The following is a 132,463-nucleotide window of genomic DNA, read 5'->3' as shown; positions in this document are numbered from 1 at the left end:
GTTTGTTTCCAGGAGATGTCACTGTTATGCCTCTACTTGTGCAATTTCTGTTTTATAAAAACATGATCTAGAGAGATTTGTTAGTGTTAGATTCCCCATATTAGTAGCAAAACTCTGGCCATTCTTTAAAGCCTTACTGGAAAAATTTGGGCTAGATGAGCTTTAGCAGGGAATTGCTTTTAAAAAAAATCATGAGGAAGTTTTTGCTTATGTTAATTTACAGTTAGCTGAGAGTGGTGTTGTCCAGAGGTACAGAGCAGAATGACTATCATGGCTCTGCTACTAACCTGCTTTTTGGCCTAGGGTAAGTTCCCTTAATTTCTCTGTGCCTCAGTTTCCCTATCATTAGCAATAGTATTAAAATACATTCCTCCCTCCCTCCCAGGAGTCTTGTGAGGCTTCATTAATGTTTATAAAAACTTTGAGATCCTCTGAAAAGTGCTATAAACGTATAAATTATTTTGACTGTATTACTTAAAGCCATCACAGATTGGATGAAATCCCAAACTGTGCATAGGTTTCAGCAATCTAAAAATAAACTCAACACTGAAAATAGATTTCCTCTTTCTCTGTAGCTCTCTCCAAAGTGACACAAATGTGGCTTGATCCCCCTGTCAGGTGCCTGTCTTGGAAAACTCCAACTTCAGAACAAACAATCTTCTCCATGGCTCCTGCCAAAAAGTTAACATCATTAGGGGCAATATGGGAGGCTTGGTCTAATGGAGGCAAGAAACCAACCCCTCCTATGTGAACTGTGGGCCTGTTATGCAGATACTTGACCAGTTTCTGTCTGATAAAAGCTAGTGACAAGATAAAGAGATTTGTTCATGTGTTCGATTCCCCATATTATTAGCAAAACTTTGGGTTGATTTTGGCTGACTGGAAGAGTGTGGGTTAGGCAAACTTTAACAGGGAATAACGTTAAAAAAAAATCATGAGCACAAACTCCTGGATGCTTTACACAGACATTAAATCCATTTGCACTTGGGGATAACCTGTGCCTGGTTTATCTCTGTCCTTCAAACTTGATTTGGTAGAATGCTTTCTTGCTAGAGCTGTCAGCCAGCATTAAACTGTAGCTATTTTCCTCTGTCCCATCTTCCTCCATCTGGGTCTGCACTAGGAAATGAGGGTGGTATAACTGTTGCTCGGGGTGTGAAAAATCCACACTCCTGAGTGATGCAGTTAAAGCAACCTAATCCCTGGTGTACACAGTGCTTCCCCGATGAGAGATCTTCTGTTGACCAAGCTGCCAGCTCTGGGGGAGGTGGAGTACCTACGCCGGCAGGAGAAACCCTCCTGTCAGGGTAGATAGCATGGTCACTGAAGCTCCACAGTGGTGAAGCTGCAGCGTTTTAAGTGGAGACAAGCCCTTAGCAACTGTCTTCTCATGCTGCTTTTGGTAAATTGCTGCAAAATGTCTTCCAACATTGTGAAATAATACATCATTATTTGTATGCTATGAGTGTTTCCATTTCATGCTAGTTAGAGAACTACTATGGGGAAGGTGCTAATACTACTGGCTCTGATATTTTTATCATATACACTTTTTAGCTGGGGCTATAAGTCCACCCCCAATTGAAGCCAAGTCTGTGTCAAAAACATACATGTACACTAATCAGCAGATCTTAATCAAGGGGGACTGGATTATCTTCCATCAGTTTAAACCGCAGGTCTGCATATCCAGCCATTCATCATTTTAAAGGACTCTTCCATTCACAACAGACATGCTCCAGAGGCAGAAGGGCAACCTTTGGATTTCATGTAAAGGGTGTGTGTGTGTGTGTGAGAGTGAGTGAGAGAGAGAGAGAGATTTCTGTGGAAGGAGAGGGTTTCACTTTCTAATCTAGAGATTTTCAACTGTTGGGATCCCCATTGTGACATCAGGTCTGAATGTGCAGTGATGTCATCAGCATTCAGCTGTGCATAATCTTGAGGCACTTCTGAACACAACAGAGAGGGAGAATTTTTCTTTCTCGTCACCCCCAAATGAAGAGGTTGGGAAGTTGCTGCTTCAGTGTGACCGAGGAGACCTCACTGCCTGAGATCCAAGTACCGCTTATCCTTTCCCTAACAACACCTGAAGATGGGACCTCTTTTCTTTCTACTCAATGGTAAGAAATAAAGTGAGGCACCTGCCTTTTACTTCATAGTTGGCAATACAAATAAACCGTGGGTAAAAATAGATTTTACTGGTGATGACAAATGTACGCTTGCTGTGGTTTGTTGCTGTGCACAGGATTCAGGTTGGCACAAGTCTTAAAGAGGACGCCTTGTTGTTCAGTCCCGTGTGGATTTCAACTGAGAAGCTGACTGGTCCTTTTAGGCCAATGAAGAAGGAACTCGTGACTGCATGGGGCACCAGCAAAGCACCCAGAATCCAAATTTTGATTATGACACACATGGTTATTTCTCAGTAGTGTCTTAGAGGGTTAGAAAGATACTTTGACTTTTGCTGGATTTATTCTCTACTGAGATTAGGAACAACCTGAAATCATCAACTAAATGTTAATGAGAGCCACAAATCAGCTGCTGACTAGGAAAGGAATCCCCTTTAGGAAACAGCCATGAGTGAGCACATTTGCAAATACTCATATTTAATTTTTATGTCATGCTTTGCGCCTTCTTGCAGCTCCATGTTAATATTTGTCTGCAGGAGTATATTAATTGCTTCCACAGCATTTTCCTTTCCTTTCCTCATGCTTCCAATGGGTTGGGAATCTGGGAAGGGGAGGGAATGAGGCTTGAAGAGGCCTATAACTCCCAGGCCTCCCACCACCAACTCTCTGGAGAATCTATACTCAGACGCTGATGCGGCCGAAGTCTATATTACTTCATGAACCAAAGCCCCTCTGTGCTGACCCAAGGTACAAGAGTCCCTGACCCCACATTTCTACAGAGTTTGGCTTGCCACAGGACACCTTCCTCTGGGACTTTCTATGGAAGAGTGGCTGGGCCCCAGGAGTTCTTGACTCTTAGGTTAATGTCCGCTGGACCTTGCTGCCGTTCCTAATTTAAGTGCCTGTTGCCCCATACGGTCAAAATATGGACCAAATTATCATTGGATTGTTGTGTGTTCTCACAAAGAACATTAAAAATGCTGAAGATTGATATGGGCTCTCCCTCCTGAGTTATATAGTTTAATAGCAGAACCTATTGATATTGGCATGTCGGACAGCTTCCCTGATTTAGCACAGCATGGGGACTGCTGTGTTCTTCCACTGTTGAAGATGGGGAGGGGGGAAATAGTTCCCATAGGATACTATAGTGTAGATTTAACTGTTGTAATTTACTGAGGTAGCATTGCTGCAAGAAGGAGAAGAAAAAAGCAGTCCAGCAAAAAGCAGTGTTACTTCACAAGAAGTCCAGAGAAACTAGTCAACCTCTCAATCCATTTTTATTAAGGTTCTTGCAGTTTCAATTTCAAGGCAAGTGGAACAACAATATTGAACCTAGGGAAAGTTAATCATTGTGTGGAGCATTTTAATAAATAATTCTTTTTTTAAAATCTCCATGCAGGGCTGTTGCTGCCAGCTCTTGGTTTTTAAGTGAGGATTGAACAAATCTGCCCTAATTCTCCTTTTGTATGAAATAAACCTGGGAGCTGGGAGCCAGATTCTGGTCCCCACTCTGGCCTTGGTTTGTGCTGCTACCATGACACACAGGCTGGGGCTGTAACGGTGCCACATAAGGCCTGGAGAGAATTCCCTCAGTGGAGGAGCTGCTTAGTGCTGGTTTATGTGGTCCCATTTTCATAGAATTTAAGTCCAAAAGGGACCATTAGATCATCTATTCCAGTCTGACCTACTGTTTAACACAGGCCTTTAATTTACACCCAGATACCCTTATATAAAAGCTAATATCTTTCTGGGGTGGATTAACAGGAGTGTTGTATGTAAGACACGGGAGGTAATTGTGCGGCTGTAGCAGGTACTGGTGAGGCCTCAGCAGGAGTACTGTGTCCAATTCTGGGCACTACACTTTAGGAAAAAGGAGAACAACGAAAATGATAAAGGTTTAGGAAAGCTGATCTATGAGGAAAGACCAGGGCCTGTTTAATCTTGAGAAATGAAGACCGAGGGGGGACCTGCTAATAGTCTTCAAATGTGTTATGAAGAGGACAGTGATCAGTTCTCCATGTCCACTGAAAGTAGGACAAGAAGTAATAGGTTTAATCTTTAGCAAGGCAGAGTTAGGTTAGATATTAGGAAAGCCGTTCTAACTATAAGCTCTGGAACAGGTTTCCAAGGGAGGTTGCGCGATCCCCATCATTGGAAGTTTTTAAGAACAGGTTGGACAAACACCTGTCAGGGATGGTCTAGGTTTACTTGGTCATGCCTCAGTGCTGGAGCTGGACTTTGATGACCTCTTAAGGTCCCTGCTAACCCTACATTTCTATGGTTTTATGATCTAGGTTGAGCCCAATGATTTCAGTTAGACAAAAGCATTTCTGTCCTCAAAATGAAACTATTGTGTGCCATAGGCAGAGAACAGGAGATACCAAGGTACCCTCAATGCCTGAGGCCCCTGCAATGGCAGGGACTAGATTAGGTGAGACATGCCCAGATGATCTATGACCCTTCCTAAAGAGAGAGGCAAAACTTCCCTGAGTCTGACAATGGGGGGGAAACTCCTTCCTGATTCCAAATCTGGGGATCTGTATGATCCTGAGCATATCAGCAGGACACACCAGCTAGGCATCTAAAAAAATAGGATTCTCTGTACCACCTCAGAGCATTAGTCCACCCTATCTGCCATCCTGGCTGCAGCTGTGATCAATCTCTGGTGCTTCAGAAGAAGGCAAAAAAACCAAACAAACCTACAACCCTAGAATACATCTGGCCAATTATGTATCACAGAAAAAAATCCTTCCTGACCCTGTAGGTGTTTAGCTGAAGCCTTGAAGCATGGGATCTGATTTATTGTTCCTCTCCCCATATTCCAGCCTCCCTAATGTAAGACACAGGGCTGGGAACATGCCCTGGGGGAGGCAAGGGTGTTGGCAATGGGAAAGGGAGTGGCTGTAGCACTGAGCACTTCTGCCATTCTGGGCTGCAAAGATTCCTGCAGACAACTGTGGAGATGCTGCCATAATTTAACCTGGAGTCTGCATCCGCTTCTGCTGCAGGCAGAGTCTGGGTGGTACATAGATGGATTAAAGGTACCATGGCGCATCTTACAGCCCTCCACTCTCAGGTCGCATCTTCTGGGCTGCACCTCTTGGAAGATTCAGCATAGAATGAAGCCTTAGATATTCCACCAGAAGAGTTGCTCACAAAGTTGCTCCTTTGGAATGAAGTTGGGGCTGGCTCAGAATTTCACGCTATGTCTGAAAAGGAAAGAGCGATACATTTCAGCATGCAAATGAAATAGTTCCACTCAGAGAAAATCAGTAGCAGGAGCTCAGCCCTTGAAAACCCCATCTGGTGAAATCATGAATGATTTGATACATTCATCATAAGGATGAAAGGTCTGAGCTAGGAACAGATTTAAGAGGTAAATTGCAGTGATATGGCTGGTGGATGCTGAAACCTGCATGGATATTGTATATTTGCACTTGAAGTACTTAGTTTCTGATCATTTCTTTCTTTGCTAGAGACTGAAGGGCACTGGTGATCAGCTATATTTTCTGCTGCACTCTGTGAGGATAGAGAGCAGCAGCAACAGAAGCAGAGAGAAATGGAATGCCAAAGAGGATAGCCATAAATAAAGCAAATTGGTAGCACTAAAATCATGAATTCCACTTTTTTCCCCTGTCAAACTCAGGATTGCTTCATTTATGAGCAACCTCAGTGATAAAAGCCAGACTCCCTTTTTTATTTTATTGTTTGTTTTTCAATCAGGAGCAAAAAGCCATCAGAGCCCGTGACAACTCAGCCGACTCGTGGCGTTGGCATGTCCACCGTCACAACAGTCATACGGACCGGAGGAGACTGGACCACTGGCCTTTTTGGTATCTGCAGTGACAAAAGTATTTGTAAGAGTTTGCATTGTTTTATCATTGCTTTAATTCCTCCTTTGGGGATGAATCCAAGTAACATGGAGGGAGGGGGGGGACAAAATGAGACTTTTATAGATCACTTACCAGACACTGGAGATTGAAGATCAGACAATTCATCCTGACTGGTTTCAGGGTAATGAAATTAATATAACAGAGGCTCCCAATAAATCTATAGTCAAATTATAAAAACCAATAATGCTTGTGAAAGCATCTTTCATGGATTCTAAAGATTGGGTGTATTTTATTATCCCATTTTGCAAGTGGGGAAACTGAGGCACATAAGGATTGTGTCTTACTGAAGCTACCACAATCAATCAGTGGTAGAGTCAGGAATAGACCAATTCTCCTGACTCCAATTCAGGTGCTCAAAGCTGTAGAATAGGATGACTCCCCTTCTGCCAGCCACAGAGGCCTTAGTAGTTCCATTTGTTTTTGTTTCTTTCTTGTGCTCCGTGTAAATGAGTGGCTAACAGAACAAAGCATTAGCCTGCATAATGCAGGAACTCATTAAGGATTTTGCAAATAGTTACAAAGAATCTTTCACACGCACTTTCCCCTTTGGTTTATCGGGTGTATTCTGCAAGCTTCCTCCATACAGCCTTGCTAACGAACTCCATTGCTGACTTGCAATACTTCCTGCATTTGCGAGTTCCGGGCCTGTCCTGAACAGGGGTTACCCATCCTATCATATTGCCTGGTGATTTATAATGTGGGCGAATGATGGGATCAAAGTGAGATCTCCTACCCTAGTTTCACTTGTGACAGTGGTTACCACAACAGCCCTGCATTATGGAATGGTCCATAATGGCAATGGCTAGTGTTTCTGTTGCCAGAAGGAAGAGAGGGAGGGATGTCCTGGAGCAGGTTTGAACTCAATAAGCTCTTATCTATTTTCCTGCCCTGAGGGTTAAATTAAACCGCATCAATACTTGAGAGAACCAGGGAAGATGGGTCGGAAAGCCTAGCTATCTCCTGCCAAATCAGTTTGATCGTGTGCATTAGTGAGTTGCATGTGGCCGTGTTGTTTGTTGAAGTAGTTTGTAGTTTCTGGTGCCAGCTCACTCCACACTGGTCATGGTCTTCAATCTAAGGGAGTCCCATTCATCTTTCACAGCTGTAAAGAGAACCGAGATGCCCTCTTGCCCCATCTACTTTTCTTCCGTCGTTGAAAAATAGCTTTAAATATTTGATCAGTTCTTGAAGATAGTTTCTGGAATATTGAGACCAATCCTTGTCAAAAGAGAACAGATTCTGAGAGCTCTCATCGTAGAGGAGTTACACTCACCAATAGGAAGGTGTGATATTCCATCAGATGACTAGATAGGCTATGTGCTATCTTACCAAATGGGGCAATGAGAGATGCACATTTCTGAATTACCTCTGTGGGAAACACATTTTGAACAGAAGTTGAGAGAGGAAGGATGGTCTAGTGGTTAGGGCACTAGCCTGCGACGTGAGTTCAAGTCCCAGCTCCCCCACAGTCTTCCTGTGTGTGATCTTGAGCCAGTCACTTAGTGTATGTATGCACTGTAAAAAACCAAACACAGCTCAGAGCCCGGGTCAGCAGAGTCTGGTTCAGGCTGTGGGGCTAAAAATAAAAATGTAGCTGTTTGGGCCCGAGCTGGAGTCAGGATTCTGAGACCTTCCTCCACCCCCACCAGGTTTCAGAACCTGAGCCTGAACACCTCCATTGCTATTTTGAGCACCTTAGCCTGAGCCCTGCAAGCCCAAGTCAATTGGCCCGGGCTCTGAGACTTCATGCTGTGGATCTTTTATTGCAGTGTAGACGTACCCTTAGCCTCTCTAGGTTTGTCTGCATTGCCGCTGGGAGCAGATCTCCCAGCCTGGGTAGACACTTGGGCTAGTTGTGTTTGAGCTGGCGTGCTAAAAAGAGTGGAGCGGATGTTACGGCTTGGAGAGTGGTTTGGGCTAGCTGCCAGAGACCACGCTCACCCAAATGCCTCGGTCTGAGCTGAGGTGGCTAGCCACAGCTGCTGCCTGTGCCGCAATGTCCACACTGCTCTTTTTAGCACGCTAACTTGAGTGGGACTCGGCTATCTACCTGGCTGCGAGGCACGCTGCCAGCTGCTGTGTAGACATACACTCTGTGCCTCAGATCCCCATCTGTAAAATGGGGATAATAGCACTGCCGTTCCTTGTGAGGATAAACATGTTACAAACTGTGAAGTGCTCAGATACTCTGGTGATAGGGGCCAGGCAAGTATCTTAATTTGGTTTTTTTAAATCAAAATCTTTCTAACGGACTGGCAAAGGTCAATTCTCCAGAGCTGAAAAGCTAATTTCTTGGAGTGTTTAATTTTGTGATTTTCCCCAAAGGAAGGAAGCGGGGATTGTTAAGTGTTAAGGTGCAGGACTTGGGAATGATGAGTTCTCCTGGCTCTGCTAAAGACATGCTGTAGCATGATTATAAAGTCAGGCAAGTCGCTTCCTTTCTCTGTCCCTCAGCTTCCCCATATGCAAAGTGGTGAATGATAATCTTTGCCTCCTAGCGTTAGACTAAATTCATGTATGTCTGCAAAGTGCTTTGATGTCCTCGGGTGGGAGGAGTGCAAAGTATTCATTTCTATTTGAAAACCGATCCTTGAACTTGCCCAATATTAAATTAGCCTGAATGCTGCCATTGTTTTCCATTAGAGAGAATAAATTTCCTTATATGGTGACATAGCCATGATATACAGTGCTTGGAGTTCCCCGTGCTACTGAGGGGTTGAAATGATAGACGTCAAAGCCAGAAATATAGCCCTCTCCTCTCTTCCCCCTTACTTTAGCTTAATTAAGTAAGAGAAAAGTGGAAACTTCCTATTCCCAACTTTCTGTTTGCTTTGGACTTGAGTCTCCCTCTGACCAACCGGAAAATGGCAGGATAACCAAGAGATGCAATTCACGTGTGCTCTGGGCATGCATGCTGTGGGTGGAAGATATTTAAGCAAATATTCTCTCATTACTCCCTTATTTAATTTGGTCATAAATTATGTTAAGCGAGCAATAAAATCCAGAAGCCCCTCTCTACTGCAGCTGTGTTAAACCTTGTCTGCCAAATGAACTACTTTTGTTACAGCTGCTCATAATGTCACAACTATTGGCTGTCATGCTAGAAAATTTAAATATAGTTGGGCTAGATCCTGAATAATATTTAGCATTGATATCATCCATGAAAGACAGGGTGGGGTCACAGATGCTCAGCACTACAAAGGATTTGGCCAACTAGTAGCTTCCCTTTCATCCTCATCTCCTGTTACAGTGGGAGTTTGCATTATCCCCAGGGTGTTTAGCATTACATAGGTGCCTCTAATCAATAGCTTCCTGACATCCCTGACTAAGAGAGAGACAGTATGTTGGTAAACACAGCTTTTTTTTTTAAACCAAAATCTTTTGTGTATAAGCAGTTACTAAAAATTAAAAAAGGAAGTGAACCTGCCTTCTGTATCCCACTCTGACACACCATGGAATCCTGAACATGCATTATTTTCCTTCTGATGTTTAAAAAGAAATTTTCTTCACCTGAATTAGAAAAAGAAAAGAAATTGTTGCTGTAATTTCTAATCTTTTAAACAGAAAGTAAACAACTAATAGCAATGTTTTTTCTTTGTTGCTTTTAATGTTTTATTTCCTTAATAGCACTTCAGGTTTTCTTGTTTATATTTTCTCTTGCATATTATTATTTTCCTCCAGGTCTTTTTTGTCCCTTTTATCTGTCTTTCATAATATATCAACAGTACCAAATCATTACTATTAAGTTGTATTAAGGATATAATCTAGAGCAAAGCCAGATTCAAAGGCACAAGGTGCTTAATATTACTTGCTGTGAGCTATTTCTTTGCCTTTTATTCTGAACACAGCTCGAAAGGCCAGGGCTGCTTATTTTATGGAAAAAGTTCTATAATGCCCATTGGAGGAATAAACAGGCATATGTTTGCAATTACTCAATAGTCCAATGAACTTAAATTGACACTGGAGCAGCTGAAACGATACAGATTGATATGCATGTTCCCAGAAAGCTGCTACTGCTTTGACTTATTTGTCTGAAGGTAGCAAACTATGCCCTCATTTCCACCTCTCAGTGTTACTAAAATCAGTGGAGATCTACATGGGAGGTCTACACTGAGGGGGCTGGGCTTTTTTAGGTCCACTTTCTGGCTGGGTTGATTGGGCCACAAAAATGAATTGGAAGACCTGATTGTCATCAGCTGATTATAGAATGGGGCATTCATTTTTGGCTTTCAAGTTTTGCTCTCAGCCACTTGGAGAAAATATCCTTCTGGATGAAGAACTCTGTTTAGTTTCTTCTGCTGTGTCACCAGGGATCATTTGTGTTAACTTTGTTTTCTTAGCCTGTATCCAGCTCCCAGTAGGTGAGTTCAGGACCGTGACCATACTATTTCTGTCAGCTATTGTCATCTTTAGAGTGTAATATTGAAAGTAATTACAGATTTAAGCTTCCACTGAGATAAATCTGAAGATTTTGCGAAGAGGGGGCTATAGACCGCCATTAACAGAACAGGACCTATTTTATTGAAAAATACTGTATCTAGAGCCACCAGAGAAATTAAATGCATGATTTCATGCAACAGGCTCTGGTGCTATAATTCTGCTATTGACAAAAACTCTCTTAGGTGCTTTTACTCCTGATTTGAGACCAAAAGACATTTAAATGAATTGCATGAAGCTGTGATAACAGAATGCTGTTGAATTTACCTTTTTCAAGAATTGTAAAAAGAAAAACAAATGAATCCAAATTGGATTCAGTGCTGTTTAGACAGAATTTTTAATACAGTGCATTTTAAGCTTTGCCATACGTTCATTCCCCTTGTTGTTCATTGATTGACACTTTTGGAGATTTAGGGCCCATTTACAGTAACGGGATATCTGTGTTGTAGCTGCATCTTCTGACTTGGCTGGAACTGTAGTACAAAAAGGCTGTTAGTGTTAGAAAACTATTATATTGGGCTACTTTTGTGGGGGTGGGTAATCTATCGTATACCTATCTTGGCTCCAAATTTAAAATCCTTGTCCACACTGACCAGCGAAAATGTAGCAGCACCCTGCCAGCAATGGTTGGTTGAAGAGAGCGTAGTTCATAGATCCATAGAAATGAGAACAAAAAATGACCTGCTGGGCCAAGTGGTGTAGTGATTATCAAACTGTGACTTATGAAATCCTACCTGCGGTGCTGCAGAAAGATATATGTTGAACTAAGTGCTAGGGCATTGGGAAAAGGAGGTGGGACCCATGTGAGTTGCCCACGGAAAGAAGCCATTGGAAAGCCACCAGCTCCCTGCCAGTGTAGGGTTCACTGAAATTCTGTGAATTCTGAATTTACCCCAGAGGGGACAGGGCTATTGGAATGAAATGAACGTTCCAGGTTATTTTCAAAGTGCAGTTTGCCTCATGTGACATGTGAAACTACAGTGTGCCTGTGATTGTGGTTACTGGCAGGTGTCTGTGGAGCCTTGTGTAGCCCGTGTCTAGAATGCAACCTGGCAAGGCGCTATGGGGAGTGCCTGTGTTTCCCATTGCTGCCGGGTTCTACCTTAGCATTGAGAGTCGGCGCCAGAGAGAAACACAGAATACGAGTAAGTCTGTGTGTGTGTGTGGCGGGGGGGGGGGAGGGGAGCGGAGAGAAAGGGGGGAAGGTTGTTTTGTACAGTTTACATAATGCTAAGAGGCATGTTCCTCCAGTTCCCAAAAGAGAGACTGCAGCACAAGCTTAATATCTGTAGACATGGGCAGATGGGATTAGTGTACAAGCGTGTGCCACTGAATATTGATGATGTAGAAATGATGCAAATGTAAAAAGTTCATGTGGGGCCTGATCCTGAGAAGAGGGAGCTCAGCACCTCACTGGCCTTCCTCCCCCCTTATTTTCAGCTAGGGCTTGAAAAGGCTCCTATAGCCAAACTCCTTTGTGATCCGAGAATCCGTTGTGCTGAGGCCTTAATGCATTTTTAAAGCAGAACTAATGCATTGAACCTCAAGAATGCCCTCTCTCTTTGCACGGTGCAGGCAGCATTTGATTTATAATAGAATGCCAGCTCCAAGCAACTACTCATGTTTTTTAAAGTACTTTGGAAGAACAGAGCTGTGGGGGGGGGGGGGGCGGGGCGAGGTTGGAGGGAATTGTTGTTTTTGTTGCTGTAAATTTACATAGCCCAGAGCTGATGCTGTAAAATATACATTGATGTGTAATCAGGATGGCAGGGAACAAAGAACATCATTCAAACCACATGGAGAGAGACTTTAAAGCCCTTATGAGGTACTGAGTGTCCTCAAATCTCATTGGCTTTAATGGGAGTCACAGACACTCAACACCTTGCAAGATCACAGTCTAACATTGTGTCTGCACTGCCAAGGTGTAACTGCAGCTCGGGTGGACATACCCAGGTTAGCATTAAGCTTGCCAGCTCGGGCGCTAATGGCACTGAAGCTGCAGCAGCATGGGCTTCAATACAGGCTTGTACAAGCCTGCCTGGGATGCTAGAAATTACTCGGACAGCCAGCCTGGTGTCGAAGTCTATGCTGCCGTGACTTCACTGCTACCCAGTGCCTACGCTAGCTAGATGAATAGTAGTTTGGGTATGTCTGCACTTATGGCACTCACACCCCACTTGCAGTGTAGACAGATCCCAAGTCTTCTTGAGGCCACTGGATTAGAAAAGATCCCGTTAGATCTTGGGCCCACATCAGATCTCATTTACCCTAATGTAAATCCAGTGTAACTCATTGATTTAGGTCTGAATCAGGCCCAGGAACTCATGGTAGGGTGATCAGAATACATACACAGGAAATACACAGGGAGCTGGAAAAGCTACTTAATGATCATTCCATTTGTGTGAAATTATCTTCCTGCTTTCCCTAGGGAAGCCTGTGTGAAGACTGGCTGGCAGTTCATTGCTGCTGGCCTTTTGCTGTTTGTCAAGTAGCCCGAGAGCTGAAGAGGAGGGCTACGACCCAGATCTATGAAATAAACACTGCTCCTTCAACTAAAGATACCCTACTTTAAAAATTCCCAGCCATAAAGCTTGAGTTGTGATACTTCCCCTTCTGCCAATGTAAAATACCTTATTTTGAGAAATAAAATGCATTTGTGTTTTACAGCAAAGGCTCTCTAATACGCCTGTGAGGTTGGGTGTTCTATCAGGGTTTAACACATGCAACAGCTTCAGCTGCCAATTTCCAGAGTGCAGCCATGTTAATGTGGTTCAGTGATCTAGGCTGGGCCTGCTCTGAACTATGGTGCTGTTGATGACTTCTGTCTGGGCACTGGGCTCTGAAATCTTAATGCAGAGCATTTTGCATGCAATTCCTTAACAAAGCAGAAACGGCAAAATCACTGCAACTGAAAATGCTCTAGGGAAACAGGAACAGATTTAAGGGAAGTAGCTCGGTGCTGTAAATAGGGCATGAAACTGGAAGTGGAAGGAAATGGAGTCTCCCTTCAGCAACTCACAGTGTGACCTAAGCAGCTCACTTAATCTCTCTGTGACTTCATTTCCCCATCTCCTAAACATGAGACTAATGATCCTCCATCTCTTTTGAAAAGCACTTTGAGATCCTTGGAGGAAAACTCTCTATTAGTACTAAGTATTATTATTACAATCCTTTGTAGATTACTGCAGTTTTGCTGGAGGCAAAGAATGGAGATAACTCTACCTCTGATCAGGTGTCAAAATGGCGGTGGGCAGAGGGAGGGAGACAGTCATGGTAGCCTTACCCAGAATCCCAAACTCAAACCACAGTCCCGGGGGAGCTGGGAAATGGATGGCAGAGCTGGGAGTAGAACTGCTCAGTCCCCCGATATCAGCACTAAAGTAATCAGCCAGTGCTAGTACATTGGGGGCCCTAGGCAGGAATATTCCTCCTCCCAATACTAAAACAGGCAAGTTGTTATAATAAAAATAGGGGGACTCTTGAGCTGCTTGGGGCTCTAAGCAATTGCTTAGTCTGCTTATGCCTAGCGCTGGCTCTGACAGTAATTCTCCTGTACAAAGTAATTCCTTTCGCGCCGACAACTGGAAAGACAAGAAGCAGAATTCAGTTCAAATAAACGAAAATAAACATCATTTTATTGTTTCATGCAAAACCAGTTTTCATGGCAACACAAAATCTTTTACAGAATGGAATCATATACATATTTGGCATTGAAAACTTGACCAACATCTACACTTTCCATCTGCTGACTGCTACCATGCTAATGAGCTAATTTTTACAGTGTATCATTGTGAAACCCAGCCTGTCAATTACGTTTCCAGATTATAAGGTGCAGTAGTCCACTCAAGTCAAGGTAACTTTTAATTTGTCTACAGACAACAAATCTAGTTGATTTACAAGAGGTACAAACTTAAACAAGAAAACTTGTGGTAACTTAGAGCATTCTAAAACCATAGCCTTTCAACTGATGAAATACAAAATAAATATCTCAGTGGTTACTACAAAACAGAAGATGAAGATACATTTTGGTCATCAACTTTTCACTTCCACCTCTTGAAGAGAGTGAATTACATTGAAAAACCTTTTAAAAATGAACTTCATATCACTGAATTTATAGAACAGTTATTTTTAAACAATAGACTAAAATTATACATTCTGTCCACCTCCCCAAGGCCTCCTGCCCCATCCCAAAATTACAGAAGAAAATATATTCTACTATTTCTATTAAAAACAAAACAAAACATTGTTTCTATTCTATTCCTTTATAACAACATGGCTGTAGCATTGCATTGTAATGACTCTTGGGTTCCATACAGGAATAGTTGTATGAAGAAGTCAGACTAGATGTTCTAATGATTCCTTTTGACTTTAAAATATATGAATTTTGAGCTGAAACTTGGTCTAGAGTTAGATAGACCTTGTATTTTTTCCATGTTTATATTTTTCCTACGTTTGACCATTTTTATGGTTCTGAGGAGCCACTCCAAACAGTGGTTTTTGACATCAGTAAAACTTAAACAAAAAAATCCAACCCCAATCTCATTTACAAAGTGGAATTCAGAGTAAATGACTGGTGTGGGTTCTCACTGAAGCTTATGGCTAAACTCTGCCTGGCTTTCGCTGGACCATTTTGGGTGTTCTGAAATGTTACTTTTTGAACAGCTGAGAGATTGATACAAAACCAAACCAAACATTTTAAAAAGCCACTGTACATGAGAGGAAAAAAACACTTCCCATGGATTTTATTACATTTAAATATTTGCACAATAAATGGTAATGTCTTTATTTGATAAATGATACATATTGTAAATATACATATGAACTCACTTACTTGTGTGTGTAATCTGTGGGCCAAATCCTGCATAAGTGCTTTCCTGCACTAGGCACAGGGAAGGGAGAGAGAGGGGAGCATTAAGTCACCATCATGTTCCCCAAATTCTGGGCATTGTTTGCCTTGCACAATTTAGAGCAGCCCCTTAGCTTCTGCAATTTACAATGGCTTTCCATGTGGTAACTCCTGTGGGTGGTTCTATCACTGAGAATAGCTGAAGGCAGCATACTGTGGACACATCCTCTCCCTGCCACCTCCACAGTGGGATCTATGAGGGGAGGTGCTGTGTAGCTGTTCTGCAAGTCCTCTGCTACCAGAAAATCCTCCTTATATTGGGGGTATTTCCTGGGCAGGAGTGGTAGTTTGCAGTCTCTTTGTGCTACCCTAGAAGAGTAAAGGAGCCACTGTAGATCCAAGAAGTTGGCCCTGTATCTATAACTCAACAGTGACACATTTACTTATGGTAACATTCAGAGATTTTATACAATAGGCATGTAGTTAGTGTTGATTTGGCCTGACTCATCATAGTCACTCTTATTTCGTGTATTCTTCAACTGTATATCTGATGCCCCTGTTGGGTTTTTCATTTAAAAAAAAACTTGCTATAAAGATAAACAAACAAACAAAAAAAGAGCTTAAACTACATGTTGAAGTAACCCCTCAAAACCAGGAAAATTCAAAGGTGAGAATGAAAAACATAGCCTGACACCAGTCTTATTTTGCCTTATCCATCTTTATTTATTGTATTTGTTTTATTTATTATTTACTTGATTTATTTATTTTAACAGTTATTTAGTATATATGGCTATGTAAACTAAGGGCTGTCTAGCCTCCCAAATTTTTCGCCTTTAACCTGGATTTTGTGGATTTAGGTCAGACCCTTTAGTGTTTTTCTTTTTTTGTAGTTTATGAAAAATTGAACTGGATCAGGGCAGAATATGAAACACTGGGAAACAAGTGACCTATTTAAAATACCTTGTGACTAAAAACTACAGAATAGGTTTGATGTCTAAATGCACTAAAGCCTAATTGGTCTTCCTAAAGCTAGTGTTAGAAAATGACCTTGTCAATTCAGGGCAAAATATTTGGAGCAGGAGAAGAAGGGTTCATTGCTTGTCATTTTTGATCATGACATGTCCATGTTAGCTAATATCACTGCTGTGGATAAATCAAGCCAAGTGATCAGGAGTGAGTGTAAACTTACAGTTGCTTGTTCTAATGCAAACAGAAGATTCTTCCTGGCTTTTCTCTGAGCACTCTTGGAAATGGATATACAATAACCATTTCTTAATATCCTCCTATATTTACAATACAGCTCAATCTACTATGGAAATTAGTCACTAGTTACAACCTAAGTCTCCTTAGCATCTGACACTGTTTCTTCTGGACACTGTCTTCCTAGATGTTAGCCTGTATCTCCAGTTTCAAGACACCTATGTTGTCTCTGAAAGGAGGAACCAAGCGTGAGAAGGAGAGAGACTAGGATTTGATATTGTACACATTATTCTCAACTTTGACTAGTTTATCACAAGACTAGTGATATCTGGTGTTGTCTCAGAGCCCCAGCCTGGAATCAAGTGATTAAACGAGACTCTCAGCTTTCATTTACAAAAAGTTTCCGGCTGTACTGGTTGTGGAGAAAATCTTGAAAATGTGAACCCTGAACACTCAGAAACAAGAAGGCAAATAAAAGGAACCCCAAATGTATTTTAAAAACAAACAAACAAAAAACCCCTCATGATTATTTCAGGGCCTGCCTCACAATTTTTTAATGCTTGGGCTTGGCAGTACTTGCGCAACATCACAACAGTGATGTAGCTAATCCTAATGGGGAAAAATGGGCCTCATTGAATCTGACTATGCTCCTATTGAAGTCAGGAGAAGAAGCATCTGGATCCTTATAAGATATGTTCTGTTCACTCCTTTCATTTGTCAGGACAGTTGAAATAGGCTGAGACATAGTTCATGCTTTGCAAACTGATATTGGTTTGTTTGGGTTTTTTCATTCTAGTATTCTGGTTTTTTAACACAAGTGAAATGCGGACATAGGCATTGTCCATATTCAGACTTGTCTCCGTTTACTTAAGGTGTGATTTTTTATTTTATTTTTTTTTAAGCTAAGTTAGTCAAAACCTGTGTGGATGCTCTTAACTGGCTTTAAACCTGATTTATATCAATCAAATTATGAGCATCAACACAGGGATTTGCACGGCTTTAACTAAATCAGGTTTTCAACTAATTTAAAATTGAACCAGTATAACTGAGTATAGACATGGCCTGTGAGTTACACGTATACCTCATTAGCATATCTCAGCTCTTCTCAACTCCCAATAAATGTATGATTCTGAATCTACTTTCCATTTTGACTGGTCATCCATTTATAATCCCAGTCCATCCATCTCCTCAAGTGATAAAACTCTCCATGAGGCACTCCCCATCATGGAGCTGCATATACTGGTGCTCTGAAACGTCTACCCCTTATCCCAACTACAAGTTGTCAAGCTCATACTAGAAGAAACAGATTCTTTGCTTCATAGCGTTGCAAAATTCTATCTGAGGCAGGTGATGTTTTTGAGGGCTGGGTAAAATACTCCTTTTTTCATTTATTCTCCTCCTTGTGGCAACAAGTGGGGAGAGCAGCTTTTGGGCTTGGACTTGTAAATTCCCCCATCAATATTACAAGGCTGACTGGCTGCCTCTCTGGTGAGTTTGAGTGCAGTCACTTATGGTTAGGGGCAGGTTATATTTTTCAAGAGAAACGTGGAAACAATTGGTTAAAATGTTCTGTTTCCCACCTTTGCTCTCTCCTTTTCTCATCAGGAAGCATGACTGCAGTTCAGGCTCAAAGGGTTAGGTTACTTACTGACGGACTCCCAGGTCCTTGAGCAACTAGGCAGGCAATTAAAACAGGGCTAATGAATGATCTGATCCGAACTCCAATTCATTAACTAATCATATAAAAAGAGCTGATTCTGTGAGTTGAGAAAACCCCATTCAAGAACTTGAGAGAGGTTCATTAGCGGTCCCTCTGTCCCCAACGTACTACTTGAGTCACTATCCCAGGGCTCCTTTCTATGCACTTCAGACAACCAAGGCACTCTATCAAGGGTAGGAAGCTCTGTGTGACCAGCCTGCTCTTTTACATTCAACTTGTTAGGTAGAGAGCAATATATTTTCATTATCCAAACCCGTTATGCTTCAGGTCATCTGCAGTTCTATTCTGACTTTGTTAAGGTTTTTTTTTTTTTTTTTTGGTACCTCGTACTTTGTCAGATAATCTGTGACCAAAATGGAAGGCAATGGAGTTAGCAATACAGCAAGGAGGGTCAGAGTTCTGGTCTTGCTGCTTGGATCTGCAATAATGGAGTGCTACAGAGACATCATGTTCATCCCCTGGGGAGGAGAGTGACATGACCAGGCAGAGAGGGTAGGCTACAACGCCACATCCAGCAACACTGGATCAAGAGAACTGGTCTGATGTGGATCTTTGGTGTAGGGGTAAGGAGGACTTGCCCAGCTCCACGTAACCCCTTCCTCCAAACCCTTCCGCAGCAGCACATAAACAATAGCTGACATTTCATCACTACCTGTAAAAAACCCACCCAAATCTGTACCCAGTGAATCCAAAGTATAGCTATGCTAGAACAACTCCCAGGGTGGACACTCTGTTCTGGAATACGTCACTTGTTTCATTGCAGAATAGAGAGTTGACATGGAGAGTTATACCAGCACTGCTATAGCAGAATAGCCTATTCTGCTATGGTGGTGCTGGTATAACATAGCCTATTCTGCTATGGCTATGCCTGTCAATTTCCCTGTGCACATGAGCTGAGGCAGTTTGGTTCCTGGTCTGCTCCTGAGGCAGTACAACAATGTGCTGCCCCTTACTCAGGGTTCAAGGCAAAACCATGGTTTAGCTCTTTAATGGGGATTTTATTTTAGCATGTGCTTCAGGAGTAATAAGACCTTAGTTCCATTCCCTTTGCCCTTTGATGTCCCAGGAGGCCAAGGTATGCATCAAAGACCCAGCTGTGAAGGAGTAGGTGGTTAAGGATACATATAACATATTTTGCCATACTTTCATGATAACATTATATACAGAGTTAGGAATTAAACAGGAAGGTGGGTGTATTTTGTTGTTAGAAGGGGTTGGGCAAAGACAACAGAACCGGTCTTTAGATCTGTCACTTTAAAATACATCCACCCCCACTTTGATCTCCTCGCATCAATATCTCTCTATATATCTTGGGTATATTTAGGCTACCTATCACCATGGCATCAAAGCACTGAAACACCGTGCGCAAAAACTCTGATTTAGATATCTCCTGGCCCAAAATAACTGCATGCTATTTTACCAACGTGCCAATTTCACTGTCAGTATTTCCTTTCCCTATCACTGCTAAGGACTCAAAGCATGTGTGTTTATGTAAGCAAAAGCTCTCTCCTTTTTGATCAGCCTGATTCTGCTAATGCTGTCATGATACAATGGAAACAATTTCCAAGATCACAAGTGTTTTGCTCACATTAAACATGTAGCATTTGTTTGGCTATATACATCATTCCATGTTCAGTATCACATAATGGATAGTTGTGTGCCTTTTAAAACTCATGTGTTCACAGGTGATATGAAATCTCACTGCATCTTACCGTCCTTCCATATGTGGAGAGAGTTTTTTTTCCATGAAAGGGAAGCTCCTGAATTGATGCTAATACAAGCTGATCTCGCTGGTGTAAGTATGGTTTTTGAGGAAGGACTTTCGTGGTTTATTACAATGTAATGGTTTGATTTTCAGAAGTGCTGAGCACCTGCAGCTCTCACTGATATCCTTGGGAGCTGCAGATGCTCCACACCTCTGAAGATCAGGCCACAAAAATTTTTCATTTTACCGGTTTTCATGCCTTTGCATGGATGGCAGAATTTAGGAAAGGGAGAAGGGAATATAGCTTATCTCAATTGCACAGATTTCTATCTGGGTACCTCACTTTGTAGCCCCAGAATGAACAGTGTTGTGTTATTTATTCTTCGTCATTTTCATACCCTCTTTCCTCCTGAATGGAGTCTCTTGTGGGAAAATTTGCCCCAGCTACAGATTAATTTACAAGGTGACTTTACCTCAATATATGTTTCTGTCTGAAGACACTGGTGAATTAGTGTGTTGCTTCCTTTCTGTTCTTCTTCCTTAACTCTCTCTTTGCACGCATACTGCTCTAAACTGCTTGTTGAGTTTCCAAAACTACTGATGGGCTCTCCTTTACTCTTTCACCCCATTCTTTTGAGGTTCTGAAGTTACAACACCATCGCCTTCTAAGCCAGGGGTTAATTGCCAGTAATCAGAGAGGATCTTTATCAGAGCTGCCTTAAGCTTCCCAATCCATCACATCAGGCTTGGCTGTTGATGAATGTGGGGCGTCAGGAATCATGCTCAAGGCAAACTTGGAGTTGACAGCCTTACACCTGACTGGGTTTTTTTAGCTGAAATGCCAGGAAAGATATCAGCCATCAGTAACATTCCATATAGAATCATTCTGTCCATCTAGCGCAGAGACATACGGTGTGTGCGTGTGTGAGCAAAACACATTGAGCCCAATAGTTCATGATGCAACAAGCTATTAAGTCTAAATATAGCGTCTCCTTTACAATATTCCACCTTGTTCCAGCACTTGCATTCATCACTTTAGGAGCCTAATCTCTCCATCTTTGAAGGACAAAGCTCTTTCTCTCTCTCAACTTCCTCCTAGGGGCTTGAGGAAGCACTGAGTGAAATTTCTGCATTGGAAGAGAACTGCAATGACTGCTCCAAGTCCTGCAGTGTTGACAAGGAAGTGGAAGTTTAACTCTCCACCGAACAAAGAATAGCTGCTATTGCATATTGTAAAAGTCTTAACTCCCCAGGATGGCACATGCTGCAGCGTTCACATTCTCAGTCCTTGCAGCCTGAAAAGAGGATGCTTTTGCTGCTTAATGGCCAACAAGAGGTCACAGGGTTGTGTGACTCTAAGAAATTCTTTAGATCACTGCTGTCAGGCCCATAGGCCCACATACAGTTCAGAGCAAGTGCACCTCTGGCTCTATAAATGGCCTAATCAAGACAGTCTCACTAGGCTTGGTTCTAGCCTGTCATGTGAATGGATAAACTAGCTTTTTCCAGAGGTGGAAAAGTCAAAAGCCCTCTATAGCCTCCTCTCTATTTTTAACCCCAGGTTCCACTTTCTACTGTTTTCCACACCTGCAGCATTTGCCAGTGACTCCATCTGCATAATTAATTCTTCAGCACCTCAGACCTCCATGCTCTGACATTGCTGCCTTAGATGAGCCTCAGAAGGGATCAGCTGTTGAAATCTGTTGGTTATTCCATCAGCAGATTACACAGTGGGTCAGAGAAAGCAACCTATCCTTTCATCCGCACATTGTAAATTGTCATTTGGCTGTAGGGCATGACCTGGCAACCCTCCCCAACCATAGGTATAAGCTACTAAAAGATCTGATGCATGCCACATCTATTAAGCTTTTCTGTCTCTTTGAGTGCATTTGGGGAAATCTAGTGCTTTTTGGTGTAGTTTTTTAAAAGGGGTGATGAATATTAAGCGAAGGACATATTTTCTCTAAAATGTTCATTAGTCTTTGGAGTGACAGTTTTTAGCAAAATCAAACAGCTTGATTTTCCACTCCTTTGCACCTTGCGTTGTCATTTATGTCTGTGCACAATGAGGGTACATCACTACTAATTTGGTAGCGTTTTACGTTCACTTTGCACAAGTGTTGGGGTATGTCTGCACGTGAATGGGGAGTTCCCAGCTTGAAGAATGTACCCGGGCTAGCTCTGATGGCGCTAGCATGTTAAAAACAGAGTGCAGCCACAGCGCCATGAGTGGTGGGAAGGGCTAGTTGTCCCTGAGGACGTGCCCACTGTTGCAGACAAGTACATACTTGAGGTGGCTAGCCCATCTCGCCAATGTGGCTATGCTCTATTTTTTTCAGAGCTAGCGCACGTATGTCTCCATGAGCTGAGAATCACAGCCCCAGCTCCAAGCGCAGATATACCCGAAATGACAGCCCACAATATAAGGCAGTGGAGAATCAGGCCTTTTGTCTATGCTGTTGGTAGCCTCTGATCACTGAAGGGTGTTTTTAAATTTGTGAGAGCAGATGCCAGCTGCTAGCCCGGGCACAGTGTGCTGAGTGATCAAGCATGCCTTGTTCAAACAGATGTGCAGAATTCCCACGTAGCCCTGCTACGTACAATGACAGAGACATGACAGTTATTGCTAAAGGATAGGAAGAGAGTGAAACCCTCACGTTTCAGTGCTTAGACACATCTTAACTAATAGGGTTTAGGATGAGACCTTCTGAGGGTGGGCTAGGGGAGGCAGATTATCCCACTGTGGGGTTTCTTGCTCCATTCTCTGAAGCATCTGGCCACTGTTGTAGGCAGTATATTGGACTGGCTGGACCACAGATCCCACCTGGCAATCCTCCTGTCCCAAAAGTGGTCTGTTGCCCTAAAATTCTGCAGATCGATAATTGTATTTAGCATGGGTGATTTTATGTGTTTAATTTTAGGCAAATTCTGGCTGCTTCTTTGTTTATTTTATTGTTTAATCCCAAATTTTTGTCTCAGAGGGGTTCTATCAGTTTTAATCTAAAGCTAGGAATCCTAATTAGTGTGCTATGAAAGGACCAGACCTCTCAGACACATCTGGGTACCAGGAGCCCCTGCTTCCAGACTCTGCAGATGCACTGGGCTGGGGTAACGGATACAGATTAAGCAGGCTGGGAAGGGGAAGACGGGGTAGGATTACACACATATCATTCCTGTTCTGGCTTTGTGGCAGTTAGGCAAAAAAGATACAGCCCCAATGGGGCAGTTGGAATCAATTGTGTAACTATGTGTCATATAACTTATACTGCTAACAGCTGAAGGAGATTTTCAAATAGTTTAAGGTGTTAAGGGGCTGTGCTTTTGAAGTGGGAGGATCTGAGTTCTGCCACTGTTAAGTTTTGAGAGGCCTTGGTGTGCAGCATAGTGATAATTGTGATGTGTTAGATGTTCTAGTATTTTTATTTCTGTATTTGAAAATGAAAAAAAAAAGATGCTGTGGATGAACAGATGGCTCCATCCATTCCCCTTCCATAATTCCAAGAGAAAACCGCCTTCTTGGAGCTGTCCCAATGATCCAGAAAGTTTACAGTGACCTCTTGAGTTAATTTGACTAGTTTTGTGCAATCAGCCAAGAATGCTACTTTACAATGGTCTTTGAACCAGCACCGCAGTCATTGTCATGAGATCTAATGCTCCCATGCTCTGGCTGGAAAGGGAATGGATGGTCTTTGCATTGGCACTAGAAACAAAAGTCAAACAAACAAGAAAACCCATTGTGCCAGTTTGCTAAACATCAGCCACAGACGAAGACCTTGGTACACTTTCCAGTTCTGCTCATCATTTCTGTGGCTGCCTAGCTAAGAGAGTGAGTGAAAGATCAGCTGAAGGTAGGGGATAGGAAGGGTATATGTCATGGAGACGTGTGACTTTCCTTCCTATTCTTTAGAGAAATGTTTCATGAACCTCAACATGGACCCAGACTTTTAAAAAATCCATTTAGGATGCTTACAAGAACAGTATTTAAATCAGGGGAAATAGCATTGCAGCTGCATCACAGGGATCTAGGAGGTGCTGCGTATACTGTCCACAAATCACAAAAAACCAACTGCCAGCAGAAGCAAGATCCAAATCACATGAGTGCAAGAACTAAATGATTGTCATAAACAGCTACAGCTTAGTGCAGATTCTAGGGCAGGTTATCTCCCCACAAAATTACCTCTACTCCCAGACTCAAAAAACCAAAGCAAAAACTCATCAAAGGGGAACTTGAAAATTCATCCAGGAACTGCCTGAATTTGATTTATGGTTTCTTTATCCTGTAGAGCTGGGAAAAGTAATGAACCAGAGTTTTGATCTCTATGGACTTTTATGTAGCAGAGAGGAGACCAAAAACGTTTAACTATTTCTGATATATGCATACTTCTTCCCTCTTCCACTCTTCTATAAGGCTGGCTCTAAGATAGCAGAGGACATCAGAGAACACTGGCTTTAGGGGGGCCACAATCCCATTCCATGTTGGTCTATGGTGCTTGCATCTACTCATTGGGCAGTGTGGGCTGATGAAATTTGATGCATTGCCACGACATGCAAATGTGGCTTGCAGGATGTGGGTCATATGCATTGAAAATGAGACTCTACCATAAAATTGGAGAGAGGTGCCGACCCCATCCCAGTTCCTCTGAGGCCCCCCAGTTACTGACAGCTATTGTGAGAGCCTGAAGGAGGTCTGGCTTCCCACTGAGCTGGAATATGGTAAGTTCCTGACTGGGCCTCTAGGTCTTGTAAGGAGAAGCGGGGTGGTGGCAGGTTGGTGTGAAGTCTGTGGGATGCTTGTTTTTATCACAGAACAGAGGAGAAAACCCCATTTGAAAAGGAAAGCAATTAAATGGAAAAACCTTTCAGTTCTCGGAAACGCTGCTATAGTTCTTTTTGGTAGGGAAGGTCAAGTGCCCTGCCTGGGCAGAAAAATCCAGCGATGATGTCTTTGGGTGCAGCGTCCTCCTGTGGTGCACTGGGCTGCAGCTGACGCGGTGTGAATAGAGAGCTGCTACATCAGGGCCCATGGTGTTCGCTTCTGGCTGGGCTGCCTCTGCGGCTGCTCCCTGCTCCGATTTGCCACCCGGATGGTTTGGCGATGACTGCGAGCTGTGCCTCTTGGACGGAGGGGGGCTGTAGTTCTGAAATCTCACTGTTTTCACTTGCTGAAATGTGAACAGAACCAGGAGTTACTATGGCAGAAACCAAATGAGTCTCTTCCTTGCTCTGATCTGCTGGGGTGGACCTTGGCATTGTGCTGCTGGGATGGAGCGCTGATACTTGCCCAGCAGCAGACCAGGTACACAGCAGAGATCGTGTTGGAGTGCCCCACACCTGGTATGGTGTGCAGCAATGGAGCAGTTAGAGGCTTTGCAATGTGTACTGTACAAAGCGGGAAACATCAGAAGAGTCTAGAGGGCACCAGAATAACTGGATACCACACAATGGCGGCAATATGAGACTCTAGAGAGGTCAGACTGTATGCAGTACGAGTTAAAGTGGAGGAGAATATAGTAGAAAGAGGCTGTGGAGTGGTAGAGAGACCTGTAAGATAGGCTGACCTCTGTTCTGCTGTGCAATACATCTGTGTGTTTAGAACCTGATCCTCTGGCTCTCTTTTACCTGGGACTCTGGAAAGATGAATCTCTAGCTAAAGTGCTAACCAGAAACCTCTGGGCTGGCCTCAACTTGTGGGACTTGTGTGGCTTTTACAAAATTATTCTGCAGGTGCCACACCTGGGGAACTCCTAGCATGGAACCATTTTGGGGTTTTTACTACAGACTTCAATGGGGAAACAAACACCCAGCTTGTTCAGCAGAGAAGCAATTAATAACACAAGCCAAGGGAGCCAGATAGGAGTCTGAGGGGCCCAGGCAGGACAAGCCTGAGTTCTAATAGCCAGATCTGGAGCATCTGACCCATTTCTCATTCAAATACTCATTGACTCTTGCCTGAGTTAAGGTCTGGATAAAGAGGTGAGGATTTGGCCATAAGTGAGCAGCAGCTTTTGCAGACAGAAGACTCCATAGTGTCTGCGCCCCAGTTCCATTCCAACAGCAATAAACTTGTTGGGGGGTGAAATCCTGAGAACTTTACTCAGGCACAAATCCCACTGAATCACCTTGGGAGTCCTGCCTGAGTACGGACTCAGTGATAGGGAAGGAAGGACCTCCTGGGAGATGATCCACGGCGAATAGTCAGCTGAAACCTAATGTCAGTCCCAGCAAGATTTTCCAGACTTTCCAGAGTTGGAGATTCACAGTGTGCCGCTCCTTGCAATGACTAAGCTTTACTCTACCTTTTCGGTGCTGTTCCGGGAGGTGTCTGGTTTCACCAGGATGGAGGGTGGAGCTGATGGAGGTGGCTTTGGAACTGGCTCACTTTTTGCTGGGGATTCTTTGGCATCCAGGATCATCGAGCTACATACAGAAGGAGATCTGCTTTCACGGCCCTTGGGCACAAGCAGCAGTGAAGCATCGTGGGAGGAGTTTGGCCTGGCTCCTGGGTCAGCTGTGCCGTGTGGCTGAGCGGAGACATGCTGGTAAAGCTGAAGTTGCTGGGGCCGCCCCATGGCAGCTGGAGTGCGACTGAGGGAGCCAACCACCTGAGCGAGAGCTCCGGACTGCACAGGTCTCTGCAGGGATCCATCTGGGGAGCAAGATCATTATGACGTCAATAGGAGATGAAGATTGAAATAAAGAAGTAAATAGGAGCCAATAGGCAAATTTAAAAAGAAGAATCAGAAAAGAGAGAAACTCTCATGCCCCCGTCCCCTTCCACCACCTCCTGTTGTCTGCTGAGAACCGTCCTCTGTCCGAGGCAGGGTCTGACTGAATTCCTACAGGTCTGCAGGGGCCTTTGCATGGTTGGGGGGCACAATATAACAACAACAGGTGAGCAAAAATGACTTCTTCCGCTCCCTGCAATTCCCCAGTGGATCTCTAAACAGACTTTACAGGTAGCGTATAGTGCCTTTTTTCTGAGAATCTCAAAGCTTAATGAATTTATTTTCCCAGCACTTCTTTGTATTTGTACAGCACCTAGCACAACGGGGCCTCAGTCTCATTGGGGCCTCAGCATGACAGGGCAATAATAATGTGTGGTACTAGGTAAGTACTACTGTAATCATTTTCCATATGGAAGAAAATGAGGTACAGAGACAATGTGACTTGCACTAGGAAACGCAATGAGTCTGTGATGGACTCAGGAATAGAACTGAGGAGTCTGAGTCCTCAGGCCCCTGCTCTAACCACTGGGATACACTCCCCTCCTCTTTGTCAGTTTATGTAGGGTGAACTCAATCCATGGCATTTAAAAATAAAAAAGTCCTTAATTCTTTTGCTTTCTGTATGGCAATGGGGTAGGACAGGCTTGACTTTCCTTGGTCTGCCTGTATGCTGCAGGACCACTAAAGACTCTAAAACTATCTCCAGCATAGAGCCATGTTATCACAGCATAACAATATTGAATTTCCACGTTGGACTCTTGCACCAACAGTAGAGGCAATGACAGGTCACGCACTAATTCGCCACAAAATTCTAGTGCCCCCCTAGATAAACTGAAATAGTGGGTAGACCCCTAACCTAGATCTGATCCTGCTAGGTGCTAAAGACCTCTGGTGAGGTGTCGTGTGCTCTAAACTACTACTGACTTCACAGAATGACCCCTGTAACTGAGCCCTCACTAGCAGGGTTGTCAGCTGTGCGATGTTCGTGGTTTGCACAGTGCAGCCTATGCCATTTGAATGTTTACTTCACAGGTGACACGCGCTTTATTCTTTTTGCAATTTCCTGCTGCTTGAAAGATTGATTTTAAACAGAACCACAGTGGGGGAATGAGCCCTTTAAGGGCAAACAATGGTTAAGATAAATCCAATTTTGAGCCTAAAAACATTGACTGTGTCCTTTGCAAATGGACTTCACCCCCTGCCTGTGACACTACATATCTCAAGAAGTAGCAGCTCAGGCTGAAACCACTGAAAAATACATTGCTTAGTTACTCAAATGTGGCTGGAGATTTATTCCATGGCAATCTGTGCCATCTGATATAAACCTTGCCAACCTCAAGGAAGGAATGCCACAAGCTGAGCGCTGCCAAAGGTCCTTTTGTGTGTCAACCTGGGAATTTGGAAAAGCAGGAGCTGGAAGAAAGGACGATCTTATGGTTAAGGCAAGACTAAGGACAGGAGCGCTGGCTTTGATTGCTAGCCCTGCTATAGACTTTCACTATGACCTTATTTGCTCTGTGCTTGTTTACCCATTTTTAAAATTCCCTATCTCATGCGGGCTTCTGCGAGGCCTGATTTGTTGATATCTGAGGTGCTCAGCTATTACCATTATGAAAGTTACAGTTATGCCAATAAATAAGTCTTACAGTTATACAGCACCTTCATCTCGAAAAAGTCTCAGTACGCCCAGAGCGCTGTTGAAATTCAGCCACTTCTGGACTAGAGGGGAGCAGTCAACCAACATAGTGAGCAGCAAGGGAAGGTTAGGGTCAAGGAGGCGAGTCAAACATATACTCTGACTCAAAGTGACATCTAACCCCCTGTTTACACCCAAAAATCCAGTAGCGAGATGTCAAAGTGCTGTCAAATGCACCCACAGTTACATTTGCTCACAAAATTTCACCTGTAATTCTGTGGAGGTACAAAATCAGAGGCCACGTTGAAACTCTTTGAAATATCAAAGTTTTAAATTCTGGAGGAACCAAATGCATCCCTCTGTAACGCCCATGACTCCAGCCCCAGGACCTCAGTTTTTAAAGGCTCTTGCAAACCCCACCTCCTCTCACTTTAAGCAGAGGTCAGTTAATTTAATAAGGAAGGACGAAGAGTGGGAAATGACGGTGCGGTTCTAGTCAATCTATACGCTTTAACTAGGCCGTGTTTGACTGTTAAAGCATCTCTCCTGTCAGAACTCCCTTGCAATCCATCCACCTGTAGGTTTGACACAAGACTGAGGCCTGGCCTACACTTAAAGGTTAGGTTGATATAACTATGGCACTCAGGCATGTGAAATATCCACACCCCTGACTGCTGGAGCTCTGCTGATCCAGCCCCTAGTCGACAGAAGAATGCTTCCGCTGACCTAAGCTACCATCACTCAAGGAGGTGGAATTCCTACAGCAAAGGGAAGAACTCCTTCCATCACTGTAGGTTGTGTCTACACTGTAGGGTTACAGCAGCATAGCAATAGCACCATACTTATGCCACTGTCGCGCTTGTTGTGTAGACATTGCCCCCAGAGGCTTCCATTCCAGCTGGATGCATTCTATAAAGCTGCTCGTTCTAGCATGTTATTTATTCCCATTATTACCACATTCCTGAGTCTTAGCGTGTTAATTAAAGGCTCCCAGAACAATTTGCCCATCTGGAAACACATTCACAGGCCTGGCTTCTCCCTCCCAGGCACCCTCCCACCACAACTTACTCTTCCTAATGCTGCCACGTCCTCGCCTCAGTGATGTTTGGCCAGAGGTGGCCGGCACAGCTATGTTTCTCAGTGGGGAGGACAGCGCTGTGGGCATGAAGACCGATTTCAAAGGCCTGCTTTGCCTTGGGGCATTCTCTGAGATGCTCCCCTGGGAAGAGAGTGAGGCAGTGGATAACGTCCACGTGGCATACAGGGAAGGCATCCTGGAGTCAGGGAAATTGGACGACTTCCTGCTTGTATAGATAGAAAAAAGGGAAGGGGGGGGAGTAGAAAGAGAGTTAATTAAATATAGCTACAGGGAAGCACAATTCAAATCCAAATCTTCAGTCCCATAGACTTCCAGGGTTTTTATGGGTCAGCCCATTATAAAGAAAAGGGCTATTTGCAAAACTGGATCCAGATCAGAATTTTTAACCCCATGATCAGAGTTCATGGTGCTGAAAAAAACCCTTCAGGAATCCATGCAGTTAAATTTTCTGCTTCCATGACAGCAAGTGTTCTCAGCCCTTTTGCTCCCTCCATTCCCGCATACCCACTTTGTAACTGGACCGTCTCAGACATGACCCAGAATTCTTTGCAACAGTTCCCATGGTGTTCCAAAACGAATGGGGCATTTAGGTGCCAGTGTTCTACCATAATGCCAGCAGGGGAAAGGCCAGGTATCATGTGGAGCTGTACCATTTGTCCCACTTACTAATGTGTTAGGCAGCACAGAAGCAATCAAAGTCTTGCAGATGCCATGCTGTCAGATGTCATGTAAATACTCATAATTAGGTTTGCACTCAGCTTGTGGAGGTAGGAAAGGGAAGCTATTGTGCTGTAGTTAGCTAGCTTCAGTTTGGTGATTTAACCTTGCCCCATGTTCTAGTCCAATCTGCTCCTCTCCAAAGGGAAATGGGATCATTTCCATTTCAGTGTTACGGTAAAAATTCTAGGCAGCAAAAACATGCTGGGTTTGTTCATTAGCCTCGTGTCCTACCCTTTATCCTGAATTGAATGAGTTGGGCGAGCGAGCCCTTTGGCTTGCAGACATCACATCTTTGGCTCTCGCTACATCTCTCACCAGAAAGCACCAAGGGAAAGCAATAATCCTTAAGGAAAAGCCCATGGCAGCTTTTGCACTCCTTGCCCTTCTGATTCCAGTTGCCTAGCTGCTATTCAGGACCCACTGCGAGCAGCTTTCCTTGGAGAGGGCGTGTTGGCTTTTTCACCTACATTTGTTAAATTGCCCTGAAGGCCATCAATCTCCCACATCAGCACGATGCTTAAATAATCCTCCTAATTCAGTGGGAAAGTGGGCCAGGGTAAAGGCTCTTCCTGCTAACTCCTCTGAAAAAAGGGGAAAAACAGCTTCTTCTGACTCTTCTTTTTACCTTCCCAGGGCTTTCGTGGGGGGTGGAGGAATGATTTATGGTTTAATAATGGAGTTGGTGATTCATCAAAATAACTGCTGCATCAATTTATTATGAAGCAATGTCCAAAGGAGGATACAGAATAGCAGCTCCAAAATTGGTGCTTATGGCTGAGGCTACTTTAGGGGAGCTGGGCTTTGTATTAGATTGTTTGTTTGCTCTGTTTATCGGTGAGGTGGGGCCCGGGTGTTATCAGAGGCTATATCACAGAGAAATGAGCCAGAGAGACAAAGAATAATCACTGGCTCCCTTTAAATCAGGGAGGATGTTTGGCGGGATAATGTTGGGACCAAAGCAGCAGCAGCATCTTGAGTCTGAATTGAGAAATTTAACACAGTGAAATACAAGCAGGAAAAGAGAAAGGAGCCAAAGTGTATCTGTCAGTGTCGGAGATGATGTGGAGGTATTTAGGCCACCATTAGCCTATTTCAGTGGGTCAAAGCCTGAGCTCCTTGTTAAGTTTTCACATAGTCTAAACTGAGGCACATTCTCATTGCTGGGTGACTGATCGCTCCTTCATCCAAAAGGCAGCACCCCTGCGCACCAACCTGGCAGACTGGTTCAAGAGTGACTCACAGGGCAGAGAGCCACCAGCAAATCCCCAGTACACCACCCTGGAGTGTGTAATGTGGCTGTGGCTTTCCAGGACTTTGCAGCCTCTGTGGCAGACTAGCTGAACAGGACTTCATGGCCGTAAATTAGCACAGAACACAGGCATCTGGAGCAGGAGGAGAAGCTCCTGTCAGTGTCTCAGAATTCTGGCATATCTCTGCTCTGCCACTAGAGGGCAACAAGAGAGCACACACCTGGAGCTGGTCTGACCATCCTTCATCCAGCAGTCAGTGGGGAGGTACTTAGGGCAGGGCAAGGTTTCTGAGCTACGACATACTATCCTTTAGGAGCTGCGAAATCCAGGGCAGTTGGGTGAATGGCTGCCTTGCTAGGATTAAGGCCCCAGACCTCATTTCCCTGTCAGGTGTGCAGCATTTTTGAACCAGGCATGAAGGGTTTAAACAGCTGGGAAGCAGATGCTACTAGGGTTTGTGAAGCATCCAGGCCCAGTTGACATATCTGAAGAGTAGGGGCAATGGGGCGGGGGCGGGAAGTCTAGAGGACAGAGGATCTCATGCCCCATTGCCCTGCACCAGGCATGGATGTTTACACCAGCATAAAATGCTCCTAGATCAGGATGGGAGTTTTTTACATCCAGTTTGCTGAAGGGTGAGTGACTGCACAGTGCAGGGCAACGGAAAATCAGGCCCTGTGTTATCTGCTCATGCTCCAGAAAGAATGAGCTGTCTCACTGGGCCCATTTCTGCCCTGGAGATGGGGAGAACTTTGATTTTTGTTTGGGGAGCTACTCCTAGCGCGGTTGTGGGGCACCCCGTACCTGTGACAGTCTCCTTGCTAAGTGCTCACCACGCCCAATGCTGTGAACCACACCTCGAGGTGATATCTATCACTATCTATCCATCGATTGGATTTGTATGGCACCTATCACCATAGTACCGAGCACCTTGCAATCTTTCATGTATTTATCCTCACTACACCTCCCTGGGAAGTGCTTATTTACCTGCATTTTATGTCTGCAGGTACATGCTCCAGAGCTTTCTCCAGTCCAGTTTTGAATAACCAAAGGGTGGTACTATTCCCTTTGGCAAACTATTCTGCAAATGCATAGACTCCCCGCTAGCAATCCTTCCCATCTCTGATACTCAAGCTGCATTTTCAGGTGCATTATTTCATCTCTCTATTCTTTGAATCAGCCCAAACAATTCCGCTCCCACCTTGGCATTCACACCCTTAAAGGACGTTGAGCGACACGGCTGTTGCATCTGTAAGAAAGGGCTGTTCTGCTTTGAAGTGATCACATATGAAAGGAAAGTGGGTAGGTTTGGAAATTATCCCTACAGGTCCTCAGTCATTCATCTCTGCATGTCGCTCTCCCGTTTTACTCTAATGTCATCGCTACTTTGCTTGTAAGAGAGAAAAGAAGCTGTAGCAATCCACAATGAGTTTTTCAGCAGTGGAATCTCTGTTTAAATAAAAAGCCAGGATGTTCCTGACAGACGTTGCCTAGGTACTGACTTGTCCCTGTTTAGGGAGGGTGCTATCTATTTGGGGAAATGACGTAATCGTCTTTCTAATTTGTCCCTTTCCATTTCCCCATGCATCTCCGAGGGACTAAGAGTGCATCCATGTTGTGTCCTCCAAATTGTAAGCCTCTAATTATTACCTTCTGTGGATTGCTAATGCATATTTATATTGCGAGGTCAACACCTTCCAATGTTTGGAGTAAACAGCTGCTCTGAAGTCAGTACTTTGATTCCAACAGGATCTTGAAACAAATAGGCCACAGGGCACGGACAGACCCTGTGTTTCTTGATGGCTCTTTAGCTCCCAAAATAATTAAGTAGGTTGTTGTCTCATGTTACTAAACAGGGTTTCCTTAAACCCTGGCGTCGACGAAGCTGTATTGAAAAGGGCTGCTGATTACACTACATGGTTGAAATTTCAGATTCCAAAGAGAGGATGTCGCTCATCTGTCCCTCTGATCTGGACCATACAGCTACTGCTATGAGAACTGGATATCCAACTGGATGTCTTACGGCTGGTGGTGGCCAGTACCTGATCTTCAGAGGGAAGTGAAAGCCCAGATAGTGCATGTGACCAATGGCCCAGTACAGAAGGGGATAATGTGAAATGAGCTCCTGTTATTCCGGAGGGGTGGCGGCAGGTCATCATTCCATACACCCACGGTATTGACGGCCATGATCAGTATTCATAAGAACATTTCAGTGCCCTGGAGCCAGGCAATGGGCTTCTTGCATTATATCCCTACCATGATGAGCAGATGTCAGATCACCCTTTGTACCACCCCCTTTATAAACAGGTTATTTTTACGTAAGGAAGTCAGACCTGAAAAGGGGGATGACATAGTTGCTGGGAAAGATCCCTACTCTTCCTGTGACCAACGACATCCCCCTGAGCCAGCCTTCGTGGTACTTCCCGAAAACACGAACACCTTCTCCCTTCTGCAAATCCAGCTCCTCTGGTCCATGAGCAGTGTAGGAGTGCAGAGCGACGCACCTGGTGATACACAGGAAATTAGAGAAGAGCAAACCTGCGCTATGGAGAAGTAGCCTCTCTTCCATGCCAGACAGATAAGACATGACATGACAACCCTGTTTCTAATTGTTCTGGGAGCTGATGCTGTTGGTTCTGTGTGAGCAGAGGTTATTGCCTGAAGCCTCTTCAGATGGCACTCACATCATATATCTGGGTGCTGTCATGAATGTGGAAGGTTTTGCAGGGAGGAAACTGCTTACATCTTAAGGCCAGGGGGGGTATGAATAAAAGAAAAGCCACCAGGAATGAAGAATGAACTAGGCTTTGTAAACTTTTTTTGACCCAGACCTGTCAGTCCAACCAAAGGGGCCGAGCAAGTTCTGGGAGGGAGGGAGCTGTTTTTGTTCTCACACAGTGAATATGTCACTGATTAGGGACTGAGTTATGCCTCCTCCATAGCAGAGCAGCACTAGAGAGCAGGTGAGGTGCATCACCCAAAAGACTGTGTCAAGGACGCATTATATCTTTGAAAGACACACTGGGATCAGTACATGGTCAGCAGTAGGACTTGCTCACCTGATGTTCCTGCCAGCATCTGTTGGTGCTGAACAGGGTGGGGTTCTAATCGCATTCAGACACATCCAAAGGGACTGTGAGCTCCATAAAAAGCATTAGCCAGACACCCCCATCTACTTTGCTTTCCCCAGCGTCTTCTGCAAAGTTATGTCTGTCTCCTGTACAAGTGTTTGGGGACTCCCTGCATCCTCTCTCTCCTGCTTAGCAAACCTGCTTAGAGATCTGTGTTTTTTTTAAAAAAACCCACTGATTCCAATTGTGTAATGAGATTGCTTGTTCTAAGTAGGAGGGTCTCATGAGACATAATGGCAAAAAATAAGGAAAACAAAACATCAAAAATCTCCTCCACCTGTTTTTCAATTTTACCCTTTTCCCAGGGACCTGCATTTTTTTTTAAAAGAACTTTTATCTGTCTCCAAGGAGACACATTTTATTTAATTGCATTGGTTTTTTTTCCCCCAAGTGGTATGTGGTCCGTTCTCTAATATTAATCTGAATAGCAGATACTACAGCATCTATCATTCCCTCAAAATCAAGTGTTATTAAAAAAAAAAAGGAGACTGGCAAGGTCTTTTTGCTGGTTTTTAAATGTGATTGTTCTCTCGCTGTTGTTCACAACAACCATTTGGAAGTTTGAAATTGAAATGCCTTTCCTTGTAAGATGATTTTGCCCTCTATTACTTGTGCAGATGGGGCTAAATTCAGACCTGCTCTAACTCCACAGAGGTTTGTTTTTTTAATTGTAGCACTACTCTTAGATGGTATCTTGCATTCATGCGAGTTTTTTACTGTAGTACCTGAGCAATGAGCTGTACAAATTAGGGACCCAATCCAACAACACTTAAGTGTGGCCCTAATTCTGCAAAGTCTTCCACATATGCTTAATTTCAACCCCTTGAATACTCCTGTTTCAGGTCAATAGGATTACTCATGGATCTAAAATAAGTCATGTGTTTAAATCATTGAAGGATCAGGGCCTATCTATGTATCTTTATGCATGAATACAGTTGGTGAATATGCATAGGTATAATACAAGGTTAGACACTTTACTAATATGTGTTTATTTTTGCAGGATCAGGATCTAGATTTTCATTTTAGAAGTGCTCATGAGCAGTACACTGCACTCATAATGGTTTGTTAGTGTATGGTTGCTTATTATGTGAGCTAGGTTGCTGATTCTTGTCCAGGAGACAAACAAACAAAACCCTGCAAAGTATTATTTGCACATTTTAACTCTATATGTATTTTTGTTTGAATGGTTTGTTTTAAAAATCAATGAACTTTTAAACACTTTCTTAATAATTAAAATAATTAACAAGTTAAGTTTAAAGAGCATTTCAGTCTACTTTTAAAGAATTTCACTTGAAAATGTAGAAGCACATCAGGAATTAAAGAGGCAGTGGAAAAAGATAAACAGTCAGGAAGGTACAAAAAAGCACAGTGTTAGGATTGTAGTAACTGAAATACGATGATCATACTAATTTAAAGTGAGAAAAAGCAGTCAGAATCTATGAAAAGCCCTCATGTGCTGCCCATATTCTACCTGATTTTTACTGCTTTCTGCCCCTTCACTTCCCCACGAGTAGGGCTGTGAGTTGAAGAGTTCTAACAGGGCTTGCTGATCTCATGGTTAGACCGCATGAGAAAGAACTAGGAATCCAAAGAATCACAATTTCTGATCCGAGCTTAGCTCCTCATTGCTTTGTGACCTCAGGAAAACTCTTAGTGTTCATCCTGCCTTGGCTGGATAAACCCCCAGAAGTCCCATGGTAAATTAGACGCCACATATCTGAGATGGGTTTTCATAGGTCAAGCTCCCGCTTCCCCCGCTGAAAAAAAGTGACCAAGTTTCAATCCTCATACGTACATATTAGCTGATATGTGTTGCTGAAGATGGGGAAGGGTGACGATGGCTGTCGAGTGCCCCAGGGATCCTGGTGCAGTATAATAAGAAGCACTGACCTACAATGAAAAAATGTAAATGAAGTAAGTAGAATAAAATGACCTTGAGTTTAGGCTCCCTCAGTTGTTGGAACCCCACTCTGAAGCGTGTGAAACGACCCCCTGAGGACGTGCCATCAAAGCAAGGAAACATACTCTGATCAACAAAATTGTTCTGCTGCTTTATTACCCTGATGGCCTTAAATATGACAGAATGGTTTGTGTAGGGGTGGGGACAGATGGAATGCCAGCCCAGTTCACTAGTGATTGCTACCATCTTTTCAGGTGACTGTTGTCTCAATTCATTTCCTAGTGGACAGGTTATCTCCATTCCAAACCCCTTGTCTACAACACAACAGACGCCACTGGCAGACTTGGCAATCACGGAAGGGATGTCCAAAGGCTGTATGGGTCATGGAAACTTATTCATCTCTCAAGGTCGTCCTTCTACATCAATGCTGATGGGAGGAAGCTTGCACTGTCTCTGCCCATGCTATCCCCGTTCTGTGAGTAAAGAGGGGTATCTAATTTGTGAGCTTCTCAGCCTGACATCTTTCACTAGCACTTACAGCACTCGCACTCATACAAGGCCTGATTTTCCCCTGACTTACAGTGGTTTTACAGCTATGTTACTCCACTGATGTCGGGGGAACTATTCCTCATTTACATTGGTGTAAGTCAGAGGATAGTCAGTCCCACATACTTTAAAACAGAGGAATAATAGGATTTTGCCTAGATTTGGCATTCATTTTTGATTCAGTTCTCCAATTTATGAGTGGAGCTAGTCCTGCCCTTAGTGCCATCGCTGCAGGGTACAGAAAAATGGCCAGTTAGATACTTTCCTGTTGCTGGCAAGGTGCCAAGCTACAGGCTTATTAGGAGGGCTAATCTTGTGTTTGTGGACATTTTCAGAACACTGATTAAACAGGATAAACGTCATCTAACAGCCATGACTTTCAAATGTTATGTCTGAGCCTCAAATCCCCTAAATCTGTAATCACTGCTGATCATATAAATATGAGCTCCGCTCCAGTGTGGCAGAGTTCATTCCTCTTGTTTTTTAAAATATTTTTTCTCTTTCTTTTTTGATTATTCCTAAAACAGGGCGAGTCTTTGATTTATTTGTTGGGACTGATATCCATTCTAGGCAGAGAAGAGGAGCTGGTAGGGTTTGGCAAAATATAATTTAAAATCACAGTGTATGTGTGATAACCAGGGGAGAATGTCAGCTCTGTCAGGTGAGTGGGACTGTATAATTCTAATTTCATTCATTAAACTCCAAACAAGTGTTTGACACAGTATAATACACGTGTAAGAAGACAGTCCTTGCATCACAGAGCTTGCTGCAATAATAATAATAATAATAATAAATTAATAAATACTATTTGATATTTATAGGGTGCATATCATCCCAAGGGATCCAAAAGCATTTCATGCCACTGCCCATGCCACTGCTTCTTCACTGCTGTTGCTACTTAGCTACATTAAAGATAGCATGGGTACATCTACAGGGACTGCAATTACACCCCCAATTGCAATGCTGACATGTCCTTAGTAACTTGCCTCCAGACATGCAGGAGGCCTGTGTCAGAGACGGATTTCTCATATCTAGGGCTAGTGCCCTAACCCTTGGACCAGCCTTCATCTCCAAGGTTAGCCCTGTGTTTTGTTATAAATGGGTTACTGTCTCATCCCCGCAATTCCCCTTGCAGAAAAAAGTTATGCGTTAAAGAGATACAAGCCCTTTAGCCAGAAAGGTTATCATTTAAAAGTAACATGATTTGTTTGCCTCTTTTCCCAGCTCCTCTGACTCGCCTCCTTTTGAGAGCAGAGAGAGATTTTTCTTAGCACAAGTCCTGAACAGCGTTAGGCTCATTCCAGTTTATGGTGTTGAAAAGTATGTCTGATTCTTCCCTTTGTTTCCATCCCCCTATCCTGCCAAGATGAGAAATCCTGAGATTGTCATATGCTAAGGAGTGAAGTGGGATTCAACAAGCACAGGAGAGGTAAGGTCTTTATCACAGTACTTAGCAGCCCACATTTTCTTTTGGTGTGAAGCATTTTGTAATCAACATGGGTTAAGGCAGGCATGTTCCCACACATCCATTATCTGTAATTCTTGAACTACCCACCCTCACACTACCACACAGCAACTAAAAAAATGACACACTCTTCCCAGCCATGAATCCCTCGATATTCTGCCTTTAAAGATTATTCAGTAAACAACATAGTAATCTTGTCGTGTCGTACGTTGCATGGGAGGGTTTTGGATAATGGAGGAAGATAGGCAGATATTGGCTTCTTTTGAGATAAATGTCAAGATTTATTGACTGAAGAGTTAATATAGAGCCAATTTTGCTCCAGGCACAATACATTTTTGCTGTTCCTCAGATGTTTTGTTACATATGTTCTGACTGTTTTTATCAGAGAGCTCTGGAAATCTCTCCCATTATGGTCATGAATTTCTTCAAGTTTTTCTTTGAGGTGACTTTCTGAGGGAGGATGAAATTATAGAGCCAGGAAAAAACAACCAACCAACCAACCCCATCCTTGGCTTCTGATGAGCCTGTCAAGAGCAATGTCGGGGGCCAGCCTGCAGCAGAGCCAGTTTCTTGGCAACCCAAGGAGCGCAGCTGGCCCTGATGGAAGCTGTTTGATTGACTGTGCCACCTGATTGGCTGCAGACTCCTGCAACCTGATATTTAAACTCGGTAGCAGCAGCAGTCCAGTGGCTTCTCAGCACATTCCTAGCCTGCAGCTGCACTTGGTCCACTGTCTCTGGCCTTGCTCCTGCTTCAGCACCCACCATCTTCCTGACCTCCGATACCAAGCTCAGACCCTCAGCTCCACCTTCTGACTGTGACTCAGGTTAACTCTTTGGCTTAGGCTTTGGTTTCTGACTCCCAGCTATGATCCTTGGTTTCACTCCTGGATCTGCCCCATCTGGATTCAGCTCTAACTGGTAGGCTGGACTCTTGCTTCAACCACTAGGCCAGACCGCCCATGAGTTGATTGCTGACAGTCTGAGCAACCCAAAAGATTGACCAAGGGTGGGTAAGTGGCTGGACAGCCCTTCTGATGGATTCTGAAGAGGTAGCTGTGCCCTTGTGGAAATCCTGGTGATGGTCTTGCAGGTACGAACTGCAGCCCTACTGGCTCAAGCCGTCCCGCTGGTAGCTGCTATCCTGGCTTCTGGGGAGCCAGAGATTCCCCTCCTGGATACGTTTGATGGGGACCATAAAATGTTCTGTGGAATGCTTGTTCCTGTTCATGCTTCGTCCCCAGGCATTCACCATTGACCAGCCTCGAGTCGGACTGATTCTTAGTCTGCTAACTCAAGCTTGCTGCAGAGCTCCGGCACCTGCACTAAATGGAATAAGCTGGCACGGCACTACCATTTCCGACATGGTCTCAGTGAAGAAATCAAGGACGAGCCAGCATGGGTGGAGCCACCGCCCAATCTGGTCAAGTGAATTGATCAAGGTACTTCTGGCCACTTGACCTCTCTCCATGGAGAGAGAGTAGAGTTCCCACTACCCTTTCACAGTCTCATCACAGGGGCCAAGGCAGATCAGCTGGGTTTGGCCTTGCCTCTCTGATGCAGAGAAGGGCTGGCATCATGCTTCAGGCCTACACCTGTATTGTGGGGAATTTGGACACTCCACCTTGGGATTCCCTGCTAGGAATTCAGCTGTGTCTTGACCAGAAAGACTCCAGGCCTCAGCCCTGATTCGGGGGTCTAGCTGAGCCTTTGTTGGCCCTCTCACTCCAGGAACTTGCACCCCAGCTATGGAGGGACACTGTGCCAGAACACCCTCCAATTCCCTCTCTGGCTACAACATTCCACCATATCAGAGGTTGAGCTGAGTGGGTTGTCGACTTGGAGGAGGGGGGCCTCCAACAATTTCATGGATTTAGACTTTGCCCAGGTTCACAACATTCCAACTCAGCGCAAGAGCATCCCTGATTTGGTGGAATCTATTGATGGATACCTCCTCTTCTCTGCCCAGTTACTCATCAAACCATGGACCAGGGTCACCAGGAGGTTTGGTCTGATCCGTGCACCTCAGTCATCTGTCATCCATGGCAATTCCTGGCTCATTGCCCATGATCCATGCACCCCATGGGGCGGCAGGCACAGTATGTTTCACATCAAGACTCTACTGTCAATTTTGCCTCCCACCAAAATCATGTTCTGGACCAGAAGCTCCTGTTATCTTTGCCACCTACCTGAGAATTCAGAGACCAACGGAGTTGCACTGAAAGTGACTGCTTCTATCTCTGTGACCCCCTTGATAGTTTTAGGAATCCTGGTGAAATATCAGGATTTCTCTGATGTTTTCAATAGAAAGAGGGCAGATATTTTGCTGTCCCATCACAGTTATGATTGTCCAATTGATCTGCAATCCAGAGCCAAGATCCCCTTTGGCCACATATACTCTCTCACAGAACTTGAACTCCGGATGCTCTAGGAATATTGCTGCTATAACCTGGAGAAGGGGATCATTCATGCCTCCAACTCTCTGGTGGGGGACACCAACCTTTCCTGTGGTGAAGACTGATGGTTCCTTATGCCCTTGTGTTGGCTCTCAAGCTCTGAACAAAGTGACAGTCTGAAACCGCTATCCCCTGCCACTCATTAACAAACTCTTTGAGAGGCTTTGCTTGGCCAAGATTTTTACTAAGTTGGACCTTCATGGGGCCTACAGCCTGATCCAAACCAGGGAAGGCAATGATATCAGCACCTGATACGGCCATTTTGATTATTAGCTATGCCTTTCTGACGTAACATAACATTCCAGTGACATTTGAGCACTTCATCAATGATACCTTCTGGGACATATTGGATTGGTTTGTGGTTATTTATTTGAATGATATTCTTGTTTTTCTGAAAACCAGGCACTGTATGAGTAACGTGTGCCATGTTCTCAATAGACTCCATCAACACCATTTTTATGCAAAACTGGAAAACTGTGATCTTGACAAAGACACAATTGAGTTCCTTGGATATATCATTTCCCCCAGAAGGCTAACAATGGACCCACAGAAGGTATCTGCCATTTCTGGGTGGAATGCCTCAAAGGACATGAGGCATTCAGTGATTTCTCAGGTTTGCCATTTTTATAGGCATATTGCCAAAGGATTCTCTCACCTTGTAGCCCCGATAACTGTGCCTCTTCAAAAGGGTATCCACTTCATCTTGTCACCAGAGGCAAAGTTCACATTTGATCAGCCAAAAAGATCTTTTGCCTCAGCTCCCATTCTTCGGCACCCAGATCCTGCCAAGCCCTTCACCATTGAGGCAGATGCTTTGAACTTTCCCATCAGAGCCATCATGCCACAATATACTGGCTCTCATAACGAACTCCATCCCTGTACCTTTTATTCGTGAAAACTAACCCCCCTGAGAAGAATTATGATATCTGGGACAAAGAGTTACTTATGATAAAGGCAGCTGTTGAAGTATAGAGACACCTAGAAAGAGCTTGGTTCCTGGTCCAGGTCCTTACTGACCACAAGAATCTGAAATATCTTCAAGCTGCTCATAGCCTTAACCAGTGACAGATCTGCTGGCCACTTTTCTTTGCCAGATTTGATTTTTGTCATCACTTACCATCCTGGATCACAGAACGGGAAGGCAGATGCTCTGTCCTGCAAGTAGGGCACAGCTCCCTTGGCTACCATTTTATACCTGTCAAATTTTATTCAAGGGAGAGCAGCAGATCTAGTTGCCCAGCTCCACCAAGAGCTTACTGAACACCCTGAAGCCTCCAAGGAGGCACACAAATATCATGCCGATTGAAAATGCCAAGCCACACCAACCCTATCTGTAGGAGATAAAGTCTGGCTATCCTCCAAACACCTAAAATCCACCTCTCCCTCAGCTAAATTGGACCATTAGTACACAGGCCTATTTAAGATCATGGAACAGATTAACCCTATAGCATTCAGGCTCCAGTTGCTGGAATCCTTGAAGGTCCACCCGATTTTCCATGTGTCCCTTCTGAAACCTTATATGGAGAAACCCTTTCCCAGCGGTTCTGCTCCACCACCACCTCCCATAGACATCCAGGACCAAGAGGAGTACAAGGGCTGGTCAATTCTAGATTGCAAGTGAGTTTGAAGCAAACTCCATTATTTGGTGGATTGGGAGGGCTATCGGCCAGAAAGGGAGTCATGGAAGCCGTAGAAAAAGTCCAGGCTCCAGAATTTATACATGCCTTCCATCAGAAGTACTCCCCGAAACCAGGTAAATGGCCCCTTGGAGGCACCTTGGAAGGGGCAGGTACTATCAGGGATCAGCCTGCAGCAGAGCCAGTTTCCTGGGACCCCAATGAGCACAGCTGGTCCTGATAGAAACTGTCCGACTGCACCACCTGATTTGCCGCAGACACCTGCTGCCTGATACTAAGCCTCAGCAGCAGTCCAGTGGCTGCTCAATGCTTTCCTAGCCTGCAGCTATTCTTGGTCCTGTCTCTGCTTCCACTGTCTCTAGCCTTGCTCCTGCCCCAGCTTCTCCCTGACCTCTGACTCCTGCCTCAAACCTTTGGCTCCACCTTCTGACTGCGATTCTGGCTAAGCCTTCAGCTTAGGCTTTGGTTTCTGAATCCTGGCTATGTCTCTTGACTTTGTTCCTGGAGCTGCCCCATCTAGATTCAGCTCTAACTGGTAGGCTGGACTCTTGCTCCAACCACTAGGCAAGACTGCCCATGACTTGGTAGCTGATGAGTAAGATATTTGCATATGTTAGATATTTGCATATGCTTAATAATTGTCATTGCCTAAGCCATAGCTAGTCAAGATGCAGTAATTTACATATGCCATCTGACTAATACTAAGGCCAGCTCAGAACTGTTCATCTTTGAAGTAGTAATAGAAACTTACTGATTCACCATTTGGCTATTTTTCAGCCATCTATAAGCCAAACTTCTTTCTTGTATGTAATCATTTTTATTTCCTTCTTACCTGTTTTGCATATCCCCACTTTTTCCAAGTACGGTGTGCATTTTGTATTTAATTTTAGTTCTGCCTCATTTAAATGGTAACTGTGTGGACAAAACTCCCTTTCTCATGTAGGGGTAAGAGGCAAACGCTTACCTGTCTGAGGCAAAGGGCTTTTGGGGCAAATTCAGTTCTCCGTTCTACCCCATTGACTTAAGAAATGCCAGTACACTGTGGAGTTGCCTGCTGTTTGTAACACCTGGGATTTAAATATATTAACCCTTTAACAGCGCTCTGCTTAACAGGAGGAAGCAGGAAGTGGTGTTGAAATAATGGAGTCTGGAGAAGACTGCCCTGTTCACCTTCAATCTTAGGGTCTGCTTGAACCCCAAAGTGTTTTGACATGGTTACCTTCTGCTTGCATGAGCTGCAGGAGACTGTAAGTATGCGATATGCAGGTAACCCACATCCTGTGTTGGGATATCACCCATGGACTCCTGTTTGTCACGTGTTGCTTGATAAACAGGGCTGAAGAGATGAAACTTCAGAACAGAGCCAATTAATTTTAATTTGCACACAAGGGGCAGGCTGTGGATGGGGTCATCAACCCACGAAGCTAATTTTTCTTATCAGTGTTTGTCTCAGTGCCAGTGCAGTCTGCTAAACCAGCCTGTACTTTATTAGCTACGAGCAGATAACTGATGTCACTTGCTTGCCTTGAGAGAAAAAATCCTTCACTGAGCAACACAACTGATTTATCTGGGCCAGCAAAGAGGGGTGGGAGCAGCCAGGTTAGGGTCTCTCAGATACCTTTAATAAATATTCCTTTTATAGGAAATGGAATTCGGGAGATGGGCTGTGCAGATCTCTCAAGGATACTTCCACTATTGCCATAGATACCTAAAGGGCTCTGTGATAACACAGCAAATTAACTGCAGCCATTTCTCTCGTGAGTTTGTACTCCGGCAAATAGGATCAGCTCTACCAATGAAGTAAAACCTGCACCTATAAACTCAAGCCTGTTGTACGCTGAAGGACAGGGTGGGCATTCAGGGTACAGCTAATGGGATCAGAGGCTTTTGCCTCTAGATAGCCAGTTCAATGTCAGTTAAGGTTGATAGTGATTTAAAGATGTTGCCATCGAATCGCTGTTTGATTAAATGAGATGGCGGTCTGAGTCCAGCCCTTAGCAGCATTGACATCAGAGTTGGCACTAGAGCTGGCTGGAAAATGTTTGTTTTTTGTTTCTTTCCCTGAGGAAAGTTTTGTTTTTTGGCATAAAAACCCAGCACAATAATTCAATTTAGAAATGTTGCCGCAGTGCCTCATGGGAGTTTGTCGTTCAGGTGCCTCATGCTCCTATTCTCTTCTATCGGATGGGCTCCTTTACCAAACAGCAAGGCTCACGATACACCATTGTCTCCTCTCTTGGTGAGGGGAGCAGGTGCATGATGGGAGTCCCTGTCTATCGTGCCTCATCAAAGATGCAGTGTGGCTAGAGAGCCCAGCTTATACGGGAGAAGGGAGACATAGAGCAACCAAATGACAACTCTCACTAGGCACCACAGTGGCATATCTTAATTGAAATATTTTGGGGATTTTTTTTGTCCAAAACTGAACACTGTAGGTTTTTCGACATTTGATTTTTCTGATGAAAAAATCAGAATTTTTCTCAGAAAGCAGGCACTTTTTGTGAAAAATTTTGTTTAGTTGCAAATCCAATGTTTTGTGTGTGTGAAAAACTATTTCAATAGAAATTTTCTGACCAGCTGTAGCTGCTACACTTATTTGCAGGGTTAGCAGAGAGGCAAAGGATTAAATGGGACAAGGAGAATGAAATCTCTCTCTTTCAAAGGCGGTCCCTTTGCACCTCTATAACACCTTGCTTTGGAGGCTCTCCAAGTGCTTTACAAACATAAAGAGATTAATGAAGTCTCACATCACCCTGAGAGACAGGGAGGTTTTGTTATCTCTCTTGTACATATGGGAAGGCTGAGGTCCATTGCAAAGGGTGTTGGGGAGAAGTTAGCCCGCCTACACCTGGCATTGAACCTGTTCTGTGTAGTAGAGGGCTGCAGTCTCCTGGGCTGTCAGTCCTCTGACTTTCACAGAGACAAAATTAACTTCAGAAAGAATAATAAACAGGTTGTGCTGTTGAGCCCTGGTGCACAAAGATTTCATTTATTTAAAACATTCATCTGTGCATCTTAGGATTCTTGTAAGGTGTTGCCCAGACAGCTTCCTGTGATCCAGTCCATGTGTGTAACAGCAGGACAGCAGCAAACCAAAGGCTTTTATAAAGGTGATTTCATGTCTTTTTCCACCCTGCTAATTTCCACCTATGCAGTTCAGCTTTGTTCTTCCTGTTGCCCTCTTTATATTTGTAACACAGCATGCCTCCGAGACAAAGCTCTTGTACTTCTGGTGGCTGGCACTCAAGCTGGCACAGAGCAGGCAGTGTACTGGTACTTCTTCAAAGTCAGGACACAAGTATTTGAGGGAGGTGATAGGCAACCTTCATTAAAGAGTTTTAATTATAGCCTCCTTTTGCAGCTTTATAACTTGATCATAAACATTTATGCTGGGATGAAACTAATACAAGAATCAGTGCATCCACCATTGAAATGCAGCCTCTTGCAAGCTGAGATACAGAGGCCATATTGCACCATGGATGTGGCATAGCTTTGTTTCAGGAGGTGCAGTGAAGAATAGCTTCTGCAATTGGAAGTACCTGGGGATATTTAGGTCAGCAGAAAGCATTTAAGTTGGAATTTGCCTTCCTGCGCCTGAGGAAAGGATCACAGGATCTTTAATGATGAAAATGGTCAGAGCTTTAATTTCCCATCTCATCTCAAAGCTAATATTTCCAGCAGTAGTGCCTCTTAGCACCATGCCAGTGCATTTGTTGAGTACTGACTTAAAAGAAAACACTCCTTACAGAGTCATCAACTCCATTCCCTGCAGCACATAAGCCCTGATTTTCAGTTCCTGTGTCTGAGCTTCGGGTAGGAGTTGGGAGGGTGTGTGTGGAGGGATGGGAGGTGTAGGTGGAGAGGACAAAGCTGGCTTTAAGCAATCTTTTCTCTCCCTGTTTTCTGAGGGCTCTCGGGAAATGCCCTGCCTCTGGTATAAGTGACCGACCAGCTCTAATGACAATTCCGTTTTGTGACAATTTTTGAGGTTTGGAAACTTGTTTTAGTTCCACAGTGGAATGAAAGGAAAACCTTTCGAAGGCTTTTGCAAAATGGAATTGTGCCAAACCGTCCATTTTTTGATGGAAAAGGTCAGGTTTTTGATCTCTCTCTCTCGAGAAACCTCTGTCTAAATGAATGCAGTTTCATAAAATATTTCGGTTTTGACAAAATGGCCTCTTTTGGGTGAAAAAGGTTTAATCAAAAAGTTTCCAACCAGCTCTAAGTGGAGAGCAGCTTCAGGACTGTTGTAATCATTTGTGCTCTGCTTCCCATTCCATGGGTCCCCTCTGCACCCTCAGAGGCAGGAAATAATTGTGTCCTCTGCTGGCTCTTCAGCCCCTGCCATCTGTCCGCAACATGCTGCCTACACTGGGTGCCGATGTAAAACCCTTACACCAGCTCCACGCTGGTTCAGGAAGTCTTCTTACCAGGGGGTATTTTCAGGCGGCCATTTCTGCCCCCTTTACAGCATAAAGTGGCCTTAGTGTAATTGGCACTCAAGACCTACGTGTTTATATAAAGTCTGATATAAAACGGGTGCTGGCCATGACATTGCTTGAACTCCTCCACTTTCATTGACAAGTGGTGAAGGGACACGGTGGCCTCTAGCCAAGTGCCCCCTGACCTCGCTATCACCAGATGTCCAATGATGGGCTTGGTGGGGATCTGGAAATGAGCGCAGTAGTTTAACAAGAGATCCCTGTAGCTTCTTTTGTTTTCTTGTGGAAGTGGAGGGGAAGATCTGAGATCAGTGGCTTTTTTCAGTTTGGTCGATTTCACAACATGCAGGGATGCTCACCACATGCACGGGAAAAGTGGGCAGAGTCTTTGAGAACTGGCGTTGGCTTCTAGAGGGTGAGTGGCTTGGCAAGAGTAAAAGGAAGGGAAAGCATTGCAGTGTGCCAGCAATGGGAGGAGAGCTGATATGAGTGTCAGCTTCTCCCAGTTCATTTCCTTTTATGGACTGAAATGAGTCTGACGTGATTCTCCATAGTAAAGGTGCCAGGCAGTCAGGTACAGCAGATTTTGGGAGGCTGGAGAGATATTCACTGGGGATATTCTAACAAGTTATTTTGCTGGTATGTACTGTGTTGTGTGACACACACACACACACACACACTCTCTCTCTCTCTCTCTCTCTACTTCACCTCTGCTTTCAAGATATACATTTTTACTTAACAGTGGTTTTCCTCTCATACTTTTATTTTGGACTGGAATTCTCTTCCACCTCCAGAATCCATCCCTTTATCAAGACGGGGAGGGAATCTTGGACAAGATGGGTGACTGCTTCCTTCAGGACCACACTGAGATTCTAACTGGCCTGTGAGGAGGAGGCACTAGTAATAAATCTAGTGGCCTTTTGACTTAGGCCAAGTGTCATGTTATGAGAGATGATCCGATCCCCTCCCCCCCCCAAAAAAAAAAAGTGGGGGGGAGGGAGAATTCCAAAATTTGATGGGGAAAAAAGGCAACAAATGTTTTGTGATGTTTTCATGAATAATTTCCCTATTTTTTGACCAGTTCTAAGTATAATTTAAACACTTATCTAGGGGATGGTGGCCTTGTGTGGGGGAAGATATAAAAGGGTATTGTTTCTTCGGGTTCTAATAACTTTTCTCTTCTCTGCTGCACCCTGAAATTGCTAAAGAAATTAAGACTTTCCCCGCTGTGATCCCAATCCCTGCTAACCCCAATGCCTAGGAGCCTGAACACAGTCTAGCCTTTTTGTTTGAGTCTCACAAACCCACTACTTGGACTCCTGCCTGAGACAGATCTGAAACTAGGTCATTGCCTTAAAGGCCAAACTTTACCAGAGATCATACTCAGGACAACTTGTTCCAGCCTAGGAATGAGCAGCTGCCCAGACAGAGAAGACATGTGAGCAACAGAGCTTGGGGATGCTGACTAGGGCAGTTTCTTTCACTGAAGGGAGAAAAGTTTCCTGTTTTGAGGTGTGGTGCCCCATGGCACTGAGTGCTCTCGACCTCTTTGTATTTCAAATGGACGCCTCAGATACCTGACTGTGGACTTTCCCTCGCTCCCAGCTAGGGAGTATGTCTATCATGATGTATATCCCTCATGGAGGCAACTCAGGCTAAGAGCCAGAGTGCATGGCGATCCGAATGCTTCCACCCATTGCCTTTTATTCTGTGGTGAATTTTTGCTCCATCTAAACCCAGCCTTGCTCCTTGATAGCAGAAAGCATGTTTCCTGAGTGTTTTTCACACCTGGGCTAGATGGATACAATCATGGCATGGTTCCCCTAATATTGTCTCATCTATTTTATGTAACATATATACTAAGGCCAGCCCCAATAATCTTTTCGTTCCAAACAAAGCAAAAGGTTATGCTATGTCTTCACTGCAAAATTAGGTGCATCTTCCCCCCAATGAAATAGCTGTCTCAAGTTACCTATTTTGTTGTGAAAACAGACCTATTTTTGCATTGGAGACAAAGCCACAGTTTAGATTGTATAAAAGAAACAGTTGGTGAAAGGGAAAACTAACTTGCTTGCAAAGAAACCTTCTGAAGCTGCAAATGAAAGTCTTGGCAGGTACATCCCAGGCTTGCAGTCAAGCAGAACAAGCCAATATAACCTGCCAGTTTCCTGCAGGCAACCATCTAAGGCAGAGGTACCACCAGTCTCTACAAATGCACTGGGGAAACTGACAAGCTTTCTACTGAGTTAAGAAAGCAAATAACCCAACCCACACCTAAGCCCAGGAATGCTTCAAGTCAAGCACTTCCTTAATGCTTCCATTTCAGAGAGTGATCCAAACTTCCTTAAAGTTTAAGGGGAGGGGAGGGAAAGGATTCTGAGCAAGAGTTTGGGCCCATCCCTAGTGAATACATTTCAGGGCTGAGCACTTCCACTGTTATCGGTCAGTTACAACATAGAGATAGATCTGAACAGCCATACATTTATGCGAAGTTTTGCATACAGTGTCAGATTCTGACTTTGGTGTTAAGGCCTATTTCATCTCATGTCTTGGCATGTGGAAGTTCCATCTGAAAAATTTCAGCTGGTTCTTATTGGCCAAGTAGGCGTTAGAACAAAGCAAAGACCTCCTGGTCTACTAGTGCCTAGCACTGTCAATAGAGAACAGGTGAAAGATTCTAAAGAAGTCTACTGGAATTTCTAGTAGGGTACAACAAAGGAACATTATAGGGACGTGGGGCCTGTTTTAATTTCGTTGGACTTTCCAGTGCTGCTGTTTAGTGTGTGTGCATTTGAAGTACTTATTGTTTTATTACACAGCAACATGCACAGAGATGACATTGCAACATACAAAGTGTTGTTGGCGTTTTTTGTTCTAATGTTATGCGAATGCAGCCAATTATAATTAAAGTGGATCATACCGTTTGGTAAAATGCCAGATCAAATTGGAGTAAACCTGTGCCTCTTGTTATAGAGGCAGATTATCATCTACTTGTCACTCCAAAGCTACAGCCCAGACCTGATGATGTAATTTCTCTCGAATAGTGCCCTGGAAATACAAGCTATTGACAGGGAGCACTGCATCAGACAGTGCAAGTGTTTGCCTAGGCTCACCACATTCACATTTGGGGTGGTTACTTAGATTCCACTTCATCGTATCGTATTGTCACCAGTCTTTGCTGCCCCAGCTCGAGTTCGAGTCAGACTACGTAGCGCAGTGGTTCTCAACCTGCGGGTTGCTTGTGGCCCAATCAGCACACAGCTGTAGCCCATTTGACATCCTTAGGGCCATACAGATAGTCTATATATTGTGTAGATGTGGATGAGCTGCATTTGCGGCCCACAATGGTAAATAGGTTGAGAATCACTGACATTAGAGTTTTCTTTCGAGGTCAATGCCTAGCAGAAGTTGTTCTATAGCAACCGTTTGTCCAGGATCATTGACATTTCTCGCCATTTGGTTACTCTGTAGCCTTCCTACAGTGATATTTTGGTGTAAGGGTTTTTCAGAGGCAAAGCTCCTTCTGGACTTCAGCCTCTTGGTTGGTGGAATGTGTCCATGAAGTAGATGTGTTGGATCATGCACCTGTTTTTGTCTCTCCTTTTTAGTGAAGGCATTGTGCCTCACTGATGCTTATGCGATCCCTAAACTGGAGTAATAGAAATGGGATGAAATTTAATAGTGCAAGGTCATGCACTTAGGGATTAACAACAAGAAATTTTGTTATAAACTGGGGACACTGGAAGCAAGAGAGGAGAAGAAAGACTTGGGTGTATCAGTTGATCACAGGATGACAATGCACCACCAATGTGAGTTAGCTGTGAAAAAAGCTAATGGAATCCTAGGATGCGTTAGGTAAGGTATTTCCAGTAGAGACAGGGAAGTGTTATTGTATTTATACAAGGCACTGGTGAGACCTCATCTGGAATACTGTGTGCAGTTCTGGTCTCTTATGTCTGAGAAAGATGAATTCAGACTGGAACAGATGCAAGAAGGGCTACTAGGATGATTAGAAGAATGGAAAACCTATCTTATGAGAGAAGACTCAAGGAGCTTGGCTTCTTTAGCCTAACCCAACGAAGGCGGAGGGGAGATATGATTGCTCTCTATAAATACATCACAGCGATAAGTATCAGAGACGGAGAGGAGTTAAAGTGAAAAGCCGATGTTGACATAAGAACAAATGTCTATAAACTGGCCATCAACAAGTTTAGGCTTGAAATTACATGGAGGTTTCTAACCAACTAACCCCTTTCAAGGGGAGCAGTGGGAGAAGATTGAGCTTGATAATTTTATGGAGGGGATGATATGATGAGATGGGCCACGTGTCATTGTAGGCAATCTGCAACTGCTAGTAGCAAATATCCCCAATGGCCAGAGATGGGGCGTAGATAGGGAAGGCTCTGAGTTACTACAGAGAATTCTTTCCCAGGTATCTGAATGGTGGGTCTTGCTGATAAGCTCAGAGTCTAACTGATCACCATATTTGGGGTTGGGAAGGAATTTTCTGCCAGGTCAGGTTGGTAGAGACCCTGGGGATTTTTCGCTTTCCTCTGTAGCATGGGGTACATGGCACTTGCTGGTTTAAACTAGAGTAAATGGTGGATTCTATGTAACTTGAAGTCTTTCAATTATGATTTTAGGATTTCAGTAACTCAGCCAGAGGTTATGGATCTATTACACGAGTGGGTGGGTGAGGTTCTGGGGCCTGCGCTATGCAGGTAGTCAGACTAGATGATCACAATGGTCCCTTCTGGTCTTAAAGTCAATGAGTCTATGAATCTGTTCTATTTCTATTATAGCTAGGAGGCTTATGTATCATAAAGCTAAGTCTCCCAGATAATTGTCTTTGCTGAGAAGCTCTTTCTGGAACAAAATTCCTTTTCTTTTTGCAACTGTCCAGGATAGTTAACGTCAGAGATCAGCCAGAAATGAAACAGTGGATCCAGTATTTTAAAGCCAACACCATCAATTGGAAGTTTGGATCTGCACCTAGACTTGGATCTGAACTTTGTACCCCAGGCTTGTTCTAATTAGCAAATATCACAGCCCAAAACCCAGAGAGGAGATGAAGAAAAAAAAAACATATCCTCTCTCCCAGCCTCCCCTCTCCAAAACAAACACCAACCAACAATCCAGGAATGAAGGATGGCTTTCAAAAAAGCCAATTCAGAGCCATAATAAGGCAACAAGGTAACATACTTACTCTACGACTTACGCTGTTGAAAATAGTTCACAATGAGATATTTTTCAGTTAAATGACATTGGGTTCATAAGACATGATACAATTTCAATTGAATTATGACCTTATTGTAAAGGTCTGTTTTTTCTCACAGTAAAACAGGATCTAGCATCCAAGACGTTGTGCGAGCTATTGCTGAGTACAAATGCCTGCTGGGTTTTCTTGAATAGACACTGCACTACCAGGAGCTGGCTTCTTTTGGGGCTACCTTTTGGGGGTTCCTTGAGTATAAAAGGTGCCATATAAATCTTAACAACCCTTTTTTCTTTTCAGATGGTCAGTAAACATGCAATGTGGAGACCTCTGATCAGATAGTAGGTGAGGTTAGGACCCTTCGCCTCCCTAAAAGGGAGAGACCTTATTTTGAAAGGTCTATTTTAGTAACAGTGTTGCACTATTACAGTCCCAAACACAATCTGTCTTGGGACAATCTTGGGATCAGGCTTGTAAAGAGGGAAGGACTCCTAGGGTGCCATGAGAATTACTCTGCCATGGTAAATTTCTCTTTTGGAAGTAGATGGCTGTAGGCAACAGAATGGCATAGCTGAAAGGCAATCATGACTTCTTTCCAAAGAAAAAAGGGTTCTGGTCTGGATGACTGGATTTCTTTGCTAATTGGCTTTCTAACAGTCATGTAATGGAGTAATGTGGGGTTCATTGTTGTGTCGGAAGCAGGTGGCATCATGTGTAATCAAGAGACAAAACAAGGCTCGCTAAGCTGTATTTAGGTTGATAGGCTAAGCCCATCTTTCAGAGCACAGCACGTTGAGCACTCGCAGAGTCTGAGTTCATTACTCTAGTACCACCTCTCTGAACTGCCTGAAAGGTGCTTTTTACTATATCATCAGAGCAGAACTCACCTGTGGCCTGCTCCCTGCCTACTGAAGTCAGTGGTAAAACTCCCATTTAATTCAGCATTGCTATATTAAGCCCTCAATAATGACATGTTTCCATTAACACTATGTTGGCTTCCCATAGTTTCCACCCTCACTAGTTTTTAGCTAGTACGTTACATGATTTCTTGCTTCCTCCAGCCCATGTATTGCTCTACACCAGTGGTTCTCAAACTATGGGGCAGGCCTCCCAAGGGAGGTGTGGGAATGTGCGGAGGAAGGCGTGCCCCGTGTGCTTTTTTTTTTTTTTTTTGAAGCGCTTTGGCTGTTAGCCCTGGGTGGCTGGGGCTCATGCAGAAGGACCGTGCACACCCAGGAGGTGGAGATAAAGGGAACAGCCAGAGCCCACCGCCCTGCGGTTGACAGCTGGAGCCCTGCCACTTGGCCTTGGGCACTCCTCCCTCCTCCCCAATCCCTCACCTGGAAACGGCGGGGCTCTAGCTGGCAGCCCCAGGCTGGCAGCAGCAGCGCAGAAGTAAGGGTGGCAATGAAGTGCATTGCCTCCCTTACTTCTGTGCTGCTGCTGGTTTGATGCTACCTTCAGAGCTGGGTGTCCAGGCAATAGCCGCTGCTCTCCACTCTGCCTTCAGAGCTGGGTGGCGGCATATGTACTGGTGGGGTAAGGAGGCGTAAATGACTATAGACACAAAGAAGGGGGGCCCGATCAAATAAGTTTCAGAACCACTGCTCTACATCGCAAGTCAGTGCAAGGCAGTGGCAAGGCAAGGTGTGAATCTGCAGCATACACTAGCTGGTGTATTAACTGGCCATGTGGACACTGCTATCACACATAAGAGTTCCAGGAGTACATCAAAGGGGGTACGTCAAAGCACACTACAAAACTTCTAATGTGCAGTCGCAGTAGCAGCGTCCACATGGCGAGTTAGTGCGTGCACTGTAGATTCACACCCTGATTTGCTGTGCACTAACATGCCAGGCAGACAAGCCTTTAGACAGTGTATTTAAATAAAGTACTTAAAACAGCAAACAACACCCACCATTCATCGTGGTGAAATTCAAGTTTGGAAAACCCCATTCTGCTTCGTTAAATTCCCTTGCATTCTCAATTGGATATAGTATTCCTAGTCAATTCCTGTCTTAAATTAGAGCCAATCCTCCGAGGTGCTGAGCACCCTCAACTTCCATTGATTACTGTAGGAGATGAGGGTGCTTGATATCTTATAGGATTGAGTCCTGATTGTGTACTGTTTTTGTGCTCCTCCCTAGAGCTGGTTGCATTTCTATGGTGGGCAAAGAGATGCCCTATGTAAATTGTGGAACTTTATGGCTGAAAATTGCTACACATGAGGTCATTCTCACAGAGTCTGCGACTCCCATAGTGGAAACAGCCATTACAGCTTCTGCAATCTACCAAATAAAATTGGATTGGTAACTTTTCAAGCTAGGCATGCTGCAACACCCATCTTTAATTGACAGCGTTTCGGGGTTGGAAGGCCGTAGGGGGAGGGGCAGGAGACTGTAGAATGATCTTTTTAGGGAGTTGTAACATGACTGAGTAGAGGGTCTTTTAGTTTGTGTGGACAAGCCTCTTCAGTGGAAAATTTGCATTTAGGAAAAGCTAATGAATTAAGATGTTGTATTGCACATTTTGGATTTTTAATTGAGTGCTTTATAGTATGTCCATGCAGGACAAAATACCTGTGGCATGGCGACAGCTGGCCTGGCTCAGCTGATTTGGGCTCATGGGGCTTAGGCTGCTGGGCTAAACTTCGCTGTGTAGCTGTTCCGGCTTGGGTTAGAGCCTGATCTCTGGGACCTTCTCCCCTTGCAGGGTCCCAGAAGCTTGGGCTCCATCTACACAGTGATTTTTCAGCCCCGGAGCCTGAGCCCTGTGACCCTGAGTCAGCTGACCGCAGCCAGCTGTGCATTTCTTACCCCTGTGTAGACATGGGCCTAGATGCCAGGTGGTTCCTAGACCTCTGGAAAGGTGACAGACATATTTAAATAACATAAGAAATAAAAAGAACAAAGTTTACATTTGACATTCAAGTAGAGACAGGAAAGAAGCCCATGAAAACAAGTGCCATCTAAAAGACCCCTACCTGCAGCTCTTCCATCAACGTAGCTGGGCTTTCAACTCCTCATTAAACATGATAACTTGAGGCTTGACTTTTGCAGGTCCTTCCTTACAGGGTCTAAACACTGAAGTTATTAGGGGAGAAATCCTGGCCTCATTGAAGTCAATGGCAAAGCTCCCAATGACTACAATGGAGCCAGAATATTACCCTAGGAGTTCAGACAGCACAAGGAGTGCAAGAAAGAGGCTCTTTCTTATGCAACCTTGTACCAGCACTTACACCTTAAGGCTGTGTGGGTGGCTAGAAACATCAGTGAGGTGGCACTTTTGAACTTGGCCCATCGATATTTTTAATTTTACCTTCTATTTTGCTGAAATTGTAGGTTTCTGCCTGTTTGGACTATACCTTCAGATAAAACACACTCACGGTGAAGTGTGTGTGTGTGTGTGTGTGTGCATGCATGCCCGCACACGCATGTTTGTGTGGTACACATTTCTCTGCAAATAAAGTGTGGCTTAGTTAATTGCGCAAGGAATGCACGTTCCATGCCAGACTTTCCAAACCGGAATGTCTTTTATTTTTTAAGAAAACAATCTTTCTTCTCAGTCTCTGCCTCCACAGTTTACCAAAACAGTGCAGTCATTCTGATCATTTAATCTCCCCTGTTATGAGTCATGTTGGCTCCTGTGATTCAAGAGGCAGAGCTTTAAACTTCCAAAAGAGGGAAGAAGTCCCTAACTCCCTGACTTCATGGATGACATATTGTTTTGTAGGCGTCACTAACACTGGCATTTCATCTCCCCACCCTCCTGTTTTTTTAACATGCAATCCTTAAAAGGAGCCTTTTACCTTTGTCATCTTCCTGTAGTACTTAAAAGAGGATCTGAGCTTCACTAAGCTGTGGAAGAGAGTTTAAACCATTGTAGACATAAATCTTTAAAAGCCTAAAAGAACTGTTTAATGCTAATTTGAGCGTTGGCTTTTCAAGTTGCTATCTGCATTGTGAAAAATGTTTCCACCCAAATTTACTTTTCAGACTATTTTTTTTTGAGCACACAGATTGTTTGCTCTGCAGTCAGCAGCATGAATGGTTTTGATTTACCTGGACAGGGGTGCCATATGGGAATTCCACTTTCTCACTGCTCTGGGTTGCCACAGTAGGATTACTGGAGCTGATGAGCACTGGTGAGCTGATTTCCAGTGTCTGCCGCTCTGTGGGTGAATGGACTATCCTGTTGAGTGTATTCAAGGCAGTCGTGATAGAGAATGGCCTCAGGCTCTTCCTTCTAGATTCTGATGCTTTGCGGAAGGTTGGTGACTCTGTGCCTTTCGCTCTGGGAGACGATGTCCTTAAGGGTGATGAATATTTAAACTGGGGGGATCGGTGGCTTTTCTTTGTCTGTAGGAGTTGTCTTGCAGTCATGTTTGGCTGGAACAGAAAGAAGAGAAGTTTGACGGCACCAACTCAAAAGCTAAACTTTGCTTAGACCCTAAAGCGAGCACAGACCCAAATTTTATACCTCATCCTAACAAGGTGCATAGCTGACTTGGAGCTTAAAATGACATTGTGGTGAATCTTTGCAATTGTGTGGCTCAACTTTGTTATATTTTCCGTGACAAATCCCAGAGCCATAATTACTGACACAAAACTGACCGCCAAATTAAAATGGATTTGAAGAAGTTTATCACCGAGACACCATCTGATTAAGCATGGATGTATGGTTCTTTCTAGCTGACATCTTACGGAAAGGTAGACTTCCTTTCCTGTCAAAACTTGAGACTCCCAGAGATGAATGAGGAAAGATGAAGGCATCACAGCTGGTTTCTTCCACTCAGCACCAGTAACACAGTATCATAAACGGAACACCAGATTACAATGGAGAAATGGGCACATCTTCCTTAATTGGTTTGTGTTGGCAAGACTGGGTGCATTTCACAGCAGGGTGTCAAGTCTGTCCAATTTAGATTAAGGTGTTCATTCATATGGAGACATCCTCTCTTAAATTAGCTTTTTGAGCAATGCTGACTCCATTCAATTTGATCAGTTTAGACCAAAACATTCACAGCTTGCTCCTACTCCCATTGAAAGAAGTGGGACTTTGACCATTGATTTTAATGGGAGCAGAGTCAGACCCTCAATTTGCATACAGACTACATTTCAACAGGATTTCTTTGAAGCTGCTGATTACCTCAATATTAATAGCAAAGGGTGTGTGGTGGCAATATTTCTTACCACAATGGCTGCCAAAATAATTAATCATGATTTACTGCTGACATTAAAGAATTGCAAAACTTTGAGACTCTTACTCACTCATTTGAAGTGGCATACGTAACTCCTAGGGTGAAAAATAATTAATTTAACGTGGAATAGATAGTTGCTCCTACAGTCTCATCTTTTAAGAGCATAGGTTGTTTTTATATTTCCCACCTCCTCACCCTCAAAGGCACAGTCTTAAGACCAGGTTTAAAACAGGTAGTTTGTGTGTATGTGTGTGAGTGATCTATCGATCTATCTGGAGTAATATTGTTATTTCTGTAAGTAATTGGAGATGAGTCTGAAACCAGAACCATATATCTGAATTCCCCTAACACTGGGCATTTGGTTAAAGTGGAACACAGATCTGATCATTGTCTATAAAGCCAAAGGAAAAAGAAGTCCTATGTCTCTCAAACTAGCCCCAAGTTTGCTCTTTCCATAATTAATTTCTAATTCCCCAGTGGCCATAATTAACTTAGTCCAGCTAATGCCAGATTAAGTAAGTAATTACCTGAGTCAAAATTATTTCATGAAATGAAGAAACATTTTATAAGATCTATTAGAATGTCAAGTAATATTTTTACTAGTGTCCTTCTATAAAGTAATTGTGGAATAACTAATAAATGCCTCTGTAATTAATAATATCTTCATTTGTGTCTAGGTCTTTTGACTTGTTTGTGTGACATTTACAGTTTATAGCCCAAGCTAAACTTTAGGGATATTATTAATGACCAATTAGTTCAGTATTAAACAAAAAACATTGTGGGTGGGATGGGACTAGATGGCCAGGGAGATTGATAATGCAATAAATAGCACTCTTTAAATATCCGCTTTGAATTTGGGGCAGGTTGGTAGTGACTTAAGACTGTTATTATCTGATAGCTGTTTTGTGCTTTATGGAAGATCAGTTGGTTGATCTCATTACAGTTCCTAGTGGAAATGTATTATTAGGAGGCTGATCAAAAAAGGCAAATCTATTTTGTCAACAATTTATCAAGGAATGAAAATTTTTCATGAATTTATTTCGCCCGTAACCAAAAGTTTGTTTGAAAAATGTCATTTTGATGAGGAAAAAAAGCTCTTTCACTTTTTTCCCACTGGAAACTATTAGGTTGTGCGGGGGCAGTAAAAGGGAGAGAAAATATTTCCCCTCCTTCTAAAAACAACACAACACAAAACAAAACAAAACTTGGATGATAATTTTGAGAATTTTCACTTTTTAAATTGTTTGATCAAAAAATGAAACATTTTGGTCAAAATGATTTTTTTTTTCCATGAAAGTGTTCAGTTTGGTTGACAGGGCTTTTCCCATCAAAACAAAGTTTCAACTACTTCTAATTATTAACATCACAAAATCCATCAGAGTTCACATCACCCTCATCCTTATTCAGAGTGTCAGCAAAAACCAAAGACTGAATAGGTCATGAAGACTGAATTACCCCTTCATTGGTAGTTCTGGTCCCTCCAGTTTAGAGGTGAGATACATTGACAAGGCAGTGTTTGAGAGATATCTCCTTAGCTGCCAACCACCTTTCTTCACTACTAAATTCACTTAAATGCAATATAACACAAACCAGAGAATTTCCTTCAGGATTATGGGCCACATGAGGAGTGTCATTCAGTATGGGGGGAGTGAATACAGATGTTGACTGCATAGTGAGGTAATGGATTGAAAAAGTGTTTTTTAATGTATGCACTTACCTCCACAAACAGGATGGGGAAGATCCCTATTTTGTCACCTAACTTGCCCTCTGCCCAGTTCTCATCAACTCTGCTAATCACTGTGATGATATCACCCTGAAATGCAGAAGTATATTGTTACCAACGTTCCCTTCTGGGATAGGTGGATAGTAGGTGTGAAGATGGGTTTGCAAAGCGAAATCATTAAGCAGTTTCAGTGGTATGTCCATTGTAGAGAACACAGGTCTTCAGCAAAGGTCTTAGGCATGTGCTTAGCCTTAAGTACATGTTTAAGCCCATCTCTACTGAGCTTTATGCTTAGTATGCATTTAACTTAACTTTAAATGCTTGGCTAAATCATGAAACAAAAAATAATGAAAAATGCATTGAAAGCAAGAGAGCTTATGACTTTTTAAAGGAATCCTTTCACATGGAAATCCTTCTTTAATTACGATGCACAAATAAAATAATGAAAATGGCATTTCAGAGATGTACCAAGTATAAACCATTATAAGTTTCCAGGCAATTGGCACTCTACTGCCAAGAAACTCATATAAACCAATATTTCAAGAGCTGAAATACCCTAATATTGTTGGACCTGCAGTACTTCAAATCCTCTGGAGCAAAACCAGTTTTGTATTGACTGATGGCTAAAAACCCTTTGGAAAGATCCATTTTCAGTGCAACCCAGCAGTAATTAAATGTTATTCATTTTAAATATATTTGTATTTGATCTATTTAAAATATCTGCAGGGAGAAAAAGTCCAAAAATGCAAGGGGCCAAATTCACGTTTTTCTTTTCTTTGAATTAATTTGACAAGTATCAGAGTAAAATTTGATTGTTTCTCAAATTCCAGTTGAGAGAGAAGAATGGTCTTGACCTAATTCCCGTCTGGCCAGCATCACTTGCGTCTATGCGAAGTGAGTAGATGAGGATTCCATTACAGTTTGGTTGAGCTTTGCCTTTCTTTTGCACAGGTGTAAATGACTCCACAAGGTGAAGGAGAGGGCAGAATCAGGCCCCCTTTCCAGATTTTTTAAAAATAATAATACATTGCACTTTGATAGCACTTGTCATCTGGACTCTGACTCTCAAATCACTGCATCTCATTTCTTGCATCACCCATACAGAGGCTCATCACAACTGCAGTGCCTGGGTTCTGCTGATTACTAGGTCCTGACTACTGGGGTGAAAATCACCTCAAGAGGGGAAAAGAGCAGCAGAGAGGAGGTTATGTGAAGTATGCTGAGCTATGAATCCTCCTGCTGCACTAGGGTGCGGAGAGAGAGCTTCATTGACCTCTTGCAGCCTGATGGGTGATGTTAAAGGGAATTGCTGCAGTAACTGGAATAATCCTTCAGTGAGAACATACAACGTGAGCTGTTTGACTAGCGTTGCGAGGCATGGGGATATGAGTGTGTTGTCCCCTCCTTGAAGAAGCATCTGCCTGTTTTATATGTATAACTCTCCGTGTGCTAACTGAGCTGTAGGCGTAGAAATGAGTGCTGTCTCCAAAAGCAAATAAATAGAATGAGTAAGGAGTGAAACAAAGACAAATAAAGCAAAAAAGAAAACAAAACCAGACGGCATGAAAGAGAGGAAAGAGTCTGCAGTTAAAAAAAATTGTTGGCTCCCTATGTCCCTGTGTTACTGTTAGCAATATTAGAAACCACACTTTACAATGACAATGCAAAGTGAGCAGCAGCAGATGCTTCAGTGAGAACTCACTTTCTCTTCTGGTTTTACCTCCTCCCAGTCTGCGATAACAGCTGGCTTTTGGATATTTGAATGTTCTTTTCCCCAGCCTTCCCCTCACCCAGCCCTAATCCATCAAGTGTCCTAAATTTGTCCTTTAGCCCCTCTAGGGTGCTGCTTGTTTTCATCACTGATTTACAGCAGGACTAGGATATCATTGAGTTGCCAAATGAAAAGAAATATAAGTGACTTTTCGGATAGGACATTGGAGCCCATAGGCGTTGGTTCGTCAGATAGATGTAATATGCTTCGCCTAAATTTGACATCCCAGGAAGTGTTGACATTGTTGTGAAGCACAATTACCTTGAAAATATCTCCTCTAAACAAGAATAAATGCAAGTCCTGTAATTTCAGTAGACTACCAGGACAGATGGCAAATGTCTGTAGAACCCAGGCATGTGTCGCTTCACTAATGTTCCTAGAGGAATGGTTGAATATGTTGAAGGTGCATAATGACCTCTGTCCCCTGACTGACTATTCAGCCATTCTCCTTTATTATATCACTAAGGATCTTTCAAGGGAAACCTTCCCAGAGTTTAGGGAAGTTTACTGCAGCTAATCAGTTATTAGCCGACTGACTAAAGGAGCATTGTCAAGAAGTTAAAGTGTGGGATGGAACATCAGGCTTCTGTTTCCACCTCTGTCAAATTTCCACTCATTTTCTAAATATCAGTATGTGTCCTTGGGGAAGTCATGTACGTGGGACTTTCAACTGTTGACTTCAATGGTTAGCAGAGCTGGGTCAACACTGAGCACGTCTGAAAACCCCAGCCTCCAGCTCTCCATCTTGCTTTATCCATGTGTAAAATGGGGATGATACTTACACTGACTCACCCCACTGAGGTGTTGGGAAGTTTAATTATTGTTTGCATAGAGCTTTGAGATCTTCTGATGAAAGGTGTGATAGACCTCTAAGGTTCTATGATGCGGATGAGAGGACCCATGGTTGAGAAACTACCCAGCTGTTAAAATACTTGCCCCTGACTGGCAGATGGGAGACCTTACCTTATGAAATGTCAGGCAGTCCTTATTTTCATTTTTATCTCTGTCTCTCAGCTCAAAGTTGTAAAGTGCTCTGCACAGGGGTGGTGGCAGTGGAAGTTGCTTGATAACCTGCACAGAGCTGGTTGGGAAAACCCCACTGACCCCATTGATCTCTCCCAGGTACCATTTTTCATCAAGCTGTTGGCGCAATATGATGATGTCGCCTTTATTGAACCTCAGTTCACCAGGGTTTTGCCCTCTGTAGCTGTACAGGGCTCTGGCTCGGGGAACCTGCAGGATCAGAAACAAACATTAACGTTTACCTTTGACCAGCTGACACAATGTTGTATAAAACTTGACCCTATCTACATGGACCATAAAGTTCTGGTAATTGTTGTGTTAGCTAACATGACTCCTCAATTTTCATCCTTACTTGATATCATTTTCTAGTGAAGACAAGTGCCAAAGGAGTGATTCCTGACTTAACCTAGTGCAGCTAATACATCAGGTTCAATGTTTAGTAACTTGATGAAATGATCAGTTCCTTTCTCTGTCTTCCCTGTGGTGCTCAATTGTTTCCTGTGACTTTGTGATCCTCTCGTAATGTTTTCAGATTAATAAACCCACATAATTTGGCTTTTTATTAGTTAGGGTTTTTTTTCAGAGTCCTATGCTCTGTGTTTTAAGTGTTGACTTTAGATTATATTTTACCTGCTCAGCATTTCAGGAGGGGGCACTTTATTAATACTGTTATTATTTCTTAACTGTGCAATCTGAATAGGAGGGAGACATTTACTGAAATCAGAAGAGATGAGGGAACCTTCCCCCATCGTCTGCTGCCACAGTCTCCTAAGTAAAACTTAAAATATCCACTTTACTGACCTGGATTATATTTTATCCACTCAAAAAATTCAATTTAATACACAATGCAATGGATTGTTTGGATGGTTGAATCAAACTCAGAGCCATCATTGGCCTCACTGCTCTGAGCCTGAGAGCTACAGTTTGAAAGCAACCTTGTGAGATTTTTCCCTGGAAGAAGATGAGTGCAGATAAGCCAAAGGCTGCTTCTTGCTGTGCAGCAGTTCCAGGCGTGCAGCTCTTGGTGTGACCAGCACAGGGAACAAGTGTCTGCATCAGCTCAGAAAATGAGGTGGGTGGCTTGATCTTATGCTGGTGTCACAGGCTGGTGGAAATGCTTTTAATGGATAGTGTACTGCCCTAATACAACTCCACGTAAGATTGGTGGCCATTGGGTTTCACTTACATTTAGTGTCGTTTATATCGTATACTTCCAGTTGAAGTGCAAAACTAAGTAAAAAGTTGGAAGTGCAGTAAGGGTTAAGGCTGGTACTCTACCCACAAGGCATCCCTGTGGGGAGGGCCTGCTAACTTAAGCAGTGTACAGGCTCTCTGAATAGGGGTGAATTTCATTCCATGTGCCCTAGTGCTGTAAACAGTTGTATTACCTACAATAAAGCGCACTGTCAATAGGCCTCTGCAATCCCTAAGTCTGTGGGAAGAGTGACATTAGCAGCAGCATCCATAGCATTGATGGGCCTTGTTTTGGCTTGCTAAACATGGTTTATTTAACAATGCGATTGTAACACAGTGTCCTGGTGCTATTTAATACAGGAATTGCCATGCTATATCAGACTAGTGGTCTGTCTAGTCTTGTATCCAATTTGCAGGAGTGGCCAAAACCAAATGTTTTAGAGGTACATGTAAAACCCCTATGCCAGTCAATTTTGCAATAGCTTGCCTGTGGGGGAAGTTTCTTCCTAACCTGAGACAGTTAGTGGTTGGTTTTACACTGTGAAGAAGGGTGGATATATCTGATAAAGGTTTATCCTAGCAGATGTTATTCTTATTACTCTTATAAATTACTAATTCTTTCTTGAATCCAAGAGTATTGTTTGCCCCAATAATATCTTGTAGCAGTGGATTCTACAGGCGATACATCTTATAAAATCTATTTCCTTTAATACACTTTTATTCGCTATTATGTATTTCCTAGTGGAATAGGCTCAGGTACCTGCACTGCAATTATGCTTCTTGAAATAATGGCAGCTCCATTCTCTGTGGAAGTATACAGAGCTCTCATTGAAAACTCTGAACTTGTAAGAGGGCTCTAGGGGTTCCCCCAGGGGAAAGACTGAAAAAGTATAGTTGAAAAATATCCCATAAACCCATTGTGGGTCATAGTTGCAACATACCAGGATAGGCCACAGCACTGCAGCCAAGGTCTAATGACCAGGGGGGAAAAAATAAAAAATAAAAATTAGAGCTGGGCGGGAAACAATTTTCTCTTCCCTGCAAAAATTTTGGAGATTTTGAAAATTGTTTCCATGCTGCATCAGGGTGAAACAGATCTTTTGAAGTTTTTCATGGGGATGGGGGAGAGGGAATCTCAGAATAGCCAATATCCCAATGATTAGGAAGTCCACCGGGGATATGTGAGATCCTGGTTCAAGTCCCTGCTCTGCCCGATTCAACTGAGGGACTGAAACTTCAGTCTCTTACATTTCAGAAAGTGTCCTGGCTGCTGGCTATTGTGAGGTGGGTCTCTCTCCTGCTGTAGTGTTTCACTTTATATATATAATTGAATAGTCACTGAGAAAGAGATTCTATAGCCTAGTGGTTAGGGCATTCACCTGGGATTTGGGAGATGCAGGGACCTGGAAAGAGATTCCCCCCCTCCCACTCACAAAGGACCCCACTCTATCATCCATTCCACAGTCATTCATGTTGAAAGAAATCTGCAGTGCTTAGTGCCGGATCAGTTAGGATTGTTGGAATTACTAAATTGGATCAGACTCGTCATCCATTGAGTTTGATATCCTGTCTCCATTAATGGTCAGTACCAAGGTGCTTCAGAGGAAGGTGCAAAGAACATTACCAGCTCCTAGGGGAAGTTTCATTCTGGGGTACATATTACGAAGGCTAGCTTGTTTCCGGACATGCAGGTGCACCAGTATTGGGAGCAGGAAGGCTCCCGCCACTTGGACTCTTCTGCCCCCTCCCCACACAGCAGCTGGGAACAAGTGCCATACTTCTGCTCCCCAGACACAAGAAATGTTGTCTTCTAGGGCTTCCATGGGGCCCGAGGGGAGCCTCAAAGTGGGCATGCAGGAGCCATGGCTATGGTCCAGTCTTCCTCCTTTGTGTTGGTAGCAGAAGTGGCTAAGAGCAAAAGAAAGGTGCATTGCTGCTCCATCCCCTTAAAGAGGTAGTCATAGGCCCCCCCCTTGGTCTGGGGTGCCCCGGCTCTACTGAGGCTCCACAACCTCTAGTCCCCACAGTTACTCAGAGCTGTGCCTGTCAGGCACACTAAAGCCCCAGACGTTTAGGATCCTCTTAATAATGGTTGAGTTCTGTAGTCACCTCACATATGCTGTAGAACGAATGTTGTGAGGAACACATTCCAAACCGTCTTCCCATCTCCTTGGCTCCAGCGTCCAGATTGGGGTTAAATGAAACTGCTAATGCTAAAGAAAGCACCAGCAAATGCCTCTTCATCTCTTGTAGCTTGTCTCTGCAGCCCTACATTAACGCTCCCCATTCTTCAGGTTTTGCCACTTTATGGAGGGGGAGAAATGGCACTTTTAAGTGTAAAGCAGCTGCCAAATGTGCTTAATTCATTCAAGGACTGTATGATCCATAGAGACCGAATAATGCTTATCACTGTCTAGAAGTGGACTTTCCAGGTGAGGAGTAAGGCATGTTAATGGGGTAGTGGGTAGTGAGCTACTGCTCAGGCTGGGCCCGTTCTATGGATAAATTGTGGATTTCAGTTCCTAGGGCTGTCAAGGGCTGGGTGACAGTGTGTCCTAGTGGCTGGGGCACTGCACCAGGACTCAGGAGACTGAGGTTTAATTCCTGGCGCTGCCATTGGTTTGCTAGGTGACCTTGGGCAAGTCACTTCCCTCCCTGTGCCTCAGTTTCCCGATCCACAAAACGAGCACAATGATACTGACCTTGCTTTGAGATCCATGGATGAAAAGCACCACGTAAGAATTATTAATTAAGAATGATTAATTATTATTATTATTATTAAGTCAGCTTACCTTCGTGAGCCGTAAATTAAAACAAAACTAAACTAAACTCGTGGATCCTGTCTTGCTTCTCACATGATATATACATGAAATAATTATCATTATCATCTTAGTGGAGATGCAGCTCGGGTTAGTGGGCCAAGCACAGGCCTGAAAGTCAGGAATTTTGGAGTCCTAGTACTGGCTGTGCTGGAGACAGGCTATGTGGTCTTAAGTGCACCACTTACCATCTCTGCTCTTTATCTTCCCCCTCTGTAATGCAGGAATCACCCCTCATTGGTTAAGGCTGATTCCTGCTTGCTGTGGAAAGTGCTTAGTGGTGTTGTTCTCAACTGAAAGCTCCCAAATCAGGGCTAAACTGTTTTTTTAAACAATGTTTTTATCTGACAATTGTATTCCCTTTTATATTCCACTGAGCTGCTCCCTCAGTGATTCACGAAATTGCTCTCCCACCATCCTTCACCAACACAGCCTGTCAAAACTGAAGCTCAGTGCAGCTTTGAAAAAAAAACTCACTCTTGAGAGCGTAGCTGAACAGCTAATGCTCCCAAAGGGCCACCTTGGTTCTTTCATTTCCGAAAGCTTCTGTGGCTCCAAAGCAAATAATCTGAGATCACCTCCTGTCTTGAGGCTCAGTTCGACCGTTGCATAGATTCTATGGAGGAGAATGGGACCTGTGGCCTTAATTTAGCATAGACCGAAACCCATGCTAAAGAGTTTGGCTGAATCAGGACTAATATGTGAGGAGAATTTGGCCCTTGGTAGGTCTGACGATGTGGGGAACCTATATGAAATTCTGGTTGATATTATGAAGTTGTTACTATGAAAATTGCTGTGTCACTGACTGCCCCTGTGTAAATGTGAAATCCACTGAGGGCTAGCGTGAGGCTGGATCTCTGGCCCTGCCAGCCTGGGGCAATAGCCAATTGTTAAGGACTATCAGCAGCTGTATAGGCCTTACCTGGGGAGAACAAAAGAGTAACTGCTTCCTAGGGGAAAACAGTTCCCTCCAAATTTCCTCACGGGGAGGAAATGGAAAAGATGGAAAGGGGAAGATTCAGGGGCACACATGGGAAGTTTGAGCAGGAGGGGGGACTGGGACAGAGTAAGGTCAGAAAAGAAGAGCTAAATACAACCATGCACTGCAACAGAAGGACTCTGGACAGCCCCAAAGGATTCTGACCCCAGTGCAAAGAATGCTCCAGAGAGGTGAGGAAACTGAGGCAGGGAAGTGTGTATAGCCTTTATTATTTTTTATAGACTTGTGCTATTAAAGACATAGCAATAATGTTGTAGAACCCTGTGCAAAGTGTCTGTGTATTATGTGCTACACCTTATCACTTGTCCCTTGAAGAGGTAAGCCAGGCAGCTCACATCTTTGAGTGGAGTACTGGGGAAGCATGCATGCAAGCTGCAGGGTGAGTCTAAGAGCTCAGTATCGGTTCCAGGGACCTGGCAGTGGGCTGTGTGGTTACAACTCTCAAAAGGGTATGCCAGCTAGAACCCCTGAGAGTGTGCCTAAGGTCCCCAAGACTGGGACTGTGCCTGGACTTTATTCAGACTCTGGAAGCTTAAAACAAGGGATCCAGCAGCTGGGTCTCTTCACAGCAGTCTGGTGAGTGGCCAAGACGAGGGGCTTGACTGGACCTGTGACAGTAGATAACTAGTCTGTTGGGATGGTGTCTGTGGAGATGGAAAAGTTATTTTAGGTCAACTAGCTCCTGTCACTGCAGAACTGTTCTTCACTTTACATTTGTTAGTGTTTTCTCTGGTCTGGTTTTAAATGTACGATGGATCCTGGGAGGCAGAACTGAGCCAGCATGTAACAGGCAACACACCCACACCCACATTGTTGCAATTTCATGTTTGTGCTTGTTTTTGTCATTCAGACAAAGTGTAGGGTTGCTTTTTGTGTGTGGAGAAATACAAGTTTCCACAGCTGCAAATCTAGCTAAGAGATGTCAATGCTTAGGATTTAGTACATTAGCATTTCATGAACACAAACCAGTCAATCTCAGCAGTATTCTGGAAGGGAGGTAAGATCTTAGAGAAAGATTAGACACCAAGTTTCTTAGAGTTTGGAAGAGATCAGAAAGTGACCTAGAACCTGGGAAGACAATGTTCAACAAGAATAGTTATTAATCATTATTACTTACTACGGAGAAAGGAACCAGGAAAGGAAAAACTTTCTGTAATACGTTCATGTAGCTCTTTGCACCTTCAAAGTATTTTTGAAACATGAAGCAATGTTAATGTTTAGTGCTAATTAAGTAATTTATTTTGTACTGTAATATGTGCTAATGGTAAAAATGCATGTACCTGGCTTGGTAATACTTGAAGTGCATGTGTGCAAAAGGAAAGGCGGCAAAATAACTCCACATAGCCTTAAAGTTCTTTGACAAAATCTAAACTGTGCAAGCTCTGTTTTCTCTCACTCGCTAGGGTTTGTTTTTGAAACAACCAGAAACAAGTGGCTTTAATATTCATCTTCTGAACTCAGTTAGGATCAAAGAATTGTCATTCAAAATACAGGTCCAAACTCTCTCTCTCACTCTCTCCCCCTAGGGATGTAAGAGCCAAACAATCGGATAGTTGCAACTTAAATGGCTTATGTTAGCCCAGCAGATTAAAGGCTTCATTTGTCAAAGGTGCTGAGTACCCGCAGGTGTCACTGGTTTCAATGGGAGGTGCTGGTACTGAGCCCCTATAAATTTATGACCTGCACTTTAGAAGTGTTTGGAGCAAAGTGTTCTGTGTGTGTTATGCACTACACCTTATTGCTTGTCCCTTGAACAGGTAAGCCAGACGGCTCACACTTTCAAGTGGAGTTCTGGGGAAGTATGTGTTTACACTACAGGGTGAATCTGAGGGCTCAGTACCGGTTCCAGGGACCTGGCAGTGGGCTGTGTGGTTACAACTTTAAAAAGGGGATGCCTCCATTTGTCGTCCTGCCCAGCAGCACTGTATGACTCGGCTAAACTCCATGTTCAGTTATGCCCTGCAAACTTACCACAGTCCACAAGATTGCATTAAAAACCTCATTTTGGCACCATCAAATGCACAATCGAGCTCTGGTTCTGCTTGGAACCCCATCTGTCCAACCCAGCCTACCCCTGAATCCAAGCACTGCTGTTTTAGCCCATCTGTGTGGAGAACTGAGCAGTTGCCTTGTTAATTCAAGTTGATCACTGCAAACATGATGCAAAAAGCCTGGCTGCCTTGCAACAATTTCACTGCCTTGCAGCCCATGAGCCCATTACAATCAGCTGTGGTCCTCAAAATGAGATGGCGGTAGCCACAGTTGTCCCCAGTAATTCTAGAGATGGCCTGCCACACAACATTCAGTGCCTTTCCACCACACCAGGTTCTTCATTATGGCTGGAACAGCCTCCCTCTTATTGTGTCACCTAGTAGCCTCCCTGGATCAAATCCCTCTTTAGAACTCTTCTTTTGCTTACACTTCCACTAATCTCTTCTCTGGCTCTGTTGCTCCTAATCGGTGTGCAGAATCTAATACTGACTGTAAACACCTGGGGGCAGAGTCTTCTTCTCACTCATGTTTTTTGTAGCTGAGCAACACCTATGGCACTATGGGCCAAATCAAATGCCTATTGAAGTCAGTTGTAAAACTCTTATTGTTTTCTGTGGTGGTAATAACTAATGATAAAGCTTAAGTGTGTCTTAGTTCAGTATCTACAGTACGTTCATCCTATCTCTCCACAGCTGGATTGTTTGCCTATTCATGGGTTTATGGTTAACAGTACATCAGGAGCCTCACCGATAAAGTGCATTTGCCCTCTGTTCAAAAAGATAGTGAAGAGTATCTGCATTTTACAAGACCCGTTACTCATCCTGAATACCAAGGGAGCAACAGGGGTGGGAAATAGCTTGCTTCACCTCCATCTGGTTAGGAAATATGATACCAATAATGACCCCTACGTCTAATATAGCGCTTTTGATGTGTAGATTTCACAGCGATCCATGAATATGTCACTTCCAGACTTTATAACTCACTGGATTTAGGGCTAAATGTGAGGGTGACACAGAAACTCAAACCCATGCAGAACACAGCAGCTCTCCTCCTTGGCTGGAAAAAACATTGAGAACACAACATGCCAAAGTTCTGCACCTTCCGCTGGTCCCACTTCAGGACATAGATCAAGACCCTAATCTCAATCTTTAAGGATCTTGGTGGGCCAGTGAACAGCTACATCAGAGACTGCCTGTCCCGTCCTGGCTTACTGAGACAACAACTCTGCGTCTCTGGAACAATGCAGTTGATAGTGCTCAGGGTGATGCTATAGTTCCAGTGATAAGATGCTCTTTGTTGAGGGTACTTGGCTGTGGGATAGCCCAGTGAAGGAGGGAAACCTAAACCTGGTTTACAGACGGCACAGCAAGGCTCACCATTTTGTAAAAGCCTTCATGAAATATCTGAAGACAAAGAACAATGACTAAATCAAAAACCTACAGTAAACAAAGCCTACGGAAATTGGAAGAGGTGAAGAGCAGAGACCGCTATGCACATGGTGCTAAAATAAAGCAGTTCTGGGTGCTCTGGACATACCTAAGATCTAATTCCTTGCTTGGATTACTCTGACAGTATGTCTACACTGCAATTAAAAACCTGTGGCCGGCCTGTGCCAGCTGATTGGGGCTCTTGAGGCTTGGGCTAAGGGGCTGTTTAACTGAGGTGTAGATGTGAGGGCTTGGGCTGGATTCCGGGCTCTGGGACCCTCCTACCTTCAGGATCCTAGAATCTGGGTTCCAGCCTGAGCCCAAATGTCTACGCTGAAATTAAACAGCCCCACAAGCCTGAGCCCTGTGAGCCTGAGTCAGCTGCATGAGCCAGCCACGGGTTTTTAATTGCAACGTAGATCTATCCTCAGTCTTTGCTTGGTTTCTGCGTGCAATGAGGATTGTATCATCAGCATCTGAAAAGAAACCTGTTTAGCCTCTTTTTAAATGGGTTAAGTATAACTGCAGAAACCAAGTCATTGGTAGCGCAAAGTAATGAAGAACATGCATCTAGAAGCAGCATTCCCTGTGTGTATCCTTGTGGGTAACTCCAACTTTGTATCCTGATGCCCTGCTCCCTGGTTAATTTTCAGAGGATCAGAAGTGACAGAAAGTTTAACCCAGATAACTTTGGAAATGATGACAATTTGAAAAATGCCCTGTGTTCGATGTTCTTCTCTGTCTCTCTCTCTCTTATATGTACATGTACATACACATACATACTCTAAGGATGCTGAGCTTTGAGATAAAACATGCAGGAACACAGGCAGGCTAGTAATACCCTTCTTTCTTATGCTGCTTGTACTGTTTTCATTTATCTAGACTTTATCTTTGATTCAGAATTTTAAAATAAATAAAGAACAAAATGTGAGCGTGGATGAAGGGCCAGATCCTGCTACTATTGGGATAAATCCTGAGGTCTTTACTCCTGGGAATTGATTCAAGTGGGAATTTTGCCTGAATAAACAATTCAGGATTTGGCCACTCAAGATCAAAGGCAAAACTCCAAATGATTTAAATGGATAGAACCAGGCCTGTACGAAAGAACTGGGATTGTGAAAGGACGTGGCAATTCCATCTCCATATTATTATAAAGTCATAAGTGTGCATGGTGGTTTATGTTCACACCTAGCCCCTTCAGGGTTTTGATAGCAAAGTATCACAGCCTGGTCCCTGAAGAGCTTAATCTACCTTAACCCACCCCAAAGTGGCCAACAGGACACAACAAGGATGAAGAAATAAGTGAAGGGAGGTTTTTTCAGATGCCTGTGCAGTACGAGGCCTATAACAGCTAGCCTTTCAAAGTGGCTAAGTCTTTCACATTCTCCTACTTGAATGCTCCCAATCATTATTGAGGGGATGAGGGTTGTGGGGAAGAAGGGGGGTAACGAAGTATGAACGTTAAACGCCTTGGTCACATTTTTAGGGTGCCAAGTAGGAATGGATGAATGCCCTGTCTTGCAAACCTTGGGGTCTGCAATCACAGTTTGTGTTTATAAGCCCATTTTCCTGAGATTTCAATGAATGTGTCTGTTAGTACGTTTGCTTTTTTGATTGGTTGGGTTTTTTTTCAGTTTTAGAAACCAATTTTTTTTAAGGTACAGGGAACCTGTGTTAGACGTTATTCAGTGGAGAATTTCCCTCTCTCCCCAAAAGAAGCTATCGAGAGGCTTCCCTCACCCCAGTCTATGTTTATTTTTCTGTCTATCATAACTTGGCCTTATGCCCACCCCCTTTTCTTTTTTTCCATTTTTCTCTCCGTTTAAGCTCCCTTTTTCTGTCTTGCCCAAGTGGAATGTGACCCTTATCTTGCACTCATGTTTGAGTGGAAATTTCAAGATCACAGTGTCTGAAGGGTGGAAATTAGGCAAATAAACTTGCTTGCACCTTGTAGTGAACTAGTCCAGTTATCTGGGGCTAGTAGGTGCCTCTAATGCCATCGTTTTCTGGTCCTGATTTACAGCATTATTTTGAGACTTCAGGAGATGGAGAGAGATAATGTGATAGGCTAAAACTAAAGACTGTGAGATTCAAGAGCTCTGTGATTTACCACCACAATAAAATCTCTGGGCAAGATTCTGCCCTCACTTGTACTCTGTGCAACGTCACTGGCTCCAGGGGAACGTGTCCCTTTGTGCTTTTCAGAATACTGGTGCATTTGAAAGAGAAGTGGGAGAAATAATCGTTTCGGTTGGGTTTTGGTTTTTTTTGCTTTGCATCAGGCTTTAGTGGAGCTGTGGCAAACATCCAAAACATCTGAATCTCCCACCATACAAAACAGAGCGGCAAATTAAAAAAAAATACATATATAATGTATGGAAGCAATTCAAAGCATCTCCTCATAGCTGGGAGAAATGTGCACTATAATTATGTTAAATGATCTAGTTATAACTTCCCCATTATTGATGTTGGATTATTGTAAAATTGCATACTCCTATTATTGGAATTAAAAGAAAGGAGTGGGGGGAGGAGGAAAGGCACATAAAAAAAGTCAAGAAATAAAGACAACTAAGTAAGGAAGAACAATGAGGCAGATGAAGACGGATTTCTGGATAAAGCTGTGAACATTCATAAACCAAGTCCCAGGCAATTCTGTCGAATGCCATTCATGACAAGCAGCATGATCCGACTTGTGGTGCCCTGCCAGCTGGATGAACAGAGCAAACAAACTGGCTGGGATACATCAGGATGAACCTGCAGTTGTTTTAGACATCGGAACAATATGGTTGACGTCACTGCAGTCTGCTTCGCACAGCATTGCCCTTTAGTCCCATTTTCAAGGGGGCATGCTGCAAATGATTTAGGTGGAACCAAGCTAAGATTGTAGATTGTGAATTTACATTTTAAGGACGCTAGTGTGGATTTCCCCCTATTTCCCAATACCTGTATTCCTGGCAAAGTCAACAACTACGTAAGTAAGCATAAAGAAATGAACAACAAATTCCTTCTCGCTTCAGCTTGTTGTTCTTAATTACTGCATAGTGACTGGTTCCTGAAGGGTACCCAACCAGTTGGTGATTTTATATACTTGGATAGGAGACCTTCAAGAATGATGCAGAGTATTGCAAGAAGTAGTGACCTTGTTTAAATAGGTGGTGTCCTTCCCTCTGAGTCAATACGGCGTCAATGTCACATTGTGGCATGAAGGGCTACTGTGGTACTGGACGTAGTGCTTTTAGGCTGATCTAACTTACTTTCTGCTTTCCCATCTCCTCTGCGGCTCATGACAAAAAGGGAATCGCCAGAGCTGAGTGTGCTCCAGCCAAGTCCCTTCCCCTGGGCTGCCCCTTCTCTCCCTTGACATGGGATCAGAGCCTACACAGAACGATGCTGCAGAAACCAGCTGTAGGCCAATTGGGGAGACCTTTTGCATGGGGTATATTCCCAGGGGCCATTGCTGTCCCCTTTACATCAGCTTTGTGATGCTCTGGCAGTGTTCCAGAGAATCAGGCCCCATGTATGTGTGTTGGAGAGAGGTGGGACAAAGAGGGCCTGTTGTGTTGGTACCGTCTCTTGGGAAATGTTTTGAAAATATCTTCTATTTTGTGCTTTTTGGTTCATTCTAAAGGGGTGGGGGGATGCTGTTCAGTTATGGTGATCTTCAAGAGAATTCCTTTCGGTGGTATCCAGTGCGCAAGTGAGCGTAACTGAAGTGGGAAGTTCACTAGAATACTCTCTTCGGTTTGGTGGCAGGATGTTAATTAAGAGCCTCAGAACTCTGCTCCAGCACATCATTGCTCTGATTGCTAGAGCCACAGACATGGTGCTTAGGATGATTTTGGCAGACTCAAACATGAATTGGTTCAGGTAAATTTGGATTTTTCACTCAAGTGACATTTCCCAGCTGCAGTCTTGATAATTCTACTTGGGAAATGCCCTGGAATCTCTCTTGCCTGCACCAGTCCTCTTGAATACAGAAAACTATCCAAACCATATAGTCTCCTCCCAGACTGGCGTAGTTTCCCGGGACTAAATACCAAGAGCCCGATTGATCTCAGTTTCGTGGATGTAACTTCACTGAAAGGAATGGAGTTACTCCTGAGTCTTACTGGCATAACGGAGAGCAGATTCAGGCCCTAAGTATCTTTAAAATGCTGGCCTCTGATGGGGAGACTCTCAGTAGTGCATTCAAAACAGTTCTGTCTAGTGGGTGTGGGGAAATAAGCTGCTGTCATTGTCAGCTAGAAAGACACAGATGACCAGAAATAGAACTGGAACATTGTAAATGAGCCGTGAAAAACAAAACTAGACCCAGATGTGCCACCCAAAAGGCTTGGCAGGACATCGAGAAGCAGAGCTACTGCAGAGAAGAGGCCTGGCCATTCTTTAGTGAACGGACTGGAGAGCCAACATAAAAGGCTGCACAGATCCAAGCTGTTTTTGCAGCCCTATTCTGCTCCACTGCTTCAAGTGCTGGATTATTTGTACAATAGCATGGGCGGGTGGGGGGAGTTAAAGGCAATGGCACACAAAGGCAGTGATTGGCCCGTCGGTAGATGTTTATATCCCTCACTACAATCTGCTCTGGAGAAGTGATTTATTTCTAGGAACAAGGTATTCATTGAAACCCAAATCTGGAGCTCTTCCAAATTAACTTCTTGCTCATTGGAGGCTTTTGGTTCAGTTTGTAAATGTCTCTTTAATTCTCTTTGGCTCTATTGCCCCTTGGTCCCATCCTGTCCTGCCCTGACATCAGTTAGAGATGGGCCAAACACTTTAATCTAGATCTGTATTTTGAACACCCTGGTATTCAGAAGTGTTTGGACCCAGAGTTTCTGTTGAGGCCCATTCCTAATGGAAACAGGTGAATTTGAAGCCCACTTGTCTCTAAGTCCTCCAGACTGGCCCTGTGCCTGGTGCTCCATCCAGAGTGCAAACAAAATTTAGTCACGTGCTCAATCTGTACTGAGGTTTTTGAAAGAACATCCTCTCCACCCCTCCCCCCCAAAGCCACAAAGGAGTAAAGACAGAGGATCAGTGTCAACATGTGGGAAAGGGGGACTGCAACTCTCCCGCACCAGTTGCTTCTCATTATCATAAAAGCAAACCCATAAGAGGTGTAAAAAAATGAAATGCCAGGAGAAATGAGAGGACTTGTCTTCACTGCATAAGACATTGGTGCCCAACCTACAGCCGATGGGCCATACACAGCCTACCAGAGCATTTCATAAAGCCTGCGGACTGCTTCAACACAATATACCGGTGTTTCTCAAACGTGGGGTCCTGACCCAAAAGGAGGTTGCAAGCTTATTGTTGGGTGGTCACAGTATTGCCATCCTTATTTTTGCTTCCACTGCGTTCAGTGGCAGCTGCAGGCCAGGCACCCAGCTGTGAAGGCAGCACTGCCGTCAGCAGCAGCGCAGAAGTAGGGGTGGCATGGTATAGGGGGTTGTCATTTTTCCGGAGGGGGTCATAACAGCCTGAAATATTTTCAAAGGGACCCCAGCAAAAAAACAAAAACAAAAAACAACAGTTTGAGACCCCCCTGAAATACTGTGCAAAGAAACAACCTACCTAAATACATTTGAAACAAGATGAACTGAAAATAAAAATTAATACAGGTGACTTTAAATCTTATTCAAATATGTAGAATTGGTTTGGCCCAGACACGGCTGTGCTTAGGTTTATGTAGCCCTAAGATATGCAAATGAGAGCTAGAGCCCTGTGAGACTTGGAGGTTTTGGCTGGCTTGCTTATGGCGCACATGTTCCGTTTTTCTGATTTCATTTGGCATGGATTCCTATGTTCTGGGTTTTAACATGGCCCACGTTACGTGGTCTAGAGACACTAAAAGGGTCTTGAACCACTAACCACCCTTTCAGTGAACAAAACTCCGTTTTCAGTGAAACTTGAAACTAGACGCAATCAAGCGAGTGAGTTTTGCCTGAATTCCCCTTTAATTAAGAATGCTTTGCATGGGTTTGCTCAGTAGTTTTCACCTCTTGGGGACTGGTCTGAATGCAGTTTAGTCGTGACCACAGGCCACTGACCTCTGTCAGGTTTTGGGTGGTCTATGCAAAATGAGTCAGTTGACCCAAATAGACAGGAGTTCCCATCACTAAACCACTGCCCCAGTTTACAATTTTGGGCCAGATTGACACGGAAAGATAAGTCAATCCAGCTTCTTTGCTCATGGGTGTAAAAATCCATACCCCTCAGTGACAAAGTTAAGCTGACCTACCTTCTGGTGTAGACAGCAATAGGTCAATGGAAGAATTCTTCTGTTACCCTAGCTACCTCATCTCAGGGAGGTGGATTAACTATGGCGATGGGAGAACTCCTCCTGTCGTGGAGTGAGTGGCTACACTGGAACGCGACAGCAGCACAGCTGCAGCTCTCTAGCTGTGCTAATGTGGCACTTTAAGTGTAGACATAGCCTTGGTTTCAGTCCTGCCAACCTTTACTCACATGAGCAGTCCTGGTTCCTATGACTTGTCCTATTGACTCCAAAGGTCTATTCATATGAGTTAAAGCTTTTCAGAATCAGGTCTCTTTGCAGTCTCATTAGAGAGCCAGAGTGAATTGACATAGTGAGCCTACATTCTCATCTCTAGAAGTGGTTTCTGTAGATTACATTTGAGGCACACCGGTGGAATGGGGTATGGCAATCTGTGGTCATGCTGCACATATTATACCTATTTCTGTTGGCTAAATAGTTTCCAGGTTTCTCAATCCATCATATCTCATCTGCACTAAGTTCCCTTTTAAAACAAAAATGCAAGAAATAACCACTGTAGATATGAATTCGATGAGCTATTGAACATTTCTCTTAGAAATGCATCTAATATTTTTCCATATTCCTTTTCCTTTTCCTTTCAGCCTCTGTGACGCACACAAGCATGTAGGCTTTTCAATGTCTAATCCTCGTGCATGCTATGCAATAACTTACAAACTCCCATTCTTTGAGACCAAGGAAGTGTATTATATCTTGCTGGACCTACTTAACTTTTTAACAGATGAGTGAAGCTGACACTGAAGTTTTAGGACTGCAACTTGGCACTATTATAGGCTTATTATAGATAACTTGCTAGCTTGGGCTACACTAGCCTTTGTCTTAAATTCTCACACTATTGCACTTTTTTGATAGCAAACATTTACTTAAGCCAAATCTACACCCCAGACTTTTACCAGTGTAGCTCTGTTGGTAGGGGTGTGAAGTGTTGTTATCCCTGACTGACATAGGTGTAGTCTCTAATGTAGATACAGCTATACTAGCAAAACTGTACTTTTACAGGGACAGCTTGTTTCATTTGTGGGGTGTTGCTTTACTCTACTGGCAAAGTACAGCTTTGCTGTTATAGTGATGTCCACACTAGGAACTCTGCTGGTATCAATATTTCTATTCTGGTAAAGTGCTCCCAGTGTAGACATGGCTTCATATTACTTCAATCGCCTCACTATTGTTATGGATTTTTTGCTGTTCAAGTAGTAGTGCATATCATTTTGTCTTTCTTACATGTCAGAAGCAAAGGGATGACACAGACATGGTATGGAATGGAACTTATACGGTACTTGAACTCTGGCAATCTGCAGACAGACTATTCTGTTATGCAAATGAAAATATCAAATACAAATACACATACGGAATGAATGTGAAAATTGTAAGCTTGAACTCTGAATCAAACACCTAACCTAGTAATTCTCATATACAATGACTTTGCTGCCAAGAGTCCTTATTATGATTTATATTACGATAATACCTAAAGGCCCCAACCAAGATCACAGCCTTATTGTGCCAGGTGCTGTACAAACACATAATAGCAGACAGTCACTGTCCTGAAGAGCTTACAATCTGAAAAGACAAGATACACAAAGGGTGGGGGGAAGGAAGTGTTATTGTCTCCCTTTTTACAGATGGGGAACAGAGACGTTAACTGACTTGCCTAAGGTCACATAGGGAACTGAATCCAGGTCTCGGGCATCCTTGTATAGTTCTAGAACCACACAGAAGGCAGGTTTTTATTGCTGTATTGACTTCCATGCTTCTGAGAGGAAAGACAAGCAATAGAATCATGCCATCCATTTCAATGACTAATTTAAATCTCCATTGCTAGCCCCCTTTAATGGTATTGTCACAGAGGTGACAGCATTTCAAAGGTGGAAGACGTAATTCCTACATCTATAGCGTTTGTATGATCAGTTCGCAAAGTTTTCAAAGCTCTTTGGATCCAACCAGTTGAAAGGAACCATTTGAAGGTAAGTTCATTATCATTACAATTCTGTTTTTCTTCTTTTCAACAGCGTTAACATCAGTCTTGTCACTTAGAACAAAACCATCAAATTTGTCATTTCAATCTCTTCATATAATTATATTCTGTGAATTCAGACATGTGGGTAGTTTTCTGTATTATTTCTCCCCTCAGGAAGATTGCTAGCATCTCCGAGCAGTCTGTTTTTACACTGGAGAGAATAAAACCATCCCCTGTGAGAGTACTTTAATAGCATTCACCAAATTTGACTTATTTTCTTCTCATTCATTTTAGACTTTAGGTTAAAGCTGCTTGTGGCTAAAGTTAATGAATGAGCCATGTTCAGACCTGGTGGGAGCAGATGAAACTCATGTGGAAGTTCGTGATGTAAGTGACGTAGATTTAGCAAAGTATGGAAAACATTGGCCTAAGTTACATATTGGGTGTAAATTGATCATAAACCAGGTGTAAGGGGGTGGAACAGACTGAAGAAAGATATCAGGGAAAGCAGCCAAAGTAGTATATAAAAGCATGTAATATAAAGTAAAGAGCATGTAAATTATGCTCACTGGGCTAATTTCTATTTTAGTGCATCTGGGCATCTCCACTGTAGCAATGGTGCTTCTGTACAATGGTGCTTCACCAGTGTAAATGAGAGCATTTCCCTAATTTGCAATTGATACACAACTACACCAACCCTTACATCATTTGTGAATTTGTTGTATTGTGGCTATTTACAGGGGAGGGGGTCATTACTGAAATAGCACCGAAAAAATTATTAAAGATAATACATAGCACCTTTTACCACAAAGGATCTCAAAGCATTTTATATCCAGAAATTACGAGTCACTACTGAAATGCACCCATCCTGGGGGTGGAACACATCAACTATTTAACAGTGCACAGTAATACGGCATTACAGTTGAGGATGAGGACACTACCATATTAGGTATCACTGTATCCATTTGATACCACAGGGAGAAATTTATGGATAGGCAGAATTAGTGTCAAAACAAAGTATAATTCAAGGATTACATTGGAAACTGGCTTCATTTGATGGTTACACATTTTTTTATGCAGACAGAAAAAATGTAGGTTGTAGGAAAAGGTGAAGATGGATTAGGGACAAGTCCAAAGAAATCATCCTATCTTCTTTCTTGGGGAGGTGGAGGGAGGAAGTTGGGAGAAGGATTTGTTAGCAGTATGTCCCATCTTGGTTCTGCATTTTATGAGAGGCACAGTATATTTTCTGCTGGTAGTAGGTACAGCAGGCATATTGAGCTGTAGCCTCCGCATCAAACCTCTTTACAGCTGTTCCACTCATAGTTATTGCTATCAGATTTTTTCCCACCAGTGTGTCAGCAATCTGGGACATTGTTTAGATTGTGTGTCATGCTTTTTAAATGGCATCAGAAACAAAATGTGCCAGCCCTCAACATGCTCACTCTTGATTCTTTGTATTTTAGAACCACAGTTTAATCCTCATCCAGCATTATTTTAAATATTAATGGGAAGTTTGTATTTTGTTTCTGTTCCTCAGATTTAAGTATCTTATTACTTGTCCCTCTAGCCATCAGTATCCTTAAATTGCTAGAGTAGGGCAAACTTGACTATTGAAGCAATCAGCTAGTGCAGCAAAATGGTCAGTAACGGTTTGAGTGGGTGATTGTGGGCTTTTGGGGGTGGACATTTGATAATTTGCTTACAGAAGCAGCAATCACTAGAGGTGGTCAGATGCTAATACTCCACTAGCAGAAAAGCTGGTTGCCCATGTAATAATCAGAATTACAGCTGGAAAAGACTTATTGGGTCCTCTTGTCCTGGTCCTTGCTCATGGAAGGCATGAAACCCCATTGCATGTGCTACTCAGAACCTCCACCTGCAGAACAGAAAGTTGGCCAAGGTGCAAAACCCCAGTGTCTTTGTTCTGAGGTAAAGTGGAAAAGGGAATCATCTGAAAGATCTCTGTTCACCATTGTAAGAATCATTTCACAGGGCCCCAAACTCTCTCTTCATAGGCACTACAGCATGTGATTTATTTCTGCACGTTAATTCAGAGCAGAACGTTGTTAATGATGGCACATCCTCTAACCATCAGCTAGGAACTCCAGGAGGGCAGCCATTTTGATGTGAATGACTAAGTCTACACCAACAACAAGATGACCTTGGTGCTTATACTCCACATGGTCTCTTGATTGCATGCACTCTTGACCAGACTCTCAGTAACTACTGTGACAAGCAGGGTGGGAATTTTCATCACAGAATAGGTGCCTAGAGACTTTGAATCTAGAAGGGTGACTTGCATAATCCAGATGACATTTTTGTGCCTTATGTGGTACCTGAGCATGGGAAGAAAGATGATACTGCTCAGAGACAGGTAGGGCTGCCACAAAGATGGCAGTGTGTGCCTACAGAACTGATGCATGTAGTGGTCAAGCAGCGATGCAGCCATCTGGAAAATCACAAAGCTCTCTCTCATCTAGAGGCGAGATCATCCTCATCACCCTGGGCTCTAATGATGATGTGTGTGCAGCATGACACCACTGCCTAGATCACCCTTCTTCTCTTGTCTCCCTAGATCCCTTGCATGTCAGTCTGATGTTAGGGAAGGACAGTATGTAGTTGTCTAATTCTGCTACCTATACATGTGGAAGACAGTATCAATGCTACTCAAAGTGCCGGCTAAGGGAGCATTTTTTTGGTGTGAATGCCTCATAAATACTAACAAAAACCAAGTCAACATTTAACTGCAAATGCTATAGTTTTCTTAGTGAAGAGGAGAACTGAAGGAGACCAGGAGAAGAGTTTAAAATTGAAACAATGAATCAGTGTTCTTCCAGTCAAGAACTAGCCTCAGACCTCTCAGATAGTTTTTTAGAATAACCCCAGACTAAAGGCAAAGCTGACGCATGAATCTGCCTTTTCTTTCCCCCTTCCTCCAGCAATGAAAATTACAAAATCAATCCATTTGACTTGAACTCCACGGTCACAAACCCAACCAACCACCAGCATGGAATATTTGATAGGAGAATAAGAGTCTAAGATTTTCGGCATCCTTGCCTCCAACTGCGGTATTTAATAGATGAACACAGTACGCTGCTGAAAGCCTGACTTGCCAGCTGAGTCTGACTTATTGCCTTGGTAACAATTTAAAACACTTTTATGTGTCTTGCTATTCAGGACCTAATTTAGTAAAACTAGGGAAACCAGCTTCTGAGATTTAGGGCAAGTCATTTTGCTATCTCTCAGTGCACGGCACTATCCAAGTGCAACCTCCTCTTTTGCTTATTCCTAATTCATTTATGGCAAACCCATGCATGCTATGCGTTGCTCTCTCCATGCATGCCCAAGTCAGAACTGCACTCCTGGAATGGGATGGTAAACAGCTGAGACTTTGCACAGAGCACAAATTGGCTCACGAATAGTAATTTTTGTTCCCCTACCAATTGCTTGAAGAAGTGTAGGGTGGTCTGCAATGGAACAGGCATAAATATCACTGCAGTTTTTCCAAGTTACTGATAGATGGGTTCAGGCAGGGCACGTTTTGTCTCTCTGTATTTATTTGCTTCACTCTCTGCATCACCAGTGTGGTGTTTTGCTCATCATCACGCAGCACAGCTGGATTAGAATTTTCCAACCAGGTAAGTGATTAGTAGATTCATAGAGTTTTAAGGTCACAAGGGACCATTAGCTCATCTAGTATGACCTACTGCATAACACAGAATTTCAGCCAGTGACTCCTGTACTGAGCCCAGTAATCCCTCCTCACACTTTAGATGAATTTGTGGGCTTCATCCTTTCTCCTGCTCCAAGATTAAATTTTCTTCTCAAGTTTTTACACGAGCGGCCTTTTTAGTGAGTTCCTGATGCTGCAAAATTCAGAGATGAAATCCTCCTCATGGATGGTGTCTAGCTCTGTGGTTTTGTTTGTGCTCCCCTCTAATAAAAATGAATGAACATTTTGATGTCCTCTTGTACACACTGGTAACTACATTTTTTCAAAGGCTGGCAGTATACTTGTAACATATAACATATGCCTTAAAACATATCACCTAGTACTGCCTCTTTAAAACAGGCTGTATCTCTAGGTGATAGCCTCTTCTGTTGTTCACATTATCAGGCTCTCTGCATTTCAGTGAATTGCTTTGGAATTACAATAGGCAGCAATTAGCATCCTAAAACCATCTGCAGGGGGGAAAGCAAACAACAGTTGTGATGCACAGAGGTGCACAGTGCAAACTGCAGTATTTGTTCTGGCACTAGGGAAATCATTAGTCGAGTCACATATCAGTGACACCAATTCAGACTTTTGTGTGTGTCCGTGTGGGGAAATTCTACATCCCCTTTAACCTCTGCAGGGACCCCAAGTGTCCCTCAGCTGGGGAGTCTCCTGTGTCTCTTATCCACACTGTGCATGAGCTGGTGCCACCAAGAGTCAAGTTCTTGATGGACTCCCCTGTGCTCTGCCATACAGGAACAGACACCAGGTTGCCACACAACACACTGAAATTTGGCCCAGCTGCCCCATCATCTGTATGGAGGGGTGGTGAGATCAAATGTCGGTGCTGAAATCTGGACCGCTTTAGTAGCAGCCATACTAATTTAGTACAGGACCACTGCTTAAAGGAGGTCTGGTGTGGTCCCCCCACCCCCATTCCCTCCAGCTCAGCAGCTTATGAAACTTTGAGGAAGGCAAAAGCTTTGACGGGTGAGGGATGTTGTCTCCTTGACTCTCCTAGCTGGTGACACTGTAGGATACTGTGTGGTGTTCTGGTCACCATAAGCCAAAGCCTGACCTGGGGCAATAGAATGGGAAAGGGGCCATAGGTTGCATCCTTTTCGAACAGCATAGCACATCACCAGAAATCGTAGGAAGGGAACTGGCTTCATCTCCAGCTGGTGCACAATGGGACATGGTTTGGCAGCTAGTGTAGCGTGAACAGGCCCCCAAGTGAGTAGCACTGTACACCACTGCCTGAAGCAGCTGCTAGCCACGTCAAGAATGTTCCTTTTCAAAGAAACATCAGTGTGTGCCTCTCCCAGAGTCTGTGCGCATTGATGAGAAAGTTCTTGTTCCTAATGCAAGCTCAGCACCTGTCCACTCCATTCCCCTCCAAGCCCAACATGGCTCTAATTAGTAAAGACTGGATTTTGCCTCATATTATTAGGTCATTACTGAGACTGGAAAGGGGCAGGATGCAAGGTGAGGGAAGCTAAGTAATGCAATAGGTCAATAACTTGTTTCCTGCTGCATGTGTCTCCTGTTTCTGTATCCTGGGTGCAGATGCAAATAATATGGTTTCAAAAGAGCGAGCAAAGTAAATCCTGTCTGTCAATTCAAAAGGAGTTGGAGATGATTTCAGAAGAGAAGAGAATGCCAAGGCATAGTCACTATATATAGGACTCAGTGTGAAGGTGGCAACGTTGGAGTATAATGTATTTTTATCTCAATAGAGGAGGTATCTGCCTATCTCCCATAAAATGCGGGAGGGGGATGTTATCCTCCTGTTCCTGCCCTGAGACAAGAATATAGGCCTTCGGCGGACTAGTATTTTCTGTGTTTCTAAGGGCAGACTTTCATACTCTTTGGGTATTTTTGCCTGGCTCAGTTCCCCCCCACCCCCCAGTATTCCTTGCATTAGAACGTTCATTGGCCACATAGCAGTTTAGTGGCATGTTTCATGAACAGAGTATCTGTGTCTGGGTTAGAGTTTGGCTCTGCTACACTTTGGAGGACAATGGAAGCTTCATGCATAGTGCTCCACACAGAAAGTTTTCACTCTTCTCACGCCTGGCAAAAATGTGTTTTATTTAGTGTGTATCCACACTGGAGCTTTTCCCCTTAGCTGTGAAGTATTCTCTCATCTATCAAGTAACCAGGACCCGCACAAGGGGGGGAAAAAGGTACACTTTACTGGGGCCCAGAGGCCCTGGGGGGGTTTGGCCCAGGCTGCAACCCCTATGGATATGTGTGTGGGAGGGGGCCCGTGTTACAAGTTAGTACTGGGCCCCCCAAAATTATGCTTGTGCCCTGCAAGTAACCACATATTGCACGTGTAGAGGATGGCATTTAATGGTCTAAACTATTCTGGTTAAATTATTTACACTCAGCATTCAGTTCCCAGAAAATCCTTTAGACTCTCTGTTAGACAGATTGAGTTCCATGCAGTTCATTGTGTGGGGATCTTTCAGATAACACTTTTAGAAGCAAAAGTCTTATGATTTCTGCATAGGCATTAAAGATCTTATGGTCCTTTCTGTAACCGTTGAGGTTTGCCCTGGTTTCCTTTGCGAAAATTCTTCCTGCCTCTCGCTCTTGATCAGTAAGATGTGCACTGTTAAATTGCCTGTGTCCTCCACTTGAGAAGTGGCTGCACTTCCGTGATGTTTGGATATTGATTCACAGATGTGTTTGTGTATGATATAGATACACGCATGACCTACTACATTGTATTCACATGTGCAGAGCATAGATAAAAATGATTTAGGTACCACGAGGTAAGAAACATTTAGAGATGGGCTGGAACTATAAAATACCCTTTCCCTTTTTTGGAGTTTAGCTCTGACTGTGAAATTCTTGGCCATGCTCTGTCTCTAGATAATATTATTTCAGCAGCTCTGCTGGAGATTGTATGCACTTTGTGCTTGGAATGGTTTGAATTCTTTGCTTGCTCTGGGGTAATGGGATTTGTTTTAGTTTTTGGCTTCATGGACACTCCTCCTGAACGCAAGTGGCTAAAGAGCAACCGCCAAGAGTCGAGAATCCAAGCAATCGGTCCTCTTGTGGCCAGCTCTAAGCTCTTTCCATCTCTCTCAACTCCATAGTGTTAAAGGCGGTATGTCTGTAGGGTGACTTCCTAAGTGGAAGCAAAATGTGTTCCATGTTCTGCCATTCAGGATTGTAACAGGGTGCTGCGGGGTGACATCCTGGCCAGCCTCTTGTCACCCCAGCCGCTATAGCTGAGGGGCAGCAGAGCTGGTTAGCTGGGAGGTGGCCTGATTACCTGAGGGGAGACAGCTGTCAGCCTACGCAGGCTGAGCAGTTGCCCAGGCTTGAGCAGGCAATGGGCAGCAGCTGCCCTGCTGACCCAGCAGGGTTTATATGCTGACCTAGAAGAGACGAGGGAAGGTAGAGAGAGGGGAAGGGAGTGTGGAGTCTTTGCCTGTCTCCCTGAACAGTCCCAGAGATTGTGAGCTGAAGCAAGGCACTGTAAAGTGGTGGGAATTCATGCACACCTTGTAAATAAAAGCACTGGGGACTGCAAACTGAAGGGTCTTTGAGTCCTTTGTTGGCCAGTGGGGATCCGAAGCAGAGGGGGTGTGGTAGAGGAACCCCTTATGTGTGGGGGCTTGTCTGGGACTCAATTCCAGGCTACTTGAGAGGTGGTGACCTGGAGATGGCGGAGATCTGCAGTGGTTGGTGAAGCAGCAGGAGATGATGGCCTCCAGGAGTCTCACCAGTTCGAAAGGCCGGCCTTGCTTACCTGGCAGGCGGACCAGCAAAAATCTCTGCAGGACTTTATAAAGGAGCAAGTCTGTCCAGCAGCAGCTCCTGCAGAAATGGGTGAGTCCCATGATGGGGGATGGCACCCGGGGTTGGGACTTTGTAAGATGGGCCTGGAATATGACCCAAACTCATTCCTTGGCACTTTTGAGCGGGTAGCCATGGGGCCAGCATGGGACAAGGTGACCAGGGCCCTGCGACTAGCGCACTACCTAGGTCCCCTACACCCTACATGGCCCTGAGCGACGGACAGGCCCCAGACTATGAGGTGGTAAAGTCTGTCATCTTGGATCGGGTTGGGCTGTCCGTAGAGCGATACGGCCAGAAATTTCAGGCAGCGAGGAGGACGGGGCGGGGGAGGAGTGGTTCTGTGGCCCTGGGCATTCACCCAAAGACTGGGAGATTGGGCCACCCAGTGGCTGCGACCTACCACTCAGACTGTGGAGGAGATTATGGACATGGTGGTCCTTGAACAGTTTTTACAGGGACTCCCTGAAAATGTACGGGTCTGAGTAAGGTGACACCAGCCTGGCATGGTAGAGGTGACCATGAGACTGACTGAGGAATATGTGGAGGCAGATGCTCCCAGGAAGGTGGGCCAGCCCTATAAGGTTCCAGAGGCTGGAGGGAAACCCAGAGAACCACTGCATGGAAGGGATCCGGAAAGGAAAGGGGAGGATGGCTGGGGAGCCCCTGCGGGGACCCGAATGGCTGTATACTGGCAGTGTGGCCAACCCAGACATGAGAAGCACATGGATTGTGGACTGGCTGAGTTCTTTGTGGCTGGACTAATGTGAAAGGGAGGGGGGAGGTGAGAAAATTATCCACCATACCTGTGAGGGTGGGGAGGAACTCCAGGAGGGGCTTGGTGGACACCACCTGCACCCTTGTCTGGAGGGGGTGGGTGAAGCTGCACTGGATGGTCCCCAGGTCTGAAGTGGATGTGGAATGTATCCATGGGGACACAAGGCAGTACCCTGTGGCCCAGGTGCCCCTGGAGGTCAAGGGACAGTTTCAGTGGAAATGGGTTGCAGTAGTGGAGGGACTGCCCTACCCAGTAGTGGTGGGTGCAGATTGGAAGCCCTCCCAAAAACGGAAACATGATGGGATGGGGAAACCCGGAGGATTTCCCTAAGAGGGGACAGGAACCCCGGGGGCGGGAAGCCCTCATAAAGAAGAAACCCCTCAATAGCAAGAATAGAGCCAGGATGGAGAGAGGTGCCCCCAAGAGCCAGAGGACACGGGGGGAGAAATTATGAAGAAGGATACAGTGGGAGGGCTCAGCCCAGGCCAGCAAATGAAGGGAGGAAGGCTGATGGAAATCCCACACCCTGCATGAGACCCCAAGGGGGAGTGCCCCCAGCCTTGTCTAGTGGGTTTGAGGCCCTGGAATCCCAGGGTGCCCTTGAGGAAGTGGGGGTCACCCAGGAGCCTCAGCCAGGAAGTTTGGGAGGGGCGTGATGAGGGGTGGCTGCAGGACTGTGACTGGTGCAAAGACTGTGTGTGGAGGTAGAGCTATGGGGGTGCCTGCCACCCACAGAATGTAGTTTCTGTGGGTGGGGAATGAGTGAACCCTGCATGAGGGAGGCTGAGTGTCCCCCAAAAGAGGAAGAGGGACCCCCTGTAGGGGCCCCCATGGTAGAGGGAAAGAGGGGAAGAAGTAACCTGATAGTTCTATGGTGGGGGAGAGATGTGTAATAGGGTGCTGGGAGGTGACCCCCTGACCAGCCCCCTCTCACTCCAGCCTTTATAGCTGGTTACCTGAGGGGAGGCAGCTGTCAGCCTACGCAGGCTGAGCAGTTGCCCAGTCTTGATCAGGCAATGGGCAGCAGCTGCCCTGCTGACCCAGCAGGGTTTATATGCCGGCCCAGAAGGGGAGAAGGGAAGGGGGTGTGGAGGCTTTCCCTGTCTCCCTGAACAGCCCCAGAGACTACCGGCTGAAACCGGGCACTGTAAGGTGGTGGGAATCCATGCACACCTTGTAAATAGAAGTACTGGTGACTGCAAACCAAAGGATCTTCAAGTCTTTTGTTGGCCAGAGGGGAACTGAAGCAGAGGGGCTGTGGCAGAGGACTCATCTCTGGTGCAGAGAGGTATGGAACAGAGCAGATTATTTTAGCTTGAGGCTGATGCACAGCTTCCCAGGGGAGGGAAGGGAGCTGGCTTCCACTGGGTATCATATAATCCTCTCCACTACAGTCCTAAATGGACACTGCATCCATGCACACATAAGCAAGTGACCAGTGTTAGCCTTGTAATGAACTATGATAGCTGTCCCCACTAGAATCCTCACAAAAATGAGATGCTAATCTCACTGAGTTATCCAAGGGCCTGACCCAGAGCTTGTTCATTTCAGTGGGAGCCTTTCCATTGACTTCAGAGGGCTTTGGATAGTGCCTCAAATGTGCAACATTGTAAAATGAAATAATGATCTCAACTCTCCCAATAGCTACCTTGTCAGAAATTGACCTGAATGTGCCCCAAAGACATCTTGCTCACCCCAACCTTCATTGTAAAAGCAATACTAAGGTCAATTCACCTAGTTTCACCCTGTGCAAAACTGTTCTCACAGAAGTAGGTGCTTGCTGAGATCTGGAAGACAGGTGTTTATTGTACTACAGGAATTTGTTGGGTCTGCCTGGTGCTAAAAGATGAAAGAATTAAATAGGATTGGGGAGGTATTGGGGAGGATATGGAATGACAAAAGTGGAGGTATGGAGGTGGGTGATTTGTCTCCTTACATGTATATGGCTGGGGCAGGAGGGAAAGGAAGGTTAAAATGTTGTTAAAGATTCTTTAGCAATTCTTTTTTAAAATCTTGGCAAAGGGCTAGGGCAGCCTTGTGTTACTCTGCATAAAACAGGAAATTTCAGTAAAGAGAAGGCAGTTGATGGATTTTTCTCCTAGGAATAGATTACTCTTTATCACGAGCTCAGATAGCTTGTTTTTCAGAAATCTTAAATTGAGAAGAGTCACCCATTAGAATCATTGTTACAGTTCATTTGAATGCAAACAGTGAGCTAGAAATCAATATGCTTCAAGAGATTTCTCTGCATCTTCCCAGAGGTTTCACTATTCTTCATTAACCTGTTTTTTGTAATCGAGTCATTTCAAGAACATTATGAAAGCCCCTGGAGAGGGTTGGGAGAGTGGGAAATCATCTCAGAAGTTCAAACGTGCTCTAAAACTATGAGGTCTAAAAATATCCAAGAGACCAGGCTATTGTCTTTCAACATTCCTTCATCTTGGTTATATAATAATAATAATAATAATGCTAGGCATATCCAAGATCTGATCCAAAGCCCATGGAAAGACTCCCAGTGACTTCAGTGGGCAGCGGAAAAGGCTCCTTCAGCATCTTCTAGTTTAAGGTCTTAAGGTGCTTTACAAACATCAGATAATTTTAGCTTCACAATGTACCTCTGAGGTAGGTAAGGTATCACCATTCTACAGATGGGAGAACTAAGGCCAATCAATCCCAATCCCATTGGAATCATAGGGGGTTTTGTCATTTGGTATTTGCGTAAGGTTACACGGGGAAGAGATGATGGAAGAGATGGCCTCCAGCTTGCTACTCCTATGCTATTACTAGAAGACCATCCTTAACCAGAAAACCATTTCCCTCTATATACCTATATTCACAACATAGACAACATCCACATACGTTTTTATGGGGCCCTCAGATTATTGTGATTTTTATCTTGGTGATTAGAGGACAAACTCAAACACTCCCATGATGTAGACAGAAGATCAGCCATAATTTTCTTAATCTTGAATTTTTACACTATAAGTACATCTGAGGTTAATTGTTACCATTTTAGTATCAACAGCTTCTTGTCACTAAGGACTAGTACAATTAGCGGAGTGTGTGTGTAAGGCAATATGACATTGCTGTGTATATATACTGAGCTACCAAAACGTGGCATTCTGCAGCATTTTACTGCTGAGGATCTCAAAGTGCTTCATAATAATTAATTAAGCTTTATAGCATTCTTGTATAATATTTTATACCCTTTTCCCAGATGGGTAGACTAAGGCATAGAGAAGTGAAGTGACTCCCTCAGTCTTACCCAATGATCCTGTGGGTACAGAACATCACAGTCCTGTTGTCCAGGACTCTTCCCTAACTAGCAGGGAAACAGCCTAAACAGCTATTCTGATTCTCCTGGATAATTTGATCTTAACAGTTTTGGTAGCAGCAAATAGCTGAACGACACCACTGCAAAATATCAGTAACAGGTTTTTACTTAACCTGAGAGCTGACAAGTAAAATCTGAAGCACAAGGAGAGACGAGAGGAAGACTATCATAAAAAAAAATTAAGCTTTTAAAAGGGGGTTGAATAGTACAAGAATTCTGAACAGGATAAATTATGGAATTTTTCATCTTGTTTCAAATTCAGCCCATAGTGATAGAGGCTACTAGTCACTTATCAAATAATCATTTTCAGTCACTATGAAATGAAATCAACGATTAATTCCAGCTCCTAGTGGAGAGCTATTTTATATTGGAAACCCCATCATTGGCTATGCCACTGATTGTCACTCTGTTGGCATCTTTAATACCACAGCCAAGGGTTACATGGTGATGGAGGCTGAAATACCCATGGGGTACTCTCTGGGATGAGGAACACTGATAGGAATATTGTCAAGGGAAGTGTGCACATCCACTGCCTGATGCACTTGTTTGGTGGAAAGGGAACTTCAGTCCCTAGGACTAACTTTTCACTTGCCATACATTCAAATGAAATAGCAGGAGATTGAGGGTTTTTTTTTTTTTTTTTTTGTAGTGGGCCGTCCCACCCTTCCTCTTAATGAATCGCACTCTGAATATTGAATTTTGGGTGGTAATTAGTATAGAATGGTTGGGAGTGGGTTTGAATTATAGTCAGGATTTGCCTGAACTGGGTTAAATATATTTTGTGGCAAAACAGGTGTATGTGCAAGAGAACTGGATGATTGATTTACTCCATTCTGTCTGGCTCCATTCTTATCTGGCCAGCGACTTGATGGAATGAAAATGAAAGACAACTACTGGCAGCGATAAGGCTAGTGTGCTCACTTAATAACTGCACTGGGAATACAGTAATAGGCCACCAAGTCTGCTAGTGCAAAGACTCTGGTGTTGAGCAACCCTCACCTTTCACAGTTTGGTGTCACATGCAAGTTGCAACTGACCAAACAAGTATAAAACTTCATTTGCTGCAGCCTCCATTTGCACACAGGATGAAAGTAACAATATAATAATGAAGGCAAATCTACTAATTCCCTCCTTTTTATTTATTTGTTTACTTACTTACCATATGAATTATGGGCTGCTGAAAGGTGGTGGGTTGACAGCCCTGGGAGCACTAGGCGTTCATTTACTACAGACCAGGTCAAGAACATACAGTGGTAATGCAAGTTTACCCTGGCAATAAAGAAACAGCCTTCTATCACAGGGAAATTCAGACTCCTGGTTAAGGCTGCAACAGGGCTGCCAATAATGTCACTGTGCCACATTTGTCCACTGGAAATTGGAATGAAGACGCAACAGATTTCTCATATACCACCCAACAGCTGTCAGGGAGTAGGAATGCTTGATCACTACCAAACTGTGCTGGATGTGAACCTCTGACTGCTAATAACATCCATCCACTCTCCTAAACCAGCAAAAGGTCTTCGGTGGCCACATCAGAAAGAGCTCCAATGCATAAACTGCAGGGGCAACAATGTCACATTTTCACACACTAAGTGAATCAAATTTTGAATTCTCCAAAGATCTTTTTTTTTTTTTTTCCTTTAAGTGTCACACATGCAAGAAGAGTTTCTAACTCAACAGAGGTTGTGAGATTCAATGGGCATATACCAGATTGTCCTTATATAATATAGGGTACAGTATAACACACTGCACCTGGTTCTAAATGTATACAGACATAGGCTTGTACATAAACAGTATGCACATGCAAGTGTGTGTTTCTTCACTGTATTTGTAAAGTCATGTTTCTGACAGTCACTCTACCCAAATACTCTCTGCCTTTGACCCTTTGTTCTTGAGTATTATGGAAAGGATTTACATGAGCATCATATGAAGAGTGCTTAAGGATGGAAGAGATGACAAATTAGGAACAGGAATCTAGTGCAGATAAAATAAAACCTAATGTCAACCTTTACCCTAAATTCAGACTGAATCAAACCTCTTTAAAGCGTCAAATAACATATTAAATATATAAGAAAAAATTGCTCTTATGGGTTGTGGCCAAAGCCACTTAGGACTTCTAAAAATAGACTGGGAAAATCACTGTGTGTGCGGGGGGGTCTCAGCCAATGAATAAAATGAGAAGACCTTTCAATCTCTAACTTACATGATTCTGCATTGCCTGAGTTAATCTCGGACTGGAGATATATGTACCAAAATATCAACTAAAAGTCACAGCCACAATATTTCTGGCCCAACTGAAGCTAGTAAGCACCAGAAAACTCATGATGATTTTTCTTGAAATTTTTGCAACCTGATTTTCAGAAAGACAATTTGTTTTTTAATAAGCTTGATATTTAATGTAGTTATTGCAGAGATCAACTCAAAATAGCCAAACATCACAGGGAGAAAGCAGGCAGATTTGTAATCAAGTGACTTAATCTCTCCTATTTTTAAGTATTTCTGCTGTGTTGCTAACGAAGGGTTTCATAGCTCTTGACACATAATGACGCAACTTTTTCTGCCTATAAAGATATTAAGAAACATGGTCGTCTCTTACCCCTTCCATATGGATCCTGGGATTTGATGCCAGCCTGTATTGATTAAGTTGTAAGCCTCTTGGGTCTCCCCTGTCTCTCCTGAGGGAGGCAGGTGAGGTCAGGACCCCAGATCTTTGGAATGTGCCAAATCTCATAACATTTTGTCCACATCTGACCCCGTCCAGTAAGCGAATTAGAAGCAAGTTGGATGGTAACTCTTCAATACTGCAGAAGACTAGAGTTCTGCACTCCGGGCACCTCAGCTCCTTTTGGGATTTCAGTATCCCCTGTAGACAAGGCTTGCAGAAGGTATGCTGGCATGGTAGCACCTTGGCTGTGACATCTAGCTTTTCAAAGCACACCGGACATTCCAGCAGGTCAAGTAAAGCTAAATCGTCCATCTTTAGTGAAGAACTCCAATCTCATATGAGGCCAGAAAAGTCCACATGATACGTTCACCTGAGCATTGGGTAGTGATTACTTCAGTACCTTCAAAACCGACACTGAAATCCTAAACTCAGAAAACCATCCTGCATGAAGGAAAAGAGAGGAGGAAAAAATAAAAGAACAGAACTTGACTGCTACAGTATGAAATCTATCCCACCTACATTGCAAAGCAATGCCTCACGAGCCAATTTGCAAGTGTATACTTTGCTCTCACATCCAAGTTTGAAGTGAGTCATTTGTGATTCAGTACTAGTGAGAAGAATTGTATTCAAGCTGAAGTCTGCGGCAGGAGAGACCAAGCTTCTGTTCATCGGGGTAGATAAATAACCGTAGTTCGGATTGAGGTGACCATACTAATTCATGCCTTTGAACCAAAGCAGGGTGATTTAAGCAAGACAGGAACATTCCTTCTCACATGTATTGTAGGAAAATTTTGCTTTGATGCTTTGCAGTCTATTATAATGTTAATTATGATGAGTATAAAAATACTTCAACCCGATCAGGAGAGGAGATCCTCTGGTAAATATCCCATAGAGTCGAGAGTAAATATGTTCAATCTTAACACAGCAGTTTAGTTACATTCAATCCCACATACACCCACACAGTTTCATTTTTATCATCTTTCCTAATTAGCTTTCTTTCTACTAGTTTTGGCAGCAATTCTATATAAAAAAAGTAATCTAAATACAAACATTATTTTGGTATCTTGAAGAGAGATGGTATTGCTTTAGTTAAGGAGCTCTGCAGTTTCATCCTCACCTATACTAGTTGCTTTGATTATCCAAACCAGCCAGAGAAGAAGTCATTATTCCTCCTACAATGTAAAGTCACTCAACCCGTTAAGCTCCTTTTACAATTGTATATTGTTATAAACTGAAATATATATACATTCTGGATTCAAGTCATGGCTTGTGAAACAAGTATAGTTCTTTAACACGCGGTAGAAGTGTGTGTGTGTGTGTGTGTGTGTGTGTGTGAGGTCTCTCTCTCTCTCTCTCTCTAGAATTCTTTCCCCTCTGATAAAACGAATGCTAGGAACACTGAAACCTTCCCTCTGAAAATCCAGTGTGTCATTTTAAAGATAAAGATTTTGTAGGATACTTTGCCTAGTAATCCAGATCAATATACACTGGAACATTTCCCCACTGATGAGGAAGGGTTATAAACAGCATAATTTCATATGTTAAACTTGTAGTTGAAGACATCTGCCCCACAAAGAAACCAGAGCAGGTTGCAAATTCTTCCAAGTACCACTAACCTTGCGTTTGTGCCCCTTCCAAGGCAAAATCAGCTCTACACAGCTCAAGAGATAACCGCTCTCTCTCCAAATTGCAGCCCTGTTGAAAACTTTAACATAACAACTATGTTACTGACAGATCAACTTACCTCCCCAGCCCTGTTAACTCTTTCACTGCCTGACTGCTACTCATGAACAAGTTTCAGAAATAAACTCCAGTTGCATGGTTAGGGGCCAGATACTGATTTGGTGTTCTGATCTCAGTGGAGTTATTCTGGATTTGCACTGCATAAATGAGATCAGAATTTGTCTCTTGTTTATGCCACTGAGCTTATTTCTGGGAAAAGACAGGAACCACTTTTAAAGCTTCATTATTATAAACACTTTAATCAAAAAATGAAAAAAGACTGACTGCTATTGCTGAGACTGTATCTGACATCGCATTGTCACAGTTTAATTTGTCATACCAGAACAGACCAATGGTTCATTGACTAGTACCTATTTCTAACATTGGTCGATTGTGGAGGCAGCTGACACTCCAATGGAATGTCTCTGTGATATTTTATAAGAAGTGGGAAACCACTGTCTGATCTGCTCTGGTGAGCAGCTTTGTCTTCAAGCATAAGCATTGTGATAAGATATCATTTGCATACAGGGGGCTAGAGTCACAAAGGGACTTGGACCCTCAAGTCCAACATTTCACTACCACTGGCATTCACAAAGTCCCTGCTTAACTGCCACCTGACTTAGCAGGCACCTAAAAACCTAGTCGGCACTGAAATTTTGGGGGTGAAAGTTCCCTAGGTGCCTATGTTTCTGCCTCCAGGCATTTGCACTGATGTCTCACTCCAGGCATGCAGATGCCTATGCCCTGGTGTGATGCACAAAGGTGGGGAAGAGAGCAAGGGAATCTGTGGGGCTTGATTCAGTAGGCGTACTCAGAGACCACCTACCAGATCGTGTGCCATTCAAAATCTGTCTGGAGGTGGTGCCCACTGTATAACTTTTAGCCTGGTTGTTAGGGCATTCACTTAGGATTTGAACATGGGTCTTCTACATCCTTTCTCTCCTTCAAGCAGAGGGGAAAAAGGAACCTGACTTAAACTCCTAACTCTTTGAGAGGAACAGGGCTTAGGATACACCTCTCTCCACGGCATCTCCCATTGGCTAGCTTAGGCAGCTCCTAACTCAGTGTGCTGGCTTTTGAGAATCCCACGTACCTCTCCCATTCATTCTACAGGGAGCCGAGAGCCCAACTCAGGCTTTGTGAATCCCAGTGATTTTTCTAGGTATCTAAAAGTTAAGTGATGTGATGCTCAGCATTGCAACACCCAAGACCCTTTGCGACTCTAATGCAGTCAGTATAATTGCAGATGGTATTTTTTTTTCAGATCCAGGTAGAATTATTTTAAGGAAACTTGCTCAGTGATTTACCTCCATCCCATCATATGTCAGTGAGCTCCACAAATTATGTATTGCTTAAAAACCAGCTTATTTATAGCATTCTAAATATTTAGAATGCTATAGAGTAAGAAAAAAAGGTACCATTGTGACAACATGTTTATTACAGTTTCCATATCTTTAAGGTACTACAGGATTGTTTAAAAAGTGTTACTGGTATGTTTATATATCCATGTCTTGTTTTGTCTGTAAAGTTCCCAAATGCATGTTTAATTGAGATTGGGTATTACAGTTATGGTCCATTAAACACTAATCAATTAAAATAATACGAGAATTTATCATAGTGTGGTAGACGTTACATTTTATACGACCAAGTTATTTAGCTCAATAAATACATTTTATGCTTCAATTACTGCTCATTTATTGCAAAATAATGGGCCATATTGTGCTACTATAGATGTGGAAATCCTATTGGAGTCACTGGGAATAAAAAAAATCATTAGTAGGGTATGTTTTAGTCACTTCCGATTGAGTTTAGGTTTCATAACTAATTCTGCATGGATTCTCGTTTGGAGGGATATGACTCATTTTTAGACCCAAATTTACCTGATCTCTCTTACATGATCACTAGTTGTATTACAGTAGTCCCAACTGAAATTAGACCCCCTAGAAAGATTGGACAATGAAAAATTCAAGCCCAGAGAGTTTTGGAACTGGAGTAACAAGCTCTGTACTGGGTGTCTCCGCAAGTGGGTTTGATGGAAATGAGTTGTCTTTACCCCCATCCCAGACTGGAATGACTTCAGTAGTGCTCCATGAGAACTACTTCAGCCCACATTTCCTTTTTCTGGCAAAACTTTGGGTTCAGAAATATTAGTGGCCCTCTCCCACGAGCCAACGGGCCTGTTCCTGCTCCCACTGAAGTTAATGGGAGTATTACCATTAACTCTAGTAAGAGAAGGACTGGGTCCAATGTGCTTAGGGATCATTTTGTAGATTTACCGCTCTGCAAGGTTCTATCTTGCAAAGTGCTGTGAGGGGTGAACACTCTCTTGTCTTCCCTTTGCTTCAGTGGGAGTTGTGGGGGCTCAGTAGATGGCGAGACTGAGCCCTACAAGAATAGCAGCATATAACTCTCACTTTTTCAGTTCAACAAGGCCCTGTATAATAATGAGAGCTCCCTAATTATCTGTAAATTCCAAGTCATAACAAAATGTCCTATCTGGAAATGGAACAGGAAGGCAAGGGAAAGACGTTCGTGGTACCTTTTAATTTGCACTGTTGGCATCAGTATCTCGTTTTATCAGTTGACCTCTTCTTTAGATGCCTGCCTTTGCTCTAATATCCTGATACATTGCCTTTGTAGCAAGGGGGTTAATGGCCAGCCCTGTATTGAAGAAACCAGATGCAAATTCCCCCACAAAGTCCTGCCCTACCTCAGTTGCATGTTTCTAAATGAACATTAGAGATCTGGTTTTGCTCCAGTTCTTTCCAGTGCTTCTGGTGAATCTTTATGCACCAGTCAGATATTTCCCCTGCCTCGGTATAAGCAAGTATTTATTATGGACTTGATTTTCAGTAGTGTCGAGCACCCACATGTCCAGTACGGTTAATGAGATCTTCAGGTGTTCAGCACCTCTGAAAATAAGGGTGGAGGTGCGTGTGTACACATGTGCTGAATAGCGTTAATTCCCCTTCAGATTTTGATTTTGTTAACAAATCCATTTGAATTTTTCTTAAGCCACATGTACCCTCTCATCTGTTTTGGTCATACTGGTAAAATTGCACTCCGGACTGAACATAAAAGCAGCTGAAATAAGTATCTAGATTGTACAGACTCTATCCCTCCAATCCAACCCAGTTACTATTTTTTCCTTTGTGAATCTTTCTAATTTGCTTCCAATAATTGGACTGAAAGTTTCTGAAGTTTTGAAAACGAACTTGAAACTGGGGTCTGATTCTGTAAGGTGCTGAATACCTACAACCCCCATTGCTTTATGTAGGAGGCAAAGTACCTCCGCATCTCACAGAATTGGACCCTTTAATGTGGCAAGTGTTCTTAGGGATTGTGTGGGGAAAATGCAGCCTCCTCAATCATCTCCTCTTTTAAACTTTCTGCTGTTGGAAGCATTTGTAAAGATTGCAGTCACATGGGAATGCCAGTATATACTTAGGCTTTGGGCATGTCACACAATATCCCTGTGGCTCAAATCCCTATCTGTAAAGTAAGAGTGATAATTTTTCCTCACCCTTTGTCTGTTTTGTATATTGAGACTGTAAATTCTCAAATGCAGGAACTTTCTCTTACTAAGGTGTTGTGAATTGCCTAGCTCAATGAGGCCCTGATCTCAACTAGAGTCTCTAGGTGCTACCGTAATATTATTATTAATAATACTAATACTTTGCATTTTATATAATGCTTTAAATCTTCAAAGCACTTTGCAAACAGTAATTAATTCTGATAACATTCCGTAAGGTCAGTAAGTCTTAACCTCATTTTATAGTGGAGGAAACTAGGGAGATGTGGATACATTTGCATGAGGTCACACAGTAAATCAGTGTCCATCTGGGATTAGAACACAAGATTTTACTGGCTCTCCGTGCCATGCTGAGCTTTCTGGCCTAGACCATTCTGCCTGCCCAATGATGTAGCAATGTTCCTCTTATTATGATGTGGCTGAGGCTATAAATCTGTCAGCCCTTCCCTTTCATTTTAACACTTCCATTTGATACTTATGTTGTAATTAACTATGGGCCTGGTCCTGCAATCTGTTTAGCTCTTGTGAGGTGCTGAGTGCCTGCAACGCCCAATGAGGTTCTGGAGTTGAAGCATGGCACCATTCTGACAAGAAGAAGTTCCCAGTATCAGCTGGGCGAAATGACCTGCGATTATCACACACTCTGGCCTTGTTTCACCCAGTACCCACCTGCTCTGTATGATTATTTTTCAATTCCTGTGTTACAAAGCATGCCTTCCACTGAATGAAAACACACATTCCTAAAGTCAAAGCAAGCTGTGTGTTCTTCTTAAATTGAAATTTCTCTGTTGTAAAACTTTTTTGTTTTGGAAAACCATGTTTGGAAATCATTGTTCTGCTTCACCATACAAGCAGATTGCCGCAATTTACTGTAGCCACAAGTGTTTGTACATAAACTTATCTGCCAGGAAGCCATAATCTTTTCTGGCCTTTCCCCTCTATCTCTAGTACACTCTGCTGTCTTTTTCAGAAAATAGATCAAATAAACAACAAGCCCCAAACATACATGTTTTGTCCCTTCTGCGTCTCCAGAGGCATTATCACTAGCAAAAGGTTCTGCCCTCCCAGAAAGGAGTGTTAAAAGTCAATTACTGAGGACAGAATGAACATGCTCAGCTTTGTAGAAACTTGTCTTCCCACTCCCACAAGGAGAAAGGATTGTTGTTGTCAGTAAGCAGGACAAAGCCTGAAATGAATGGTGTAATTTCTGAGAGCATGGCATGTTTGCGGTGCTGGGTTTCTCCCTGCTGACTGTCAAGGCTTAATGAGATCAGTCATTGTAGCAAGTATCACCTTTGTTTTCTCTAGGCTGTCAGAGCCATTGGGATGTCATGCCTCTGTCTACCCTACTGAGGCGTTGTAATAATAAACTACAACAGCACAAAATGTCCTTAACCAATCTTGTGTGAAGTCTTTCTTTGAAGAACTCTGCGAGATTTCTGCACATCCCTGAGTATGTTCCATAATAGGAATAGCTACACTGAATCCATCTTTCCAGTATCCCACCGCTGACAGTGGCCTGCACTAGATATGTCACAGGAAGGTGCAAGAAACCCAGCTTGCACTAAACCTATGTGGGATAATCTGCCACCCTGTTAAGGATTAGGATGAGATCTAAGCATTGGAGTTTGTGTTTAAACCCTGAAGCATGAAGTTGAATACCTCTTTCAAAATTCATCAGCATTATTTATTATAACTGGATATTCTTGTTGTCCATATAAATATCCAGTCCTTTTTTGCATCTTGCTGAGTTTTAGGCTTCCATGACATCCTGTGGCAGAGAGTTCCACAGTTTAATCACATATGGTATGAAAAATACATATCCTTCTAATGATTTTGAATTTGCCACCTTTTCATTTGTCTCCATTTTCTTCTGTTATGAGACAGTGTCTTACATAATAATACTTATATGCAATGTTGTTGTGTTGGTGGAATATTGCTGGGAGGGATTGCAAATGCTTTGGAGGATAGGAGTAAAATTCAAAATGATCTGGAGAAATGGTCTGAAGTAAATAGGATGAAATTCAATAAGGACAAATGCAAAGTACTCCACTTAGGAAAGAACAATCAGCTGCATACATACAAAATGAGAAATGACTCCCTAGGAAAGAGTACTGTGGAAAAGGATCTGGTGGTCATAGTGGATCACAAGCTAAATATGAGTCAACAATGTAACACTATTGCAAAAAAAGGCAAACATTCTGGGTTATATTAGCAGGAGTGTTGTAAGCATGACATGAGAAGTAATTCTTCTGCTCTACTCTGCACTGATTAGGCCTCAACTGGAATATTGTGTCCAGTTCTGGGTGCCACATTTCAGAAAAGATGTGGACAAATTGGAGAAAATTTAGAGGTCAACAAAACTGATTAAAGGTCTAGAAAACATGACCTATGAGGGAAGATTGAAAAAATTGGGTTTGTTTAGTCTGGGGAAGAGAAGACTGAGGTGAGACATAACAGATTTCAAGTACATAAAAAGGTTGTTACAAGGAGGAGAAAGAAAAATTTTGTTCTCCTTAGTCTCTGAGGAGAGGACAAGAAGCAATGGGCTTATATTGCAGCAAGGATGATTTAGGTTGGACATTAGGAAAAACTTCCTAACTGTCAGGGTAGTTAAGCACTGGATTAAATGGCCTAGGAAGGTGGTGGAATCTCAGTCACTGGTGATTTTTAAGAGCAAGTTAGACGAATCTGTCAGGAATGGTCTAGATCAGTGTTTCTCAATTGGTGTTCCGCGGAACCCTGGGGTTCTATGGGAACACTGTTACGGTTCCATGAGAAAGTGACATCATGCTGCCGAGAGCAGCTGTTCTCCGCGCCGCCGAAAAAGGGAAGATGTCCTGGATTTTTCGGCGGAGTGTATCGAGTATGAGTGTAATTTCCCCGCGGAGCCTAAAGGGTTCCGTGTGGAAATTTAATTGAGAAACGCTGGTCTAGATAATACTTAGTTCTGCCTTGAGTGCTGGGACTAGACTAGAAGACCTCTCGAGGTCCCTTCGAGTTCTGTGATTCTACCTGCATGCTCAGTGCCAATGGAATATTCAGAGATGATTAATGAAAATCCTGCTATTGTAAAACAACACAACAATCAGTGCACACAAGCAAAGTTTTTTTTTTTGTTTGTTTTGTTTTTTTTAAAAAAAGCCCTTGTACATTGCCAAATCAAAATAGATTTTCTCAGGACCACATGCCACTGAGTTCCATAGATACCGAGACTATGTCCCTGTCTACATCTAGGTATTTCAATTCGATTTAACCCCATATTTCAAAGTTCTACTGAAACTTCCGAGACATTAGAACTTTTGTTTTAGTCAAATTTTTTTTAAGAACAAAAAACTATATTACTGCCTTTCACCCCCGTGCGCACTCTTTGTTCTCAATGACACCTGTGCTGTATTTTACTCAAACTTTCAAAAAAAATTTGCTCTCCAGCTGAGCCTAAATGTGGATGATTTCAGCCCCAAATGGAAATGGCTGAGGAAGATACGGAGTGGAAATGCTAGAGAATTAACTTAGAGGAGTCTCTTTGCACTCCATAGTGCTTGCCAAGTGGTTTGGATAGGTAAAGTGAGCCTCTGTCAATGCTACCCTGTCCCTCTTGTGCAGTGACTGGCCACAGTTGCAAACCCCAGACCCTCCCGAGTACATGGATGTCTACTTGCTTGTGCCCTCTGGCTTGTTGCCAACCCAAAGAGCTGGAACTATAGACCGTGCTAGCTGATTAGGGAATGTATATTGCACTGCCTGCATAAACAAGAACTCCAGAATACCTCTGCATAGCCCTCAACAAAGGGCTCTAACCAAGGGAGTTGTGTATAGGTGTCACACATTAAAAATGTGTATCAGAAAGAGGTGGGGGTGAGAGCTGGCAGAGGGCATGTGTGTTTCACTGGGGAGTATATAAAAAGCCTGCTGTTACGTTGTGTATTGCAAATGGATGCCACACTCCTCCTCCTCCTCCTCCTCCTCCGGGGAAATCATAGAACTCTTGCACTTTTTTTAGCTCTTGGAGGGCAGGGAGTGGGGGTACCATTTACAAGCTGCTACAAATTATAGATCTAACAACTTGTCCTCCTACCCATCCACAAACACAGCATACAGACCTGCTATCGTTGTTATTTCTGAAGGCTGGCAAGCAACCAAAGATCCTACTTGTGTCTCCAAAGTTCAGAACTAATACCTAGGATGAGAAGGCTTGGAGTCAGGTGTCTGTGTTAGTAGCCGTCTCAGTCTTGGAAGTTATAATTTGGGTCAGCTTGCTCTGTCCTTCCAGTAGGACGATCTGTTATTTTACTCTGAAATGTGGCCAAGGTAACCAACTGTACATAGCTGCTGTATTCTGATAATGGATACTGGAAATACAGCATAGATGATAATTTATAAAAGATGCATATTCAGTACATGCATTACATTTGGTATTGTAACATAACCGGACAACGTGAAACCACAATAGAGGAACCTGGACATTTTCTAATCAAAAACCTATATTTAACAGTTTGTTATATATCACAATTCTTTCTGCCAAATACAAAACTGGCTGCCTGTTTGAGTGTGGGGGTTTCAATCCATAGTGATGAGAATTGGGGAAACAGTAAAAAAAAAAAAAAAAGAAGGTTATTCACAAACATTTTGGCTTCACACTTCCTCCCTTGATAGTGTGAACTTTTCTGCTAGCAAAGTTCTGTTCCTGTGAATGTTCACAGAAAGAAAATTTAATTTCTAATCTGCAGCTGCGATTAGTCATAGATTAAATTAATTGAGAGCCTGATCCTGCAAAGCACAAACATATGTATAACTTCACTCATGTGATCGTGCCACTGAAGTCAAAATAGGACTCCAAGGGGAAACTGCTGCCGGAGAGAGATGTCTTCCCAGGGGCTGCGGTCTAGGCCTGATCCGGCCCTGTGGGTGTTTGGAGCAGCCGCCCCACTGACCGGAGCCTGCAAAGCCTGCCCGGATTGCCAGGCCTGAGTGACTGGAGTAGCTGCGAGCAGGTACCCAAGACCACGGGGTGGGAGAAACCCCCTGAGGCCGGCCCTGACCTGGAGTAGTTAGCTGGCATGGAGGACCCTCCGGAGTGGTCTGAACCTCGTCTTCCCGCTGGTCTCTCCAAAGTCGGGTGGAGCCATTCCAGCTGGTGGGCCCCCATCTTCTTCTTGGGCCCCCATCTCTCGGGGGGGGGGGGGGGGGGTTCTGGGGCGGGACCCAAATGGTCATCTTCGGGGGGTGGCTCTTGGGGTTCTGGCGTCTCTGCCACCGGGGTCCCCTCGCCTGGGGCTCCTTGGCTGCCTGCCCTTTGCAGGACCCCCATGAAGTCTGGCCAGTCCCGGCCTAAGATCACAGGGTACGGGAGGCAAGGTGCCAGCCCCACCGGAAACACCCGGGTGATCTGCCCAATGGTTAGGGGGACTGAAAGTGTGGGGTAGAACTTCAGGTCCTGATGGATGCATCAGAGGCCAACCTGCCCAAGGATCCACCTGTGCTTGGGAACCAGCCCCCTCAGAATAAGGGTTTGGCCATATTCTGAGTTGACCAGAGCCTCCAGGTGTTGCCCCGCAATGCCAATGGTGATCGTAGCTTTCGGGGTCTCGGGTAGCTGCTCCCAGCTACTAAGGTCTGGGGGTCCTCTCCAATCACTCGGGCCCAGCAATCCAGGCAGGCTTTCGGTGGGACAGACTGTCAGTCGGACAGTTGCTCCAAACAGCTGCAGGGTCAGGGTCAGGCCTAGGCTTAGACTGCAGCCCCTGGGAAGACACATCTGCCTCCAGCAGCAGCTTCCCCCTCACCGAGCTACTGGGCCTGCCTTTTATACTTCCCTCCCTGGCCCTGGCATCGCCCCTCTGTTTCTGGGTGGCTTGGCCTGCAGGGCCTGGGTCTGTCTAGTAGAGGTGTCACAACTCTTCCTTGGGTCCAGACCCCGAGGAAGGCCCCAGCGCCTTCCTACAAAGGTGTTGTATGTATTTAGCGTAGTTTGGCAAGTATGTAGTCACTCTGGATTTAATGAAAATAGTTATATTGCATGTTAAGTAGATCTGGCCAGGAATTGGATTGTTCATTTTGTGGGAAATTCCATGATTTCCAAATTTTTTTGTTTCAAAACTTTTCAAAATTTCCCATGAAACAGAATTCCAACCCCCCATAATTTCTACTTCACTGAAATTAGTTCCAATTTTCATCCTTTTAAAACTTTTGAATACACATTTTTTAGCTTTGGCACAAAACATCAAAATGTTTCCATTCCGAAAATGTCAAAACATCCTGTTTTGACATTATCGAAATGCTTGACTTCATTATTTTTTAAAATTCAAAATTGACACATTTTTGGAAAAAGTTCTGTTTCGATGAAAATTACATTTTTCATTGAAAAGCAGTTTTGACAAAAAAAAAACAACCCTGATCAGTCCCAATGTTAAGAATATATCAGTTGATTCCTAAATATATAAAATGAGTCTTAGCACCAGCTATATAACAGGTGTGTGTGAACCTCAATAAATATTTAATAATCAACTATTGTAATTTTACACATAATAATAATAGATTGAAACGATTATCTTCAGTGGACATTTGGGAATGTAATACAAAGCATATGGAAGGTCAGTTCAGAATAGAATTGGAATAGGATGGCATCTGTCCAGAAGGGAGTGCATTATTTTAAAATGAAATGTAAATGATACTCCCTTGAGAGAGCATGTTGTCAAGTTGTTAAAGTGGAATGAAAATAGGATATTGTGCAGCCAAGGTGGGCAGAGGTGATCTTGATGTTCTTCTGGATATTTAAAGTAACACGTATGTACTGAAACAAATCCATAGCCAGTATCTCCCTATTGCTTCAGAATTGCCATGTGCTACATACCTTGGCTTCTTGGGACTTTGACAGCAGAGCAGAACTCAAAAGCATAGGTCCTTCCCATTTGAGAATAAGGCCATTTCCACTATTCCCAACTCTCATCATTTTTTTGTGAATTGATAATTGGTGTTTTTCTTAAAGCCCCAGCTTCAGAAATCAGATGATTACCTGAGCATTCAGGCTTTCATTAAAAACACAAATAAGTCTCCAGCCCTCATGGTTGTAGAGAAAAGCTTGAAAACATGAACTCTAATGGTTCCAATATCAGAAGGCAAATAAAAAACCCACTACATTTATTATTTTTATAGTATCATGATTTTTAAGCCAATCTATTGGTTGGGGGGGGCCTGATTCATGATTTTTGAACCCTGGGTGTTGGCAATTTTGAGTCTCCATTAGCTGTTAATAGTAGAGGGCCTATGTCATTCATTTGACCAGGTCTCATTCCATCCAGTAGGGGGCAGAGTGCATTCATCCACCACATTAAAGTGCATAATTTGGCAAGAGAAAGGCCAGTGGTGCAGGTAACGTGACTGGGAGTGTTGCTGGTATATGTGGGACAGACGGATGGACCTCAGGGTCGCCAACAGGGAGGGGTAAGGAGTGGGGACTGAGGTGAGGGAGGCAGGAACTCCTGGGAGGGGATAGTACGGGGGCTGTCTAGACGGCTGAGGAGAGGGTAGGTGCAGAGGCTAATGGGACAGGGGAGTCAAGCGGGTGGGGTGGACACCTGAGAAGGGAAGAAGAAGATCAGGCTGGAGGGAAGCTGGGCAATAGTCAGTTTTTCTGCTTCTTAGAAGGGGCAACTCTAGGGTCAGATGACCCTAGGTCAGGCTGCTACGTCAATGCCAGATGTTTTCTTTCTCTCTTTCTACTTTTTGGCTTCTTTCTTTCCCCTGCTTATGGAAAAGAGCCCTGCCTTCAACAGCATTCTCTTCCGCCCCTCCCCCCCTTTAAGATGATTAAAACAGTAATAGAAGTTGCCAGCCTTTCTTCTTTCATTCCCTAAGAGATCAAGTTCTGACCAGGTCCTGGAGATGACTAGCTGACTTTATTTCTTTGTTTGTATAATTTCTTAATTATTTTTAGGGGGTTTTGTTTGGACAAACTTTAACAATTCCTGTCACTAGCAGAGAAATTTACCTTTTTTTAAAATAACTGCAGGTAACTGATTTTGTTCAAAACATTTCTGGAGAATTTAATGCAGGCAGCCCATCACAAATTCCCAGAGAGGGAGTTTAAAATCTGTAGGAATGTGTGTGATCATGTATTAAGAAACATAGTGTTTCCTTTTCTGAAACATCATCAAACGGAAGAGGAGAGCTGACTACCTCAGCACCAGCAGACTTTCTTTGAGTAGAAACTGACTCCCAATTCCTCCTCAGACTTGTAGGCCCAGATCCTCATAAATATTTAGGTGTTGACTTCAATGGGCGTTAAAGGCTTACATATTTCTGAGGATTTGGGCCCCAACACATTCTTCCATCCCTAAGTCTTTTGTTGCAGCCAGTGAGGGGATTGGATGTGATTTAAGTTAAAAATGTAGATACCAGCCCCTGAGATTTTGTCACCATTGAACCCAGACCTTGAAATCTCCCTCTCATTTGTCCTCAGACCTAGACTGTGAACACTGTCTAAACCCAGTCTACTGCAAATAACTCTGGCTTAATACATAACTGCCTACTTCACAGGTCTTACACTATACTGCAGCCATTGCTGCTTTGTGCAGCAAGCACTTCCAATTTTCATCTGTGGTGTGAGCTTTCCTCGGATGTCCTCTTCAGAACTGCAGCGCCTTTGGCATTTGCCTAACAAAGACTTAATCTACACAGACTTCACCTTTATTAAGAAAAGAACAGGTTTCCAAGAAGCAACAGACATGAGCAGCTGTCTAACCAGCTTCTGTAAGCTAGTCTTAGCTCTTCTCAGCAATTCTTTGCACAGTTCTGACTGACTTCAGTTACTTAATTAAACAGATGCAAATGAGAGCATTATTTACAACAATATATCACTTTTTATGGTTCCCAGGTGTTTCTAGCTAATAGGAGCACAACATTTCTTATAGGCAGAAGCCTGGGCTATGAATATAGTAGAAGATTGGCCACTGAAGGAAGTATGTTTTTAAAAGTTGATTAATCAGACAACTTTAGTTCCATACTATATGGTGGAAAAGCTATAGGTGGGAGGGTTGTAATGGGGTAAAGCCCTTTAACTCAGCACAGAGGTACAGTTTATAGTATACTGGCAGTTCAAACTGACTCAGATGTATCATTATTCCACTGCATTAAGAGACCAGAGACTCGGTTGTCAGTTCCAAAGTGTTTCTTTTAAACCTGTTACTGATATGGCGAGTAACAGAGTCCAAGTTCAATTTTCCAACAGTTAATCCTTACAATTTAGCACCAGCCATGAGAAGGGAGACTTAGGCCTTGTCTACACTAGAAAGTTTTGTTGATGCAAGTTCCAGCGACGATCAAAAAGCACTGTAATTACAATGTTTGTGCCTGTCCACACAGCACTCATTGTGTCATTGAAGCACATCCACAGTTGATGCTCTAGCATCGACAGTGAGAGCAGTGCACTGTGGGCAGCTATCCGACTGTGCAACTTGCCACATTGTTCCATTAGGAGTTCTGGGAAGGTGGAGAAGACTGCAATGCATCATGGATGCGGGCTCAACATCCCATGGTGCAAGGATTTCCATCCCATCATTCCATGGGTTTATGACTGCGTTTCACAGCATTTTTCAACAGCCCCAGTTTCCTGAGTACCTGCCATCTCTATCTGAAAGGATGGATCCTGCACTGCTCTCCACTGTTGTTGTCAGTGTTCTGAACACGTCGTAGCTGGTCATACTGTATATCATGAGCTCTCAATTGGAACTGGAATCTGAGGCACCGGACCTGCTGTGTGCCATGCAAACGAACAACACCAGATTACTTTTTGCATTCACGGAGCATCTGCACACACTGCACCGCCACTTTTGGGAGCGTGAACCAAACACTGAGTGGTGGGATTGCATCATTATGCAGGTCTGGGATGACGAGTAGTGGCTGCAGAACTTTTGAATGAGCAATGCCAACTTCATGGGATGCTGTGCAAAGTTCACCCCTGCCCTGCGGTGCAAGGACACCAGAATGAGAGCTGCCCTCTCGGTGGAGAAGTGCATGGCAATCGCCGTGTGGAAGCTGGCGACTCCAGACCGCTATGGGTCAGTCACTAATCAGTTTGGAGTCAGGAAGTCCACCGTTGGAACTGTATTATGGCAAGCATTCAGGGCCATTAATCACATTCTGCTATGAAGGACTGTGAGTCTTGGAAATGTGTGTGAAATAGTGGATGGCTTTGCAGCAATGGGATTCTCTAACTGGTGGGGAGATAAATGACATGCATATCTCAATTTTGGCCTTGGACCATCAGTAGAAAGGGGTATTTCTCTATGGTACTGAAGGCGCTTGTGGATCACTGACATCAGCATGGGTTGGTCAGGAAAGGCGCATGATACATGCATCTTCAGGAACACTGGCTTGTTCAGCAAGCTGCAAGCAGGGACTTTCTTTCTAGACCAAAAGATTCCAATGGGGGATGTTGAAATGCTCATAGTGATCTGGGGAGACCCAGCCTACCTCTTCTTGCCATGGTCATAGCTTTGGCCTTATACGGGCAACTTGGATAGCAGCAAGGAGTGCTTCAATAACAGGCTGAGCAGGTGCTGAATGACCATTGAATGTGCATTTGATAGATTAAAAGCTTGCTGGTGATGCCTTTATGGCAGGTTAGACCTAAATGAGGAAAATATTCCCATGGTTATAGCTGCCTGCTGTGTGCTCCATAATATTTGTGAAGCTAAGCGTGAAAAGTTTCCTCCTGGGTGGAGCACAGAGGTGGATCACCTTGCAGCTGAATATGAAGAACCAGATGACCGTGCTATTAGAGGGGCACAACGGGAGGCCATTCGAATCAGGGAGGCCTTGATGAATTATTTTGACAATGAGATCCAATAAGGTGGCTTTGTAAACAGCACTGTGCTATGCTATGACTGCTATCCAGCTTGCACTGTGCACCAATGTGAGGTGCAACCACTGTGTGCAAGAGACAGAGTGTTTATTCTGCACAGAGTATGTCTGTATTAAATAACAATTATTCACAACACAACAAAAATCTGGACTGGAGGGGAGAAAGCAGTGAGGGACAGTGTGAGCTATGACAGCTGGGTGTAAGTCCAGCTATCGTTCTGGAAGCTGTATGAAGGGGTGGAGTGAACGGGGTACTGAGACAGGCTGGGAGTTAGGTAGGAATTTGTGGGTGGAGTTTGGGGAGGGCATGGAAAGCAGTTCTGTATTGGTTGCAAATGGCAGCGAGCATACATGAATTCAGCCTGCACTGTTATGAGTGACTTAAGCAGCTCCATTTGCTCCCCTATGGCTTTTGTCATGTGCTTGTGATCTGTTATCACGTGCTCCTGGTTTTCCCTCCTCTCCTGCCTATCAATTTTCTGATTTTTGGACATAGTGTGTCTCCATGCCCCTTTTTTTTCTTTTTTTTTCTGCCTCAGAGGACTGGAGGAGTTCTTGGAACATCTCCTTTTTGCTTCTCCGTGATCGTTTTCTTATCAGCCATAGGCTGTCAGCAGATGTGGAGGGGTTTCCCCTCAAGGGCACATCTGTAGAAGCACAATAAACAATTAACAGAAGCATTATTGTGAGGGCAATAACAGCATTGATGCATTACAATAAAATATAACTCTCACTGTCCCCTGACAAGCGCACAGCTCAACGATCAACCAGGGCATGGTGAGTTGTTCTGGGGGGCACTCAAGTTGGGAAAAAGGTTCTGGGTGACTGGGGTATTGAGTCAGGTATATAGGGACAAAATTTCAAATTGTGCCACCATTTTTCACAGCTGGGGACCATAGAAGACAATATATCACTCCTGAGAGTAAGCAGGGATGCTAGGGTGTATCTTCTCCATGCGAACAACTTCAAACCAGGTGTCTATGCTGATCATCTGTGTGCCGCTTTGGTCCCTGCACAAGTGATTGCTGATTGGTGCAGGAAAGTTTTCTACAATGGGGGAAGAAACAAAGCAGCTCTGCCGAAGAATCTCTGGCCAAGGATTGGGAAGTACCTGCGGGAAAGTTTCCTAGACATCTCTCTGGAGGATTCCCGTGAAATGTCGGTGTGCATTAACACACTTTTCTACAGCCTACTGCCTAGCTGAACAGGGGAATGGGAAGCGCATGCAAACAAAGCTACTCTGTTATCCCTTCAACCAGTTGTATAATGCAAAAAAGCAAAGAACAACTGTATCTCATGTAACTGAGCAGCATCAGCTCAAAAAAAATCACTTACCTGAGCTCCCCTCTCTTGCATCCTGCACACCACAGCTGGAGGGCTGAGAATGGCTCGAACCTTTGTGGGTAGAGAAGAGGTCCTGGCTCCATTTCAGCAAATGACCCAGTCCCCTGCTCCACATCGTTCTCCAACTCAACCTCCTCGTTCACGACTTCTTTGTTGGGGTTGACTCCAGTGTCTGCTGCCTCTGGGCCCGTGGAGGTATCCATGGGTCTCTTGGTGGGGTTGCCACTGTGGATGGCTTCTAGCTCCTTATAGAAGTGGCAGGTCTTTGACTTTGCACCAGAGAGATGGTTTGACTCCCTAGTCTTTTGGTACCCATGCCACAGTGCCTTGATTTTCTTACGGCATTGCAGTGTGTCCCGTTCATAACCCTTCTCCACCATTTAACGAGAAATCTGACCATAGGTATCATAGTTCCTTCCGCTGGAGGGGAACTGGGACTGCACAGCCTCCTCTCCCCAAATGCCGATCAGATCCAGAAGCTCCAGTGTGCTCCAAGCAAAGAGCATTTGGTGCATGTAGTCACCATGGTCATCTGGGAAGATGAGATGTGAGCTTTCCACACCAACCAAGCAGGAAATGGAATTTCAAAAATTCCTAGGACTTTAAAGGGGGAGGGGCAGATGTTCAAATATATGGCCAGAACGGTCAGGATGGGCATTGGGGGACACTTCCTGGAGACCATGTATCATGACATAACCAAGTGCAGTATCTAGACTGATGCTTTGTGGCTAAAAGTTTGTTGCAAAAAGCTCTATGCCTCTCGTCAACGTGGTTTTATTTTGTCGCAAAATCAGGGGAGTTGGGTCGGCAGGGGGGTGATTGCAGTATGTACACCACCACTGTTTTGGCTCAAAAAGCTGACTTTGGTGAACAAAAGTCTCTAGTGTAGACAAGGCCTCTAGAAAATTAGACACAAATGATCTCATCTCAATCTAATACTGAAAAAGGAATAGAGAGATGTCCCCATGGTTGAAAATACACTGTATTTGGCCAGACTATAACCTAGCTTTCCTGACTAGCATAGACAGGTTATATTTTCTGGGCATCCTGTTATAATCATGCCATAAACCCACATTGTTTAGGGGCTAGACTATATTATGGTTTGGTCCTTAGAAAAACAGTGTCCATGTTGGTAAGGGACACAGCCCTAGAACCTTGCTAACAGGTCGTTCTATCAGCACAACTTACTGATAGTGGAGTATGACACAGAGAAAATGAAAGATTGGTATACCTGATTTTGAATGGAGGCCTCGGACTGGTGCCTGTTTCTGTGGCTGCAGAAATATGCAGGCACAACTGATGTCACTAATGGTATCTGCAGTGCAATTGGAGGTGTGATTGCAGGCATACCTGTACTTGCTTTCATCTAGCTAGCCTGGCTAAATTAGCCGGATAGATGCTGTGGTGCTGGCTTCAGCAGTTCCCAGTGGCTTCTATAGCCCACACTGAAGCCTGTGCCACTGCAGCTTCATTGCTATTGGCTAGATCAAAGGTCATGTGGGTAGGCCCACCTGAGCTGCAATAACACCTCCGATAGCAGTGTAGACATACCTTTTGATGTCCGACTCCCTGATTGAGGCCTGTGTAAATTGTGAGCAACAATTAAAATTAGGCTTGAAAGGCACACAAAGGGAAGGTGGGTTTTTGTAATATAGTTGAGAGAGAGACACAAACACTAGTTTTTTGACTACTTGAACCAGGATGTTGAAATCAGGAGTTTGCGGGGAGAGACCTAGAAAAAGCAGAGAGTTACTCAGGAGGCCAGAGAGGGTCAATCGAAGCCCAGGAGTACGCATTCAGTTCACACAGACAAACAGAGCAGTCTGCAAACGGTGGAGCTTATTTTGGTTTTCACAGATATCCTCTCACAACTGAGGGAAAGGTAGGCCTCTCTATGTGCATTTATTTTAAAGATAAAGAATATTAGAATTTCCTCTCGCTAGCCAGCTGGCAGCATTCTCCATATGCTTGTATGCAGGTCATTGCTGAACTCTGGAGCAGTTTACATTTCCCTTCCCTTGCTCCTCCTTGTGTACACTAAAGGAATTGACATGTTCTCAGAAATACCAAATAGGACACATTTCCTCATCTCTCTATTACTTAACTAGCTCCGATGTGTTCTCTGAGTTAAGTTTCTTGCCACTTTTAAGTGATTTTTGCTGATTTCTGTTTCTTTGTGGCTTTAAGTCTATGTGCTACAGTTCCCAATGGGTTTTTTTTTTTTTTTTTTTTTTTTTTCTTCTCCCTTGTTCATGATTATGTGAACATGGCCTCTCAGACCATGATGAGTTTCACTTTCACCAGGCCTACCTCCTGTTTCTGTGGATGGAACTGGAATCTCTCATTAGGGTGGTCGACTCTGCGAGGTACTGAATGCCCTCAACTCCCATTGATTTCAGTCTCTAATAGCAAATTGCAGTTCCCACGGTTGTACATGCATAATAAGAGCAATGAGCAAGCGAAGCTAAGGAGTTATTGTCTGGTTGTCTCACTGGATCAAATTCTGCATTTCATTTACACCTGTGCCCTTTAATGAAGCTGTATCAGTATAATGGGGACATAATGTAGCCCTCTTTCTAATAGACATGAAGCAAAAGTTTGGATACTAAGGATCAGGGATGTTTAAGCAAATCAAAGAAAATGGATTGGCAACTAGTGATCATCATTTAGTGATTTTTCACTGACATCAGGACTCATTTGCTAGTGAGTGGGTGTTTCTTGGGAAACTGAATATATCTAATCACTAGATATATTCAGGTCTGAGGGGAGCATGTGTATTTTGTTTTGATGGACTGTGTCAATTTCAGCAGTATGTACAATTGCTATTAGGCTTTCATGCAGGAGAAAAGCTACCTACTTGCAACTACTGGGATTTTGCTTTTATGACACTTTCCTCATGAGAGAGAAAAGTGTAATGAGTCCTTTCTGAAGTGCCACTCTGCCCAGTGTCTCTTGGTTCTGATGTACTTGCTCTTGTTCTGTGCCATTTGCAGTTACTCTTGTGAAATTTCACGTGACATTTTGTTTCAAGGGGGGGAACATGCCCTTTTTATGGGGAAAATGTGCACAAGTGCACTCTGAAAAGCAATCAATTTTCTATTTGCAAAAGGGGCAGAACACCTGCAGCTCCCATTAACTTTGGGTTTTGTGGATGCTCAGCACATCTGGAAATCACACTGCCTCTCTTTAGGTGCCTAAACATGGAGTTAGGAGCCTAAATTTAAGCATCCAGGTTTGAAAATTTGAACTTTCTTGAGCAGGGCAAATACTGCAACAAATTTTCCAGGAATACTATTGTCATGCTGTCTGGAGTGCTCACGACTGTGAGTGCCTATCTTAGGGCAGACCGTCAAAAACCAGGCAGATACCACAAACTGATGGCATGTTCTATAATTAGATTTCACCAAGTCAATAACAAATGTGAACTCCTGGATCACTATAACTGTCTTACCATGGGGTCACAGACAGTCCCCTTAGATTCTCCAGTCTATCTTACCACCTAGGCAAACTGGACTTAGTGATAAATGGTCACTTACACAAAAAATCACAAATATTCAGATTTATTCCTGTCCCAAGAGACCTAGGTGGGTGGGAGATGATTCCTGTGCCTGGGTTCACAAGTTCAGAGCAAACATTTTCAAAGTTATAAAGCAAAATTTAACTATTTCCTTATAGCCTAGAATACTGATATTACAAGTGAGATTAATGCATGCAGCAATTTACAAACATTTCACAGAATCTCCTACACACCAAATATATTCTTATTAGACTAATACCTATTTTGAACGCAACAAACATACAGGTGAGCTGGTTTGGTTTCTAGCTAGGAGTTTCAGTTCTTAGATAATGACTATGGCCTTGGCCAGAGCTAGCGTGTTGTTTACCAGTGTCACAATTACAAATTAACTTCAACCCAGTTCACGCTGCTTTTTGTTAATGATGATGAATAAGTTCACCGGCAGGAATGTTTGTGGAAGCAAGAAAATATTACAGACTCTTCAGAGAAAACAGATGTAGAAGTTATAAGTATTCACATGGGAAACTCATCCCAAGATGTATGGAATTATCCAGGCAGGAAGCAGAAAGAGCCTGTGACATGGGCTAGATAACCAGACAAGGAAGCCTGGGTATGTACTCCAGCTGCTAGGCCATGCTGCAATGGCTTTATTGCCATGGTTGTTTGAGCTAGCTAGATCAAAGCTAGCTCAGATATGTCTACGTATGCTGCAATCACACCTGTGATTTAAACATATACATACCCTTTGACACTGTAAAATACCTAGCAGATCTTGGTTGTGTCTGCATCAGAGGGATTCAGATCTTGGTTGTGACTCTTAATGAATATCCACATTTCTTCTGGTTCATTTTGCTTTCGATAAAAAGGGCCTGATCCTTTGCTCTTTGGGCCACATGTTGCCCACCCTTAGTTAGAGGAGTAGTGTGCTCTGCCAGTTGGCTCATTTTCTTCACTATAAATATGTACCTAGTAATACTACTCAGCATGAGTAAAATGTGGCCCACTGAATCAATGGCAAAGCTCTATTGACTAATAGAAGCAGGACTGGAGCCAGAATGAATGTTTTGCTTCTTCAGCTACTGCCTAAAAAGGCAGAAGGATGTCTGTTGGATTAACCTGAAATGGGAAAACATTTTACAGAATTTTCCCTGATGCCAAACAGAGGTGGAATAAGCTGCATTTAGAAAATGAGTCTCCGTAGTATAGCATTTTGGCAAACATGCAGGACTTCTGGTTTCAGGCTGAGCCCAACCATAGTAATGGGAGTCCCCCTTCCTTGGCTAACAAGATGGCTTCTGGACATCTGCTGCACTTATGCCTTCCTCAGGTTGGTGGGTAGTCTGAGCTGAGTCATTCCTGAAGGATATGTTCTGGTATTATGAGATAGTACAAAATTCCTGTAATCAGCATAATATCTTAAGCAAAATTAGCTTGAATGGGTAAAGTGAAATTGCCTCATCATGTTTGAAAGACAAGTCACCTTTTCCTGTTTCTGATCCACTGTATGTCAGAACAATGACATTGCCAAATCTGATAATCCACCAGGTTCAAAAGGCCAGCCAGTGTGGGCTGATGAATAGTGGTGTCAGTTTTAGGATGTCAGATTTTGCCAGTAGCTGTCTTTAAAAGGGAAGTAACTTTTCCTCTTGAATTCTTGTCTTCCTCCCTGTGGGATCAGAAATGCTGGGGAATTTTCTTTTCACAGGGTATGGATCCAGAAAGAGGTATGGATAAGATAGTTTAAAAGTTAGTGACTGCAGAAAAAAGTCTCTTTAAACGTTGGTTAGTATGACTCAGTTCCATCAGGCAGAGTGGCAAAGATGGTGATGGTGAGAAAGTGCCGGGGTTTGGGAAGAATGCTAAGTATAAGGTATCTAGGGCTAGAGAGGGGCAAAAATCAAAATAATTTATTCAACCCTCTATCCTTCAAACTTTGAGATTTTAGGAAAAATGGAACCTAAATCCAGACAAACCATCATGGTTTTGATTGTGCAAAACTAAAAGTATCCCAAATTTGCTCATCTCCATTCTGATACCACTTGTTGGTGACACATTATATTGGGAATAAAATAGAATAAGGCATCCATTGTTCCAGTGCAAGGATAGCTGAGTGATTTGAGAAAGCAAATTCTGGGAATTCAAACCCTAACTGTTAGAAGGTTCTTAAGTATGCAGAGCAAATACAATAAAAAGATGATAAAAGGAAATTGTATCCAAAGTCCACATAGGGCAATAAGAATACATTTGTATAATGTATGAACAATGAATTATGTTTGAAAGCTAAGTTTAGGGTATTAAAATATGCACAATGTTTTCAAAAGCACACAAGGAAAATTTCCAAATGCACCCAGGTGACTTAGGAGCCAAAATACCATTGCAAGTCACTTAGGTGACTTTGAAAATCTTATCCATTGGACTCTTGTGTTTGCCAACAAGCAACATCATATAATGAAAGGAGATATATGATTGAAAGGAAAGAAAGTAATGCTAGTGAAATCCAAAAGAGAGGACAAGTTAAGTCCTGGCCCTTATAAACAGACCTATGCAACACATAGAGGCAACACATCCCTTAGACTCCAGTTTACTGAGGTTTTACTAATTCCCTCCTGTACAGAGGGCTAACACAAAGCCTTTCCACCACTTACGTTCCACTTAAGGGTGAATTTCACCTCCCTGAGTAAACACCTTTCCCTACTTAGGACAGATTGTCCCCTACAGCAGTGGAACCCAGAAGGGAAGCTAAGAGTAGAGCAATCTTTTTCTCTCTCTTACATCTCCTCCTCCACTGGCAATTTAAACTTCCTTTGACTAAAAGTGAGTGCCTTCTATTTCCTTCCAAATGTGTTTGCATTTCCCTCATTCTCTGCCACTGTTAATGCCACCATCCTCCCTATCCTTCAGCCCCATCATCAATCTTTGACTGCTTCCTTTCCTTCTCCCCACACCTCCAGCTTATACCCAAACACTGACATTTTTTCTCCACATTTCAATGATTCGACCTTTCCTCTTGAGCCTGACAGCTAAAACTCTCGTGTATGCCTTGATGAAGTGTCTTCTACCTCAATTACTCTAAACTTTTCCTTTCTGGCCTCTTCAACACCCCCACTAGCCTCCTGCCCTTTAATCCATCAAAAATATGACTGCTAAAATTATCTTCCTGAGCACTTCCTGATCTGAACACTTGCAGTCCCTCCTTCCCCACTACAGCAGGTTAAACATTCTTGTTCTTGCTTTCAAGCTCATAGCTAGCTTTTCTGCCTCCTACATAGCTGACCTAGACTCTTATCACATTACCCTTTATCCCCTCTGCTTGGCCAGTGATGCCAGCTTAGGTGCTCCATTTGTCTTGTCTCCCATAGCTGTTCTTAGGCCTTTCTTCATAACTCCCTCTCTGAATAGGATAAAATGCCCAGTGCAACAGGGCCCTGATCCTCATGTGAGTTTTAGGAATAACTATAGTACTGGAGAGAATAAGGTTATAATTCCATTCCTAAAATAATAGGGCCAAAATGAATTTGTGGTGTATTTAGCTAGACAATAACGATGACTGTCATAAACCAGATAGCATCTTTAAATGACTATGTAGTTTATCAGCAGCCATTTTATGTTCAAGTACAGATTGTTACAGAAGGGATGGTCACACTGCACTCCATCATGGATTCTTTACTTTTGTTTCCTGTTCTCTTAATCTAAAATAAAATTCATTCAAAGTAAAGTCTCTTTGTAAAAGAAGATTGATATCAAATTAATATGTTGGTCTTTGTGTATAAAGAAATGGAACAATACTGAGGCTCAGTTTATTCGGTGTGTATTTTAAACATTAGTTGGTGATATCTAGATTAAAATAGAAATGCACTAGGATCTGAGTTGCATTATCATCAATCACATTCATTCTGGGCAGATAAATTAGATTTTAATTTTTACGGTGAAGTGAGAGGTTGGGATGAAGATGAATATTAAAATAATATTTTTGTGTTTTTGAAATGGACGGGGTGTATGCATACATTCTCTTGGCAGAATACCTGCCATTTAAAAGTGATATGTGCTTGTGGCAAGACTCCAGAAGTCCAAAGGAACTCACTAAAGCAGCACATGTCAGAGTAGAAGGCATTTTCTGTACATCAGGGCTTTACGTTTAGGAGGTTTCTACTGTACATATTTTCCTCCAGGCACCATATGAATGCTTAGTAATTCATTAATACACAGGCCCCTGAGTTGTCTTCCTAATGTTTCAGAAAGTAGTCATTTTAATAAACATAATATAATGAATCCATTGAGAATATGTTGCTTTAAAAAGCTCTATTTTTCAGCTACTGGAAGATAGTCTGGGAAGGATGTAGACAGAAAGCTTAGTTTAAGCACCACTCTATGAAATCACATTTAGTTATGAGGATAGTTTGCTGTAATATCAGGGATTCTAAGGAAAAAGGCAGAGATTGCAGATATTGCTCCATGTACTTGGTGTAAGTAGATTTTAGAGGCTCTTTAAATGCAGTTACTCTACTGATGCATTATGCTATTTAATGTACATTTCCCTGGAAATGAAAGAAAAGCCCAAAATGTGCAGCTGGGAATGGGAGTAGTGAGGCTAATACCTACTTTACCAGAGCAGCAAAGTGCATGTCGCTAAGGCCTTGTCTACACTAGAAAGTTCTGTTGATGGTAGTTTTTTTTCAGTGATAAAAAAGCGCTATAATTACAGCACTCGTGCCCGTACACACGGCACTCATTTTGTCAAAAAACCACATCCACACTTCGGTGCTGTAATATCCACAGTGAGAGCAGTGCATTGTGGGCAGCTATCCCACAATACAACTCGGCAACTTCTGCCCCTAAGAATTCTGGAATGGGGGAGAGGAGCACAGAGTAGAATGGGTGCTGGCTCAATGTCCCATGGTTCATTGAGTTTCCATGGCGTGATTCATGGTGTTGCTGGCAGCGACTCGTGCCATTTTTTCAACAGCTCCCCGCTGTTTACTGTGTGCCCGCCACTTCTAACTGAAAAGATGGATCCCGCGCTACTCTCCACTGTTGCTTTTAGCATTCTGAACACATCGCGGCTGGTTGCGAAGTACATCATGAGCTCCGAATTGGAACAGGAATCCGAGGAGCCTGACTTGCTGTGTGCCATGCAGACAAATGGCATTGCATTACTGTTGTCATTCACGGAGCATCTGCCCATGGTGAACCGCCGCTTCTGGGTGTGTGAGACAAGCACTGTGTGGTGGGATCGCATCATTCTGCAGGCCTGGGATGACGAACAGTGGCTACAGAACTTTCGAATCAGCGAAGTTACTTTCATGGAACTCTGTGCAGAGCTGGCACCTGCCCTGCGGCACAAGGACACCAGAATGAGAGCTGCCCTCTTGGTGGAGAAGTGCTTGACAATTGCTGTGTGGAAGCTGGCAACTCCAGACTGCTTCTGGACAGTCACTAATCAGTTTGGAGTTGGCAAGTCCATCATTGGAGCTGTGTTATCGTAAGTGTGCGGGGCCATTAATCGCATTCTGCTGCGAAGGACTGTGACTCTGGACAATGTGCATGAAATAGTGGATGGCTTTGCAGCAATGAGATTCCCTAACTGTGGCGGGGCAATAGATGGCACATATATCCCAATTTTGGCACCAGACCATCTTGCTACGGAGTACATCAATAGGATGGGGGTACTTCTCTATGGTACTCCAGGCATTTGTGGATCACCATAGGTATTTCACTGCCATCAACGTGAGTTGGTCAGGAAAGGTGCATGATGCTCATATTTTCAAGAACATTGGCCTGTACTGGAAGCTATAAGCAGGGACTTTTTTCCAGATGAAAAGATTACATTAGGGGATCCTGAAATGCCCATAGTGATCCTGGGAGACCCAGCCTACCCACTAATGCAATGTCTCATGAAGCCTTACACAGGCAACCTGGACAGCAGCAAGGAACACTTCAATAACAGGCTGAGCAGGTGCTGAATGACTGTTGAATGTGTGTTTGGCAGGTTAAAGGTGTGCTGGAGATGCCTTTATGGCAGGCTGGACTTAAATGAGGACAATATTCCTGTGGTTATAACCGCTTATGGTGCGCTCCATAATTTATGTGAAACTATGGTCAAAAAGTCTGCCCCTGAGTGGACCACAGAGGTGGATCTGAGCTGTCAGATGCCAGAGGTATTAGAGGGGCCCAACAGGGGGCCATATGCCTAAGGGAGGCATTGAGGACCCATTTTGACAATGAGAACCCATCAGGTGTTTTTTGAAACTGCTCTGTAACATTCTATGACTGCTATACAGCTGTACATGTGTGTCGGTGGTAGGTGCACATATCATGTTCAACACATAAATAAAGAGTGCTTCTTGTTTTGAGAGCTTACTTTTATTATTAAACACAAAATAGCACACAACACAAACAAAAAGTAGTGGGGGGGCAGTGCCAGCTATACAGCTGTGTGTAAGTCCAGCTATCGTTCTCATAGCTGTCTGAGGGGGTGAAATGAAGGGGTAGCGAGATGGTCCATGACTGTGGTCAGAATGTGTAGGAGGAGTGCAGGGAAAAAAAGTTTTGTTGCAGCTGAAGGGGGGGCTGAGCTTGCATGAAGTGTGTCTGCAATTACACTATTGTCTTCAGAAGCCCTGTCTGCTCCTCCATGGCCTTGATAATTCATTTATGGCCAGCTAAAATTCTCTCCAGGTTTTCCTTCCTTTCCTGTCTGTCCATTTTCTGAGATTCTGACACTGATTGTTTCTATGCCCTTTTCTCTCTTTTGGACGCCTCAGAGGACAGGAGGAGTTCCTAGAACATTTCCTCCTTGATTCTGTGATCTGCCGGCGTAGGGGCCTTGGCTGTGAAGGTCACATCTGCATAAGACCAAGAAACAATTAACAAAACCATTATTGTGAATGCCCTAACAATACACATGAATCACTGTGAAACACACCTCATTCTCACTGTCCCCCTGCACAGAGTACAGCTCCTTGATCAGCCTGAGAATGGTGAGTGGGGGGGGGGGAAGACCACACAAGTAAGTCTAGGTTCTGGGTGGGTGCTTGCTTGGGGCATAAATGCAGGAACATGAGGAAAACAAATTTCAAATTGTGCCACCATTCTCCACAGACAGGGGCCATAGAAGCAGATATCTTGCTCCTTAGAGTCAGCAAGGATGCTAGGATGCATCTCCTCCATTCGAGCAACTGCAAACCGGGTTCCTATGCTGCACGACTGTGAGCTGCTTTGGTCCCCACTCAAGTGATTGCCAATTGGCGTGGGAAAGTGACCTACAATGGGGACAGAAACATAGCCGCTCTGCCCAGGAATCTGAGGCAAAGAATCGGGGAGTACCTCCAAGAAAGTTTCCTAGAGGTCACATCGGAGGATACCTGTGCAATCTCAGCATGCATGAACGTGCTTCTCAGCTGTACTGCCTAGATGCGCAAGGAAATGGGAAAGCATATGCAAACACAGCTACTCCTGTGCATTTCTACCCCTTCAAGCAATTGTATGTTTTAGCCAAGCTAAGGACCCCCATGCCTCCAGTACACAAGCAGCATCAGCTTCCAAAGACTTACTAGAGCTCCCCTCTCCTGCATCCGGAGCACCTGAGCTGAAGGGCTGGGGCTGACTGTAGCCTTCTGGGGGTGAAGAACAGCTCCTGACTCCCAACCTCAGCAACTGGACTGTTTCCTGGCGCCGGGTCGTCCTCCAGCTCCACTTCCTCATCAATGACCTCTTCGTCGGGGATCAGTCCAGGATCTGGTGGCACCGGGGCTGCAGAGGTGTCTACAGGTGTCTTGGGGGTGCAGGTGGGGTTGCCGCTGAAGATGGATTCCAGCTCTTTGTAGAAGTGGCAGCTCATTGGCTCGACACCAGAGTGACAGTTTGCCTCCCTGGCCTTCTGGTAGCTCCTTGATTTTTAGCTCGGCATTGCAGCGTGTTGCGCTCACAGCCCTTCTCCACCCTGGCATGAGAAATCTGGCCATGGGTATCAAAGTTCCTTTGGCTAGAGTGGAGCTGGGACTGCACGGCAGACTCCTCCCAAATGCTGATCAGGTCCAGCAGGAGCTCTGGTGTGCTCCAAGCAGGAGAGTGTTTGCTGTGTGGAGCCGCTATGGTCAGCTGGGAAGATGAGCTGCAAGCTCTCCACGCTGACCAAGTAGGAAGCAGAATAAAAATTTCAAACTTACCACAACTGCAAAAGGGGTGTGTGTGTGTGGGGGGGGGTGGCTGCAGAGCAGCAGAGTGTAAATGGATGTCCAGAGTGGTCAGGATTGGCATTGTGGGACATTTCCGGAGGCTGATTACCATGACAAAAACATACAGCAGCATCTACACTGACAATTTGTCACTAAAAGTTTGTCGCAAAAAGCTCTACGCCTCTCATTGAGGTGGTTTTATTTTGTCAACAAAACAGTTTTGTCGACAAAAGGGTGATTGCAGTGTGTAAGCCAGGATTGTTTTGTCGACTAAAGTTGCCTTTTGTTGACAAAACTCTCTCTAGTGTAAACCAGGCCTAATACATGGCAGAGATCCTTGACAATGCCTTAGTATTGAAATTCAAGAGACTTGAGGAACTGTTATCTGCAATATGGTGGGGAGCACTGTGAGTGCCAGGAAATTAAAAGTGCTTCAGCTGGAGACTAAAGTAGGACTCCTATCAGATACTGTAGATATTTTCTACAGTTACCAGTGCCTTGCTGTTGGAGCTGCCATGGGGGAGGGGGAGGAAGTTGCATAACAGCAGTAGCAACTGCAGTTTTTCTGCAGTGAAGAACTAGAAAAGAATTCAGGCAGTGAGGCTCTTGGGTCTGATCCTTTACTGCCTTGCGTCTTGTGTAGGGTAAAGTGAGTGCACCAAATCAGACCCACTGCGCAGGCATAAATGACTACCCAAGGTTCAGGGCAGTGGAAAATCTGGCCTCCTGGGTGTCTCGTGGTGGGGGGAGGTATTTGAAGTCCTACTGTAGCAGGAAATTGCCTTTAAAAATAGAATAGCAAAACCAGAATGGTTAAAAGGCCCAGCAAGCCAGTGAGAATTACAAATAGGGATTTGAAGCTAAAGAAAGAGACGATCTTAATTAGATCTCCACTAAACTGTAGAGAAACACATTTGGATTAAAATGAAATAGAGCTTTTTCCTCCTAGGATTTTAGAGCAAGAATGGGGAGGAGAACTATTTACATATGCTCTTTGAGTAGATGGATTGCTTTTGCCGAGAACTTGTCCTCTTAACTTTCAACCTTTTCAGAAAATTATGAAAAGCTGCCGGGGTGGTATATTTGGGATGATTCTGATCACAATATACAAAGAGAGGGCTCCTTGGCTATAGACTGAGTGCAGTGTGTCCCAGTTTAATTTCATCCTTCCCAAGTTAACACCTGTTCGCATTTGTAAACTGGCCCATTCATCATTCAGGGGAGCTCAGTGAAACTTACCTTATATTTCACCACCACAATTACATTCTGTTTCATGAGCATCCATCAATATTTAATACAGTGGTGTCAGCTTGACTGTAACACAAGAGGACCTAATAGGAACCCTGAATTATACATTGCAAGGTAGGGAGAAAAGAAAGAGACTTTTCTTGTAAACCCAAAGATCTCCTTGCTGAGTCGGTTTCTGGGAGCCGCTGCATGAAATCCATATCAATGGATGAGGTTCAGAAGAAACTAAGCCAGAGGTACGAGGCAAGACCCCGCAAAGTGAGGTTCAAAATCTCTTCGGCATACAGTGGCCGGGTGTTAAAGCAAGTCTATGAAGATGGCCAGGAATTGGAGCCTCCAGAAGAAGAATCCCCTCATCGTTTTCTCCACCACAGCTTTGAGTCAGGGGACCATTTCTACAGGGTTGGAGAGCCACCAGAATCCAAGTTTTATTCATCAGCCAAACTGACTGCCCAAAGGATCAGTGTATTCAAAGAGGGTAGCAAGTACAGTCTAGCAAGTAACTCTCCACTCTTTGGTGACTACCAAGCAAGTGATAGTCATCACAAGGTAAGTAACGTCCAGCCTAAGCTTTCACACTGGCTGCAGAGTGGCTTTAAAATGGGTCCACTTTTAGACACTGGAGTCTGGGTCTTCACCTGATGTGTGTCTCATCAAAATGTAATTAATAAATAAGTCCTGCTGCCCATAGCTTTCAAAACTTTGCATTGAACTTTGCAGGTTTGGTTTATCACACAGAAATCATATGTACCAGTTATTTTGTTCTATTTCATTTCATACAGGTTCTATCCCATAGTGTCTGCATACTACTTGCAGTAGTGCTTAAAGAGAAGTGACTAACCTCTGTTGTGTGATTCCTTTTCTCTCTCCTCCTCTCTCCAGTGGGGAAGTTGTATGTGCAATGTAGTGTTTTGGTAAGGTAATATATAAAAATGTACATGATATGTGTGTTTATCTATCTGACTTGTAGGCCCAAATGACTGTGTGCACCTTGTAGGAACAAATGGCAGGTGGCACTGGGCTAAATTGAAACCCTTTTCAGAAACATGGCCCAGTATATGAACTTATTGATAGATTTGTGGAAATTTAACAACTATGTAGCAATCCTTATTGCATAGCCAAGGCTGCTGTATTTCAGTGACACACTACATGTAGACTGGGATTTTCCAGAGAACCTAAAGGAGTTAGGCAACCAAAGTCTATAGAAATTCAAAACTCCCTTAGGCAAGTTTGAAAATCCCAGGCTTAGTTTGCACCAGCTATTTAATTAACATCATTTCACAGAGTTTAAGGTCAGACGGAACGATTATATCATCTAGTATGACCCCCTGTAAATCACAAGCCATTAACAACCCAGATACTCCTACATTAAGCTCAAAGACTTTAGTTAGATCAAAACATTTCAGGAAACTAATCTGTTGTGTGCCACAGAGAGAGAATAGGAGAGACCAAGATGCCACCAATGCCTGAGGGCTCTGCAATGACAGGGAACTGATTAGATGAGATATGCCCAGATGATTCTAGCGGGCAGACAACGCCCCATTCTGCAGAGGAAGACAAAAGTCCCTCCTAGGTCCGAGCCAGTCCAATCTGGGGGGAAATTCCTTCCCTACTCCAAATCTGGTGATCAGCTAGACCCTGATCACCTGAGCAAGTCACACTGGCCAATGAGGATTCTCTCTACCACTGTGTCTGGTATCCTATCTCCAGCTGTGGCCAATCTCTGATGCTTCAGAAAAAGCCCAAAATAAAACAACCAGACTACATCTGGCCAATTGTGCATTGGGGGAAAATACTTCTACTGACCCTGCAGGTGACTGGATGAAGCAATTAATATAGATGTGTTCTTTAAAATATAATGATGAATACATTCATTGAGAATATACAGGGATGATGTTCAATTTCTCCCCTTGCTGAATTATTTATGTGTCCAACTTTCATTACCAGTTTGTTTATCTTAATTTTTTTAGGCAAACGAGCTAGTATTTGACTAATATTGTCAAATTCTGATAAGCCTGCTAATGGATAACATGAGGAATCATGATGTAGTTATATATGTAAAATCATAGATCTGTTAAGCTAATAAGTAAGCAAGGACTGAGTACAGTATATTGATCTAACAAGTACCTAAAATTCAAGATGTGCATTCACTGGGGAAAAAAACTAGCAAAGGTGAATGAAACCAGCTAACTTGGTGGCTTGCTATTATGATACAGAGCCTCTTACTGGTAGGTTACTGATTAAGATCCAACTCAGGTTGATAGTAACCAGCTATTACAGCCAGCCATCTGACAAATGTTGGCTGTCTGGTGTGATTTGGCAGTGTGCGCTACTTACAGGACCGGACTGACATCACTCCAAACCCATTGTAACTAACATCTTTGCCTCAGATGTCAGCAGAGAAAACCCAGAATTCAGTGGGTCCCAAGACAGAGATACCTTCTCACTCCACCAGGGTAGCTGAAGTACTCTGACAGTTGCAGTAGGGAGAAACTTGTGTTGCTGCCTGCGCTGTTCTGTGGATAAATGAGAAGTGTCTGTCTCCAGAGCTGACAATCTGGCACTTCCATGAGAATAAATCTATTTAACAAGAAACAGAGAACCAATGGGAAAAATGTTCTAAGGATGTTGAAAATTGTAAAATGGTTCCTATGCATCAGGAGGAATACTTCACAGAAGAACTTATTAACACTCATTGCTAATTAAACTGTTGAGATGAGCACACTGACCTCTGTATTAGGTATTTTGCTAATGCATGATTGCCAAACCACCATGAATATTTGACCAATGGATAGGGCACTGGAGTGGGTATTGGGAGACTTTGGTACTACCCATCTCAGTCACTAACTTGTTCTGTGTCTTTAGGCAAGTCTCCTAAGGACTCTGTGTCTCAGTTTCCACATCTGTTAATAGTAGTAGTAATAGTGGTATTCACCCTATCCAAAAGGCCACTGGTATTCGATCAAAATCCATTCAATACATAGTTAGACCATGCTTGCATCATATATGTGCTGCTTTAAAAATCCCTCACCAAAAGGAGAGGGCTTAAGCTAAACTGAAATGTTATACTTCTATTGAAGGGAATGAGGTTGGGCCAGGCCATCAGCAGGTGTAAATCAGCATAGGCCATTGGCCCATTTGCATCAGCTGAAGGCCTGGGATGGTTGGTATCTTTTAAAAATGTAACATTTCCTATTGCTTGGTGTGAAGACCCAGATACCTACATAGAGTGAAATTGCAACACAATGTGTAAAACAACAGGATATGGAAGCTACTGCATGATGATTGTAGAGAGAGAAGAGGAAATGGGCCAAGTGAGCAAATTTACTGCTTTAGTAAAAGTGCTTGACAAGGCCAAGGTGAGCTTTAAAATCAGTAGAAAAGAATATAAATTCAAGGAACATTTATTTAGCCCCTCCATTGTTGGGTATAGAATACAACAGACTCTGGATTTAGATGTTTGTTTTCGTTTCTCTTCCATTCAAGGATCACAAAGCTTCATTTATTAATCTGCTTCTCCATCCTCCAAGAGGGAGGTAAGTATTTTTATGCCCATTTTCAAATAAGGAAAGTGAGACATAGCGAGGTTAATACTCAATTTCCAAAGGTGTTGCACACCTGCTGGCTGCAATGAAAGCATCAATTTTGACTTCAGTGGGAGCTACAGTTGCTCAACAGATCTGAGAATCAGGTCCCAGGTGACTTAGCTACAGTCATACATGAAGTTGGAGAGAAACCCAGGTCGCTCTGTTGCCAGAACTGGGCTTTAACTACTAGACCAGATCCCTTTTCTAGCACTTTTGATATGAAAGTTCAATAATGAATTAGATTCTGGCAGTGCATCAACTGTATAGGCAACCATGCAACCATTATGCAAACAGTAATAGCTCATGCACAGCCGTGGCTATTGGAATTTAATTTTAAGAGGGGGAATATTACTCCTGGATGAGTTTCCTTTGTTCTCTTTTGTTTGGGTGACTGCCCAAAATTCTTGTCTAGTCATCTGTCCCTTTTAAATCTGCAAAACTGAGTTGGGAAATGTCAAAAGTTACAGACTCTCCAGACATAATTCAGTAGCACTTCCATTTCTGGGCAGAATCAGAAAATAAAGAGGTGCTTGGAAATATGAAAAATCGCAGGAAGATAAATTTCTGCAAACTTCTCAACTGCCAAAAGGTGCATATCATTTCCTAAGGCAGAGATGTTTTTCCTCCCTAATTCTCCTCTGCTGTTTTACTTCACTTGGGACTGAAATGAACAGATGGACAATACGGTCTTGCCCAAAGATGCAATTCGTGTATGAGGTTTATACACAAATTGTCCTTTGTCCAAGGACAAGGAAAGAAAAATTCCCATTAGCTTCAATGGGTTTTAAATCAGGCCCACAGGACTAGATTTTCAAAGGCGTTCAGGGCTAGATTTTCAAGTACTCAGCAGCCACAAGTGGGGCCAGAATTTTCAACACTGCTCAGCACCCAAGGTGCACTCAGTGTGGTGAGCTCTTCTTAAAATCTGCAGCGCAAGCTATCGGGTGAATTGCAGTGAGCATTATGGGTCGTCTTCCTCTGGAAGTCACCAGGGCAGCAGAGTTTGCCGCTGCCTCAGCCTTGTACTGTGTGATTGGTTTTCTACAGCTGATGTACTTATGTCCCTGTCACAGCCCTCCCCCATTTTAGATTTTGGCAAGATCATCATCTACACTAGTAACCTGAAAATCATCCGTTCACCAATGGACAAGAAAGAGCTGATGAGAAAAATCATCCAGAACGAGGGCACTGATGACTGGTCCTTCATGTATCGAGATGGGAAGGAAGGGGATAGTGATCAAATCAATGGGCATGTGAAAGAGGCAGAAAACCAACTTGCTCACAACCAGTATGTGCAGGTAAGGCAAGATGGGCTGCAGTGCTTCCTCCCCACTTCTGCTTTGCCGTCCTTCTCTGATCAGGGCCCTGAGAATTCCCACATCAGCCCCACATCAAAGCTCACCCATCTGCAAGGTCACCAGTTATTTCAGCTGAAGGCCAGAATCAATGGCCTCAATCACTGTTTTACAGCAAGGCATCCCTGACACCCAGGGAATAGCGGTACTTCCGTAGTGCTACTTTGTCCTGAATCTTCTCCATAATGAAGTTGATCGCTATTCCATTGACTTTTATGGACATTAGACCAGGCCCTTTGTCCCTATCTCCCAGTGGACCAGGCCTTAGAGTTGATCTTGAATCTCCCCATGACAATGCAGAGCACTCTTACTACATGGATAAGCCAGCCCTGAGGTTGTAACAGAAATCCTTTATCAGCAGAAATATTTCAGATTCAAGTCATCCATTTTTTGCACAAGTCATCCTTCGCTGTATTAGTGGCCAGGATTCCAATAAGTCTGACTGACCTTACGGGGCTCCTAGATGTAGTGCTGCTGTGCAGTGAAACTCCTGAGAATCACAATGTTTGCAAATCAGTAACTGACCTTTTATGCTTGATGTAGGTTTAGTTACAGAAATTCTCCAAACACAAAATCGGCTTGTGGCTCAGCCGCATGAATGTACAGTGAAGCCGAATGCTGTGCGTTCTCTGGAAAGCTTTAAGGCAGAGGTTTTCCAAAGTGGTTGGTGGTTTCAATGCCTCAGTTTTTGGGTGCTGAATTTGAGGCAACCAAAAGCAGCTTGATATTTCACAGGGTGGGTGCTCAGAATCAGAGTGTCGTTAAGGTGGCTCAAAATCATCACCCAAAATTGCAGCCCACCAAAATCAGTAGCATGTACAGTGACATGGAATTTGTTTTGGTTAGAAATGGATAAGGGGAGACCAGTTTTCAAATGTGGTCACCTAAATTAGGGATTCACATTCCACATTTACCCTCCAAAGCTCTGTATGCATTTGGGTCCTAGTTACTTGAGACGCCACCTCCTTCCCTACATGATACTCTCATAGTTGCAGTCAGTAAAGGTGCTCAAGAGGAGCTCCCTCAACACAGAAAGGAAGGAGCCATCCTAAGGCGTTGTCCTTGAATAGTCTAACCTTGCAGTAGCTCTGCAAACGCCATCAGTTTTCCTGGTCACCTGGGATGAAGAGGATATGGTAAAAGCTGAGGGTCTGATGATTAGGATTGATTCTTTTGAAGGGTAATTGTGGGCCCGTCTACTTGAATAGATAGATTGTATTTGATATTGTGAATGAACATTTCCCCTGAGGACAGTCAGAGCCCTGGAAGGTGCCTATTAGTATTATTATAATAAGTTGAAATGAATCAATTTGGCCTTTCAACTCAGCATGTAGGTACCTAACGCATGTATCTGGCACCAACCAAACCTTAACTTAGGCCCTCAAATTTCACCATTTGCTCTGTAATGCTATGCAAAGTAGAAGTCCACAGATGATGCAAATAACTGCACTTGACATCAAAAGGATGACATTTTGCAGTGATGATTTTCCCAGTGAAGATTTTTAATAATTTCTGGGATCTGCAGAAGCAGTGAATTTTGAGAGGGGATTTGCAAGAGAGCTACTGGTGCACAGGGATGCGGAGGCAGTTGCGTGTGCATGGGGCAATGTGGAAGCTGGCACGATGGTGAGTGTGAAGGCAGGGAGAGAAAGAGGAAGGAGATGAAAGAACAGATGAGGCAAGATTTATTGGTGAAGAGACAGCGGTGACAGGAGTGGTGAGAAATGCCAGCAGAAACCGACTGAGAGCTATGCAGAGCCTTGAAGGAGGGGAAAGAAGCTTGAACTTAATTGCATTCCACACAGCCCATAATTATTATTTGTGGTAGCATCACAATATGCTAGACATCCCACAAACATGGGAAGGCGCAATCCCTGCCTTGGAGAGCTCCCTTTACACAGAACAGAATAATGCTAGGAGATCCTAGCAGAAGGGAGAGCAGCATATCAAAGCCATGAGCTGTTGTACTGATCTGAGGAGAATTTTCCCCTAGACGGGGCTCTTCTGGTGAAAGTCTTCTGCTACCTTGTGTTACTAATTAGATGTCTGGTGTTAAACAAAGGATTTTTGTTGATTCTTTTGTTTCAGGAAGAAGACACTGAGCACAATTGCTCTCAGTGTAAAGGATCAGGCTCAGCCCCCTGTTCTCTGTGCCACGGAAGCAAGTTTTCAATGTTAGCCAACAGATTTAAAGAGTCCTACAGGGCTCTCCGATGCCCTGGTTGCAATGAAAATGGCCTGCAACCTTGCCAGGTCTGTGCTCGATAATTGTATCTACCATCCCTTCAACTACCTGTGCATATGCAGGTCAATGTTTCACTGAAACTTTAGTACGTAGTCTTCATATAAGAAAGCAACCATTGTATAATAGCAGATTTGGGTACATTTTGCACACCCCTAATTTTACATGTAAACTTATTCCTATTACCCCATCTGCCCCATCAGTTTGTTTGTACATGCACCTTTTGTGTCTTATAATTAAAGTAGGCCCCAATCCTTCAAACACTTCATTGTGCTTAACTTGACACGTGAGTAGTCCACTGACATCAAAGGGATGACTCAGATTTATAAATTAAGCACTCGCTGAACTCTGTAGGGTGGGGACTGCATGTTTATATAGTGCCTAGCACAGTGGGGCTGCAATCCTTGTCTGGGGCCTCTAGGTGTTCCTGTAATAAAATTATAACACTAATAAACAGCAGAAGAAGCTGCACTTTAAGCATGTGAATAACTTGTCAAATTACAAAATGTGTTTGTATAAAAACAACGCTGCATGTTGGCAAAACCTCCTCTTAGATTTAACTTACTGGACATTTTAAAATACCTTATTTTGCAATTCACTCTACCTTGCTGTAGATTTCCTGCAGATTTCATATGCTCTTATGATACACAGCAATTCTTCTAGTGTCTAAGTAGCAGACTAGAGTCTTTCTCCAGGTTTGAAACCATATTGAGAATTGACTACAGGGAAATTAAAAATAGAAAAACTGGAGTGTTTTATGGCCTGATCTTGAGACGTGCTGACCCAGAGCTCCCATTGATGTTAATGGGAATTGTGGGCGCTCAGCACTGCTCTGGATAAGGCTGTTGGTGAACTGGGCTCCTGTTGCTTCATAATAATCCCATGTTGTAATTTGCAAAACATAAACTCTAATTAGTTTAGCTGAAGCAGCTATGTTAAATAGTTAGCAGGCTACCAGTGGCAGCAAAGGACACAAGGGCTTCATAAAAAGTGGAGGCAAACACGGGCAATGCTTTTTGTTTTCTAAAGCTTTTAGCTTATTACGCTTGATATTCTTGGGTAATGTTAATTAAGGTTTAACTTTCATATTACCTCCGAGACTCTGAGTTAAGAGGCTTCTTGCATGTTCTACATGCTGAGGTTGCAAGCCTAGACAAAGTAATTTATGGTTGAGTTTGTACTTTGGCATGAGTATGTTATAAGATTTCTCTGAGACACTTGGATTATTAGAAATAATGCCATCCTAGTTTTCAGATCTTATATGGTTTGTAGTCTACATCAGAACTTTGTTTTTCAAAAAGTGCGTAATAATACAACAGATCATTTAGTTTTCTTAACCTGGTGCATTACCATGCTATGCTGTGAATTTGAATGGATAGAGTCCTGATCTGTGCATGAACTAAGGGTAAAATATACTCCAAAGTCTGTAATTCTCATTAAGCAGACTTCTGTTCTCAAATTTTGTTTGCTTTTCATTTCAAAATGCTTTTCTTGAGTTTTGTTGGCTTTATTTAAAGCTTCACCAGTGTAAAATAAATAAATAAATAAGATGTAAATTATTTTGCCTGGTAATCTGAATACTTACAATAAAATTAGTTGAAAATGTAAAATATTTACAATGTATAACTATTTATTGTTGTTCATTCTCATTGACCAGATTCCTTTGCCAGCACTATTATCAACTCTTCAAGCCTCTCCTTGTCAGCTGTCCCCATTTACCCTGACACCTTACTTTAACATTTCCATTGTTCAAAACACTGGGTCAAGTATTGAGATCTATTCTTTCCTATTTAATTCAATAGGCACATTGCCTAAATAAAGAATATGGACGTCAGGATCTATGTCTGTGTGCACTGTGAGAGTGTGTATGAATGACACAATATTCAATACTGTGTTGTACAATTATTTACGTTGATAAAATTTTTTACTTTTCAAATTGATTCAGCTGATTTTGATTATATATTGCCCTGGATAACTTAATAAATGTTCTCTTATTTTAATGAGTAAACAACACTGAATGTGTTTGCTTTT

The 132,463-nt window shown here is 43.4% G+C and overlaps 2 protein-coding genes across 2 annotated transcripts; one reads left to right on the top strand and one right to left on the bottom strand.

Moving 5' to 3' along the window:
- Positions 1–24,744: 24,744 nt before the first annotated feature.
- On the bottom strand, positions 24,745–94,538 carry SH3RF2 (SH3 domain containing ring finger 2). Its single transcript, XM_067567084.1, has 10 exons — positions 94,465–94,538; positions 92,780–93,289; positions 61,800–62,069; positions 59,060–59,155; positions 56,204–56,530; positions 36,278–36,372; positions 33,685–33,855; positions 29,351–29,583; positions 26,218–26,567; positions 24,745–25,083 (listed from the first exon to the last, which is right to left on the bottom strand). The coding sequence occupies exons 2-10, from the start codon at positions 93,158–93,160 to the stop codon at positions 24,781–24,783; spliced, it is 2,226 nt and encodes a 741-aa protein (XP_067423185.1). The 5' UTR covers positions 93,161–93,289; positions 94,465–94,538; the 3' UTR covers positions 24,745–24,780.
- A 28,914-nt stretch (positions 94,539–123,452) lies between these two features.
- On the top strand, positions 123,453–130,458 carry GRXCR2 (glutaredoxin and cysteine rich domain containing 2). Its single transcript, XM_067567085.1, has 3 exons — positions 123,453–123,797; positions 127,909–128,133; positions 130,279–130,458. The coding sequence occupies exons 1-3, from the start codon at positions 123,453–123,455 to the stop codon at positions 130,456–130,458; spliced, it is 750 nt and encodes a 249-aa protein (XP_067423186.1).
- Positions 130,459–132,463: the final 2,005 nt, after the last annotated feature.

This window comes from Emydura macquarii, unplaced genomic scaffold, assembly GCF_026122565.2.
Source record: "Emydura macquarii macquarii isolate MOO-44397 ecotype Brisbane River unplaced genomic scaffold, CSIRO-AGI_Emac_v2 contig_2768, whole genome shotgun sequence".
NCBI classification, from domain to species: domain Eukaryota; kingdom Metazoa; phylum Chordata; order Testudines; family Chelidae; genus Emydura; species Emydura macquarii.
Note: the sequence above shows the minus strand (reverse complement) of the source record. Positions and strands in the feature narration are given on the sequence as shown.

Excerpts from the sequence above, each read along its gene's own strand:
- SH3RF2 (XM_067567084.1), bottom strand. The coding sequence starts at position 93,160 with ATGGACGATTTAGCTTTACTTGACCTGCTGGAATGTCCGGTGTGCTTT. Across the intron at positions 56,531-59,059 it reads TCCCCATCCTGTTTGTGGAG|CCAAACATGACTGCAAGACA; the intron begins GTAAGTGCATAC and ends TTTCTGTTCCAG. Across the intron at positions 36,373-56,203 it reads CATATGGCACCCCTGTCCAG|GTCAGTGCTTCTTATTATAC; the intron begins GTAAATCAAAAC and ends TTTTCATTGTAG.
- GRXCR2 (XM_067567085.1), top strand. The coding sequence starts at position 123,453 with ATGGATGAGGTTCAGAAGAAACTAAGCCAGAGGTACGAGGCAAGACCC. Across the intron at positions 123,798-127,908 it reads CAAGTGATAGTCATCACAAG|CCCTCCCCCATTTTAGATTT; the intron begins GTAAGTAACGTC and ends TCCCTGTCACAG. Across the intron at positions 128,134-130,278 it reads CTCACAACCAGTATGTGCAG|GAAGAAGACACTGAGCACAA; the intron begins GTAAGGCAAGAT and ends CTTTTGTTTCAG.